This window comes from Calypte anna, chromosome 2 (genome assembly GCF_003957555.1).
Source record: "Calypte anna isolate BGI_N300 chromosome 2, bCalAnn1_v1.p, whole genome shotgun sequence".
NCBI lineage: Eukaryota > Metazoa > Chordata > Aves > Apodiformes > Trochilidae > Calypte > Calypte anna.
The window spans coordinates 124568355-124690250 of NC_044245.1; the positions used below are offsets into that span (position 1 = coordinate 124568355).

A 121896-nucleotide genomic window follows, 5' to 3' on the forward strand; every position below is an offset into this window, starting at 1 on the left:
AACTCCAGGAATGACAGATGAAAGTTTTCAAGGTTGCTTACTGTTTTGTAGCACTCCATGCTTTTATGCCATGCATTTTTTATTTATTAAAAAGCATACCTGACATTGCCACAAGAAATGATGACTGAGAACTATATTTGTGCTCTCGGGTTTAATGGATATTCATAGTAAGACATCCCTGTGACTTCAAATGCAGATTTGCTCTCCCACCACTTTGTATCACTGATATTTTAATGGGGATTTTTGTGAAGGTCCTCAGTCTCAGAGATAGCATCACATTCCTGGACAATTCATTTCCTATAGTGTTTGACTGCAAGGTCAGGTCCCTTCAGGCTCTAGGGTCACACACCGGTTGTGCAGATCACTGTACCAGCAGCAACAGCCGCTCCTACAGTGTAACCAATGCCTCCCACCAAACAGAAAAAAAAGCCAGTCACTGATGCCTGTGATGAACAACAATTCACCTGCAAATGGGGAGCACATAAAGGACCCAAAGGACATGCTGGAATAAGAACAACAAAGCAGACAAGCATGCATAGGAAGGAGGGAAATTGTCTTTCATATACATGTCAATAATGGTATTTACTGGGTGGAATAAAATGTCCTAGGAAGTGAAGAAACCACAGAGCTTAGTGTTGTTGTTGGAGCAAACACATTACTCTGAGAAATGAAAGTTTCTCTTTCAAAGTTTAAGTTTCTAATTTAAATTGATTTTTCTTTTGAATAATGAACAGACAAGACCTGTTTGCTGAGCTTTTATATAGCTCTATAATATTTTAATTTGAATACTTTATGCTTTCACTGTATCAAAAGTCCCATCCATTTTTGCTTGTGTTTGTTCTTCAGTAATTTATGACTCAACACTTTGAATGAGTAATTTCTTTTCAGACTGCATTACAGAAAATAGTGAGGAACAAAAGTGGAAATTTCCATGAGAGGGGGCCAAAAGAAGCTGTGCTGCACAACAATGGAGCTGCACCTAAAATCTCACGGTAGGCATTCAGCTGCCACTCTAAAGGTTCTAAACCATTCACTAGCAAAACAGTCCAATAGGTGAGTCCAATAGGCCCATGAATTGCTCCTAGGCTGAAAGGGACAGAGATGAGTTACACATAGAAGGCAAGATGTCTCTGGCAATATGTTGCTAGATTGAGATCACTTTTGAAATTGAAATCAGAGGAATCTAAACAGGACCAATATGTTCTTCTGCCATGCACATCAAACCAAGTTCTACAGCAGCTGTTGTTTATGAGGTGTTATTAATTGCACCCCACAATAGTCCCCTCCAAAATCCGTAATAATAAAAAATCACAGAGTTAAATATAGACAGAGATATAAATGCTGCGAGGTACGTACAGCTCAAAAGGCAAAATCTTTAAAGCAAGCCTGGACATCGTGGTCTTGCCAGGCCTTCAAACATAGCATAGAAGCACTGTCTTAGGATGAACACCCTCAGAGAATGCCTAATGCTCTGGTGTTCAGGCAGTTATGCCTGTATGGGAGCTTAAAACCATCCTGGACTGTAGGAGTTTGCATTCCCTAAATACAAGACAAAGTTCAAAGTGATGATAAACTAGGCCTGCAGTCCCAGAAATTCAACAGTATAGCACACACACCATCAACTATCACCACTTCATAATCATGTATAACAAGGTGCAGTATTTAATTTCTAAAAGATTAGCAGCTCCTACTGCTTCTTCTCCAGTTGCTGTCGGAGTATCATCTGATGTAGCTGTCTTTCACAGAAGCAACAACAAGGTTAAGAGTCTGAACTCTGTGCTAATGAAATGGGAAACTTCAGATATAAACAGAATGCATAGATAAACTATTCAAGAGCAAAATTTGTTGGTAATTGCCTTTAGCAATGAAAAAAAAGAAAGAGCAGAAGATTATGTGACATACATGTCAAAGTGTCTGCAAGCAAAATGTTTCTCTCAGGCATTACCAAGCAAGGTTGTGTAGATGCTTCATTAAAAATTTAGAAAACACAATATAAATAGTTTGCATGTGAAACCACAGGTGATCTTAAAGAGTTTAACTGTTATTGCACAGCTCTCTGCTAGGGGTAATCCACTTGCACTTCTCCTCACAGCTGAATGCTCCAAGCAGGGCCACCGGCCCATTCCTCAACACATCCATGATCCAGGGCAGAGCAGGCAGGACAGTCACCCCTTTCCCCGTACCATGCTACCAGTGAAAAGCTTTTTGAGGTCACTGAGCTAAATTGTGAATCCTCTTGTGTACAGGACAAGAAAGGAGCTGATGCCCAATTCAGAAACTTCAGATACCATCAGAGCAGTGGGAGCTCAGGGGCTGGGCTCAGCAAAGAGTTTTGAAGAGTCTCCTTTGAGGTATAAAGGGGTATTTAGACAGACTTATGTGGCTATGGGATGAAAATGCTTTCAGAAGGATCCCATTCAGCTCTCAAGGGGCCTAACCTAACCAGCATTAATCTTTTGTCCTGCATGTTCCTGGCACCATCAGCTCTCCTCACTGACCATGGCAAGGGCAAATAGCACACTTTCTGCTGACATCTGCAATACCCTGATAGGGCCCAGGGTTTAGGGTTTCTCTCTGGTGCTTGTTCTGTGCCATTTGTCTTTGGTAATGTAGATGAAGTGGGAAGCAGTACGCAGGAATAGAGAAGGCAGTGATTTGGGGATTCTCCGTTTTGAGCCCTGAAAGTCAGTAATCAGTGATCACAAGCTGAACATTTGTCACCAAGAACTGCTTGTGAAAACTTGGATCAATCTTTTTTTTTCTCTCCTATTATGACATACTCAGTCCTGCTTTCCTTTATCAGTAGTGGAAAAAAAAAAGAAAAATACACAACAACCACTAAAAAGTCTGATATGATCCTAAAGGAAACCTTTTTAAATCTTCACACTGTTAGTATACATGGTAATAGAGAAATTATAACATGCATTCTCTTGCCAACATGCTCCAAACTAAGTAAAAAAAAAAAAAATTATCCCTGTCTAGACATTGATTTCTTTATTTGCTGACTAAAATCAGTTGTGCTCAGGTTAAGACAAGACAAAGCCATGAGTTTCTCTGATTGTCGCTGCCCAGAACAGTGAAAGTTTGAATGTAAAGCTCTGTTTCTGAGAAGTGGGAAGAAAGTAGCTGTTCTAAAAATATGTATTTATGAGTTCTGCATAAAGAAAACCCCCAAATAAGGTAGCCTTCTCTACAAGCATTAAAAAAATATGTGGGAAAGAACTAATATTTCCCTTGATCCTCATTAGATGCTGTTAGTGGTTGCTGCACTGAGAGAAAAAGGTTTCTTCTCTGTGTCAGGAGAGATTGTGTGTGGAAAGCAGTGATAAAGCCTGGGGTACTTTCTGAGTGCTTTTTTAAGTATCTCAGTGAAGCTCACAAATACTTCTTTAAACTACTGCAGCTTTGAAGAACCATCAGGATAGTCTAAAAATCAGAAAAAAAAGTATTCACAGCTACAGGACTAAATATTTTTAAAGTACATGACCACATGGAATTTTCAATTACAACAAAAATACAGTACTTATGTAACTGTCCTTCCTGTGATTTTTTCCATCCTCCAGTATTGTTTCAGAGAAATAGTCCTGCACAATGCCTAATAATTTGTCCCAGGACTCTGTTCCCATAGATCTGAAATGTTTTAGTTTAATCTTCACCCAAACAAATATTCCCTTAAATAAAATAGAATAATATTCTCAGTGGCATGTGCTGGGTCTTTTCAGTCACTTGGAAGAGTAAACAGAGCCCCCCTGCCTGTTCCTGCTTCCTTTGGCTCCCACTTCCTTTCCCACGTGCTGTATTTCTCTGACTGTTTGACCCATGCTTAGGCCTTGCAGGTTCCATCTTCCTTTCTCAGCCCTAGCAGCACCACAGCACCTCCAATGACCCATGGAAACAAGCTCTGCCACCCTCATTGGGAAACCAGGGCTGAAACTTTTCCACTCTATGGGAAATGGTTCCATGTGGATGCCAGAGAGGCAGGCACTGGGCTGTCTACACATGTCCAAATATTGCCTCTCTTATCTTGATCCTTCTGCCTCTTCTTTACTTCCCTACACTTTTTTTTTTTTTCCTGAACTGGATTCTTGACTAGTTTTACTCTTTGCTACAGAATATGCATGTCTTCAGATTTGGTTTTTCTTAATTGATGCATTCTGAGGAAAGAAATGCTTGTTTTGGTCAAGATATGAGTTAGTTGAAAAGAAAAATGTTCCTCTCAATTCATGTACCTCAAAACAGGCAGCACTCCTGAACACAGTTTTTCAAGAGGAAATCAACTGAAAATATGGCAGGTCAAAAAATTCCTCTCAGCTTGATTACTGCTTAGATGATGTGTAAGAGGTAGGTAACGATGCAACAATGCCACACTCAAAGGAATTGTTCTACTTTGAAGCTATACCCAGCTGGCACCTGTGTTGGTGTCATTGCCATCACAGCACAGGATCAGCTATGTTTTTCTTTTCCCTTCTCCCACTCTCTTACCAGAATGGGATGATGTTCAGTGCTCCCTACACCACTTTGAATAAATTTGCACTGTATACCTCTGTTTAAGGAGAACATGCTGATTTTTCTCTGAGTTTATTTACTGGAGCAGAAAGCCTACTCATTGGACCCTCATAGGAGCCAAATTTTAGTACCTTTTGTTATACTATTTTATAAATTACTTTTATCTGTGAACTCCTACATATTTCTGATAAATTTCTGTGAATCCACACAGCAGTGTCACTACCACAAGTGTTTGCATATCTGCCATGGCATATGGGAATTTTTGTGCCTTTTAAACACCTCCTAAGGAATAATCCACAGAACCCAAACCTTTTCCAGAGAGTAGGATGAAAATACCTATTCTACCATGTACTCTGTTGGGGCATTCCTTCCTGAATTAGAGGTACTTCATGAATACCGGGAATGATTAGTTCAAGTTAATTTCTTTTTAGAAATTACCATTTAGAGCTTGGATGACCCAGAAAGCTGAAATGACAATAAAGCTCATCAGGCTGATCAGAAAGCAGGGAGTTATGGCCCTCCAGAAAGACAATGTATACCTCATCCTGCTGATTTTCAGGATTCAAAGCAAAGATTGGATGTATTTAGCTGAATTAGGTCAAGAAAATGAAGAAAGTGGCTGTGGACAGAGATATCTAGGCATCCCAGAAACCTGGAGACATTTGTATTTGGTCAGAAAGTCTCTATTTGAAAGTGAAACTAAGTTCTTACTCTTTAGGAATCAGGCACTGACTCCCATTTATAGAGTACACAGGGTCAGCATGAGACACCATGTTAACATTAACAATGGGTAGTTAATATGAGACTGGAAAATCTTCTTTTTAGTCACTATCCTTAACTCTGATTGGTATTTATCTAAACAAAATCCATGCCAAAAGACAGTCCTACACAGAAGTTTGTAATTACCTTTGGAATGGACCTTACCAGCAGAAAAGCAAAGAAGGACAATTTCATTTAAAAATTATTGTCAGCCTCAAAGAACATCTACAGATGTGATTACCTGCTCAACTGCTGTTGTCATGTCACCAAGTTATTGGTGCAGCTAAGATTAGGATAAGAAAAGAGGTTTGCAGTTTTGCAATACTAGCAGGCTCCTGAGATAATTTCACAGGCAAATTTTGGATGAAGAAGGACTGGACCTCATGGCGTACTTCTTTTAAGATCTCAGTGAATGAGAAAAAGGCATTTGTCCCTCTCAAAAAAATCACTTCTAGTTTTGGTGATCTGTGAGGAACTAGTGAAAAGCAATTTAAGCCAAATTTTTTTAATACCATGGAGGCATTTGTTTAGAAGCTGAGGATAACAGAAATGCTGAACAAAGCACAAGAAACTTTGTAATTTTTCTGAAATATAAGCAGAAATCCATTTGGGCACATCCCCAGATAACTGTCCATGTCTGCAAAAATGTAATGTTAACCATTGCAGGTTCTCAAAAGGCACAGTTATTGATCTCAGTTCACAACACTGCAAGGAAGCAAATGCACTAAGTCAAATAAATGCTATCAGGGACATCATCTCTGAATATCTTGCCTTGCCTGTCTTATCCAAGTTGTGGAGAAAGCATTATAAACGTATCTTATCTGATTATGCAGTGCCCAAACAGGCAAATAACATCTGAGATGACCATTAAATTATTTTGGCTTTACTGTACACTAATTTAGGAGCCTTAAAGAAAGACTTTAAGGGTCTCCAAAGTCATGGCACAGCTAATTCAGTTAATCAGCCATCACTGAGAACTGTGGTGGTCAGTGGGCACCGACAGTAAAGCAGAGCTGAAGGCCTCTGCATTATGGAGAGGAAGCATAAGACCCCTCAGAGATGATAGCATCAATGAAGTAAAGGAGTAGCTTCCTGAGTGGAAGTTGAAATCAGATATAATTCCAACAATATCTACCAGGAAATCACAGAAATGTGCAGGATTCATTAGCTTCCAAGAAGATGTAGATATTTTGCTAAATCTCAAAAGTTCATGTGCATGGTAGTTGTTTCCAGCAAGTTCAACAAGAAGCATGACAAAGATCCTGTTGTCATTCCCTCCAAATGCATTAGTGTTTCTTTATAAGTTGCTACCTGATGAGCCATTTATATAATTGGCCCAAGTTACTTCCTCTGCTGTCTCTGCACCAACAATGTCTAATCTGACTTTGTTTCCTATGATTCTTATCCAGAGATGCATTTAAATGTCAACATACTGTCAAAAAATCAAAGTAAAACAAACCAGACCTGTGTTGCCTAATTTTACACAAATTTTTATGATGTCAAGATATCTCCCTTTCTGAGACATTTTGGTCTCTATTGTTCACTACATCAGACTTTTGGTCATTAATATAGCTGTAGCTCCTACTGCTTATCCCGCTTTTCCACCCTTTTCCTCCCTCCCACTTAAACTGCCAAGTATTTTTCTTGAGCCTCCCAATTTCCTCTTTATCTACTTACATCATGACCAGGAAATATTGTGGTGCTAAATAAATAATTTTGACCATACCAGTTCAAGCATCTCAGAGTCTCCATTGTACTCTGAATAATCATTTTATTGCAAGATCAGGTAAGAACATCCAAATGCCAGTATCTGGTATTTGTACCATTGCCATAATTTTGCCTAATCCTAACTTGTCTAATATTTAAGTTAATTTCTTCTCCATTTTATACAGTGCTGTTTTATCAGGATTTTTTTGGATACAATTACTGTAGCAAACCCATGAAGGAGATTTGCTCTACCAGTAGTATGAGAATGTGCTTCTGGTGAAGCAATATACATAATTGTAGCTGTGGTCCCCACCAGGATATTATTTCTATTTACTTATTCTTTGATAAGTGACCAGTAAATGTGGGAAGGTAGATGCTTACTTAGGAGGCTTATTCATGGCAATGACTCACTCTATAAATCCATAGAGTTAGGAGTAGCAACTTAGAAACAGGGCTTCCCAAGTATATCTCTGATGGTATTCACTGTAGGGCAAAGGCATACAAAGCTAAGGATCATATTAGCATTTTGCACATCATCTCGAGAGCTGCTCTTAATTTGTGAACTACAGAAGAAGATGCAGGAGTGTCTGCCTCAAGAGAATAATACTGTTTTGGAAAGCATACTGAATTTAGCCAAATAAGCTGCTTTGCTTAAGTATTCACTGTAAGAAGTGAAGAGAGTGCTCCAGAAAGTGATGTGGGGAATGCAAATTAGGTTCCATTTGGAACTTTGATTATCCAGGGATTTTAGGGAGTTTATTTGTCTGGTTTGCCCCCTCAGGGTTGGAGAATATTAGGATGTCTCATTTTTTAGCTGCCTGCTCCTCTCCCTCCACTACATCTTTGTTCAAGCTTTGGGTATCATCTAGTGTAGAGAAATAAGATAAACCAGGTGCCTTGAATTGCCAGTGAGTGGGTGTGAGTCCACCTGTGTCTGATTAGGACAGGCCCCTATTGGGCATGAGCAAGATCAGGGGACCAATAAAGGTGGGACACACACCCACAGAGGGAGCTCATCTCACTCTGGTGTGAGGCATGGAGAGGCCAGCAGCTCGTTGAGCCTCTGGAGCAAGAAAGGCTCTTCCCGCTACACTTCTACCCTGGAAGCGCTGTGTGGTGGCTGGAGTCCTGGAAGAGACCAGCAGCTCGTTGAGCTTCAGGAGCAAGAATGGCTCCTCCTGCTACAATCTAGCATTTCATTAAAGACTCCCTGTGCTTCCCCATAAAGCCTTGTTATCCTTGTAAGGTCCATTTTTGCAGTTAATAGTGGTGTTTTAAAATCATTTAAGAATCAAAAGATACCCTGCTTTTCCAAGACCACAAGTTATAAAAACTCTTCTGAAGTCCTGGGTTGAATTTCTATTTTTTAAAACCAGCCTCCTTATGTAACAATAGGATCAATACTTTTTCACATTGTTACTTCCTAAAGTAATTTTCATTTTCTCTGATCCTAAGAAAAATTGTTTATTTATTGTCATGATGACACCTCAGGGATGGTATATGCACCAGTCACAGGGTTCACTGATCCCTAAGTGACCATAGGTGTGATGACCTCAATCGCCTGCACATCAATGTGCTCAAAGAGGCAGACACAGGATTTGCATCTAAATGGCTTTTTAAAAAAATATTTTATGGGTCATAATGAAGCTACAGTGTTGTGTAACCACGGTAAATGTGCTTTTGTAGTTGTTTTTGAAACTCTTCTGAGCATGCCAGAATCAATTAGGTAGAAGTATTCAAAATTTAGAATGGTGAAGTTTGCATCTGCTGTCTAATTTAAAGTCTGCAAAGAAAGATCTTTGCACATAATGGTGCTTTTTAAGCTTTGTACAGACATAGATATTGCTTTTTTTCACATGAAAGCACAAGTTTTAATATAAATCTGAGGTTATAATTTGCCAAAGGCCATCTCACTTTTGTTTTGGATCTGGAATTGGAAAGGTATTACAAAGTTGATTTTCCTGGGTTTCATAAAGTAATACTTCTGAATGTCAGTTCTGAAACTTCCCTCTGAAAGCTTTTCCCTGTGATGATTATCCTGTTATTAAAACTTTTTCCACGGACTCAGTTCTGGCAGCAGGAAGACCAATTATGTAGGCATTTGCTACTTTTATGCATCTGGATTTCTGTTTTGCTTTCAGTAGAGCTGCTTGTCTAGCTAAAGTTGCACCTGTGCATAATATGGCTGAAGGTAAATGTCAGTGAATGGAATCACTAAATTTGAATGCTAAATTTTGAACTGTAGAGAGCTTCTTATATGTTATCTTCTGTATATCTATGAACCATCTGATAAAGAGAAACGTAAATTTCCTGCAGAAAGGGTCTTCCTTTTGCTTCACAAAAACAATAATTAAAAAAAGTTAAGTCCTGGATTTTTAAAACAAATTCATCTTCACTGCAAGAAAAATTTGCAGTGCAAAGTGACCCAGATCTACCTCCTCATAATTTTTTACTTAAAGTTGCACTATGAATTTCACCAAAATGAATTTAAGCAAACTGATTTTAGATATGTACTACCGTGAAATTTGCTTCCATATAAAATTTTTTGTGTCCTAATGAAAATTTACTGTTATCTGATTTTACTTTTAGAACAAAATTAATCATAAGATTTATCAGATTATCACCATTTTTTAATAGAAATATTAGGAAACTTCATGAGTAGCCTACTTGTGACACTACTGAAGGTCACATAGGGATTAAGGCAAGCAGCAATTGCATTTGACTTCAGTCCAGCAAAGCACTTAATTAAATGAAAACTGCCATTATCATCAACAGAGCTGTAGATACCGTTAAAGTTAAAAAAATTTACATGCTCACATAGATTATAGTCCAAGATCTTATTCATTTATACTGAACATAAAGATTTCATGAGAATTTCTAGCTTTCTTGAGGTTGGAAGTACCATATAAATGACTTAGGATTCAGCAGTCTAAGGAAGAGAAGTAGACTAAGACAGTGATAAGTCTGACTGGATGCTGCAAGGCTAAGGGCAACCTAAGTACACTTTGCCCTCTTTTAAAGGTAATTTATAGCCTCCAGCATGAATAGGGGCTGCTGGTATCCAGATTGTTGCTCAGTGAAGCTGTTGCTTGCTGCTGATGCCTCAGCTAACTGCATAAACTAGATATGTGTGTGTGTGTGTGTGTGTGTGTGTGTGTGTGTGCTTGCTTGGATGCTTTATCACAAACATTGAGCTGTGTTAAATCATTTAGCTTTAAGGAAGAAACCATTATATTCTTTCAAGGGGTCTAAAATGAAATTAATTTTGCTGCTGGAGCAGTACTTGAAGGGTACTTTCCTATGGGCTCACTTAATGAGCAGCTGCTTCCTATTAAGGGAAGGGTAGATCCCTGTTTGAAATTTTACAAAGGAAGCTTAAGATTAATTAGAGCAATTAGCCTACACGGTAAGAGTATCTTTTGGAATTTTCCATAACCTTGCAGGTTTACAATACAGCTTTCAGTCTCCCAAATGAATGCTTTCTCCCCTTGTCATTGGTTTCAAAGGGAAAGCTGTATGTATTCTTATTGTTCACTCTGCAAACAGGAGGATACACAAAAGAATAAGCTGAGCAAATAATATTAACAGAAATGGTCTTGCATTAAAGAAGAATATCTTACTCTCAGAGTGACGTTGTAGTCAGATTGGAGTCAAAGTTATAAAAGAAGTAGCACTATAATACCTGTAGAGAGGAACTGATAGATCCTTTTATTTGAACATGCCAGCCAAGCGCTTGTGAAAAGCAAAGCCTTGCTACCTCTTGAGCTGACTAAACAGTCCCTAAGGCTTGCATCTACCTTCTATTTAATTTTTATCTAGAAATAATCCTGTTTTTATACATTATTTTCCATAATTATTAAATACTAATGCCTTTGAGGGGTTTTGATCATCCCAATACTGCTGATTGGATTAGCTGATAGCAAGATTTTTTTTCTGCGTATTTTTTTCTACGCATTTGTACTATATTTGCTTTCTTGCATTTTGTCACTCTTGACTCCAGCTGATAATTTGGTTAGAAAGATTCCTGAGTCTCCATTTTAAAAGGAGATGGAGAGGATTATTACCTCTAGAAAAGCAGAGAAAGCAACACCATCTTTCTGAAGAGTAAAGACCTTTCTGGCAGGTCTTTAGTCAAGTAGAAGTTGAGCTTGGTATAATGCCTACTGAGTAAAAAGTCTGTGCACAGTGTTATGCCATTATCCAATTATCCTTTCCAGCTTAAAAAAACTACACAACCATGTAATGCTGCTTCACTCAGGACAAGTTTGAATTCTCAGTGTTACTCACATGATCCCTTCATCAAACTCTGAATAAGATCTTGTGTTCAGAGATTCCCAAGCCCTGTGAAAGATCATTCATCAGTATCAGACTCATAATCTCATATAGTTTAAATAGCAAATCTGATAATTTATATTAACACTATTGAGGCTAAAATTAAATACATTGTTTTCAAAGCTGACAGAGGATATTTGGACAGGTTGGAATGGACCAAAGCTGACCCACTAAGGGCTTTGGAGACAGAAAGTCCTCTTGCAGATTCAGGCTATAGAGAGAAAATAGATACTACTATAACTCCTTCACTTTTCTAGTCCTTTTAGAGGTACTAAGATGTGGGTGGAAGAGGGGAACTGCACAGAGAGGGGAACTGCACAGTGCTCACACTGTGTGACTGCATGTTCAAAGGGCTCACCTCTCAGTGTTTAATGAGGGAACTACAGTTTCTCAATATCCCTGTGAAACATCTTTTGCAACCCCTGTAAATTACGTTTGACTCCATCCATCTCTTAGGAAGGTGTCATAGGTTCTTTTGGAACTAGAGACTGTCCTGGGGAAATACTGAGAAGTCAAGTGCTGTGCAGAAAATAGCTGCAAATATACTTTTTTTTTTTACTGGACCTTGCTAGAGGATGGGAATTTTTTAGAGACCATCTCATTTCTCTAGGCTCAGCAGTATCATCCCTTCTCCTTGCCTCCACAAAAAAAAAAAAAAAAAAAAAAAAAAAAAAAAAAAGGTGAAAAGTTATCAAAACATCAGAGTTTGGTTATACTAGTGTTCAGGTTTAATATGCTCTGCATTCTGACTCCAAAGAAATGCTGTCCTTGGGCCACTTTGAGAAGTATACTTAAAGCTGCACTAATACTGTTTTTATTTAAATCAAACAAACAAAAAAACAGATAACAAACCCCACCTTTCTGTATTTGTTTCACAGGAAGAAAGTTAGAGGTACCTCCCCAAGTAAGTGGTGGTCTTTAATTTGCCCACCACTTACACTGTCCTCTATGGAAAGCTAAGCTGGTAGGGAGACAAGGAGAGTGTTCCCCTTTCAAAGGATTTTCTATTTTCTCCTCTTCTTTCCTTTCCATTGTTCTGCTTGATTTTCACTGTTCTTTCTAATGGCATTTCCTTAAGGTCAGTCTATTGTTATTTAGAAGTGTGACAGAGATATCAGGCTGAGTCATGCAATATTTGCCAACTCCACACCTTTCAGCACTCTGCTACTGAGGGCAGAGGTAAAATAGCTGTTTGCAAGTATTACTGTTTCCTAAACAAAAGCTTTTCTTAAAAAAAGAGTATGAAAAGAAATTCTAAGAAGAATATTACATTTTAATGTATTTTCTATGGGTATCTATAAGCCTATAATGAAATTGAAGCTGAACTGTGCCAGCAGTATTCACAAGTAACACTTTAGTAGCCCATGCATGGAAGACTAAGAGACAAACAGGAAGGAATTCAACTAAGAAACATATTTTAAATCCACTGAGGATGCAGCTATAAATAAAATTAAAAAAAAAAAAGAAGAAGACTACCTAGAAATTCTGCTAGATTACTGAAAAAATTATTTTTGTTTCACAAATAGAATTTTACAATGACCGTGTTCAAAAAAACCCAACCCCTTAGATGTAGATAAAAAAGTAAACATAAAGCCTACCCTGTGTGCATCATCATGTGAGCCATCATGCGAGACACTAAAACTTCTCTGTAGCAATCTTGTAGTTTGCATTTGCCTTGAATAATTCCTAACAACTACAGAAAACATCTGTATTGCAACCCCAAAGCTCAAAAGAGGCACCCTGAGATGGCTGCACATGTGATGGTGAGGTACTTGTTCATTCTAAAGTTGTCTTGACCTTAAACTATCAGAAACAAAATATGTTATAGTTTATTATATATTATTCTTCTGACGTGGGACAATCCTGCAGAGCTGCTACTGAATGAGCTAAAGCTCTGGCTAGACACATACATGTGTGTTTACTTTTGCCACCTTAACTCTACAAAGCAAATTTTGATAACTAAATCCAAACAGAATGCTATATTTGCTTTTTTCTTCCTTCCAGAATTGCCCTTGCAGTCATTGCTTAATATTTTTTTCCCCTCCCTGAGATATGTGTCAGCACCCAGAGTGCTGCTTTCTCTACCCTTTGCGGGGGAGAGGAGCAGCAGGAATAACACTGATTAAAAATAAATGTTCCCCAACTGGATTAATTCTGGAATCATGACAGGAAAAATATTGGCCTAATACTACAGTCTGCAACTCCATCATACTGAGAATTTGGTAAATCTGAGGCAAATTCTTTCAAAATATGTAGGTTCAGACTACCTGCATCACTATTTCTATAAAAATAATTACTATAATGACTAATTATTTGTCCAAAAGGTCACTTTTCACACAATGTTGTTGTAGATTTCACATGATAATTCCTGCCTTGAGCCAAGTGACTTGAAGTTAAGCTATGGCTTACAACTGAGATACAACATGCCTTTCAGACAAAATTAAGCAGGTTTCTCTGCCACACAGCAAATTCACCACAAGCCTAAGGAGTCACCTAATCAAATGCAGTGGATTTCCAGTTTTTCCATCTTTTAGCTTTATTGGCCCAGATCAGTGAAGCAGCGATCAAGGGTTTTCTTCTCTAAACATCAAGCAGAGAACTCACCCATCCTCTCCCAATTTTTGATCTCTGAAAATTTGAGCTCTAACTTAAATCACTTGCAGCTCCTTTTCTAATTTGTGACAGAACATACACACATAGTCTTAAACACATAAAGCAGGGCTAGATAAAGAGAGAGACCATTGCAGGAGTCTCTTTCCCTCTGTTAACTGTAGAGTTAAACTGGGGGGGTACCTTTTAGGCCCCTTAAATTACATGAGGTGAACAGCCCAAGTGGTCCTGAGTCAGAGACCTCTTTGGCTTTGAAAATCTGAATTTTCTTACTGTCTCACTGCATGCATGTTCCCTAGCCAGTTCTTTTGGGTTTTTTCTGAATCATGTTTTGCCTTTGAAACCCACTGTGAAAAGTAACTTCTCAAGCAACTGTGGAGTTTTTGTTCTTACAGGGAGAGCTCTGCTCTCCACTACCAACCTCTTTTCTTTTCCTGAAACTTTTAAGGGTGAACTTTTTAAAGACACATCTACTCTTTTGATATATTTTTTTGCTCTTAGTGTGGTACACAAGTATACAGAAACACACACTCCCAAGTACATGCTCTCCCCCATCCTGCCCCTGCATGTACAAGTAATTTAAGCTTGATTTCCCCATCTAGTAACTTAAAATGAAGTTTACAAATAATCATTTTGCAGGTAAAACCACATGCATGTTCTTTCATTCACTGTGCAGCTGAGAAACATGAAATGATTGACTGGTAATGCGAATGCTCTGTACTTCTGAGATTTTTTTCTAAATCACATGGATTTACAGAAGAATGTCTAGTGAGATGCCTTCATCAGTTCCCTCTAACTGTTTTATTTCCTTTTATATTGATGCTTCAATTAAATCTGTCTACCATATCTGTCTCATTGCTGTTATTGACCTCTGTCAATTGCAGAGATTTGTTCCCAACAAAACGTTTATATGAAATTTGTTATGTTAACAAAGTAGAAGCTCTGTCCCAAAACAGAGCAGATTAGGAAGAAGTTGTTCTTTTGGGTTTTTTGGTTTTTGTTTTTTTGTGGGGTTTTGTTTGTTTGTTTTGGTTAGGTTTTTTAAAATAATTTATTTATTTGTGTTGGTTTGTTTGTTTTGTTGTGTTGGTTGTTGATTTTTTTTTTTTTTCAGGTAGAATACACTTTCCTCAACAGGAAATTCAATTCAGTGTTCAAACTTCCAGGTATAACTCAAAAATAGCTTTGTGCAACAACTTAATTTAGATTTCATCAGCTAAGCAATACCTGGCAGGACAAATTCTCAGGATATGGTAGAGGGTAACCACACAGTGTCAATCTTGCTTAAGTAACCACCAATGTATGTGTATTTACTCACTGAATATACTATGATGCTCTCAAAAAAGGATGTTAAAAATCCCATATTTCTTCAGATATGATTTTAAGACTCACTGATGAAATTTTACCTCAGGAAATCAAACTTTTTTTAGTTCTGCCTAGTGGAAGAGTCTTCAATGTCTAATCCTAAACAATTGCATATTGTTGGATGTTAATAAAAAGTTATCTGTTTCTCTCTCTGTAAACAGTTACATTTCAGTAGTATATGCATGAGATAAGCAAAACTTTTGGGACTTCTTCCCTGTTACTTGCTAGGTTTTGATGTTTGGTTTGCAGTAGCTGTGAAGCTTCTGGGGTTTGTTAATAAAAGAACACATAGACATAAGAACACATGGGAAGACTTCGTGAGAGAAGCAAAATAGAATTTGCATCTGTACACTGATAGGAAACTGATTCCTTTTTTAATATACTATTTTTCAGATTTTTTTCCCCTGTTTCCTGTTAAATGATATTGTTCTGTTGTTTCCATTTATCTGTGTGAAAAGATTGGTCATCTCTATAAAATTAGATTTTCACTTGCTCCTTCCCTCAGAATATATACTGGGAATACAGTACATATACCTTACCTTCCCCCCAGGTATGTAATGGTGCTATGACTGTAAAATATGAAATTCTAACCCAGTATTTGCACCCTTTTAAAGATATCATGGTCTTAAAAGAAAGAAAAGCATATGAACAGTCTACAAGAGAGTAAACAATGTAAATGAACTGCTGTGAATTTTTTCCCAATTGGCATTTACAAGAGTTGTGTTCTACTAAGAAAGAAAAAAAATAAAGCTACAAAAGATTAATTTGATGGATTAATGCTGGGAAGGTTCACACTGGAATAGATAAATTAACATTCAACAATGTGCTCTGCAAGAAATTCCAGTGTCTACATTAGGGGTAATGATATGCAATGTAAAACATCATGGATGTCAAAATATGTTCCTTATTTCTCCTGCTCAAATAAATAAGGAGAATATATTACAAAGCCTTAGCTTTCTGCAGGTATGCAAACAAGGAGTCAGATGAAGAGTCTCCTTCAGACCTGTTTTTGTAGATGGTCAGATGCATTGACTTCTACCCACATCAATAAGTCCTTGGCAAGGAAGGTAAATGTTTCACAGATGAGATCAAACACTGGTTAATGAGTTATTTGAGAATCAATCTGTATTTATCCAGGTTTTGCATTTTAGTATGCATTGTGAATTATTCCCCCTTTTGACTCTACATTTCTCTGTGGGTTCACTGAGCATTCTAAAAACAGAGTTGTAAAGTGTTCTAGCTGAAGAACAAAGCAGACTGGTAAAAGAAAAATGCAATAGCTCTGAAAAGCTAATTTTAAATTTATGAAGGATTTGAATATCTGATTTTTCCAGTACACAAATGAAGGATGTAGGAGGCTGTAGTGAAGGAGTTTCCTGTGGTTCTTCCTTTATAACAAGCCACAAAGGAAGGAGCTCTGTACCCAAGTAGGTTTTGTAAAGCTGCTCAGTCTGTGCCCACATCCTGACTGCTCTAAGGATGGTGAGGAAGCTTGGGAAAGCTCTCTGGACATTATCTTTCTTTGCTCTTACATCACTTCACACATCCACAGCATAAGCACCCTGTCCACTGACCTGCAGCTTCAAGAAAAAAGATTTTGGTATGCTGTGTGTTCAAATAAATTGCAAGATCTTCTCTCACAGGATGCAGAGCTTGACAGTCTCTTTCAGTATTTGCTATTTGAGATAACTAAACAGGACATGTCCAAGCCAGTTTTGCATAAAGCAGGGGTTGTCCATTTCCATAATATGGATCACATTGAAACTGAGGGACTAATTTTCAGTCACAACTATTACATTTAGTCTTACATGTAAAGAACATTCTCAGAACAGTATTTTTTTTTACAAGAAGCTTTGATGTATTTTATGAGAATACTGTAAAACCAGGCAACAACACCTAGAACAAGGCAATCCAGATAGTTTCCTACAGAACACAGAAGTGCTGATGACTATATGAATTATTCATGGTCTGTTGATCATGAATCATTGCATCCTACTTAAAAACAGACTTCAGAAATCCATATATCTGAATACAATTGCTATGTGCAAATAAGGACTGTATGTAGTGTAAGAAGGCAAAAGGATACAGAGGAGCTTTCAGAAAGAAAGATTAAGTTCAGGGACATTTTGTTACTGAGGGAATGGGATGCTGTTTACTCAAGACCATGTATGTGCTCTCAGGACAGACCTAGATCAAGGAGAGCACTGTTTTGTGAAAGCCATGGAAACAGCTTTTAGTCATTTGGGTGCAAAGAACTATTTTGAGATATAAAACTGGGAGAATAAACTCACTTATTTGAGCTTGGGAAGCAACTTTAGGGAGGAGCTAAGGAACTGGAAAGGGCAGGTTGGAAGAGGGAGGAGATTAACTCCATGGAATTGTGAAGCTTGAGTTAGGCGCTGAAATAAGTAAGTACAGAAGCAACAGTTTGAGGATAAAACCCCTTTTCTGTCTCTTTAGTTCTAGTCCAGGAAAAGCATGGACACCTGCCAGAGAAGGCAGGGTCTTTGTCACACCTCAGTGGTAAAGTTTCAAAAGCAGACAATGATGGCTCCTAGACAGCCAGCATAAAGAAAGGGATGGAAGGAGCCATGCTGGCACAATGCCTCTTTCTGGCTGTGAAATGGTAGCTGTGAAAAAGAGTTCTTCAGGTTGCTTTGTCTTCTTCTGAGGGACCTAACTTCTTCCAACTGACCTAGCAGAGGGTGAAGGGAAATAGATACAGTTCACTACTGCAGGCATTGTTTGGTTGGTTGGTTTGTGTTGGGTTGAGTTGGGGTTTTTTCAGTTCTTTTAGGAAATGCAGAAGTAAACAGTGTGCTTTTGAATTAGGAACAAATTCAAGTTCAGTGAACTGATACCTGGAAGACTGATGTTGTTCATGCTTTAAGCAGTGTATTAATTCAAAGGAAGCCACTAGCAGCCTGAGGCCAGAATAGGTACTTTTAGCTGAAGTAAATTAATTCATTAAATAGCAAATGATGAGGATACATCTTAACTGCTGAGAGGCAATGAAAGTTCAGCATAGCATTGGCTAAGGTAAAGCACAATAGAGAGAGCTTTTCAGAGATGACAGGTTGAAGGATTGCTGATATGGAAGATATATATAACAAATGAAAAGTGAATTTAACACTAGAGTTATATAGTTTTTCTCTGGTTTGGACCTTTCTCTTCTTAAACAATCAAAATTTGGCAGAGGTTCTTACCAGCATTCATAGGTAACTGTTATGTTTCCTAGTGTTTCTAGATATTAAAAGATTTATGGTTTTTCTCTTTTTGCATAATTACATCTATCCCATCAGAATTATTTTTTTTTAATGAACAGTACCTGCAAATCAAGAAATATCATTGGTATTGGCTTTTTTTAAAAATCTTTTTAAGGAATGCTGAACTCTTCTGTGAGAGGAGCAATGGAGATGAAAACTAAGCAACACAGGAAAATGTGTTGGTAATACTGGAGATATCAAAGTAAGGCATTCAAATTAATTTGCTAAAGGACTTTACATCCCATTGCACCTTCTTTTAATGGAGGATTTCAAAAGAAATTTTCCAGAAGCTGAGCTGTAAGGTCATCCTTGTATCATATGATGTGAGGATAGAAAATCACAAGCTTGAAAAAGAGAAATGTGGAACTGCTGTAGAGTTAATAATTTCCTCTTCTGTACTTTATGTATTACACATCTGCATAACGACTGACTGTAAATTCCACTACTTCCCATGGAAAACTAAAACTAAGTTTTAAGTCTTTTAAGACAATTTTCCTGCACCATATTTTTTCCTGGATTTTATTACTTCTGCTAAATTTTCTTATGTCTATCTGTGCCGTAGGAGGCCCTCTCACCTTTTAAAAATTGTATTTTTGAAAATAAGCCTTAACTCAGGGATAGAAATGGAAAGAAAATCAGAACAGGGTATCTGCTAGAGAGAACACAAAGTCCTCTGGGAGACCATAAACTTCTCTTCATTTTACCAACATGTGGATTCATGTTGATAATCCACATGGCTGCTGGATCATAGAGTTATTTTACAAGTGATCTATAGGTCTTGCAAATAAAAATGCAATGGTGTAAAATCATTGTATGGGCACGCAAGATGTGAATTAATCACACAGGTTTCAAATATTCCTATCCTGTAGGTGAGCAGCACACTATCTGCAGATATCAAAGCAATGACATCCAAGATATCACTTTTGGGTCTGTGTAGACAGTGGTAGGCATGTCAAGTATTTGGGGCTAGAATGATATTTCCACATGTTCAGTGTTAAACAAGTCAATAAATCAAGGAGCTAGGAAGTAATTTTTCCCACTTTTTTTGTGGTTTTGTTTGTTTGATTCTGTTTGTTTGTTTGTGTTGTTTGCAGGGGGGGAGACAGTAGTGTTTGCAGGGAGACAGTAAGTGAAATTTCATCTTTATATTATGTGAATGTTTCATACTTAAGGCATTTTCACCATGCCCAAGATCTTGCTTGCCTCCTCCCAATACAACTGTTACTCTAGAGCTTTGTACTGTAAGTCAAAAATTTATGAAAATTTTATGATTTACAAGCAATAAAGACAATTGTGGAATGGATGTGCTGTGATATCCTCAGAAGGTAACTGATCACCTGTGACCACATCAGATCTTTCCTGGTGATTCCCTCCCAGTCCTCTCACCTATTTTTGTCCTGTGCCCAACACTGCTAGAGGTTATGAAAAACTGGTGCCTGTCATTTTTAAGGGAGTCTGGATTTTGTACTTGATCCACAGACATCTGTACTGCATTGCTGATGACACTGATTTACAAAGACAGCTAATACTGAGGGTTATCAGTGTAGCTACTGACTATATGCATCTGGAGACTAAGAAAAAATTTTCACAAGATGGACAGAAGCAGTTTTCCATTTCCACCAGTATGACTAAGTCCTGGCCACATGGGATTTTTGCTTCACAGTTCAGCATCTGTGCTGCACCTGAAGTCAGTAACAGGAGTCTAAAGTCAGCAAGAGATCTCCTAGCAACTTCAAGAGCAAAGAGTATGCTGAACTATCAGGTATCATACTCTCAATGCAGGGTTAAGCAATATAGTAAAAAAGGAGCAATTGGAGTTTCCAGACACAACTGCTGTCTCCTGATCTCTTAATCTTGTTATCAGTATCTCCTTTTGCTGAAAGAAACCCTAAACCCAGACAAATCTATATCAGACTTAGCAATAAATTAAATGGACATATGAAAAAAAATGGGCTATAGCTGCCTGTTTATCAGCATCCTTGTCATTCTGAGAAACTGAGATGAAAAGTTTAAAAAATCAATGCATTTTAACAGTGTCACTCCTAGGACTATCCTTTCTGTGTGCACTTCTCTGCCTTCCAGGGTAAACACACAAAGCTATGAATAGACAAGAAGCACTCCCAGCAAAAGAGAATTTACAAATCCTCAAATAATGTTGAATGTGAGTAGGCAGACCATGAAAAAAATGTTCACACTTCTTCATCAACTCTAAATAGCTTATCACTACATATTTATGCTATTAACTGTGAACTGGGGTTCTCTGTAGAAGAGTAGCCCAAATGAAAACACAGAAAGCTGCCCTTGCAAGTATTGTATAGGACAGGATTAGCTGGTTACCATTCTATTTATCTATCATAGACTCATAGAATCCCAGGCTGGAAGGGACCTCAAGGATCATCTGGTCCAACCTGTCTATCTAGGAACACAGTTTACATGACATGGCCTAGCACCTTTTCAAGCTGTCTTAATGTTGTCCAGTGCTGGGGAATCCTCCATGTCCAGTATTCAACCATTCTCACAGTGATAAATTTTCTTCTGGTGTCCAATGTCCAGGAGTAACTTGTACCCATTACCCTTTGTCATTTATATGTGACTCCTGGGACTCTCCATCTTCTTGGTAGTCACCCTTTAAGGACCAGAACATAGCAACAAGGTTTAACCTAAGCCATCTTTTCTCCAGGCTGAACAACCCGAGTCCTCTCAACCTTTACTCATACAGCAGGCTTTCCGGTCCTTTGATCATCTTTGTGCCTCTTCTATGGTCCTCCTTTTTGTAGGAAAATCCTTTAAGAATCTGTTTCCATAATCATTATGTAAATGGAATCCTAACATGCCCTGAGAATTAGTTGCATTTATTCTGGAAATGCACAGTGACAACATGTCTTTCATCTTTGTTGAAATGGAATAATAATTCTGCCTGTCTCAGTTACTGCTTGTGAGGTTGAAACTGTACACTGTGTATGAAAGTGTATGTATTCCACACTGAGGAATTCTAGTTCAGGAATTATGTATTTTATGATCTTTAGATAGAGGTATGCTCAGACGATGATTTGGTTTTGGTTTGGTTTTTTTTTCAGTCAAAAGTATCAGAATCATTGCTTCTTGTGCTGATCATAAACTAATTTATGGTCTCAATAGTACAAAACTGTCAAGATTTCCAACTGGAACAGGTTTATGACTTCAAAAATGCAAAGCATAGACTTTTTATTTGTAAATCAATGTCTACTATTTACAAAGAGAGAATTTACCAGAGATCTCTGTAGAATGTACTGTGTGGATCTGCAGCAGTCATGTAGTTATTGATGGTTATGTTACAATACTGCCTGGACTGTCAGTCTGATAACTCTACAATTCTTTTTTTTAAAGATAAATTCAACATTCAAGAGGTGATTTTGAAAAACGATTCATCAACAAAATGCATCAGACATAATTTTTTTCCTTCCTTATATCATAGCATCTTTGGCTGGATTTCAATCTCTTGTTATGAGAACTTGTTATGCCATTCCCAAAGCTCTATGCTGGACCCCCAAGACAGGAAAGACATGGAATGAAAACTTGAGCAGATGATTGGAGGTTCCCCAAGGTCTTAGGGCTGAGCGTCTGCCCTGTGAGGAGAAGTTGTATGATCTGGGGTGGGTGTTTGAACTTGCAGAAGAGATGGCTTGGCTGGCAGCTCAAGAGAATTTACAGATCCTCAAATAATGTTCACATATGGGGAAATGAGTGAGGATTTGGAGCCAGGCTCTTCACAGAAATGTATGATGGGAGGAGATGAGTCTATGGGCATAAGTTGAAACAAGGAATGTTCAGACTGGAGGTGAAGAGATCATTTCCCCTGGGTGACAGCTGGAAAGGAATGCAGGTTGCCTGAGGCTGTGCTGCTTCCATCCTTGGGAGATTTTACACAGTCCTGAGCAGTCTGGTTTTAGCTGAGAGCTGGTCCTGCCTGAGGTGGAGGCTGTGCTGGAGATCTGGCCTCCCTTCCCACCTGGTTTACCCTGTGATCCCAAGTTGGCATCTGTCAGAAGGAGCCATACCCACCCATAGAGTCATACATGGCAATGAGCCAAACCACACAGCCAGATGCTATATTCCACTGTTCCTAGGAGAGCTAGAATGAAATTGTAACATCACCTAGGTCAAGAGTAAAATTCCCAGTCATTTTGCCAGGGTATCACCCATTGTATTTTGTCTTTAAATATGGAGAAGGAATACTGGAGTTTTGCCATCTGCTTCACAGAGCTCATGTCACACCAGATGAATAAGGGTGTCCAGCCCCGTGCTGACCAGGGAGCCTGGGCCAGCTGGAATCTGCACTCAGCTCTCAACTAACTATCTAAAATTAGATGGACTGAATCCAGACATGAGAGTTAAAACAACACTGAATATTTGTGGGATTTTTTTTTTATTACATGTACCTAATTTGGGTGCAGCACACTTTTCCTAGGAAGCAGATATGTGTGGCTGGTACATAAGCACATAAAATGTTTGCATACAGGCATTTGTTTAAAGTGTGTGGTTGCCAGACAGTGTATACAACTGATCTAATTTTACCTGCTGGCACAGAGTGAGATATCATCTTATGTCATAAAGACCTCCAGTCAGTTCTCATGAAGATTAAATTGATAGCTTTGTGTGTTTCAATAGGTCTGTCATAAATGTATGTGACACATGGGTGTGTATATGATATCTTCTCTGTTTCTCACAGGAAATGAAAATATAATGTATTTGATGTCTAACTACTGGCATTAGCTGAACCATTTGCTACTTTAAAACCCTAAGGGAAATAATTGTTTGTCATCCAGCTTATTCCCTGAAGTGTGCTGATATCTACCAGACTCAGTCACCCCTCCAGTCTAGTGGTCAGTCTCTCAAAATGTTACTTTTTTTTCTGGGAAAGCTAATAAAAAATAACAGGATTAGATCACTGAAACACTACGAAAATTGCTGTAAACATGGTGAGAATGGTAAATCTGCATATTGGCATCTTATTCCTTGGGGAACTGCTCTGGGTAAGATTCTTTCTTAAGTTTGTCAGCTGAGCTGGGTCAACTTCCTTATCCTAATTAGAGATCTGTGGCTTTTGCTGCCTTCTTTTCAATTATATAATTTGATTTAAATGTTTTTGCAGAGTGATTTATAAATAAATTTGGCCTTTAATAATAATCTATTGCAGAGAAAAAACATTTATTATACATCATTGTATTATGTTGTGAACCACTTTTGCAAAGAATTAAAAAAGTTTACAATGAGCAAAAATCCATAACCTGATGAGGTCTACAGAAATACTTGGAGTTATGTAGTTAAAGTAACCTCCTTTTTGACATCATGGGGTATAAAAATTCTTAATTTTTAGAACTCCAAGAGAAGCTCTCTTTTGTCTCCTCACAGGCACAAAGCTTTATTTGACCTTAGGTGTAATGAAAGATTTCAGCATCAAAGTCTTTTTTTAAGGAGGTAAATCTTTGTTTTGAATGGCAGTAATAAACATTGATCTAAAACACATCTCATTCTAATTAAAAAACCCCAACCAAACAACCAAACAACAATTAAAAGAACCAATCAAAAAAACAACCCAAAAACCCCAGCAACAAAACCAAAACAACAAAAGAGAAATAAAAATCCAAGAAAAAATATCTACTTTTTGAGATGTCTCCATAATTAAATCTAATTTTACTCTCTGGTCTCTATATTGCTATGACTGGATCTTTAGTCCCACACCCCTGTTTACAGTTCTTGCCTGCCTTTTGTTCTGCCAACAGTTTTCTGGCATAAAATTACAGGACTGGCATTCTGATAGATCCTTATGAATAAAGACCAATTCCTGCCTTAAAAAGATTTATCTGGCTAAACAGCTATCAAGTGGTGAGGGTTTGGCTTGCCTCATCTGCCTTGTTGGCTCAGACCTACTTTCTCTTCTATCCACAGGGCACTCCTATAAACAAGGCAAAAATAGAGGAATATATTTACATTTGTTTCACTGCTTCAATTTAAGTTCACCATGATGTTACCAGAGATTAAAAACAAATTAAAATACATAGCTATCTCCAAAAGCAAACAATGAATATGATTTCAAACATTAAAACATAAGGATTTTTTTTCAATGCAGTAGTGTTTCTCCTGTCTGCAGATATTAGTATCTTCTATGCTTCTTTTCAAGGACTGAAGGAGCTGTAGACATGGGTAAGAGCTGAAGTCCACTTAAAAGATCAAAAAAGATCTAAAAGAATCAAAAAGGATTGAAAAGCACCCACTAGTTTCAATGGGATTTGAACTTGGGCCTTTTTGGTGTCTGGACTTCCAGAAAATTTCCAAAGGCAAATGGAATGGTCACCCTATTACCACCACAGCCAGAAAACTGGTGCCCACCTAGGTAGAGCATTTTGATTTCTTTCTTTACAAATAACAAAGTGATATTCATTCTGAGGGTCTGCAACATCCTGTTCTTTAATAAGAGTCAAATTTTCTATATGTAAAGGCAGCATAGAATTAATGCCACACCAGTGAGCCTCAGCTTGGACACTGAAAGGGATGAGGAGCCTGGGGTGAGATGGAGCAAAGGGGCCAGGGAGAGTTGCCAGGCCCTGATCTGTCTGAGGCACACAGCCCTGCCATGGCATGGTGCCAAGGTTTCTGTGATCACCCGTCCTTGTGCAACTTCTGGATGGGTATAAATCTGAGCCTGAGAAATGTAAACTTTGTCATCAGAATGGCTAAGAGAATAGAAAGCTTTCACTGGTAAATATGTGCCTCAGATAAACAGAAAATGACTTGCACACATTTATTGCCTCAGCTGCTGGAACAGGCTACCAAAAATTTGCACAAAATTTTGTCAAGTATTTTTATGCTGCATCTTTTTAGCAGTAGAGCTTTACGTTGTTTGTGTTTGGATTTTTTTTTATTGTGTTTTCTTTTTTTCCCCTTCAAAACTGCAGTCTACAGAGACTCTTGCTTGCAATTTTATTCCTTAGGCCATGATTTCACCCCCCCCCCCCTTTTTTTTTTTCATTACAGAATCTGCAGTCATTTTCCTTTGCCAGGTCATATTTTCAACCAAAACTCATTTTGTTCCGAGAGATAGGACAAGTCACTCAAGGTAACATCACAGAGCAGCCGTAGTAGGGGGAAAAAAACATCTTCTCTGACATTTAGAGACTTCTGTTCCTCTGTGAGCTGTGATAGAGATACAGCCAGAACGGTGATTTCATCCTTTTTCAGGTCAGGGGGGTTAGATCATTACTCAAATCTAAAGCGATGAAGTAAACATTTACAAATTCTGACTTTGCTGAAGTTTAAATAGAGTGGGAAGATGGTGACTATACCCAGAACATGTGTTGCTTGGCATGCTCTGGCTTCAGTGCTCCCCCAGAAGAATCATGAATCACAGGCAGGTACAGAAACTGTCTCAGGGAACAAGTTAACTTTAAATAAATCTTCTCCTTTTTAAGGGCTTTGCTGATCTGAAGCCAGCAGGATTAGATGTAGGATATTAATAGGAAGCAAAATATACATATAGAGCTATATTAGAATAAATATATCTGTTTCTGTGCTATATAACTCCATGAGGCATTTGTCATCAAAATGAAACAGGTCATGGGAAGCGGACAGCACTGAATCCTGGCTTGTAAATGGCATTTATTACCACACTGGTGAAGGAAAAGACAAAAACCTGCATGTCTTCTCCTAGTGTCTGCTGAAAAAGGCCCTTTTCATGCTTTTATAGTTTTTTTTAATGGTACAGAGATGCTTCTTACTGAGAGCCACACAGGTTTTTATAGGCACTAACCTAGCACTGTGGCACAGAGCCAACTGGTAGCTTCATATCCCTACAACTTCAATTTGCAAATCAGAATAATACAGTAGTTTAAAAACCAATTTGCAGACAGCGAACTTGTAGCTGTGTCAGCAGAAAGGAGCAAAGAGCTGTTCCATGGAAGGACCTGGAGGAATACTGTCAAGCAGTCTGTTTCCTACTTCAGTTCACAAGAAGATGTACAATGCGCCAGGTAACCTGTAATGCTCTGGGTGCAGGCGTGTGTGGTTTTAGTCTCAAAGGGAAGATGTTTCCCTCCTTATGGCATAGATGTCTATAAACAAGAAGCAGTGCCTGGGAACCTCTGCTAAAGAATGGTCTTCGTTATACATGGAAACTCATCTAAGTGTTGATTTTTCTGTTGGCCTGTCTCAGATGAGATCTAAGTCTAGACTGGCATACAAAAAGAAGATTAAGGGTTTTGAGAGAATGCAATATAACTGATTGATATACAGAACTTGAATTTCTGTCTCTCCACTTACAATTTCCAGGATATAAAAGAACAGCCACAACTCTAATCATACCAGATGCTGATTGTTCACACGCCTTCTCTTCTGAGGCCAGTGACTGAATTTGCAGATGAGACTTTTGATTGCCCCATTTGGGAGCCTGTAGGAGTAGACTGTTCTCTTAGGAAGAAGTCAAACAAATTCTTAATTGACTTTCTAACTTTCATTATAATAAATATACAAAATAGTGTCAGCACATCCTACGTTTCCCTCCACCAATTTGGCAGCGGGTAATCAGTGCAACAAATTGTTTCTATAACCCTGAGTTTTTCTCAAAAGAATCTGTCGTCTGCACTCGGATACACACAGAAGTAGACTCACACAAGCTGGAATTTTTAAAGAAACAGAGCAATGTAACTATATCAATATAATAGCATTATTTAGCTCTGGTCTCATTTTATAAGTTAAATACCTGTATAAGTTATACAAATACACGTACATTTTCTCACCTACAGATTAAATCATTCTAACAGATCCAAAGAGATGGTGGCCTTTGTTTTGTCAAAAGGAAGTAATAGGACTGGAGACTATTTTGTACAGCCAAAAGTATCAAGAGTGTCACAGAAATTTAAGATGGGAACATATTGCAAGGACCTTTGCATCAGGGAATGAATGAAGAAGCTGCCTTCTTGTACCACCATTCCTTAGGGCACACTGCACATTTAAAACACTGAATTACCATCCCAGTAATCGTGACTTACAGACCTCTTTGTCTTCATTACCTTCATTTCCTTAGATTCCAGAGAGACCAGAGCCACAGCCAGCAAGATTCAGATGACAGAGGTCAGAGGCACAGCTTTCCTCCACAGATGGAGGACAGTAAAAAAGGTAAAGATTTTGGTGTTAAACTTTCAGTCAGTAAGAAAGGAGTTCTCCTTGGAAATCACTGATGGAAAGGCTAAATAAAGGGTGCACCCTGATGTCCAGAAGAATACAGGGCTTTGTCACCACATGAAAGATGCCCCAGAAGGGAAGTACCATGATTTCCACTAGCAGAGACTGAAGAGGGCAGTTCCAGGATTCGCTATATGTATCAATGCAAGGCACATCCTTGCTTCCCTCCAGGGTTAAAAAGTCAGTGGAATATTCACTGGCACACTGAACAGTCCCAGAAAAGGTGGTCTTAGTAGACAGGTGATCTCCTTGCATCATGTCCAAAAAGACCACGGTTTGCTTTTCACGCTGCCACGCTGTCTATGCTGTCCCTGCTCCTACTTCTCTTTTGTAGTATGAAGAATAATCATTATAACCACCACCATTTTGCTATTTTGGTTCTAGTTTCTTCGATTTTCTGGTGTTTTGTTTTTTGTTTTTTTTTTGGTTGAGTTTGGTTTCATATCAAACTGAAACACTGCAAAGGTGGCTGAACTTTACTGAACACTTTACGAGCAAAGGACAAAGGAGAGACAGGTTTGTCAATGGGCACATCAACTGCCATATAGGCTGGCAGATGAGATACTGTAATAAGGTTGCTCTAATAAAATAATCATGTGTTGAAGAGAACATTTATATGTGCACAGGAGGCCTGAGATAAGGTTTGGCAGTGAATAATGTGGAAGGACGATAAGGAGCAATACACGTTCTGGACTTGCTTTCAGACAGAGTTCTGTGCAGGAGGTCTGTGGCACAATTGCCAAGCACCAAGAGCTGCTATGATATCCTGCATGAAAGCTGTGGCTACCTTTTAATCTAAAAATTAAATTAATCTTCAGTGTGGAACATTGTCTTGTCTTTTTACTGTAATGAGAGTTTAGGTACCTACTGAAGTGTGAACAGCAACATGTAATTGTTTTAGTCTTGAACGGAACCCCTTGTGTTCTCTAATTCTCAGAAAACACAGCAAAAGAAATGCCAATCTTGTCGCAGCACAAAATCCCACAGACATGTGAACAAGATTATTAGTGTTTTACCCCTAAACAGGATTAAGAAATGAATTCAGACCTTCTAGAGAGTGCAAGGAACCAAAGTAACCTTGTTTAAAGTCATCAGCACTCAAAGAGTTCATTAATTCTGGGGTCTAACTGTGGCTGGTTGTTCATTTTACATACACCTCCATGGCTCTAAGACAATTTGCAAACAGTATGACAGAATGGAGTATTGCCTACTCTTGAAGTGCTCAATTATTAATGAACTCCCAGCAGCTCTGTACTGCGTTTCAGGATAGCAAGAGAGGAAAATTGTGTGCAAGTGAACCGTAGGCTTGTTTGAGTAAGCAGCATGTAATTATCCAGGCTGGAAGGTGGCCAGCTCACTAGAGTCAGTGCTCTAACATTAACCTTGCAGCATTCAGTACCCAGCATATTTGCAAACTGTTTGCTGCAGTTCATTTTCCAAGATTCAGCATTGGACAGGAATATATTGTCTATTATATTCTGGTATATTCTCTACTGCATTCTGATGGCAGTGCATGCTTCTACAGATTAGAGCCCCACAGTCATTTTTTTTTTTTTTTTTGCTGACTAGCTCTAATTCTGATACCTTGAATTTTTCTGTAATAGGGAAATGGAACAATGAGGACAATGGTTTATTCCTTCCTCTCCAACAGACTGGATACATTTAAGTGGCAGTGGAAAATTACTCCTCATAGTCTTCTCTCAGGTCCAGACAACACAGATCTTGAAACGCTGAGAGTCAAGCACATCAAGATGAAGGTCATGCATGTCAGAACAAGGGTCATGCACATGAGCACTTCATAAACAAAGACACTCTCTACTGTGTACTAGGGAGAATGAGATATCTTTGAAATCATAACCATTAGTAAGCCTGCCAAACTTTGTTTACTTTTAAATTATCTGGTAAGTTGCAGTCAAAAGCAACATTCTCCCTTTCCTCATTGCTCAGGCAATATCAAATGACTAAAGAAGGAAGCTCAACAAGTCACCACATAGAATAAGTGGGAGGGAGAGGTCATTTGGTGTCTGCTGGAGTGGGAGTAGGAGCCAGTTCAGCTCTGAGGTTTGTTTTGGAATAATCTGAAATGTGGGAGGTGTAGAGATTTGTCAAGACAAAGGCTGATACCTGCAAGGAAGAGGCTACATAGACTTGTTGGCAGAACTCATTTTACAGGAACAAAATCTTTTACAAAATATGGCTTAAGTACTCTGCCACCTGGGATTCAGGCAGGGATGTGTAGTTCAATGAAAATCCCATGCTTCCAGATATTGCATCAGCTTTTGGAACGGGAACCAAACAATGGGCCTTTTAATAATCAGAATATTTCTGTTGTGAATTACTTCCTCTGCTTTGCGTTTTCCCACAATGCCAAGGCTTTAGGCTCTGATACTACATTTTCCAGAGGGAGAGAACAAAATTTTCAGGTTTAAATTTTACGTATGGCAGGGGGGGGATGAGCCTGTTGCTGTCTGGCCCTAAGCCAGAGGAACCAGTAACTAAATATAAAGCAAAATTGCAAAAAACCATCTGGAACAGCAGAGAGGAATACAGACTTCATTGTTCTTCCAAGCAGAGTCTACAGCAGGTTCAACACGGCAATGCTGTGTAATTTAAATCTTTGGCATGGAATGACTGCTCCCTCATGGACAACCAGTAACTTTGTGTCAGGCAAAGTGTGATGCTTCATTTTTTTTTTTTTCCTTGGGTGGGGGGAGGAAGGGAAGATTGGCTCCTCTGAGTAGTAGTTTTTCTCAGTAAGACTTTTCCTTAATTTGTTTCATGAAGCTTTGCTTTAAATACTTTTTTTTCATGCACCATTGCAATTATTGACATCTTTCTCAAGCTCAGCCAAAGAATAGGATAATTTTGTATTTCACCAATGTTACCGAGGATGCTCACTGCAAAATGCCAGTGTTTTTGAATACTGACTTTCCCACAACTGTCTTCAGGTATTTATTTAACGGACTACCCCATCCCTGAGGTTTTGCCTTGTCTTATTTACAGATGTCAGCATTGAATTCAAACCAAAGATATTGTACAACAAAGTTTCTAATTGTCAATATTTCCACTGTAAGACATTCTAAGCACTCATATTCCAATGTTTCTGATGCCAAAGCATTTCTGTACTACCTCCTTCTTCAAAGGCTGAGACCTTTCCGAAAAAGCTTGAATTAAAGCTTCCTCTCACATTCCTGGGGATGACAAGCACTCAGATTATCTGCATCTTCACATCCTCAGAGGATGCTTTGTTCACCTCTACATTGTTCCTCCATTAAACTATTTGGAAAGCTGTAACAGAAGAAGTGTTGGGTGAACTTCTGTAGCAGTAATTTGATCTAGATAACTAGAATTTTCCAGTAAAAGGTATAACTGGAATAGCATAATAATGAGAATATCAGGGACTAGAACTGCGTGACATTAGCTGATGTAGTAGTTTGTTGGTTCATTAATTCCACTTCTATTAAAACAATCATTTATTGGGTGTTTCTTTATCTTTCTAAAAATCAGTCTTCTATGTAGTGTTTCTCCTTCTAACTTTATGAGTTTCTCTGTACCTAGAGAAACATAATACATTCCTGACATTTGAGGTCTCTCTCAGGACCTGGATTTTGAGGATAACAGGTTCAAATTTCTCAAATGTCAAGAAGGTTGAAAGTGTGCTGTTTCAGAAAAACACTTCTCTGTCTTGTCCATCCTCAAAAAGGGCTTGTAGGCCCAGAGTTTCACTGCATATATTATACATTACACTAAATATGATTATACATTTATGTTCTGATCAAAATGGACACTCTACAAATAACATTTGAGACATTATTTCAAATGGCCACTGGAGAACCATAAAATAAAGCAGATGGGATGGGCTAAATGCAATGAAATGTAATCAAAATGGTATCAAGTACTTTGCAAATAGAACAATAGTTCTGATTAACATCAGCAGGAGTTACAGAGATAATGGGAAGGTCTACAGAGCTTTGAAATGGTTTTTGGCGTTACAGCCTGAAATAATCTACTGTGACAGAAACTGATCTCACACCATTTGGTCAGATCAGCTTTTTACATTGACCCTATTTATTGTGTTCTCCTCTGTGGAAGGAGGCCACAGGTCAAGATGAAAAATAGAAGATGAAAATTCAAAGCTTACTGAGAATTATTTTTTGCTATTTTCTTTTTTAGTGTTTATGGCAGTGACAGTTAATAACAATAGGGTAATAAAAGGGACTTGCTTAGTGGCTTGCTTAGCAACAAGCAGCTCTGAAAAGAGAGAAAACTATCTTGTAGGCTACTGTAAAGAAAAGGTTAAAAAGAGATAATTTGGTGATAACATACTGGATGTGATAAACCATAAAACTGCTGGTACAGTTTATAATTTTATTTTGAAAAAATGAGCTTTTCTTCACGTAACCCAGCATGTGTTTATCAAAACTTCAAAAATTCAATTTCTAATGGACATTTAAGATTTCCTGTAAAACAAGGTGACTGCCTTAGGAGGAAGGAACATATGGGCAGCATGACACAGTTCCTCAGACGTCAGAACAGGCTTTGCTTACCAGGATGGATCTCAGCTCTGCCAGGGTATGAAGTGGAACAATTACATACTGGGAACATATTGTAGAAGCAGATTTATTAATTCAGTCATCACAATTATAAGCAAAATATTTACAGTTGAAGTAAGGTCAGAAGTGTCTAACAAATAAACCCCCACCAAAGTAATTTCCAAAAGTACAGAGTAGGGTGGCAGGGTTTGAGTTCTCAAGGTCAAAATATGAACCTTATATCTGCAGTGCTGTGCCTTTGTCTTGTTTACCTCATAATAAAAAGTGAACTATAACCTTTCCCTTTTTATGCTTTTACCTTCTTCCCTTTACACAAGGGTAAGGGAAATTATGACCTTAACAAAACCATGTAGAGAAAATAGCACAGGGCAAACTTCAGCAACTGATGTTGAACTCATTACATCCGTGGGACCAGCAAGATCATGCAGAACAAAGAATTTGTCTCTGGGGATTTAACTGAGCATCTGAGAAGGTCTGAGAGAAATCAATGTGAACTTTTCCAGTGATTTCAGAGAACACTGGATCAGATCCAGCACCCAGAAAATTTTGAGTTAAAGCTGAAATTTAGCCCAGTTAGTCTTGAATGCTATTTCAGCTCCCTCTCCAGTCAAAAACTGTGAAAGTACATGGGAATCTTGGTTTAATATTGCTTGATGTTTTTTCAGCACATCTACTTCTGTATACTTCTATATGTACTTCTGCATATATTTCAAAGGACACAAAAAGGAACAAATACATTATACATACAGATGTTTATTATAAATGCAAGCTAGCTCTTAATAGGAATAATAAAACTAAAGAGAAATGTATTGGGGTTTTAAAATCCAGTTTTAATTTGCAAATAATTTTGTTGAAAGTAATTATTATTTCTAAGTTAAAACTCAAATTGCCAAGAATATAATTGGAATTCAGACTCTGATTTTTACAGATGTTGATTTAACAGTTGGACTTGGTGACCTGAAAGACCTTTTCCAACCTAAATGGTGGCATGATGCTATGATTTTAATGGAACTAGTTGTAAATCAGTGTTTCCTAAAGACAAATACCTGGCAAAGACCTTTACTTCCTTCAGTTACCCAATTTTAATTACTCCAAATAAAGAAATCTGATGGTGTACAAACAAGTAAACTTCCCAAACATTGTATCAGTAGCACTATAGAGTGGGATTTTAATTCCTCTCCCTCAACTCTGTCAGACACTTTCCTTCATATATTCTGTTCTCCCAGTACATACAACCTGTCCTTCAAATATCTTCTAAAAAGAAATATTGGTACTGGCAGCCTGTATGTTGTGGATGGACCTTGGCAGAACAGAAATGTCTTGCTTAAAAAAGTACCTGCCCCAGAGCATTTAACAAGAATGTCAAACACTAAACTAGGTCAGCCTTGCAAATCTGAGCAGTCTTATCCTGATGAGAATAAACAACTTGGCTATGTAAACAACAAGCTGAGTTTTTCTGTGCAGTTATCACCCTCATTTTTGCCATATGTCTCTTAAGCTGTTTTTATAATTTCTTTATTGCTATTGTTTGGTACACTTAGATTTTTTTCATGGAAACTGAAAATTTACAAAGAACTCAGAGCTGGCAGATGTGGCCATGAAAGGCAGAGATGCAGGAGGGCTTGTTCTCTGGGCCACCAATAGCTATGTTCATCCTTGTCCAAAAAGCCAGCTCACTTGCATCCCTAGAACTTCACCCCAAACCTCAGGATTTCTTATAAGTCAGCCTCCTTTACAGTGAGTATTATTGGCTCTAAAACAACCCAGAGGAATATGAAAACTTTAAGAGGCTCAGCACACTCTGGTGGTGGATGTGGCTCTTGGGTGACAGCAGCTGGAAGCCTGGTGAATGGCTGAGCCCAGAGCAAGAAGCAAATGTTGAGACTGGAAGAAGGAATGATAGATGACATGTTTTTCTTCTTGGGATATTTCTACTCTAGAACATGGAATATAGACATATTCTTGGATTAAGATCACTAAGGAACAATTACAAATGTTCCAGTTGTATCAGCATGCACACAGCAATCTTACCAGATGTTTAAACAGGGCTCAAATATGGCATTGGGATGGCAAGGGAAAACAGTTTTGCTGAGGGGAAGTAAAAGCAACAAATATAGAAACAAAGAAGAATACTTTATTTTAAGGGAGATGTTAAGAAAACAATTTCTCTTAAGAACAAGAATTTATCTTTCAAATGCATGTATCTCAAATAAGTAAGTTCATTGTCATATTACACAACATATTATTTAAAATGGTTTTTATGGTCAGGTGTATTACATTTCAACATATATTTGAGGATTATTATTGTATTTTAATCTGTACAACTGACATTTATTCAAAATTGAGACAAGGTAATGTATTGCTCTTACAGGTATTGGATTGTTAGAGATGTGATTTTTCCATAGATCTTCAAAAAGAGGCAACAAATTCCATCATGAAATTAAGACCACTTTTGACAGAAGTGCAATGTCCAGATTATTGGGCTTGTTGCTTATTATGCTGAGACAGTGTCTGCCTTACACCAATGGAGGTACCTACACATACATATAGTGCCATTAAAGTGGAAATTCTCACTGACTTCAGCTATGTGCAATGTCACCAGTTAATATAACGTTATATTGTCAGTTAACAAAGACAAAAAAAAATTGTTCTCATCACAGCTGATGTTAACAAATGTCAACAGAATTAATTAAGTGAAGTAGGGTCTAGATGTGGCCTGACTTTTAGATGTAACCTGACTTTTATTGGCCATTGGAACATTGTGCTCTGTAATCCTGCTGTCCTGAATGTATTTTAATTTGTGTTTTTGTCTATGAAACAGAATACAACATCACAGCATACCTGTTTATGACTGATGAAAAAAAGCAAACAGGCAATAAACTTGAAAGTAAATAGTTATTATTTAATGAGGAATGTCCCATTACTCACATTACTGACCCCATTAGTACTTTGTTTAATTATGTCACTGGAATGCTTGTTCAAAAAATAACCAATTGTGGTTAATGAGCTGATTCTTCCAAAGTCACCTGCTCCTATTAACCAGGACTCTAATCAGGCTAACCCCTACATTTTGGGGATAACCAATAAAGAAGGCTCCAGGTAGCCATGAACTCTGCAGCCCTGCTTCATGACTCATTATTAGACTTGTGCATTAGCAGACCACCTGCCAAATTTAATCTAGACCAAGCATCAATCCATAAACACATTTCTGTCTAAATAACCAGACCGAAAAATATAGTGTTCTGTCACCTTTTTGTTGACTACACAGTGATAAATAGTGCTAATCAAGCATATAGACAAATACAGTGAAATTAAACTTTCACTTTTTTTGTGTGTGCAATTATTTTAAATCACACTTGAACGAGGAGAATGAGTTTATTCCTGTTCAGTTCTTAATACATGTGGCCATGTTATGCACTCCAAAGGCCACCAAAGTAACTGTTGCCCTAAAAGCTATGAGAATAAATTGGTTAGGTTTGGTTAGTAAAGACACAGAAGGAATTGGGACTTTTGTGCCTCACTCAGTTTTATGGTGCTGCACCTGAGAAAAAGAACATACATCAAAAGAATTCCAGTGGAAGTCCAAAACCAGTGCAGTTAATTCTGACCCGCAAGCTTAGTCAGTGCATTTCTCTGACATGTGGGTGGTGATAAGACAACAAAGTGGTGTCTGCAGCAGCTTAGCAGCCTCTGGGTGTGATCACTGTCTGGGGCATTTTCATTGCTGTGATAGTGAATTGTAGTGAATCAAGTACAAAAGGACTCCATCAGAAAATAGAGCTGATGGGTAGGAGAGGACACCCAAAGAATGGTGTGGAAAAGCTGGTTGCCCTCTCATGGAATCGTTTTCACACAGGTATTCTTCCATCCCAACACATGTCATTTGAATGATCTCTGATTTCAATGGGAACTGAGCCATTTTACAGGTAGGAAGGGTGTAGTTTCCTTTTGAGTAACCATAGGGATTGGGAAAACATTAAATTATAAATTGTAGATTTCCGTGTAATATGCAGTCAGAGAATGACCCAAAACCTGCAAGCTGTGCAATGCTAGTTGTTAGGGGGGTTTTAAGTCACTGGAATTGGAAGTAAAATTTACAAGACCAAATAAGCAGTCAAACCTGTTCTTGGCAAGAACTACGTTTCCTCATTTTTCCTTTCTTTGTGCAGTTCCCTAGAAAGCTGTTTTTAATATATGTACAATATGTGGCTCAAACATCCCCTCAAACATCTTCCAGAGGTAGATTGCAGTTAGCTATTGTGTAGTAACTTCTTTGTGTACATATGTTGATATATTAATATTGGCCGCCTCAGGTACTTCATTTAAGATATTGTTCATCTTATAGTTTAGTCCTGGCAGTTTGCACTGGTTTAATGCCTGATGTGACATTCCTGTCACTCAAGGACTGTCTGGGAGAAACAGAATATACTGAAGTAGAAACAGAGACTGGAAATGAAGCCAGGTGCCAGAGAAACAGAGAAGCATAGGTGAGAAAAGTGATTTTCAATGCAATCTCCCACCAAATTGTATATTTTTTTTTTAAATGTGAGAAGAAATAAAAGACTTTCCATTTAAAATGAAAGAAAGCCAGGACTTCTTTATTGTAAGGTTGTTTCTAAACCAAAAGAAAGATATCACTACCATTACAAGGTCTGCCACCACCAATTTTCTCTCTAAGTGGATAAATACAGATTTAGATATCTATTAATAAAACACAAGGCTTGTGACCCTACTCTCCATCTTGGATTTACAGCACTGTTTCTGATATGAATATCATGGATGTGTTTCAGATGAAAACTATCTCAAAAGTATTTCTTTTGTCATATTTTAATGCAAAGCTGGTGTTTTAGGAGATCATGAAGATCTCTTACTCTAGAAGTTACGTAAAGTCAAACAATTGGAATTCACCTCATTAAAAAGAGAATATTACAGTGAAGATAAGAACAGATGTAAAAAATGAGCTTAAAGATAAATCTGATCAATCTCATAATTTGGCCTCATTATATTCTGGAAAAGAACTTACTTCCTCTAAATTTCAGACTTACAGAGTGACAATAATGCCTGTACCTATGCAGCTACAGTAAATTCTATAGATGGCAACAACATGCCCTAATGTGTTATTAATAGTTTAATCACTACAAAAAGTTCATAAAGAGTTTTCATTTTCCATGCTTTACCTACTCTCCTAGGTATAAACCTGTCCCTTCCCTGACCACATAATGTGGTCCACTGACTAAGAGAAATAATGAGAAATTCAGGGCTATACAGAGTCTCAGAAGGCAGTGGTTGTCTTGCTTAGGGGACAGCTGAACATCAAAGTACTGCCTGTCCTGTTAAATTGTTTGTTCTTTCCCAGGTTCCCTTTTCATTCCATCAACTACCTTTCCCCAGGACAGATGTACTGGAGAAGGAACCTGTCCAAAAAAGGGTTGACTTCATCACTGGGTGACTTGGGAACCAGAAATAAGTCCTCCTTCTATTTTGTTCAGCAGTGCAGATGAAGTCTGAGAACTCTTTAAGGTGTTTCCACTCCTGAAATGCCAAGTCAAATACACTTAAATTACCCCCAACAGATATTTATCTCAACTTTTCTTTAAAGTTTCCATTTATGGGAGTCCAATTCCATCATTTCAAAGCTCTCATATTTAATAATTGCTTTTTTTTTTTCCTACTGGAAATTAGATTATTTCATTCATTTCTTCCTCAGCCAACATTTGGAACCACTGATCTCATCTATTCTATAAAAAAACCCTTTAAATACATAAAAACTCCCTCCCACTCCATACTTTTTATTTTTTTAGGATAAGCAAACCTCAGTTTTGCAATTTATCTTTACCTTTTATGCATTTATAACTTTGCTTATGGAGTCGTTTCATTTTATTCCCCCACAGACACTTTCAAACTGTGGTAGGTAAGAGCCAATATGGTTTTCAAGTAAAGAACTGGGCCTCCCCAGTGTCAAATAGAGTGCAGTAATTTTCACTCAGATATAAGACACAACACTCAATGATTAAATAAGAGCTAAAATTGGTCTTTGTTGTTAGTTTGTCTTGAAAATCATAATACTCTTGGCCCAAGTTCAATTCCAGGAGCACAAAGGATTAGTTTGATATGTTTTGGTTTTGATAGCCAAAGTGCTTGCTGTTTAGTATTACACTTTCTGCTGAAAGATTTGCAAGTTTATAATTTAGTACTTTCTTATAGATTCTTTTCTGAAGCATTTTTTTAAATAGGCTATATGCTTGTCCATCATGTTCTGTGATGTTGTCCTTCATCATTAGAGGTACAGGCACTGTGGTGGGTAATTCCTGGAGCATTTTAACATGAAGTTCATGTTTGTTTGCTAATTAATTTATGTGTATTTTGATATTAAGTAAATTTTTTTAGTAAGTCAAGTTGGGACAAAAAAAAAAACCAAAAAACTGATAACCATTATTTAAAACTTATTTTTATTCCAAAGTGATATAAACAGTTTTAATAATTTTATGAACAACATCAGGCAATATCTTCAGTATTTTCAAAAGTATTTACACAGGGAATGTAAATACTGTGTAACAAAAGAGGGAGAGAGAGCACACTCCTTATAAAAATAGCAGGTAGGGAATTAAGCAATTCAGAATTTCAATCATCTTTGTGTGTAGAAGGAAATTAGGCACCAGAGGGAACAAATCTGGGGATTTGATTTTGTGTACTGTATTTTGCTGTTTTAGCCAGTCCAGTTTATACTTCTGGTGGTGATCAGGGATTAGCATAAGCCAAAGGCATTCTTTATTGGCAACTGGATCTAAATTTTTTTAGGCAAGAGTGTAGCTGTAGCTTTCCTGTGCCAGTGCTAAGGAAGAAGCGAATGCATCCTTAGCTTATTATAATAATGTACCTATATTATACCACAAAGTTCAGATGTGGATTCAAGCTTCCCCCACCTGGAGTACTGCTTCCAGTTCTGGCACCCCAGAGTGTCCAGAGAAGGGCCATGAGGATGATCAGAGGGCTGGAGCACCTCTCCTGTGAAGACAGACTGAGAGAGGAGAAGGCTCCAAGGACACCTTATTGTAGCCTTCCAGTATCTGAAGGGGCCTACAAGAAAGCTGATGAGGGACTTTTTAGGATGTCAGGGAGTGATAGGACTAGGAGGAATGGATTCGAACTAGAGGAGGGTAGATTTAGATTAGATATTAGAAAGAAGATCTTCACCACGAGGGTGGTGAGACACTGGAACAGGTTGCCCAGAGAGGTGGTGGAAGCCCCATCCCTGGAAGTTTTAAGGCCAGGCTGGATGGGGCTCTGAGCAACCTGATCTAGTGGAAGGTGTCCCTGCCCATGGCATTAGGGTTAGAACTAGATGATCTTAAAGGTCCGTTCCAACCCTGACAATTCTATGACTCTATGATTCTCCAAACTTCTGTTTAGATTTGGGAAGTTTTAATTTATTAACATACTCAAGGACACACTGTCCAACCAGTTTGCTAAATCCAAATCAAAGAACCACTGAGCCTTCAAAGTTTGTGTAAATTGTAAGGTGCAAATACTCAGGAGAGACATATATACACAGAGAAAGTACAAATAAAACTTGTTTAAGGCAAAACATTCAAGGTGTGTTTTTTGGAGAGCTTGCTATGTCTACCTGGCAATATTTTTCATCAAGGATACTTTTGCTGAAACTGAATGCCTTTAAACTTGGCTAGGAAGGGAAATGTAATGAACCTTTAATGGCAACTGGAGCAATACAGCAACAGAGAAAATCTTTCATGGTTTTGGTGACAGTAGGAGAAAACAAGGAACCAGAAACTAGTAAGGGTGGAAGATTTGTATTCTGCAGTTGGGTTTTCTGGTACAAAACCGTAACAATTGTTGAGGGAAAGTCCAAGCAAAAATGATGCTGTGATGAAGCTGTGTTCAAAAATAAATAGAAATACAGAATTATTTGTAAATTATATATTTAATATCTGAAGATTACATCCTTTGCTTGACAAAAATGTCAGATTGAGAATTTTCCCTCACAAAAGTATGCAGCAAAGAGGTTATGTCCCTGCTGTTCCATTATTATTATTGAAAATGCTTCTATTAGAAGAGTTATATGAACACACACAGGACTCCAGAAGATTGCTCTGAAGGGAAATGCACCTGAGTTATCCTGGGCCAGTAATAAATCTTGTGTAGACTATGGAGACCTCACTCACTAACCTCTCTTGAGGTCTCTCTCTAGAAGTTACATATGCAAGGATATGACAAGAAAGGAGACATCTGAAACAGTAAAATACCAACTATTTCATGGCTTTCCTAGGCAAAAACTCTTTGAATCCATCCAGGAAATCTCAGGTTCTCATTGCAAAACATGAAGGACTGTGAACAAGGAGAAGATAAGGTGATGAGTTGGGGATTTCTTTCACAGAGAGGTTACAATTTGACAGTCAGAGGGTTTTCAATTGACAGGTGAATGGAAGGTCAAAATACAGGAAGCTGTTGCTGGGCTGTCAATCTAAAAGCAGACTCAAAACAATGTAAATAAACAGTGAAACAGCTAAACGTGTAAAGAATGTGGCTGGTTGTCCATCTGTGACATTTTAAAATGATTTTAAAAGATATGCTCTAGCTCATACAAGAAATAGCTCAAGGAATTCCTATGCCTACAAGGTCAGATACAGATGATCACAGAAGTCTCTTCTGTTCTTAAAGTACCTGAATCCATGTTTCTCCATAAAAGAGTATTACTTTATTCATGTCATCTCACTTAAAAAAAAGTAGCGTCTTGTCTTAACTGGTTATCAGGAATCCCTCTCTAATCTCTGAGGAGAGACAGGAATCCTTAGAGGGCAATATGGCCTGTCTCTCTCCATCCATGGAGAAGATAAAAGTTACCCTTCATGCTGGCGGGTTTTTTTGAAGTGTAGGTCAGGAAAAAAATTGCAGGAAGGCTCAAAAAGGCTCTTCAGGAAAACAGGAAACACTGTTTATAGCAAAAAAAAATCCCCAAACCAAACCAACCAACCAATCTAAACAAACCATCTGGAAAAAACTATGTCCTTGCTCTGCTGACCCCACATCCCAAAGAGGGCAGCAGCTGCCTTAATGCTGGGTGGATGAACTTATCAAAGTTGCCTTCTGCCCATTTTATATTTTCCTTACAAGCAAAGGAGGAAGAGATTGGCAAAGCAGCCCAGGTTGACCTTATGCCTGGCCTTAATGGTTTCTAGAGGCCATTTGGTCTTTTCCACTTGTGCCCAGTTAGATATACTGCAATGTTAAATAACATTGGTGAACGTATATAGGTTTGAACACTGTGGGAACACCTATACTAGCAAAAGTCTTGCAAATATAACAGTGATCAGGAGGACTGATTATCACTTCTCTTACAGTACACAGCAGGTTTTATATCTGGGAGGTTCTCAAAGAACAGATGCTTCCCAGTATGGCCTCTGGGCAAGTTAACTCAGGAGGTAAATGAGAATATGGAGTTTCAGTATGTTTGCTCTTTCATGTGAATGCACTTAGCTCAGTTAAACCAATTCAGACTGCACAGCACCTGTTCTCCAAGGTACTCAGGGAGCAGCCTTGGAGATTTACTGTGGCAGCAAAGGTCAGACCAGAGGAAGCAGCACTCATGGGCCTGCAGGGTTGTTCCCTTGGGTCTGTGTGTGATGAAATACTTAAAAAGTGGATATGAGAGACTCTGGGATTTACTACATCCAAAGAGATATATTGTAAACTGGGGACTTTCTCCTCACCTTAAGGCAGATAAAATTTAGTTCACTACTTCCAAGATAGATTTTGGAGTCATTATCTTCAGATTTCAACCTCTATTCAGAGTTCCCAACAGATGATAGTTTACAGCTAGGATTGAGCTATCTTCTTCAAGTTCATGGGAATTTCTTTGCATGTGTACCACCTTCCTATGACAAAAATACACAATATCAATGGACACAGTTCAGCTGCCCAAAGATTGTTCTTTAGCATTAAAGTTATTTAAGATTTCTCACCTGGTGTTGTTCCAGAAGGTCATGGATCTTCTGATGACCCTGTGTGACCCAGCTACCACAGCTGATGCTTCAAATGCCCTAAAGCATATCAGATGGCACAGGAACAGTGCCAACAGTCTACAGTAATTGATATAAAATCCATTATTGATCATCTGTCAAAATATGAGATACCACTGATCAATCTGTAGGTAAACAGCCTTTCATAAGTCATCTAAGGGCAAAGGATTTTGCCAACAGCTGGTCCTCCTGTGAGGATTATGTCAAGACCTCATTTATAATCTTACACTTGTGAGTCTTTTTTTTCATTTTTCTTTATTCATCTTAAGTAATCCTAGCCAGCTGCTGCTTACTGCCAAAGAGAGTTAACTGCAGTGCAAAAGTTCTGCATAGCTGCATTTCACTCTCAAACAAGTGACATGTGTGTTACACCATGATCAAGACACTGAGGTTTAGTTTGACAAAGCTGGAAAATATCTGCCTGTGGATACAATTTTTCACTTTTTTGGGGGGAAAGTAACAACTAAAGGCAGCTAGGAATCTATAGTTTCCATGTCAATGAAACAAATTTTCCAGAAGAAAACAAAGAAGCATAGCACTTAAAATAAGTACTGCAGTAAAGGTGCAGCGAGATGGCAATGTAATAAAAAAATCAATTCCCCAAAACAAACAAAAACTCACAAAGCATTCAGAGTGGATTTTAATTATGTCCCATTTTCATAACCATGTTGAATTGATCTATTTCTAATATAGACTCCTGCCTTACTATTAAGCCCCAGATTCTTGTTTTAAGAGAAATTTTAAATAAAGTCGTAAGTATTTCAGCACTTAAAGTAGGCACTTGTGTGTGAATGCTGGAATCTAGATTTTACTACCATTTATATTCGTTTGCAATGCCTCTCATTTTCATTTTTAAATGATCACATAGAAAAAGCCAGTTTTCAAGTAAGAACACATGCAATACATGATTTTGTTGGGCTGTTGACAGGAACTTCATGCAGATCATTCCATTAACACCTGGAGTAGTACCTTTCTAATGGAAATGTGTGCTGTCCTACCACCCACCCCTGCACTGTTAACTCCCTCTGCACCAGCTTGCTCTCCCATTGAGCCCCATGGAGGACCCAGTGCCCTGGGACAGTGAATTTGGTTATGGTACAGGCAACATCCTTAGCACCAGTCCCAAGGCGCAGCATTGGTCTTGACATAATCCTCACAGGAGGACCAACTGTTGGCAAAATCCTTTGCCCTTAGATGACTTATGAAAGGCTGTTTACCTACAGATTGATCAGTGGTACCGCATCTTTTGACAGATGATCAATGGCTCTGCACCAGCTCATCAGTCCGGGAGTTGTGGAGTATTCATCACTCCCTTGTGCTATTTCCAGTTCAAACCAATGAGCCAGCACTGAATTTCTCCCTATGTTTTCACAGCCCACTTGGTGCACTCTCTCCTACCCAGTCCCTCTCTATGAGCATCTCTGAGGTTTTGCTCTCTGACACAGGTGATGAAGCTGGCAGCAGCACTGGTGCTCAGTTTTTTTTGCTCTCAGGTGTTTCAACTCCACAGCACATTTCTAAACCAGCCTCTGAGCATTCAGAAGACATGTCTGGCCTCACTTTCTACCTTTGGCTTTCTGTAGATCTCAATTATTTCTTCTGGATGTTCAAATACTTTTCATGGGAGAGTACTCCTTGGCAACTGCTAGCTCTATTCTTCTCACAACCTGTTCTTGCATGATTTAGGACTATAATCCCATTCCAATAAGCTAAAATTGACATTATTTACAGTTACCAGTGCTGTAACAGCTGCAGTGCTGTAACAGCTCCATTCCTGACAAGAATCACCAAGAACCTCCCAGCTAATCATGACTATTTCCTTGTCTGCAGTTTACTTGCTTTCTTGTCAGTAGTCCAAGCTTTCAAATATGGGAGAACAAGGAAAGGTTTCAGACAAGAAACCACAGCAATCCTCTGAGCAGCAAACTGACAACTTATCTGCATGTCTTTCCTCTGTAATTTGGTTCTTTGCAGGGAAAATTATTTGTAACAAAGGATTTCCTATATGAGCTTGTAAGACTCATTCACACCCACAATGTTGTACAAGTCATTCAAGGTACAAAATATTCTGAATAATAAGGAAAACAGATTCAAACTGAGAATCATTGCCCTTCAGATTATAAGGAACTTGGTCACAATCACACATTCCTGCTGATGGTATAGGACTTGGGTGGGCAGAAGAAGGGTTTCCAAGTGAGAAAGAGGCTGAGAACCTTTGTTCCAAACAAAAATCTATCCATAGCCAGCACATCACTGCTTCCCTCAGAGCAAGTCAGATGTGCTTTCAAAGAACTAAATCTTATAATTTTCTTTTTCATTACCTATGCACTTTTTTCTCTGCCTTTCACATCTATTTGAAGATCAGTGTGCAATGTTTATATACATATACATAAAATTCTTTTTCTCAACCGACCCAACTCTGCCCTTTCAAACAAAGCACTTGCTGTTAGCTTTGGAGGTCAGTCTTTGCTCTGGGAAGGGTGACCTCGTGGACCTGCTGAGGAAGTGAAAGGATTTCAAATGTATATAGATGAACTGTGTTTGGAAGAGGATCACAAGTCTTACCTTCCTTTGCTCCTAGAACTTTGCTTCAAGTTTTTCAGATCCTTGGCCATAAAAGGTTGCTGACTTCTGGCTCTGTGGTGACTCACAAAAAAGAAAGTGGGCTGTTTATTCTACTTATCATGGGCTGATAAGTGTATTGCAAAGCCTTAATTAGCAATAATGATTAAAGTCTCAGCAGCGATACTTAAGGCAGGTATTGCTGGTGACTCAACTCTGTGCATATTTTCCTGTTTTATCAAGTTTGGACCACGCTGTTGTCCCTGTTCCATGGGCAGAACTCACCAGGACTGCTAATTCACACCTCTCATAGGCCTTGTCTGCCCACACAGTCTTTCTGCAATCCCTTATTCCAGGACTGACAGACTTAATAGCCATTTTTAAAAATGAAGGGAACATGTAGAAAGACCTATTTTCTAGCAGCATTATATATAAAAATATTAGTGTCAGCTGGCAGGCCAGCTTTCCTTTCAAAAATACAGCTTTGCAAGCCAAAACCCAGCTGAAATGAAAGGCAACTTTAAATAAAGGCAGAGAAGAGAGAAAGAAAGAGGCTGCTCACAAGAGTTTACTGATTCCAAAGAAAGTTGCTCAAGACAAACCACAAAGTTTATTATTATTGTGTGTTTTAGTGATGCACCCTGTTGAGGCCTCTGGAAGCACAGGCCTGCAAGAGGTTATGTACATGGGCAGGCTGCTCACTCTTCCAAATGGGAACACTCCTCATGGTCCATTATTCAATGATTTGCAGAAGAGTCTTTCTTTGTTTCTTTGATTTTATCATTCTTTTTCAGCAGCCCAGCTGCTAAAATTAATTTATGTTATAGTTATTTTATATGAAGTGTTAAACAATTCAAGGAATTCATTTAAGTCACTCTACATCATTTAAATATAATTCAAAAGCCCTTGCTGCCAATTTAGTCCAGAAGTTCTATCTGCTTCCTTCCAAATGTATCTTCACTATTTTCTCTTTTGAAGATCTCTATTTAGACTGTTCAGTCCTTCTCTTTTCAAGTAAAGTCTTGAATTTTCACCATGGAGAATTTGTCCTAGTTGATTTAAGATTAGGAAATGTATTACGAAGGCATCCATTATCAGAAGGTATTTGATTAATTAAAAAATTTATATTTAAGTCAATACTAAGGTTTCAACCAAGTTCCAGTCAGTGGGAGAACAATGTTCCATCAGTAAATGTTGTACAGAGGTGTTTGCTCTGTGCTTTTTGTTTGTTGCATTTTTCCTAAATATTTTCAGCTCTGATGCAAAATTTTACATAAAGCTTGTAAAGAAAAAAACTCTGAAGGATCTAAATTTCTATTCTGCTAAGCACAGAAAGCTCTGATGAGTCACTGCAAAGCTTTTTCAAACTTACCTGAACACGTCTGATGTGGGATTTGGGTTGGGACTGCACAGGCACAAGTGCACTCAAAGCATACCCTGGAGTTTCAGGCTCTAATCTAGTTGGAACTACAGCAACTTTCCTTGGGGCTTCCTAGGGTTCCAGCAGGCAGAAACAAGCATGTAGATTTGCAAACATTAAAGGAACCAAAACTAAAAGCCAAGCCACTTCAAATGCTCAGTGTTTTGGGGTTTGGCTCATTTGTATTTCTAGTGGAGGATCATGAAAATATCACATCATATACCTTCCAGCTCAATTGCAAAGCTTGCCATGATGCAGTGGAAAAGAGGCTGGAGGGTTTTGGCCCCATTTGTCTGCACCATAGCTGCTCATCCCCTAGGAAAGGGATGCTTCAGTGCCACCTCGTGGCTTCCTCGTGGTGAGGTGGTAGATTCTCCGTCCCTGGAGACATTTAAAAAAAGACTGGATGTGGCACTCAGTGCCATGGTCTAGCAACTGCTCCGGTGGGTCAAGGGTTGGACTAGATGATCTCTGAGGTCCCTTCCAACCCGGCTAATTCTGTGATTCTGTGATTCTGTGATTCTGTGATTCCTCCTCCCAAGAGGGGCCATCCCAGCCAGGCAAGGTGCCACCACTACCCTATGTTTGCTCTGTGGTATTGAATAGCTACTATATTATTTTTCTCTTGTTAATATCATAAACACAGAGCTCTGGAAATAAGTTTATGATTAGAGATAGCACTGAGATCTGATGAACAGCTCTGGCACAGTTGATGCTGCAGCTTACCCCTTAAGGGGGTTAGGCAGCTGCCCCAGAGAGACCTGCTTTGAGATAGTAGAGTAAGTGCAAGAAAATGTCCTCAGCCTTGTCACCAGCTACAGCCCCTTGCCCAGGGCAGCCAGCAGGAGCCTCCATTCCCTCAGGACTGATCCTTCTGCCAAGATCAGGCACCTGCAAAGGCCACAGGAGGCGGGAGAGGCCCAGCCATTCACCTCTTGCACTAAATGTAGGGTTATCATCTTGCACAATCAGACCAAAGTGTTGTAACAAAGCTGTAGTTCCAGTGGTGAATGGGGACAGGCAGTCAGAACAAACACTGTCTACTCTCTTCATTGACACGGTTAAAAAAGCCCTGTATTCTGAAATTCATCCACAGATGCATGGCCAGCAGGGTCAAGGAGATGATTCTTCCACTCTGCTCCAGTCTCTTAAGACCCCACATGGGGTACTGTGTCCTGCTCTGAAGTCTCCAACACAGGGATGTGAAGCTTTTGTAAGGATTCCAGAAAGCCACAAAGATGCTCAGAGGGCTGGAACACCTCTCCTAAGAAGACAGGCTGAGAGAGTTGAGGTTGTTCAGCCTGGAAGAGATTGCTCAGGGAAGACCTTATAGCAGCCTTCCAGTATCTGAAGGGGGACTACAGGAAAACTGGAGAGGGACTTCTTACAAGGGCATATAGTGAAAGAACAAAAGTTTTAAGCTGAATGAGGGTAGATAGACTTAGATTAGATATTAGTAGAAATAGTTCCATCCTGGAACACTCAGCTGGGAATGGGGAGGGAGAGGGACACACCTCTGAGGAGTAATATGTTGAATTAGTTTTAAATTTGTAATGAAGACCCACAAAGCTGAGGTAGGCAAGTTGTTTGCTGGGTACCTCATCCCAAATTATTCCAGGGACCTTGCACATACATCGGCTTTTATGTGGGATAAAAATAAATTATTCAATTAAAAGCCTAACATTGATGAGTCAATGCAATACATAGAGTTCCCTTTTCCATCTGTTACTTAACAGAGTCTGCTGAGTAAGTTATCTACACATCCAGTGCAGATACAGCTTGATTTTAGATCCCAGGATGTTAAAAACTGCCCATTCCTAATCACCAACATTCCAAATGTGCCCATCTGCCCCAAACTCCACTCATCCACTCTATTTTGAAGCTGTATTTCTGTACAGCTCATTTTCATGCATGCTCAGTCAGATCCTAAGACATGAAACTTGCTTGAAACTGAAGTCAACAGGATTTATGTCAGTATGTTTACACATCAAACAAAACTGAAATGCTACCTTACTTGGGATAATATATTCCAAGTCAGTTTGCCAGGGGAATGTCATAGGTAAATATCACAGCACAGCCTCTGCACAAATATACTTTTCTTTTCCCAATGACAAGTTTGAGATTGAGCATTCTTTTCAGAAATGGTATTTCTGGACATTCTCAGTATCAAGAAATTATTCTTATTGTCAAATAGTAGTATTTTTTCCTGCTATTCAGCCATGCATTTATTTTGCATTATGAGGCACAATAGAATGATCTTCTCTGTTGTACCCTCATAAAGAAAACAGTTTGCAGTTACTATGGCTATTAAAAAAAGTAAATTTTTAAGTATGACATAGAACCATCTGATAATGTTAACAACAAAAATGTAATTGAAAAGATTGAAAACATAGATTTTTTTTTTATGCTTTCTTTGTGGTTGTGGTGGTTTTTTATTGTTTGGTTACTTTGCTGCAGTTTGAAAATGTCACTTCTATGGGAGACTTTTCTCCTGACAACATTAAGGAATCCATTCTGCCCCCCTCTAATCACAAAAACTTCTAGTCATATAAGTATCCTGAAACAATGTATTGGGATTATTCATAGAGTTCAAGGGTGGAAAAAAAGGAACAGATATCAAAAAATCTTTTCACTTCTCTCCTAATGTTCCTAAACAATGTATGAGGAATCTTGGTTTATGTCATATCTTGGCAGTATGAAAGAGAAGAGGCTGTGAAGAACACTGTCTTGGGACTTAGTTGCTTCTGTCAGTTTGTCACAACATTACATTTATTTTAATGAGGGGGTGTTACATTTCATGTCTGCCTATGATAACTATATTAATACAAATGGAAAAAGACATGAAAGCCAGCAAATTCTAAGGCATTAAACATTTTTACTGCTAATGAGACCTGTCTATTAAACTTAAGAAACTAATAAAGTAGAAAATATAAACACAGTTGCTTTTTAAAAAATGAAATAAAATTTTAAATTTTCATTAGTTATAAACTAAGATATGTTGGTTAAAAGTATACAGAAGTGTTTCTTGCTCCTCAGAATTCACCTGAAAAATTGCCTTCAAAGTTTCTAGCAGAGAAGACACAGACTCCAAAATAACCTGCTCTAGGATAGCAATGTCCATGTTTCCTTGTAAGAATGGCATGAAGAAACTTCAGAACTCTAGCTATATTATTAAGGGAAAAGACAGAGCTGAACAGTCCTGGAGTTTCCCCTCTCTGCAAGCAGTGAAAACAGCCCTTGTTTGAGCAGGACACGGTGTCACACCATGCAGTGCATGTTATGTTCTACTACATCCCTACAGTGTTGGCAATTCTTGACTGACAATGTCTCCTTCTATCCTGTAGCAGGAACTGAATGGAAAGACAGCAGCCTGCTACTCTCTTTTAACTCAAACAAACAAAAAGGGGGTTACACAGATGCCCTTACTGACAGAAGGGAGACACCTGTTTCCTTGGGACTAGATTCATCCTCAGATAAGAAATGTCAAAGAAAGGCATTTTTTCATTTGTTTAAGTTTGTTGTTAGACAATGTAACAGAGTGAAAAACATAAAAAATGCATGAGGAGTAGGACATTGCTCCAGGTTAGCCTTTGTGCTTTATTTAAAGAATTAAAAAAAAAAACCCTCCCAATTTGCTGTGGGAAAAATTAATGCTACACCACAATTTTAAACTAAATACCACCCAGAACATCACCCTTCTGGCTTAATATGATATATTACAAACTAGAGCTGGTTGTACCACTGAAAAAAAATTACAACTTTGAATTCAGATAAGGTATACAGAAAAATAAATTCCACTCAGCCCTCTATCAGCATTTGCATCATTCTGTATTTTGGGACATATTTTCCCCTCAGCATTATTTTCTCCACAAGCAAGGCAACTCACTCTCCACCTGGGCAAATAAATTTGCATACATATGTATTCACTCATGAGGTCTTTATGTATCTGACTGAGTTATTCAGCACTTTTTGAAAAAGATTGATTAAAATACTTCCTTTGTTAAAGATAATTTTTTTTATTTTATAAATCTTCCACCTGTATACCATTTTTAATGGAAAAACTGAGGAATTTTTTTATAAACAAGACATGTGACCCTAATCTTTTATTCTTCGTTTTCATCTCTCTCCTTAATAATTTTGTACCAAAGTGCTAGTAACAACTTTCTGTTCTTTGTCATGAACTTAAATGCCACATAATTCTCTTTCCACCTAATCACATTTTTCATTCTTTTAAAAAAAATATTCACATGAGATGGTGCCTTTTAATCTGTTAAATCAGTTTTCTCTTCTACTGATAACTTCTGTGAGCTGTCAGCTGTATGTTTTCAAGAAGAATATGAACTATCATGCGATACATGTCTCTTACAACACCTCCTGCAGAGAACTAGATGCACTGGTATATTAAAGGTAGAACTATACATGATATCCATCTCCATTGGCCTAGCACTGTCAATGCAGTTAGCACTATTGCCTCAAGTTGTCCTCTAGTTAATCTCAAATCTCAAAGTCTCAAGTCAGATCCAAAGGTTAAGCTAAGGAAAAAAAACCAACCTTTTTTTCCACACATAGCATTTCTACCCAACACTGCTCACATAAAGTCTAAGTGTCTAGAGTAAGTACAATTCAGTCACAGAAAAAACATTTTTACATATTAAAAAAGGCGTGAATATAGTTTGAAAATATCTATTCTTGGAAATCTAAAAGGATGCCAAGGGCCTCAAGTCCATTCCATTCAGTTCAAATTTATTTGCACAGCAGGACCTGTCAAAGCTTTTCTTGGGCTTTGTCATGATTTCAAAAATTCTTCCATGCTTCCTCTTTCTTAAAAAAAGGCAACAAGAATCTTGGCATAACTAATAGCCACAGCATAGCTGAATAAGACAAAGAGAGGCTAAGACTTCCTGGGTTTAGACACTTGTACAACAGTAAAACTGATCAGTGTGAGGATACTGTGGTTTACAGGGCCATAGTGCACTCTCTGCACCAAGAGCCTTGATTTCTCTAGCAGTGAAACTGGGGATGGAGCCTTCATTTTTTTCCAATTAATAACCAATTACCAGATATTTAAACTCAGGTCCTGCAGTAAGTGCACACTTTACCACCACGTTGTTCTGCAGTACAGCGGGGTCAACAACTCATCTGCCTTCAATATATTTCATTGCTTTTGTCTGCACACGCTCCTTTATGGTAGGTCCATCACAGGTTGGAAAACAGATTTCTACAGCACTGCATGCTGCAAGACATGAGAGAAAAGGAGGTTGGTGCTGTCAAGAAAAGCCTGTGCTTTCTTTCAGAATAGGTTGTGCGCTCCCTCGGGGAAACTTTCAGCTGCTCCACACTAAAATGTTATTTTTACCCTTAGGAAGTATTCAGATGCAACTTGAATACAATTTTTGAAATTACACAGACCCAAGACACAGGTTCAATTCATTGATAAAATAAGTTTCTAGTAGGAGCATTTTCTTTGATTTTCTCCTGATTCTCTGAAGCAGACTCTGTCAAGATATAAATTTTGGTTAAAAAAAAAAATTAAACTAATAACCGTGTCATGTTTCATGCTTGTTAAAGGCCTCTGTGCCTCTCAGAGGCAGATTAGTTTTTCTACATTTTATTTGAAGGACATGACTACAGCTCTAATTTCTTATAAAACTTCCTAGGCATGAGTCTGTCCAGAGCCTCCCCCAAAGTCTATCCAGGATGACATAGAGGATCCATGGTGTATGTCACATCAGTCTGCAGAGCTCAAATAACAGCTTTAGTAGAAAGCCAAAACAGCCACTCATGAAGCAAGCCCATTAATTTTATTGTTCCATTCTTCTCTCACTTCTTTTATTCAACCCCCATCTTTTCCCATGTCTCATGATTCCTAAACCTATTAACTGCTTAGACTGGATTTCACTACTTTTTTACCACATTTGTACAATGGGCTCTTCTGTAAAAGAAGGTGTTTGGAATATTTTGGTCTTTTCTAAGAAGGAGGCACAGGAACAAGATGAACAATAGCTGCCTCTGACACCTGAAAGTACAAATGCTGGCTCCAGAAAGCATTACCATCCACAAAGCACCTATGACTAGGAATACCACACAATTTAAGGAAAATATTCTTAGCGAACCTCCAAGTCACTTACTTGGAATAATTTCAAATGAGAAATATCTTGCTTGTATAGTAGTTTCCATCCTAGCAGACCACCATTAGGAGATGTCTCTCTGTCTTGTTCTGAAGGTTTAGCTTAAGCCTTCCCTGTCCCTTGTAAGTGAACTGACACGAGCATATACACAGCTCTCAAGGGATGCAAGCCACACCAGCAATCCTCCAAAACATATTTCTAAGGCTTGCTCTTGGGAGTAGAGACTGAAGCATACCATGGCACTCCGTCTGGCAGACCTGCCCAGGTTCCTGTTATCTCCAGTTTCCAACTGATCCCTGTATCGGCATCATGGGCAGGGTGTTGCCTGTTCCCTGCCTGGGAATAACACACAGCTCTGGGCCACTTCGTCTGGCAGCCATGCCCTCCCCAGCAGGACACTCACAAGGCAAAGCAGCAAAAACTTGAGATGGCTGGGGGAAAAAGCCAAGTTGCTTCCTAATGACAAGTAAAGAAGACTTTAGGCATGGCACTGAATAGTGCAGGTTTGCTTTCCTTTTGTTGTTCCTTTTTTTTTTTTTTTTTTTTTTAATCTAACAAAGGGCAGTTAACATCTGGAAATTGGCTGTTTGGCTCAGGCATGCATGGAGCAATTGGAGAGTTCAGGCACTGAAAAATTCTGTGTAGGAATGAGTCATTTACTAGGATCATTTTTAAGATGGCAAAAATACCTAATTACAATATTTAGAACTCAATCTGTGGTTTAATCAGTTGCAGACTTTCCACATTTTTCATGGGAGTTGAGATTTGTTCTTTCCCTGCTTTAATTTTGTTTCTTTCAGTTCCTTGTGAAACTTTTGCCACATGCTGAATTTTTTTGTCCATGTCTTTGTTTCCCTTAACATTTATCTGCTCACAACTTGAAAACTTCAGACCACTGCTTTCTGTTCTCTGAGTTTTCTTATCTATTTATTTAAAAGCCTGTTGGCTTTTTAAAGACCTATCAGCTACTGTAGTGTCACACAATTGCTCCTAGAGGTGATGAGTATTTTACAGTCATCTCAGGGGTTTTAAGACATGATCTATTTATTTTTTTGACTGAGTTTTTAATTAATTGTCCTTTACCTAGCACAGGACTTTTGTTAGTTTGCTGGCTGTTGTGGAACTGACTTTGATAATGATGTGTTAAATGTGATTGTTCTGCTTTGGAAGGCATAATTAATACGGCTCCAAACGTGTAGGAGATGTCTCACCATGCTGAATATATTATGACATTATATTTTCAAGTTCAAAATGTCATTATCAGTTTTCTGCCTATCATTGTTATTTCCATTAAATATTTTCCACCAGATCACAAACCAAACAAGTAATTACCTTTCCTTGTTACTCCAGTATCCTTTTAAATTTTCCTCCTTTACGATCCCTTCTCTTCATCACAATTCACAATTTTGTCACTGGTTTTTTTTTCCATCATGTTGCACTCTTTCAACAAAGCTCTGAAGTTAAGCTACCTCAAATAAACAAGTCATTCAATACAGAATCACACCATCTATATAGTATGAATCTGCATCAGTCTCTGTTTACAGGGTTTTCCTCTGCTTTGTATCTTCATTTTCATGTATTTGCCTTTCTTGTTTTAGAGTCCCACTCTTGATCTGGAAGAACACACATGGCTGAAGTCAAATCAGTGAGGTGGCATCTTCATAATTAAACATGTGTACAGGTATTTATGCATATTGTGCCACTGAAGAGCAGTTTTTGGGTTTGATTTTGCATCTGTTTTCCAAAGGGTTCCCAAACCCTGGCTCATTACAGCTGACATCTGATAACTGCCTCTTCCCTGTCAGTCAAAGCAACCCTAGTTCTTGTCCTAATGCTAAAGATAACAGGTTTGCTGAACTGCTGTCTGCTACCAGCCCATATCTACCCTGCCATCTGCTTTATACTATCTGCTTTATTCTAATCCTCAAAAAACCCCCTCTCTTGCAAATTCCTGTTCTATTGCTCATGTGATTACTAATCCAAAATCCAAGAATGTTTCTGCTGTCAATCAAGCCTTACAACTGTTTGGAGGGGCTTCTGTTCTGAACTGTCAGCAAGGTTAGTCCTGTCTAGGCATAACTAAAAATATGTGTTAAAAAGGAAAGAGTGGCAAATGGTAGTGATATGCATGGGACTTGAGTAAAGTCATGGCAAGAAGTGGGGGCTTTGCCTGTGGAAAACATCCAAAAGAGTGTGAATTAGCTTCTGCTACTTGCTTCCATAGAAATCTAAGCACTGCTTTTCAGACATGTATGAAATGAAAGCATAAATACATTGCATTGTTAGAATTTACTGAAGAGGTTTGGTGTGCTTAGTGATTACTTCATTCATCACTGTGTTTTGAGGACTTCCTGAGCTCCTTTGCAAAAGCAGAAGGGTGTCCCTTGTAAGTTCACCTCTAAACAAAATTTTCTGCAACAAGGCCAGAACTCAATTCAATCCATAGCAATGAGACAGCTACAGTGCTACAGTGAAAAATGTTTTATGGCATCTAATCTTCCCCTTCAGGACTCTTACCTTCCTTTTATTCCCCAAATCTTCTACCACCTCTGCCCCTCTTTGAAGAAGCTCCCGTCTTCATCACCTTTTCATCTCCACCTTGGCTCTGTTCATCTCATACAAACAACTCTATTGGAGTATTATGTCCGTGATGCTCACATTGAGATTGATTTATTTCCTCCAGATTTGTCCCCTCATATGCCAAGTAAAAATGCTGTATTATCTTTTTTAACATCTTCTCGTTCTTTTGAAAGGAATTCAGGAGGCGGTGAGAATAGGATAGGATATTATAGGATAAAGAAAGGGAAAGAGGATAGGGAAGGGGAAGGGGGAGGGAAAGAGGAAGGAGAAGGGAGAGGGAAAGGGGAAAGGGAAGAGGAAGACGAAGGGGAAAGAAAAGGAAAATGGAAAGGGGAAGGGAAATGGAAAGGGGAAAGGGAAGAGAAAGGGGAAGGGAAGAATAATGTCTGTTGGAAAGGACCACAACAATCAATTAGTCCAACTGCCTGATCAATTCAGGGCTGATGAAAAGTTAAAGAATGTTACTATCTGGACACATTCCAGGATCTTCATATCCTTCTTAAACTGTAGGGCCCAAAATTGCACACAGTGCTCAAGCTGAGGCTGCAAGAGGGATAATCACCTCTTTTGACCATCTGGTATAACCCTGGTTATACTGTGTTTGATGAGCTCAGGAAAGAAATGGTGTAAGTTCATTGCATTTGGTTACTGTTTACAAAATGTTTTCTCCTTATGTAGTCAGGTATTATGCATTTGGTGCATCTTGTCAGCCCACAGTGGCCCTGACTTCAGCCTTGGCACAGTTCCAGAATTGTTCCAGTACTTTTAAGCACTGGAGGAAGCTGAGGACAGGCAGACAGCAGGCAAGGGTGTTGCTTAGATGAAATCTGTGCACTGTACCCACACTGGAGGTCTTCTTTAAATGTGTCACACAATACAGCAGCTATTGCTTTTTAAATAAAAGCTCAGTTTTAGCCTGGACAGATTTGCATGAAATACAAACTATCCTTTCCTTTTGCTGAAGAATAATGCTACTTAATATATATTTAAGATTAAATAATTTAAAATGTTCTTAATTTTCTTGTTCATTATGTTTTACAGTTTAAAACAATTGATGAAACACACAGGGGTTGTTGATGTTCTCTGAGATAAATCCAAGTTATAGAATTTCTCTGGTTTGATGGTTTCTATTTTAAATTTTTGGTTTTCTCTTTATTATGCTTACCTCTACTAATAGTAAATTAAAAACCTCAGTTAATATCAATATAAATTGACATTCAAATATTTTTCTCCATTGTTACTATGGTCTTCCCTTTGCTGAAAAAGTAACTTGTTCAATTATTTCAAGAAGCACTGAGCCTTTCAGCAGCTAGTAAACGTACAGGGCTAGCTATCCTTTGTATATTTTAAAAAAAATAAAGCTGAAACAAAACTGGCTGAGGGAGAGGGACAGGAAAGATTCTTTTAATAAAGTTTTATACTGTTGAAGAGAATGAGTATAATTCCTCTTTTTTTCAGCTAGATGCTTGCAATTACTCACCACACATTTCAAAGCAGGTTCAAACCTCCCAGTTAAGCAGCCTCCCTTATCACTCAAGCACCAACTCCTTCCTGCTGCACCCCTGTGCTGAACCTTGACCTGTGGAGATTAGCTCTGTCTGGAGAAAGGACCAGTTTGGTTTCCCACCCCTTTTGATCTAATCTTTTCTTCTCAGACTTTCAGAGAAAATACCAGAAAGTGCAGTACTGGTAGTACTTTGGTGATTTTTCTGCACTTTCCTGCAACAAAATAGTATTTAAATGGGAAGAGAAATTGTATTATGAAATTGTAAGTGATGATATGGTACCAGAAGATAATCAGCTGTTGTTGAAGTTAAACATTTGTTAAACCACAAGGGCATTACTGTGCCTTCTGGACATACATAGTCAGAAGATGATAACATAACTGAGGATTTTATGTTGAATGCAAAATCAAGTCATAACACAGCAAAACTTCTTGAAAAGAATTGTGTAGATCAATAAAAGAGCTTTTATTTCTTTCCCTTATATCTAATATTGCTGTCCATTTAGATACCAGTTACTGCCTTCTAGCTAGAATAGCACAAATATTGATGTTTACATGTAGTGGAAGAAAGAATCATATTTATCACAGCAGTGGCAAATACTTCAGTGTAATACTTTTGCCCACAACTACACAAACCTATAACAGAATAAAACAAAAGTCAGTTAATTCTAGAACAATGGAATCTGACCCTCTTTGAATTCCAACTCCATGTAAGAAGGACAAATTAGACTTTCAGTTCTGAATACCTTTTAAATAAATACAGCAGATCCTACTTTTATGTACTCTTATCATTGTGGATATACTTCCTTGATTTCATGAGAAATAAAACTGAACTCTGACTTATGAAGCATGAGCAAAACTATGTGCAGTTATCTCACTTCCATGGCTCATCAGACTCAAATTTTTCAAGGTTTTATTCACCAAAAAGGTGAATTTGACACTGGGCTTGAAAATATGCAAAAAAGTAGGCTTTATTCCTTCAGAGGAACACAGATGCCAATAGGTTATATGGTTGTACAGGAAATCAGCAGCAGAGGCCAAGACAATGCCTACCAGATTTAACCCCATGTACAGTGCCCTGATCCACAACTCCTTTGCTTTAACCATTATCTCATTTCTCTTCAGTTTCCTAAGTAATCTAAGAACAAGATACTCCCAAACTTATAACTATTGCAATTCCTATTTATCTTTTCCAGAGATTATCAAACTGAAGTATCCTCCTCCAAAATCTGACAGAATATTATTCATCACTCCCCTCCCCTGATATCTGCATGCATATTTCACCTTTGCACCCTCTCCAGTTCAAACATTCTCATCTAATTAGTCACCCAGTTCTGTAGCTTGGCACTCACAACAGGCTTGAAAATTGCAAAGCATCGAACACATGCTTTTGGCCACTTGCCCTTTTAAAATCCAGGTTGTGAATTGATTATCTCAGTCTGACCTTGACCAAATCCATGCAGCTGTGAGCCAGGGCACCAGCTAATGGACATGAATAACTCCCAGTTGCTCAGGTGATTTCATAAACAGACAACACTCTTTCTTACATATATGAACCTGCATTGCATTTTATCTAACAGCTTAATTGTGAATCAACAACACACAGATTTCTAGGAGGTGTTTTGACCTTTAAGTATTTGCCAACTAATTACAATCTTCATGCACCATATTGTGCTCTGAATTTGAACATCTGCTCCATGTTCTAGATGTTCTGGAAACTGTATATTTTTGGTTTGTAGTTTCACCCACCTGAACAAAAGCAATGCCATGCCAGGACTCACATGCTTCCCAGAACTGGACATACAGTTTGCTGTGAGAACAAACATAAGTACATCCTCAATATTCGTGTGGGGGAGCCAAACCTTCCATCAGCCACAAACTCTCCTCTCTGCAAATAAAATGTCTGGCTTTACCTTACTACAGTAGTGTTCAGAGGCTAGATGTGAGCAGTCCTTCTAATGAGCCATCACTTCTGCAGAGACTATTTGAATTTTATGGGTGTAAATTGGAGCATAGGAGGTTCAAGTTGAATATTCGAAAAAATTTTTTTACTGTAAGGGTGACAGAGCCCTGGAACAGGCTGCCCAGGGGGGTCGTGGAGTCTCCTTCACTGGAGACATTCAAAACCCACTTGGACACGTTCCTGCACGATGTACTCTAGGTGGCCCTGCTCTGGCAGGGGGGGTTGGACTAGATGATCTATCGAGGTCCCTTCTAACCCCTAAGATTCTATGATTCTATGATTCTATGATTTATCTTGTGCAGAAAATCAGAATAGAGGGCTGCATGTGCTTTGTTTTACTGAAGCTTTCAAGTTGCTCAGTGAACTGTGATATTTAAAGAAGCTTGACTCTGATAGCTTTGTGTCCCATCAGATGTTCATCAAAACCAGTGCTTAAAGCAAGGATCCCATTGCTGTCTAAATAGCTGTGTTAATGAACTATAAGCAATACAAGATGACATGGCCATGCTGCACCATTTTGTCCTCTCCTTCAAAACTTCATTCCTTCTCCTGAAACCCATTTGCAGCTCCAAAGCCTTTGGTTAGGGAAGAAAACTCCAAAAAGAAAATCCCAATGTTTTGGGATCCAGCTCAGCCTTCAGGTTCACTCCCATCATTAAACAAAACTAGCCAACAATAATACCCGTTTGAACTTGTATTAGCAAAATTTACTATTGTAATTTTTTTGCAAGCTGTGAATTTCTTAAATGCAACTGGCCTTTCAATGTGCTAAATTTGCTAGAAGGCAGCAGAGTGAGAGTGATTCTGGACATGCCTTAGTGTCTGGATGGGCCTGTAATGACCTTTCATTTGGATATAAAGGTCTGTCAGTGTTGGGAATTAATGTAGTGAAATACCAGGGGGGAGGTGTGTGTGTGAAGGGGAAGGAAAAGGATGTTAATCTCAATAAAACATGGGGTTAAGAACAAGAACCAGGAACAGTTAAAAATGGAAGGATGTGTCGGCATATGAAAGAGAGTTTAAAAAAATACTACAAAAAATTAGGTTGGTTTTGATCTTATTTGGGTCATTTAGGGCATAGAAGGTAACTTAGAAACATGATAGAACTCACCACAGTGAGTTCTCTGACAAGTATCTTGGCTTTGTGAAACAGCATTTTTCACTGGTGAAAATCTGCTCTGATTCACCATAATGTAAATGGCTCCATCTTGTTTAAATACATTTATTATCAAAAGTACAGTCCCAAGATGGAGTTCTGAAGTGCCTAGAAGCAGTACTGCAGACCTCAGGTTGTGCCTCTCTATTTGGAAGAGGGAGCAGGAAACCAGATACTGAAATATGGATTCATTCCACAAAAGGAAAATTAGCACATCCAGACACAAATTATGCATTTTCTCTGTCGTTTGAGAAGGTAGCTTTGCATTTTTAGCTTTGAGTTTGGTGATCTTTGCTATTAGAGAGGACTCCCATAGATTCCCCCCAAGAAACCTGTTCTCAAAAAGCTTCAATGAGCAAAATAATACTGAAAGAATATTTTCAAAATACTGACCCCCGAGAAATCTTCCTAGAATAATCTGAGTCTTTCCAACAGTCATATCCTTGTTGTCCAGTTCAGCTGCAAATTTCAATATACTATAGAGCTGCAGCAGACTAAGTTACCACTTAACCTACCCATTCCTTGCTCTATCCATCTTTTCACTAAATTGAATTTACTTTGGATGCACTTACTTAATAAAATCATCTCAGGTGCAAACATTTCAGCCTCAGAGAGAAATAAACAGCCCAGTGTTAGCCAGGGAGAGGGAACAGATTTGAAAGGACATGATAGAGAGTGAAAAGTTAGTCAGCACTAGGGTTCAGATTAAAACACAAGCCCAAAGACAAGTGACAAATTCAGCAGAACAAAAATAACTAGTTTGACTACACTATTGCAAGTGTGGGTCACCTTCTGATCTTTCTGTCACTTGGCTAAGCCATGTGGTTCTCTCTCTAATGGAATATTAATCAGGTTTAGATGTAATTAGTAAAACCAGTCATCACTTAAATAACAAACATGTAAGACAACTCTCAAAAAGGCTCTCATTTGGCCTTCTAATTACTGTGCAATGAACCTGCACAGCTGTCCCTAATAGTGGCTGTAACTATTATTCAGCAAGGTTTTAAAGAAAACATTAACAGGCAACACGTGCACGCCATCAACCATGCGTACTCACACAGGTACAGCCTGAAGGTCACTCAGAACACCAAGTTTGTTTTTTTAATCCATATCTCAAAGGGCTTGGAACTCATTGGCTGCCCTGGCAGCAGAGCTTGCTGGGGCCATGCGTTGTTCCCATGTTCCCCACTGTGACTCATGGGGAAAGCAGCAGCATTTGCTCAGCCAAATTTGATGAGTGCTGGGCACCAAATATATTCTCAGATCATTTTCCAAATTGCAAGAATCCAGCAAGGCTCTCTGTGCTTTTTTTTTATTTTATTTTATTTTTTCTTCACTTTTTCTTTTTTTTCCCCTAGTGGAAGCATATAAACACTCTCAGCAATGATGAGATTCTCATGGCTTAAAATAATTATGCATTAGTCTCTGGAGCTTAATATATTCATTTAATAGTACCTTCCTCCTTGCCTTCTGGCCACAATATGTCTACAGTGACCATTCATTAAGTGGCAGCATGCTATAGACATTAGTTTTATAGCAAAACTCCTGCACATTACTTAGAGCACTTTCATCAGTGTCCCATTAAATTAACTGCCTGGATAATTGCAATATTGCATGGAGACATTAAAGTTCAGTTTAAATCACCTAAATCAACACACACAGTTTCACTGGGAGAAGTGGAATCTCAGTCCAAGACCTGAAGTTTCTGAAAAAATTGTCAGCTGGTTCCATATCTTGTGTCCAATAAAAAATAAATGTTTCATGTTGAACACTAATGTTCACCAACAGACTTGGAAAGCTGAGATACAGATTGCCTGCCTTGCTTCAAATACATCCCTTCTGACACACTCTTTATTACTGCAGTCCAGAAGGTACTGAACAGCATCTTAGCCGACTTTATGTACCTAGATACGAGATAGGTATAAAAAATGGTGAAAACCTGCTGTATGTCCAGATCTCCAATCTCAGTAATGTTTTTAGTTACATGTATTAAAAACTTAGAAGGAGCTACAGCTCATTGCCAGGTTTCTGCTGCTTAAAAATAACGATCAGTGGCAAGAATCATAGGGAGGAAGAGAGGGAGGAAGGAAGGACTGCACAGAGGATCAGAAAGAATATTTTTTGTGTTTAGTCATTACACATGACTAGCAATATTTCCAGAAATGAAAATTTCATTTAAAATGTACTCACATCAAGAAAGAATGATTTTCCATAACTATATTCACTAGGCTGTAGGTGATGGATTTTAATAATGGGAAAAAAAGATAAAATTTTTTGGCACATGCAACTCTTAATCTTACAAGTAAGTAAATATTTGAATCAACCATGTCAAAGCATGGCTCATGGCCACAAGTGTATGGAGTGAGTGAGGCTCAGCTCTTGTTCCAAAGTCCATGGCTTTGGCCCATGTATGCTGAAGATGTAGGAGTGTGGTAAAAGCAGAACAAACAAAATTCTCATAAAAGTTTATTGCACACCCTGATCCAGCTCTCATGATCTTTGGCAAAGGGTGATTGTAATAACCTATTCCTTGGCCCACATTGTACTGAAACATTCACTCATCTCCCTTCTTTTCTCCTTCCTCTCTAGAAATTCTCTGGTAAATGTAATGAACGATGCTCAGCAATTGTAAGAGCTACCTGATGTGTAGACACAAAGAATTACCCAAGACACTTTCTCAGCTATGAAGAGAGAAAAACTGAAACATAGAAGATGGTAGTAAACACAAAACATTCATATGATGCTTTTCTCAAAGAGATTTGGTACAGCAGCTCTGCAGGGGGCTCAGGAAGGGCCAGGTGAGCAGCAGCATGGTGCAGCTGGGTCCCAGCACTGACAGGGAGATTCAGGCTGGCAAACATTTGTACCTCTCACATCAACATGCCAAAGGCTTCAGGAGTACAGGGATCTCCAGTGTGCTGCCCCAGATCTATTTTCGAAGTGTGTCCTCAAAGAAGGAAGAATTATAGCTAGATCTGCAAAATTAATACAGACCTAAAATATTTAGTATTCAGTACTCCTAAGAACAGGTAAAAATCCTGCCAAACCTGAGGTCCACAGCATTTTGCTTTGAGAAAACTGAACTTAACCTAGATTTTGTCTAGGCTTAAAGGGGTGATGCTGGAGACATCTGATTCTGGGTAAGTGAAGTGACAAAGAGTCATTAACTGAGACCCAGTTTATTGGGGCAGATAGTGACTACTTTCATGATATATTAGATTTGGCCACATCTACAGAACCAGAAGATCTGTCATTTAACCAACATGAAGTTACATATTCTCACAGTTTAAATAGGAATTATTCATAGAAACAACTTTTCTCAAAGACACTTTGCTATTAACACTCTTTAAATGTCTTGTGTTAACACAAAGTAAGCCTTCAAGATTCAAAGGTATAGCATTAATACAGATTGATATAATGGAATAATGCTATAATTTTCTGTTATGCTGTTGGAAGACAGCAGATTATCGTGATTACATAAGTTTAGCAAGGTTTGAGGGAAGTTATTTTTCTTCGGTTGCTGAAACTGGGAGAAAAATTTAACCAAACAGGTACAGTTTGGGCAAAACTGTAACCATCAGTTTAGCACAGGTTGAAAAAAAATATGTACAAAATCCCTGCACTGAGTTTAACTAGGTTATATTAATGAGCTAGACAATCTGAAAGAGAAGATGCTGATGTCTTTAGAGGACAGGGGAGTTTATGAAGAGATCAGAGAGAGAAGGAAAAAGGAAGATCTTCAGTGAAACCTTAAAGTGTGCAGACTGACATGGACTGGAGAGACTAAGATGTACCATAAAAGCATCCCTATTCTGTGACTTTGAATCCTATCAGAATACTGATTTTTTTTCCTTCCTAGATTAATCTCCATAAGGTGCTTCATGCCTCCCTTCTGGACCAGAAGCAGTTCAGAGATGCTCTATTTTATCTGTGAAAAATGCAGGATTTTGTGTCATAGTATTTATAAAGCACTTATTTCAACCTTTCCTGATGGATAAAGGCCTGATCAAATTAAATCTAATCCACTGATAAATGCTCTGTTTGTTGAAAAATCTTGAACTGAGTCAAATATCAAAAGCAACTTGAATCTGGGTGATCCTGATGATTCATTTACCAATGCAAATGATTTACTGCGTTACAGCTGGAAGGTTATTCCACTTTGTCTCAGTAATATATCTCAGTCTAGTTGATACTCTCTATCAGGCAAATACTGGCACAGAATTCACAATGAGTACCCAGTAGAGCTGGTTAAAACCCAGCCTGGGATGGCAGAGTCAGGCTGAAATCACCACAGTTATCATCCCTTACTCACATATGAGCCAACTTTGGGAAGCATTGCCTAGCCTAATGCACATTTCAGGAGGGTTTTTTTTCCCCCTCTCTTGAAGCCATGTTCATACAGAATATAATTTTCAAAAGCAGCTTGTGGGAGACAGTCCTAGGTGACCCCAGGACAAAAGGGCAGAGGCTGTATTTAGCTGCAGGTTCTTGGGTCATGGGGAAGTCACAGTGGAAGCGCTACAGCAGGAACAATTTGCTTGTGCAGGGAAGGATGGAGTGGGACTTTTCTCAGTAGTTTGGCAAGTTCCATTCAGGAAATCCCTACTCTCTGAGATGAAACATCATCATTTACTGAGCTACAAAGTTAGTTTTCCAATACAGTGCCGGATATCCTATCTGAAGATATCCTGTGGAAGCAGAATGAGCCTGGGAGAACTGGAGTGCAAATTAAGTCTCTTTGACTTCACCTTGGAGTCACCCTTTGCAAAACTTTACAGTTCAGAGAATGTTTCTAGTGGGCTATATGGGAACAGTCAGTACTTAACTCCATAGTATTTAGGGAATGAACTAATTAGCAAGCATGAAATAAAGAATATTCTGCCACTATAATAGTAAGAATTTAGAAACCAATGCTACTTACCTTTAAAAGGATTGTATTTTTACAAGCATTTAAAACCCACCCCCTCACATAAAATAGGTTATATTTAAATACAAGTTACTCACTTTCAACAACTGAAATAATCTGAAAACATGGTATTCCTAACTCCCCCAAAATAGAAAATGACATTTAACTTCCCCCTGCCTCATTTTTCTTTCCCAGGAGATCTTTACAGACTCAGGATCTCCACACACTGCTAATTAGAACTAGGAACAAAATGTACCTTTCTGTCCTTTTCCTCAGAAAATACATCACAGCAAACTGTTTTCAAATCGATATTAACACATCACTCTTGTTCTTTACATAACATAAATAATTTCTCTGCTATCCCATCTTTTAAAGTGATTTTCTAGGTGAGAGCATTGGTAAGAGACCAACACCAGCATGGAACTGCTGTCATACCTCAAATAGAAGAAAATTGGCAAGATTTAAATAATAATACAGCTTTTTCAAAGCAGATAATTTGGATATGTTGTGTTTCAAAGGGCTTTTTTTTGCTTCCATTTGTTGAAGAAAATTTTCTTGTGATGGACAAAAAATAAATAAAGCTTTTGTCTGCTCTCCAGAGCTCAGTCTCCAGTCATGGTGACAACTGGAAAGTAACATACAGAGGAATTTTCTTCTAAAATCCCTGTTTGTCAAGTATTTTCATAGATAGATTAGTACTTGCTTTCTATAATCAATATATTTTTTCCCTACATTTCTGCACTGAGAAGTAGCCAAATAAAGTGGCTGAAAAGTGCCATCTACTGCCTGCATGAGAAAGAGCCGGAGCTGAGCACCGTGACTGAAAGAGCAAAAGCAGTTCTGGCACAGTTTTTCACTATAGGAAAGATTGGGAACTTGGCAGGAGGCAACAGCACTTTCTCCATTATTTTTGTGCTATCAGACCCACAGGTTTTTATTAGTAGCAGCCATAAGATGTTTTCCACTTGGAGAAGTGCACTTCAGCTCTTCAGAAGACCTCTTTCAGAGAGCTATGTGGTGCCTCATGGTTATGGCTTTAAAAGCTACTAATGCATACAGTTAGCTCTATTTTGTGTGTACATACATAGCTATGGATTTTTATATATACACGTATTGTCCACTATGTTGCTTTTTTCTGGCCTTGGCATACTGGAAATAATTTCAGATGCACTTCTTTGACAGCACAGGTGAATTTGTCAGTTGTCAGACTTTAAAATTATGGACATAGAGCTAGTTACTACATCTATTCTCATAGTACTCCTCATTCCTTTTGTTCTAAAACTTCTGATCTCTGTTGGTGTTCAGACACCATTTCTACACAGCAGACAAAAAACCATTGAAGCTCATATCCCCGTGAGCTTCACAGGAGTTATCTTGGTATGGCCATCCCAGTTCACTCAGAGTACCCATACCGGTGGCTGGTTTTGGTGTTCTGTTCCTACTGACATCCTAAATCTTCAAAAATAACCCCATTTTTTCCTTCTCATTTCAGAAAGAGATGGTGTCTCCTAAAATAGAAGATGTACTGTACACATATGTTGTGAAGACTGGGTGGCAGCTCACTAAACCACTGCAGATAGTCTTTCCCACTTCCTTAAAAGCTGGAGGATTTTCCAAATCCTAGGGATAATAATGAGAAGAGGAGGAAGCAAAAGAGAAAACAGAGGAAAGGCTGCTGGGTGCTGCATTACTGCATGACCTAATGAAGGCACCTGAATATTCCAAATTAGACATGAAAGTGTTGAAAAACACCAAATAAATCCACCAAATTTAGGTGCCTGTGTTTTGTTTTGATAGTTTATTTTTGGTCACTTTTAACTTATATTAAGCATCAGAGAGATATGGTTAACAATTAATTGCTAATAGGAGCATATTTATCACAGGACAAAGAGTCTGAAGTGAACTGACCATATGGAACAACTTAATGATAAAATTTGGCTCTTGTATGCAGAGAACTATCAACTACTGCATAGATCTTGCTCCAAAATTTGGTAACATTCTAAACTACCAGATTACTTTACTTAAAAGGCCCTTATATATTCAGTTGAAAGAAGTATGGGGTGGCCCACATAATAAAACTTGAAAGTCTTGAATAGGCTGGGCCTGTAGTTAAAAAAAACTACATCATTTTTTCACTTCACCCCACCATATGCTATTTTATATACTTCACACACTGCATACTTTCTTGGAAATGTGCCAATTACAGAAACTCAAATAGTGATGTTTTCCAAATTGTCTGTTGAATTTGTGCATCCCAGCTGAATTCAATCAAGAGTTCACTTCCTGTGAGAAATAAAGCTATTTATAACTCTATACCATGTGACAAACACTTCTCATCATGGTAGAAGGACTTGAGACATCTCTGTCAGTCAGTTCAGCTTATTTTTCCCATGGTGGTTGAAGTCAATTTGATGCACCCCAGATTGGAAAAAGGTGCACAGGCATTTGCTGCTTTGTCATTGAGTTTTGGCATTTGTTCTCTGACTGAGCAGTAGTTTCCATGTGAGGATGCAATAATAGTCATTTTGGCTAGTTTAGCTTATAATCAAACTTACAACTGAACGGAACTGCACACACAACAGAGAGATAAGTCCTGTGAGAAAGAAGTTTTGAAGTTTAGGTGATTCTGTAATTCAAATTACAGAACTGAAACATGATTTGTCTAATATTCATTTCTGACAGAGATCTTACGATATGTAAAAAGAGATTTTTGAAGCTGAACTATGTTTATTTTCCCACTCTCTGTTTTCTTATGTGTTTTAATGTACTCAAGAGCTAAGCCTGAAAAGTACATTTAGTGTGACTGAAATTTATAAGAGGGAAGAAAAGGAAAACAACAACCATTAACATTTCTACATATACAGTTTAATCGGGAAACAGGTTGAAGACAGTTCTGTCTTGGCTTAGCATACTAAACCAGGAATTATCTAAACTGACATGATTTTTGCTTCCTTTGTGAAAAAAAACTTTTTTGATCTATAAAAAACTTAGACATGAACTACAAACATCAATAAGTGTAAAAACATCAATGAAGTGTAAAGCCATTATTTTCTCTTATTTATCTGCAGGATGCTTGTAACAGCCATAAAATACTTTGCCACTCCGGGTACATGAAGCACTTGTGCTCCTGTAAGCCTAATTAGCTCCATAATTTTTTGAATAAAAGCTGCCGATATGCTGACAGGTAGGTATAGATAATGCTTCATTATGCTATTGGAGAACACAAAAAAGTGGATTTTTTTTTTGACAAAATTTATAAATAGAGTGCTACTAATAATGCAAATCAGAGACAGTAATATTGATATGTTATGGATTTAAGAATAAACTGGAGATGCTGACTGGTAAATTTGCAAGGAAGTCCCTCGAAATATGAAGGAAAAAGAGACTTTAAAAAAAAAAAAAAGTGCTTTAACCTATTTTTTTTTTCAAATTTCATTCCTCAGCAGTGAGGGAAAGAATATTCAGGATGCTTTCCACAATGCTGCAATGGGTTGTTCTGGAGTCAAACAACTCCAGGGATATGAATAACTGTGTCTAACTTCTTCAGTAAAAATGAGACAAATAAACTGAAAAAAAAAAAAAAAAGAAACATCCCAAAAAACTACTGTGGTCTCCACATCTGGGATGCAGGATCTCACTGCTTTAAAACAGTTAAGAAAGCAAGAAGTAAAAATCAGATTAAATTTTCTGGCGTCATCTAGAAGAAGAATAATTCTCTGGTATCTAAGCTAGAAGGCTAGGAAGAAATTACTATAACTAAAAAGTAGATCACAGAATCATAGAATGGTTTGGGATGGAAAGTACCTTAAATATCATCTAGTCCCAACACCCCTGCCTGATTCCAAAGTCAGAAATTTATCTATCAAGGAATGCGTACACCTAGCATTGAAGCAATTCTTCAGAAATGTTTCAGTCAAGCCCAGACATTTTACATATTGTACATATTCTTGCTTTCTGCCTCATATGCTATTGGGCTACACAACTACATTGGTCTTTTTGCATTGGTCTTCCCTCTGCACCTCCCAAGAATCAGGTAAAAAAAGTATGTTGTAAGTGAAAGAGACCATCAGAGAGTGGGAAAAATTAGATTGGAATTACTGCAGAAATAACAGAAAATGAGATGTTCTTCCAACAACTCTGATAAAAAAGAGGAGGCAAAACTATCTTCCCCATGTTTCTAAAAAGCTGCTGAATAATTATGCTCCACATGTTCCTCTTCACTAGGGAAAAAAGTGTCTTCCGTCTTGCAAGCTCTTTGAACACATAATGTTCTACCCCAGAGAAATCTGCTTCTACTTTCCAAAAAACATAAGTACTAAAATTGAAATGTCATATTGGAAAGTTACTGAGAACTATTTTAAACATCCTATCCTGTAAAGCAGTGCAGCATTTTTTCAGTCCAGGTTCAATATGAAATGCAATCTGTAGAAAGTATATTTCAGCTGTCACACAAAAAGCTCCAGCTCTTCCTCCTGAGAAAGGAAAAACACAAGTGGAAAATTTTCAAGAAAGTATGGTAGGCACATTTTTTTAACAAGAATTCTAGCATTGGGTCTCACTGTTCCAAGACTGGAAGAGCAATAAAACCACTTTGGGATCTACTCTGGAACACTAGCAACCAAAAGGCTTGTGCAACAACATATTAATATCAAGAAGTGGCTGCAAATCAGGACCTTGACTCTTGCTTCAGTCACCAAAAAAGGCATCAGAAACACAATGTACTGAGAGCTTCAACAACAGCACTCTGAAAGCAGCAAAGCCTCAGGTAGCCTGCTGAGTCTGTAAGAAGGGACCAAGAAGAGAAAATGACAAGAATGTCAGGGAACAAATCTCAGTAAAAAAAACTTCTATAAAAAATCAAAACTAGCAATGTGGTTAATCCTACCATCTCCTACCCATGTCTGAATCTAAAACATCACATTTCTTCCCTTTTATAGCCACACAAATCAAGTTGTTAATTGTATCCTATGGTAAGTGATGCACCTCAAATCTGTCCAGTTTTAAACCAAATTCAGATCTGACTCTCTGTTTCTCCCCTGGCTTTGGTGATGCGTCACAGTTACCTTGGTGACAGGACAGCTATTGATTCGAGTTACAAATACAGTGTGAGAGAATTTCACTGTACAACAGGGTTATTGTGGCTGATCTGAACAGCCCCAGTTTCAGCAGCAACTGCAGAAGCCATGTATCTGATCACTTTGTCACATGCTTTGCACTGCAGTCTGATTTCTTCTTGTATTTGTCCATGAACTTACAGCTAACGTATAAAAACCAGAATGTACATGCAACAAACTCTTCTATTAGTGTGTCACAAACATAATACTATAAAATGTGCCACTAAGATTCTGTCTTTTTCCATTGACAAAAATAAATTATATAAAAATCACAAGACCAAAAAAACAAATTTTTACATGAATGCCACTGCTATCCATCACAGACAGAACTTCTTAGCACCAACCATATTCTATAGCTTAGCTCACCCCACTTGTTACCATCATTACTGGTGCTCAGGTATTTTTCTCCTATATTTTTATTATGGCATTGTAATAGCTCTCCCTGCTAGTGGGACTACGTGTTACTGATTACAGACAGAGATCCTTGTTAAAAAATTGGGCCCCTCAGTTCAAGAAGGACAGGGAAGTGCTTGAAAGAGTCCAGCGCAGAGCTACTAAGATGATTAAGGGAGTGGAACATCTCCCTTATGAGGAAAGGCTGAGGGAGCTGGGTCTCTTTAGTTTGGAGAAAAGGAGACTGAGGGGTGACCTCATCAATGTTTTCAAATATGTAAGGGGTGAGTGTCAGGGAGATGGAGTTAGGCTTTTCTCAGTGGTGACCAGTGATAGGACAAGGGGTAATGGGTGTAAATTGGAGCATAGGAGGTTCAAGTTGAATATTCGAAAAAATTTTTTTACTGTAAGGGTGACAGAGCCCTGGAACAGGCTGCCCAGGGGGGTCGTGGAGTCTCCTTCACTGGAGACATTCAAAACCCGCCTGGACACGTTCCTATGCGAAGTGCTCTAGGTGGCCCTGCTCTGGCAGGGGGGGTTGGACTAGATGATCTTTCGAGGTCCCTTCCAACCCCAAGGATTCTATGATTCTATGAATTAGTTCTTTTGAACAAAAAATTGCCTGGACACATAGCTATTATGTAGCATCTCTACAATTAAAAAAATATGATTTAATACTTCTATTTAACTATATTCAATATTCTTTTCTCTAGCATGGCTTGTAGAATTAATCTATTTGTTGCAAACATCATGTAGAAATAACCTTTTTACGGCTGAGTGATATTATTTTGTCATTTGTACTACAATGAATTGGAGGGAGGATGTAAAATCATATTCAATCAAAGCAAAAGCATTCTTCCTCAGTTTGAATAATGAGCACAGATGCAGAGCACCAGTGAGTCATGGTCATGAGTCCCTTACCCTCAGTCCCTTCCAGGCATGAACAGCTTTCCTCTGTGTGCTCCTCACAGTCCTCTCTGTCTGCCTCCTTAGGAACACAGGAGCTGAAGCAGCACCCAGGAGGATTTGTGAATCTCTACCCCTATGTGGTAACTTCCTCCTTAAGAACTTGGATCAATGCGACTTACTACTGGGGGGAATTGAATTCTCAGTAATTTTGTGTTCATGATGCAGCACTCGTGGTTTGGGCACAATTTTTCAATAAATTGTACAGAAGAAAGAATAGTCACTGGTATATCAAAGCAAGGACAATATTATATATAAAAAAAAAAGTCATCTGCTCCCTCACACTACATTTCCCATGTTCGTATCTCCAAAAGAAGCTTAAAAGCTGATATGAACCCTTTGTCTGTGAATTCTTCCAAATTTTGTCATTTCCCACTTGAAGATCACTTCTGAATTGAACCATGCCCTTACAGATGACTTCAAAAACATACTTCAAAACCCTTTTTTACAGAGCTGAGAAAGGTAAAAGTAACTATTTATCAAAGAATACACCCAGTTTTAGCTTACTTCTCAGGCAAGTGACTGCTCCATCCATCAGGATATAGAGATAGCCTTTGTCTCCAATAAAAAACACTTTTTATCAAAGCCTGTTGATTAAAACAGTCATCTAACAAATGCTGTTAGGCCAGTTACCTGAAAGAGGAGATCTTGAGAAGGCTGCACTAGTCTGGAAGTTTATCTTCCCAGCCCTGTGCTCCCCTATGGGACATAAAGTCTAACTTATCCCAACAGCTCTTCAATCATCAGGTCCTCCCAACCAGGAGCAATTAATACTGTAGAGATAGTGAATAGAAAAAAATTTATGAACATTCAGGATAACCCTTACTGTAAAAAAAATCACTACAGCAAAATAATGTTTCCTATCAATGAAAGATCACTGAGAGGGCCTTGTGTAGCAGGACAAGCCTTTCTGAGGCTCAACAAGCTGCTGGCCTCTGCATTACCTCACACCAGAGTGAGCTGAGCTTCTCTCTGGGGGTGTGTGTCCCACCTTTATTGGCCCCCTGGTCTTACTCATGCCCAATAGGGGGCCTGTCCTGATCAGGCACAGGTGGACTCACACCCACTCTTTGGCAACTCAAGGCACCTGGTTTATCTTGTTTCTCTACAGCCTTATACTTTTATCCAAATTACTTTGCCCTTACTTTTATCCAAACTACTTTATTCTTACTTAAACATGAAGTATTTTCTGAGGATAGTTTGAAACTGCACTATGTTTCCATAATGGGAAAATGCAGTCTAGTGTGTTCAGAGCAGTTTGGGAAATGCCAGCAACAAGAAATAGATCTGGGATTATGCCAAATGATTTGGCTTCAGGAGCATAAATATGCCCTAAAGGCTACTTTGTGAAGGGCAGTATCACACTTATGCAAATATAATGTAGGAGGAAATGGAATTTGATAAAATTATTTTTTATCCAAAAAATTTGGACACGGATCTTGACTTCCATGCAGATTTGGGAACTGACAATATCCAGGTGCAGACTTCAGTGGTTCTGAACATCTGTGCCCTCTGCTTTGAATCATAAACTGAAACTTGGAGCCTTCAGGTACAATTACTAAACCTACTGCCTACTTTGAGGGCCTTATCTTAATAAACATTCTCTGTTCATACTTTGAACTGCATGATCAGGCAAGCTATGACTATCTGTATAGCTATCTAAATGGAAAACCACTTCTGGAGATATGAATTAACATGAGGATTAAATGATAAATTAATAAAGACTGACAGAAAACAGGAAATACTTGAAATATAGTCAAAATTCAGTAAAAAAAATTATCATCAGTCATTGTAGCTGCAAAGGTGATTACTTGGCTACATTAACACTGAAAACAAACAAACTAAATATATACTCTGTCTCTCTTCAGGCATCACTTTGCAAAATGAGATATTCACAGGTAAGCATGAGCTGCAACATCATTCTGTAGACCAGAAAATTGTGCCCAACATCTTGTAATGCATCTCATTTAGAAACTTCAGTTCTGATTCAAGTAACTGGGTTCATTCCAAAAATGGTATATATATAGTTGAGTGTAAGAACTCTATTGGAAGACTTTGCAATTCACAAACTTAAATACCTTTTTATTACTCAAGGCAAATAAATCTATGCTTTAAGTTTTTCTCCACCTCAGTGATTCTCTACCTTGCCTATCCCATGCTTGTCCCAGGTGTAGTTTTTAAACACCAGTAAACAGGATTTTTTCAAATATTTAAAGTATCTGAAGTACTTCATTTTTTACAGAGCTGGGATCACTGGTATGCTGAATAGCAACAATTTCAGTAGCTTTTATATCACTGTGATGGAAGAGAAAATAACACCTTTATGCAAGTTAGTTTGTACACCAACATTTTAAAGTACTAGACATAATGAGTTAGTTATTAATATTAACTATTTATATTCTTAAACTATGGTATTAAATATGTGTACATGTTCATGTCCCTAAAACCATGTATTATGCTTAGAAAAAAAAAGGATCTCAATGAACTGGGATAACAAATCTTATGAATTCATGTGCAAGGAAATGATTTTGAGAAGTTAACTAAAAAGTTCTACCATCACCATGTCCGTCATAATAAAATAAACATAATGAAAATAGTGTATTCTATAAACTCATGCAGCCACAGGAGTTAGATTATGTAAAATGGCTTATAATAAAGAAAACTAATAATTAATAATATTTAGCAAAAGTGATTGTGAATCTTTGATAATTAAATTTTGCCAGCTGCTATGTCCACTAATGAGCCTACATGCTGATTTAGTAGAATTAGTCTTTGTATTCAGTAGAGTAATATATCCCTCTTTGTATTGCAGGGACAAAAGAGAAATGTCATCAGGGTGCTGCCTGCCTGCACACATGAACATACTCTCTAGAAATTGCCATGTTATTGGAAGCATGGAGGAATGCCACTAGGAAAACACAGGAAACCCAAGACAAGGCTTGACATAGCTAAATTCAATTATCTGACATTTTCATTCAGGTTTGAGAGTGGTGTTTCCAAAGCCACTGTTTTGTTAGCGCCTGTTCCAAGCCCCTATGGCATTCTTTATGATTATTAGTGAAACAGAAATTAAATGTCAACTGACCCGTACAGTGTTCACTGGAGTCACGTGTTTTGGAGACCCAGATACTGCATCTGCATCACTGTGTGATGAACAGCACGTACATTCCCAATTAGGATCTGCTGTGAGTGCCAGGATAGAGAAAGGAAATCTGATGAAACTTCTTCAACTGTCGACACGCTGAGTGAATTGCTTTCTGTTTCAAACCACGTGTGATTGGCTTTGCAAGCTTCTGTTCAGTGAAAAACGAGTTAGGATGTCTCATTGCAGCTTAAGAGAAAGAAATTAATAAATACAGAAGCCTGAATGATTGAAAATGCCTTTTAAAAAAAGACCTAGGAAATACAATGTTACTATTAATGGGCTGCCCAGGGAAGTAGTTGATTCTCCGTTGCTGGAGATATTTAAAAAGAGACTGGATGTGGCACTCAGTGCCATGGTCTAGCAACCGCAACGGTGGTTCAAGGGTTGGACTCGATGATCTCTGAGGTCCCTTCCAACCCAGCCAATTCTATGATTTTATGATTCTATTAGGTAGGTGCATGTTGAAAAAACACAGTCATGCACTTTTTAACAGGCAAACCAAAGAGCAGCATCCTAATGCCAGACAACATACATCTGCTAAGAGCATTGTGCAGGAAGAACATTGTTTCTCAGGTGGAATATTCTGAATTACTGTTGGTCAATATATACTTCAGTGCCACCCCTAGCTTTTAATACAACCCCTAGCTGGAAAACTATCAGTGATATCAACCACTCCCACTGTTTTCAGTGCAACATATCACTGGTACTGCTAATTTCCAACTGTTCTGGTCCAGGCAGCAATCTGCCCTTTTGCAGCAAGCTAAAAGACTAGAAAAAAAAGTCTGCCCTTTAAAGCAGAATTGTTAGTCATCCAATCTAATATGTTTAACTGGTTGAGTGTGTTAAAGACAAATATTATTGTTATTCTACATGTATCATTTCTGCCTAAATATATGCTGCCATGAATGTATGTCACAAGCATTAACTTCATCCAAGATTTCCAAATTATCTTTTTTCTATGACATGAAAAGAAGGTTATAATTTCCTCATTTCTTAACATCCTCTGATGAATCACCCTTGAAAACATTCTGTCACAAGCATTGGAGGAGCACTTCGTATCTTTTCTTTTTCTCCTTTAGCAGACAAATGGTATCCCATCACACACAGAACAAGCACACGCAGCAGATCTGGAAAGAATTACTCTCCAGCTATTAGTTTCTCTCTGTAACAGTAGCTCAAAACGTTGGGTGGTTGTTTTAAATAATAAAATTTATTTTAAAAAGCCACAATTCCTCATTATCTCTTGTGTAGCTTCCAGTCCTGGTGGCTACACAGCTCCAGCCCCAAGCTGTATCTCCACAATGCCATCCCTTTGCAGGGCCATGTTTTTACCACCAGAGAAACATTAGTTCCACGCATAATCTAGAAACCCTTTTTGAAAGCACTTTTTGCTTCCAGAGATTCTGCTTTCTGCAAAGCTGAGTTATATGCTCACCTCTGCAGACCTAACCAGAGGCCAAGCCTTTCCCAGAGTTTTCCTTGCCACAATAGAAAAGGAACACACAGGAACCCAAATCAGATGTGTGTTAGTGAAGGGACTGGCAGCAGCTTCCAGAGCAGTTGAACACAGGTCAGGCATGAAGCACTTCCATTAAAACACTGTGAAGACCCTATTCAAAGTCTTTCTGCAAGGAAGCCCAAAATCGTCATTGTTCAGCAAGATGTAGCATTTTTCTCTGCTAGGCTAGATGAGGGAGATGGAAACTGGACCTCTGTACACTAGACAAGTCCCAGGAAAGCCTGTCTTCCTTTGTTACCATCAAACTTCCTAAAATGAAGTGAACCTAAAATATAATAGCAACTTTAGACAGACAAATGAGAGTGTGGCCATTGAATTTTCGCTCACATGGACTTTTTCAAATAATAGCCCACTGTCTGCAATCACTTGCTTATGAATAACATAATTTAAGATGATTTCAGAGGCAGAAAATGAAATCATTAACAGTGGATAGAACTTCTAATAACACTTTTTATCTCACAGGCAGCAGTGTTATCCATACTTGGGCATAATTAGGACGAGAAATTGGTAATTTTGCTGTATAGCAGCTGACTGAACAAAAGAGACTATTTAAAATAGACTTAGTAAAATCTTTAATATTGACTCAGATTGTTTACTTGAAAACTTCTACAGAGCTAAGTGACATTTTGCCTTGTTAAGTATTAACATGCACAAACCTTAAGGTATGTTTTTCTTTTCTAACCAGTCACTATCCCTTTGGAGTCAGGATCCATAATGACTCATATTCCCGTATCTGGCTGGAGGTGGAAACAAATTTATCTTCTGAGATTTTGGAAAATGTAATCACCTACTGGAATTTTTAATACAAAAACTTATTCTATGAACCAAAGTTGTTGTGGGGGAAGTGTAAGAAGCTAGCTTTTTCAGTAAAATACCTGAGTGCCATAAGAACTCATAGGAATATGAAAGAAACATAAGAAGCAAAATATATTGTTAGGGAAAAAATATATTAAAAATAGGAGTAAAATAGGAAAAATAGCTTAAGATAAGAAAGTCGAAGTTAAGATTAACATTCTAAAGTAAGAAATGACAAAGGTTCCCTCTAAAATGTTTCTCGTATCCTCTTCCTTTTAAAGATGACCAATATACATGCAATCTACTCTACAACCATATACTGTATTTGCTGTGAAATTTTCACATTTCTGTTACCAGTCATTCCACAAGTCTTTCACTTCATTTAATAAAGTATCAGTCTCAGCAAGATGTCAGGGATTCTGAAACTTCATTTAAATCCCATCCCTCATCATGGTCCTATTAAAGGAACTGTACAGTGTCCCACAAGCTTATCTGTGACTCACATGCTATTCTTACATCAGACACTGACAGGTTTTTTGTTGCTGTTGTTGTGCACCACAATGTCACTGCAGGAGGTGCAATATGGCAAACAATGTCCCAGGTTACTGAGCCAGGCCTCTTGGAACCAAAGAAATTATGATACTAAGAGAACACAGGGTTACTGTTGGTTTAAAACCTGATCTGCACAGAGAATTTTTCACATCCTTTTTAATTGTCATATGTGGAAGTTTCTGGCCATTTCTGCCTGAAGAGTTTCCTGATCATCTTCAAACACAGAGAGACTGGCCTGACGATAAAATTGTATCATCCATGTTGCTCCAATTTCCTCTTTTTTTATGTCTTGCTTTATCTTCTGATCAGCTATAACCAAAAAAATAAAACAAGCAACACACAACCATAATCAAGTATTTTTTCTTTCCTATTTGTTTTTCCTTGCCAAATATTTTCTCTCTTTTAACTCACTATTAAATTCACTATAAATAAAACAAGTAGGGCTACTTGTTGTATTATAAAGCAAAGTGTAGACCATGGTAGCAAGTTTAGGTGAAATAAAAACACCACAGAGAACAACTGTATGACCGTTGCATTTCATCATATGTAAATTACATTATTTTTCTTGTTTCTTTATTTTCCTCAATGAGTTACAGTTTAGCACTTACATAAATGAACAATTCTTTTGTATTTTTAACCATATACCACATAGGATGTGATGATCATAGAATGTGACTGTACATGTTCATCAGGCACCCTTAAATCTTAGGATTTTGACATCTTTAAATTGTACTTCCTATCACTGCAGTAACAAATACAGCCAAATATTGTCAGAAGTTCTGAAACACCAACTTACTGAAGTTTTATCTGTAAGTTCTAGTCATGACATTGCAGCATCCATTAGGTTGGAGTAGATAGACTTCTGGAGACTGTTCTAAAACTCTGTTGACATTTGATACAGTTGCTCCAGCTGAATTTTTAAAACCTCCAAAGGTGGTGTTATAGGTGAATTGGGTGAGGTAACCACAAAAATAGAGCCATACATCTCATAGACTCCATAAGTTATTAACATTCCTATGAACAGAATGGATGTAGCAGCTGAGCAATGATTTCTGCTCCAAGTTTTCTATTCTGTTGATACCCTCACAAACCAGAGCCCAGCTCCTCCAGTCCAGTCAGTGTAGACCTGAATGAAGAACCAAGGGAATCAAACATCCTGGCTGCTCAGTGTGATGGGGTCCTTGGCCAGCACACCTCTGTTCCACCTCAGGCTCTGGTTTTTGTATGCCCAATGTGTCTTTCATGGTGGTTCTCTCCCTTCCCAGCCACTAGAGACTATTGTCTTAATTATTTATTGCTTTCTGAATTAGGCTGCAAACATAATCTGTCAATGGCCTTGCTAATCACACAGCCCCAGGCCAATCTCTTTGACATTCTCCTTATCTGAGACCAATTACTGATTGTTCCAAGGGATTTTGTTACCCTCTGGTTTCCTGCCCTCAAAATGTTACAAAATACATGAAGCCAGCAGCAGTTGCATAACAGGGTTCCTCTGTACTTCTTTGTTTTCCACTTTATTCTGGATTAACCTAGTCAGAACTGGGCAGACACAGTCAAGGTCTCACTTGCAGTATTTTGTAGTATTGATGTAAACTGCTGTTTTGGTTTGGTTTTCTCCTCAATCCCAGTCAGAATTTCTCTTATTCTGAGAAAAGGACAGTTTTGTTTTCTCTATAAATTCCTATTATACACTTGAGAACAGTAAATAGATTCCCCTTACCATGGTGGCCTTCTCTGCTGACTCATGTTACATTTGCACAAAAAAGAAAAAAAGAAAAAAAAAGTAATATAATCTACAGTGATACAAAATGTATTCTGCATTCCCCAGAGATCAAACGAGAATTTGTGTACATAGTCAAACTGGATCTTAGAAAAGTATATGGAAAATAAAATTTGAACTTAGGGTTTAGGTTTTTTTGTTCTTCTTTGTTGTTCATCTTATATGTAATTGCTTTGTACATTCATGAGAATGTCAAATTCTCAGAAGTCTATGGGAGGCTTTTGAGAAACCTTTCAAGAATAAGAATATGTATATTTTTAAACATATGAATTCCATTGAATATATATAAAAAATCATGCAATAGAGGAAAAGAGGGCATATAATGCCTCAACAGAAATAGACTGTATAGACTATATATTTCCAGTATAGACTGATTAAGAGGCAAATTCATTTTGGCAGCTGTGGTGCAAAGAGCTGAAATTTCAGTGGAAACCATTATTAACTTAGAAGCATCTGCCTGGATCAGTGAATTAAAGCAAAAACAGAGCAGAGCAACCTTCATGTTTTTTTCTTCAGATGTTTTCAAAGTACTTAGGTTGCTAATGCTTATTTCAGTGATGGTGGTAAAATAGGCAATTGGTTACAGGTGAGAAGCCTTATCTGTCACCTAATATGCTAATTGTTCCCATATAACCCCATCAAACTCTGAAGTTTTCTACAAATAATTTTCTATCATTGTAAAAAAAAGTTGCTAATAATTACTTCACTGTAGCACCATAATAAATAAGTAACTAAAATTTGTTTACTCATTTTGAAAACACAAGTCACCATGTAATGCTAAGTATATTATCATTACTTTCAACCCCTTATTTCTGAAGTAAAGTCCATCTCTGTATAAATTCATAGGAAAAATACCCTGATATTCCCCATCTCTGTCATTAAACCATAACGGTGACAGCAAGAAATAAACCAATTTTATTCTGCTTGAATTAATGCAGCCAAGTTTATGTGACACATTAAGCTTGAAAGACAGTTCCAAAAGCAAGTCACAAGTCACAAGATTTCCTTAAGAAGATTATAGGAAAAGATGCTTCACTAGAGAAGTTTTGCATTGGATCCAAAGTGTTATAATTTAGTGGTTATGTCTTGAATTAACATGTGTGGTATCTACAATAAATCATAGCGATAAAATGAGATATTTTTCACAGAATCACAGAATCATCTGGGTTGGAAAGAACCTCTGAGATCCATCATGTCCACTGCCACTGTGGTTACCAGACCATGGCACTGAGTGCCACATTCAGTCTCTTCTTAAAAACCTCCAGGGAAGAAGAATCCACCACCACCCTGGGCAGCCCATTCCAATGCCTGATCACCCTCTCTGTATCTGTAAAGAATTTTTTCCTAATATCTAACCTAAACCTCCCTTGGCAGAGCTTAAGACCATGCTCTCTTGTCTTACTGAGAGATGCCTGGGAGAAGAGACCAACCCCCACCTGGCTACCCCCTGCTTCCAGGGAGTTCCAGAGAGTGATGAGGTCACCCCTGAGCCTCCTCTTCACCAGACTGAACAGCCCCAGCTCCCTCAGCCCTTCCTCACAGGACTTGTGCTGGATCCCTTCACAGCCTCCTTGCTCTTTTCTGGACCTGCTCGAGGACCTCAATCTCCTTCCTGAACTGAGGGGCCCAGAACTGGACACAGTACTCAAGGTGTGGCCTTACCAGTGCTGAGTACAGGGGCAGAATCCCTTCCCTGGACCTGCTGGCCACACTGTTCCTGATCCAGGCCAGGATGCCATTGGCCTTCTTGGCTACCTGGGCACACTGCTGGCTCATGTTCAGCTTCCTGTCAATCCAAATTCCCAGGTCCCTTTCTGCCTGGCTGCTCTCAGCCACTCTGTGCCCAGGCTGGAGCTCCCCATGGGGCTGTTGTGGCCAAAGTGCAGGACCCAGCACTTGGCCATGTTGAACCTCATCCCGTTGGAATCAGCCCAACGCTCCAGTCTGTCCAGGTCCCTCTGCAGAGCCCTCCTGCCTTCCAGCTGATCCACATTTCCCCCCAACTTGGTGTCATCTGCGACTTTGCTGATGATGGACTCAATCCCCTCATCTAAGTCATTGGTGAAGATATTAAACAGAACTGGGCCCAGCACTGTTCCCTGGGGACACCACTGGTGAGTGGCCGCCAGTTGGATCAGCACCATTCAGCACCACTCTCTGGGTGCCTCCAGCAGTTCCTAACCCAGCACAGAGTGTTCCTGTCTGAGCCCTGGGCTGACAGCTTTTTCAGGAGGATGCTGTGGGGGACCGTGTCAAAGGCTTTGCTGAAGCCCAGGTAGACTCCATCCACAGCCTTCCCCTCATCCACCAGGCAGGTCACCCGATCATAAAAGGAGATCAGGCTGGTCAGACAGGACCTGCCCTTCCTAAACCCGTGTTGGCTCGGTCTGATCCCCTGTCCATCCTGTTGTGATGCCCCCAGGATGATCTGGTCCATAACCTTTCCAGGCACTGAGGTCAGGCTGACAGGCCTGTAGTGTCCTGGGTCTTCCTTTTGTCCCTTTTTGTGGATTGGTGTGACATTCCCCAGCTTCCAGTCATCTGGGACCTCCCCAGTGAGCCAGGACTGTTGGTAAATGATGGAGAGCGGCTTGGAGAGCTCTTCCCCAGATCCCTCATCACCCTGGGGTGGATCCCGTCTGGTCCCATAGACTTGTGAGAATCCAAGTGGCTCAGCAGGTCACTAACCCTTCCCTCCAGGATTACAGGGGAGCTACTCGGCTTCCTATTTCTCTCTACAAGCCCCAGAAGCAGCTGTCCTCAGAACTCCCTCTCTGACTGTTGAAAACTGAGGTAAAAAATGTGTTTCATTGACTTATGCTGTAATATATGGTTGTGTGGACAATGATTAAGACTGCAGTTATCTGGAGACAGTTAAGGCAACCAATTAATCTGAAATACATTAAAATTAATATGACATACTGTCTAATCAACTTTTAGAAACAGAAAGATGACATTTCAGACAATTATTTTTATCTCTCCAGGAACGTGGCAACAGAATGAGCTCTACAGCCTGTATAGTCCTCCAGCAGAGACAGAATCTGACTACACAAAACATTCTAAATGTCCCATGTCCACAGGGGATAATGTCAGACTGTTTGCCTGTAACTTGTAATCTGAAGCAAGGCATATGGGTTTAGATTTAATTTAGATTTTATTGATGAAATAATTATAAATTTTAATAACATTTATTCTCTTCTTTTATTTCAGGGTGTAAGTAGCCTAAAATGGGACTTATTTCACTGGTGCAGAAAACTGAAACTTCAGGGGATACACAGCTAGTCTGTGTATGACAAAGAATAGGTACCCAAAGAACAATCTACATTTAGAAGGCTGAGAAGATTTTCATTGAAATTCTCTTTAAATAGACATAATTTTGTGTAAATAGTGAAGAAATAATTGTTTACTACAGAAGATAATCATACCACATGTGTGAGGTCACAAAAATGCTGTATAAATTTACATGTTTCTCACTTGTGATTTGAATTGAATTTAAAAAAAATCCCTAAACTTCAAAGGATGTAAAGATTTATCAGCATCATGTGGGGAGTCCTGTCCAGCTGAGCTGATATCTTCTCAGTTTACTATGTCTTGGAACCTGACATTAAGAGATATTCACAACATAATGTAAAGAGGACAAGCAACTATTTAGATCAAGTTCTAAAAGCAAAGTAGCATTGATGAGATGGAGCTTTGTTAGAGCTGAAGCCCAAGCTTCTTGTGCTCTGTTGCAGGTTATTTGGTAGCCGAGCTAACTCATTTATGGCCACATGAACTATAGTACAGCTCTGGAAAGGAGAAGCAGAGATGGGACAAGAAATTTCTTTTGTGAATATTGTATTTGGTCCGAGGTCAGCTTTTGGAGTCTGAGTGTTCTCCAAGGACTTGAGACAACGGGACAATGTGGTATTAAGAAATTTTATCTCTACTAGTATTTGTGCATTTATTCTGGTGTTCAAGTCCTCATGATGGTGTGTTCTGGCAGCTCAGTCATCCACAGTGCTGCAGAGTGCTGAGATATGGTTTAATTTAACCAGGAATGGACAAAGGGTCTCAAAGGACTCTACATCCAGATTTCAAAAATACACAGTAAGTGTTTAAAATCAGCTCTGCCATTTCACTGGGCACTGAGATTAATTTATGAATGAGATTTCTGTGTGTCAGAGGGAAATCAATCAGCCAGAGTTTACATAGATAGCAAAGCACTTAATAAAATATAACAGTATATAATTCCTATGTGCTCTCTTTCTAAAGTTAGGATTTATTTTATCACCCTTTCCAGCAACAGTCTTAAGTTGTCCTCATTGTATCTGATAGTTATTTTTTTAATCTTTTCACATAATTATACAAACACCATTTTAGTACTGCTACATGTGGAAGAAAAGAAGTAAACAAATTATCAGACTAATCCTTGGTGCAAATCAGCATCTGATATGTTGACTTAATTTTATTAATTAATTCTGCTCATTGCTGTAACCAATTGCTCTTTCAAAAAACATCAGACAAGAACAAATGCAAGACTGAAAAATAACAGAAATGTCATAAACCATCGGAATAACACATGTTCAGGTATGCTTTTCTGTAGTGAAATGAGGCAACCAGGTGCCACTAATTGCCAGGGAGTGAGCATGAGCTTGTGTCAAGCCTACCTGTGCCTAATTAGGGTGGTCCGGGGGACCGGGGGGCCAATAAAAGGAGCTCATGCTCACTCTCTGGCAATTAGTGGCACCTGGTTGCCTCACTTCACTACACTTTTCTAGGCCTGAAGTGGAAGACCAAAGATACCTCTTTGAAAAAAATGCCATGTTTTGAAAAATTTTAAGCCTCACCACTTTCTTGAATTTAAAATATTGACTGAAGACTTTTAAATTTATTTCTTCATTTAAATATCACTACTTTTTAAAATAATCTACCTTAAAAATAGATTAAACAGAAAATGTAAATAAATGATTGCAAAAAATTGCATTTATGTAAAAATGCATTTTGAAAAATTGTAACCAGACAAGTATTTACGTAGCAAATGAGCCATGATTTGGTTTTCTTTCTTATTACATGCATTAAACAAAAAGAAATGTAAAGAACAAAATTTTTATCTGGACTGTTTTCTATGTTAATTTTTCAATCAGTTATATAAGATTTATTAAGATGAGAATAAAAAAAAGAACTAAAATTAATAATTCAGCTTTTTATAAAATCTATATTTTCTTAATTCTTAAGATGTATTGAAGCTAGAAAAATGCCTATCAGAAATAAAAAAATATTCAAAGTGAATAAACATGTATTTCCAAATTTGAATGCCCCATTTATAAAATATACTTATTTAGCTCAGAATATCCTTGCATATTTTGTATTTCTGGCACAGAAGGTTAGTGAAACGCTAGTGTTAAGAAGAATAGCTCCATCTAGTTAAAAATTTGTAACACAGCAGGCTTCAAGTAAAGCTGAACAACGTACTTTTTGAATCTTGAGTTCCAGTCTTCCAATACATCACATCTTTAAGGATTTATTAACAATTTTTTTGTGAGAAAAAACAATGGAAAACTCAACTGTTATGAAGTCCACAAGAAATAGGAAGTAGGAGATATTCTCCATTGAATATCATGGAAACAATTCCAGTGTCCATCCCATCCCTGGTTGTTTCCTCTTGCAATAAAATCCTCTCTAGTCTCTATTGTTCTTCTAGTTTCATATCTTATTTTTTTTCTGAGAATTTTTAACGATATTTCCACCCTTTGATACTCTATCTCCCTTTTCAAACCCTATTCTAGTTATCCTCAAAATTTTCAGAAACATCAATACCTTTCAATGGCCTGTTCCCATTATTCAGTTTCTCAAATTGTGCCTTTTTGTTTTGTGGGGTTTTTCTGGTTTTGTTTTCGTTTGGTTTTGAGTTTTGTTTTTGTTTTTTTGCAACACACATCTGTATCTTCTTCACTGGAATATAACGCCCTCCAAAAAAATGTTTTTCCTCTTCCTCCATTTGCAGTCAGGTCAGGAAAGGCTGGGTGATTTTTCTTAGTACTTTATCTAAAATGAGATTTGATGGATATAATTAAACTATATATGTATTAAACTATATCCAACAGTTAATATTTTGCAACTCTACCCTTCAAGGATCTACCAGTTAAAGTACTGTGAAATCTGTTTTCTCAAGTCAATTTTTTCTTCCTATGAGGTCTGCAAATATCTGCCATAAAAAGACAGCTTGCAGACACCTGGTGTGATGCACAGGGTAACACCAGTACACTCACTGTCATGTTTGTTGCTTCAGAGTGCTAAACTGCAACATTTACAGAGCAAGAAGTAAAGGATCCTTCTGTAATCTATAATCAATGTCATGATAACAGAATGCTACATTTTGCAGTCATGTGCATCTTCTGGTTTTTTTTTGTTTTTTTTTTTGAAGTAGATAAAGTTGACAGCCAAAAAGAGATATTAACAGCCAAAGGGGCTGTCAGCAAAAAACCCTGTGAGAATTTGCATCTTTATTAGAAATAAAGATGCTGATGAGGAATCCATTCAAGTTATGGTTCTCAGAGTAAAGGGCTTGGTACAACAGAAAACAGGAAAAAAAGGAAAATTGATGGGCCACTTGTGTCGTCTGCACTTTTTATCAAGTTTTATCACCCTTATTTTATTTTCGTGATGTTTCAAGGATAAAACCTCCATGATACCTGAAGGAATCTAGAGATACTGCCTGTTGACTGTGAATTTTATGACAGTAAATAACTGATCCATGAAGAAAAGGGTGCATAAAAACTTACCTGCATAAAAACTTCTGACAGATAGGACAAGAAGTTAAGATAGCAGAAAAACCAAAAACAAACTGGTACTGTTCAGAGAATGGCTTAAGGACCTTAAAGAAAATCACAAGATCTGAATTCTTGCCATCCTCATTAGAATTAGCCAGAACTTGTGCCCTGAGCAGAAAGCTTCTGAATCCATGTGAATGTTAGTGCCCAAAAGTGCAAATTATTCACACCAAAGTAGCCCAATTTTGTGAGTGTCTAAATTTTGTAAAATTCCAGCTCCACTTCTGAAAGCATCCAGAGCTTTGTTAATTCTCTCAAATCTGCTTTTCTCTAGGTTTACATCTACTGATAATGATTTTCTCCTGGCTTCTCTCCACAGATTTACCACTTCAAGTCTCTGATAAAATCCTTATTACATTGGCATGTAGTTCCTTGAACAAAACCCAAAAAACCAAAAGGCTTGCTGACCCACAAAGCTGCTAGATTATCGTTTGAAGGCAAGGGAGGGGGAAAAAGGAAGCTCTTTGATATAACATCAGCAAGGGGTGTCTGTGAATCCAATATCAAATCAGACTTCTAAAAAGGAACAGGAGCCAAAGATGTATTTTATGTAATTCAATCAAAAACTAATCAAGTGATAGGAAAGTTTGGGGTGCATAATTGCTGTGAAGACTCTGAAGACAGTGTAAATTGGCTGGGGTGTGGGTTAGCACAGGGTGTGCCAGCCAGTTTCAACAGTTTGGTTGGCACAGAGGGCTAAGGTATCAATAAGATCTGGTCATGCTTTAAAAACAGCTAGAAGCATGGCAGCTGGATTGTGTCTTCATGTGTATAGCCTATCACCATTATCAATTTTCATGTTTTATGAAAATATAATATATACATTATTTTATTTCATATATTTTATATTAAACCTTCGCAGTAGCATGGCAGCTGGATTGTGTCTTCACATGTACAGCCTATCACCATTCCTACTTTTCATGTTTTATGAAAATATTATATATATTATTTTATTTCATAGATTTTATTTTAAGCCTTCACAGATATAAATGTATTTTGGCTGTTTCTTATGGCTGAGAGCAGTTCAGAAAAGCTGAGAAACTGGGACAAATCTAATTGTGTTAGATGTAGTTGAGCTCCACTTATGCTACCCATGTTAGCATCCTTCTAGCTACTTGGAGTGCTAGGGTTCACGTGGTATCTAATTGTATTTGATACTCATCTAACAAGAGGCAGAAGTACTCAGCCCCTCAGAAAGGTTGAATCTCAGTTTATATATCACAATCAGAATTGTTCTGCTATTATTTCAAAAACTGAGGGATTTCAACAGATCGTGTTTTAAAAGAACTTTTAGGAATGATTCACCTTGCTCAGAAACATAGCACAGAATATTCCAGAATTTACGAAGTTTTAAGAGTTTTGATATAGTTGTCTTTCAATGCCAATGCAAAGATATGTAACAAATACTGGAAATATTGCATTCCAAAAGTCTGGAGCTCAGTTTAGGTTCTACTAATTTGTGTTAAAGAATTAAAATAGTTTTAATTTGCATAGTGCACAGCTTAATTATTTTTACCTCGGTGATCTAAAAAAAATCCATTTTGGGGGGCAGGGAAACAGCTGAAAGAACACACTATGGTTTTAAAAGCGTTTTTGATTTATAAGTAAGAGAGGTGAATTTTCCTCTGACAGGAAAGGAAGCATAAAGTCAGAGGTCAAAAATCTCCCACATTCAAACAAAAAGAATCAATCTGTTTCACCCACATGCAGTTATAGTGATAACACTAAATCTGGCACATATGGTGCTAATTATCTGTGCAAGCAACTGCACAGTCAAGACTTGAGTGAATTTTGTTTCTGGATAAGAAAAATCGCAATTTAAGAAGACACCTGCCTGGCTAAAATTATAAATAGAATTCTAAATGAGATTCCAGGATGAAAAATACAGCATCTTCAAGTACTTCTAATGAAAAAAAGAGTGTTGAATTCATGTGATTTAGTCAACATTCCACTGATATAACAGCACTTACTCACTCTTCTGCTGATTCTTCGTCACTTGCATTTGTTCTTCAGTATTAACCTCGTGGCTAGGAGCTGTCAACACTGTTAAAAAAAGAAAATAGGGAAAAAAAAAAAAAGAAAAAAGAGGAAGCTCAGAGAAAATCTGTGCATATAGCAAAAATACAGGTAAAATGGATATAGCTTGTTTGTCATTTTTTATTTTTTAACTTTAGATTAGCTGAAAAAAATTTAAAAGCCAGAACTTTTTTCATAGTTCTTTCCGAGTTTATTTCTTTCAGTGGAGGTTAAAAAAATCGAAGAAAGGAGGCTTATTGCAGTGCTATGATGACCTCTTGTGGTTAAATAACAAATGCATTTTGCTTCACAGTTTCTCAAATAATGTCAGTATCAAAGGTTAAATTCTGCTCTTAGATCTGAACAGTTTTGTGTTGCTAATTCCACTTTGTCTGAATTAATGTCTCCTCCCAAACATGTCACCAGTATTTATTTAGATCACTACTAAAGAAAATATTTTTTAAAATACCTCAACCTTCTCATTCCACAAACTTAACAGGAAAGTTAAGAGTACATATTTTTCACATAGTAATTTTGTTAAAGCCTATTCATATCTCTACATAAGTAAATTCACTGATATAAAAAACTTTATTTTTTAATTAAGTCATACCTACTACAAAATGTTAATGAAATTATATGGTACTAGCCACTCGTAATAAATTAGATAAAGAGATATTGAACATTATATTGACAGATTACGGCAATAAATATTAAACCTATATATTTTAATGTAAAAATTTAGTGTATTAGCTAATTACATGGATTGTCTGAAAATTGCTGCTAAAGCTGTCTCCAATTTTTTTCTGGTAACAAAAATCAGAGAACAGGGCGTTTTCTATTGTTGCTGAATGCAGCCGATTAACCTGGATCATGTCAGCTGAAACCTTATCCCTTATTAGATAAAAATCACTCAAGACTTTAGCCAGGCTTTGCAATTTCCTGCAGTCATTCAAAAAAGTACACAGATTTCACGAGACAACTTTGCTGAGTGATAATACCTCAAAGGATGGTCCTGACAGTATTTACAGAACTCATGGTAGCACTTTCTCACTGGAGGATCACCCACGGTGGTATTTGCACCTGCCAGGCAGTGTTCACATGACCCTGCACCTTACTAAATTTAGGACCTATTGCAAAGCCATTTCTGCACTGGCTCTGCTGTCTGGAGCTTGTGGACAGCATAACCTTGGACTGCCACCAGCTGGAGATGTGCCACATTCTGATACACTGTGGTGGCAGCTGGGGGAGGCCTGAATTCAGCTGCAGAGAGACAGTACTTGTTTATGTTACACATAAACACTTCAGAGGTGTGTGGGTTAGAAACAAGGATTGCTGTTAGTGTACACAGTAATAAGTCACTCATATTGTTACCTCTCCTTGTTCCTTTCCCATGAAAAATTGAATATTAGAGGCTGTCAAGCAAAACACACTAGAACAATGGAACAATGATGACCAGGAAAAAAAAAAAAAAAAAAAAAAAAAAGGTTTAAGTTAAAATGTGGTTAACTTCATGTGTCAGGGAGGAATCGCTGACAGTGGTCACGCATCCTGAAAAACTTTTGTGGCTTTTGAAACATCATCAACAAGCTGCTTCTGACAGCTTCTTGGACAAGGAAGTTCTGAGCACTGCTGGCAAGCTGATTTGGTAGGCAAAAACAAATTGTTTGTATATGGGAGGGAGCTGTTTTATTTCTCTTGTCTAATAGGCCTGGTCTGTGTCATTCTTGTTTTAGACTGTAAGCCTATTTCGTAAGGAACAAACTTCGGTACTCTAGGCACTATTTGAACTCTTGACTAATTACAGTTTGCATATCTGAGCATGAGATTTATTTTTTTTTTTTAATGTCTAAGTGCTGCCATTATCTCCCCTGCAGCTAGTTACAGGTGTGGTGATAATTGTGGAGACAATTTTAATAATGTGACCCTCAAGGTAGCATTACTGCCCTGGTTCAGTCTGGCCTGCCAGGTGGCTTGTGGCCACTCCATGCCCAGTGGAGGCTCCTGGTCAGCCAGCCAAGAAGCCAGCTAGCTAGTGACCTTCCTAGAGAAAGCAGTGGGTGGCTGTTTGGGCAGCAAACATCCAGGCACCTTGTGCCTCATTTTATGGCCTGCAAAGCCTTCCTTGCTGTGCCAGCAGCAAGGCGGCATAGACAGCAATCACCTGGTGAGTACCAAGCTGTCACCAGTCTCTCAGCTCCTAGGGTAAGGGAGAAAGTCTCACAGTCACAGCAATGTCCCCACGGCTGCTGACTCACAGCTCTTCCTGCAGCCACATTTCAGCACAAGGGATCAATATAAAAGTCAAGCTGCAGGTCTTCAGCTGACACAACTCACCACACGTGTTCAGAGAACTGAAAATGGAGTCTGAGTGTTGAGGTGTGGGTGGCAGACGGCTGTTGCAGTTTCTGTTGTTGGTGTTAACTCTCCAGCCATGCAGCACTCTTCAGACACCTCCCTGCAATGTCACCGAGCTCCAGTTAACTACATATCTAAATATCACCTAGTGTGCAATAAGACTTAGCCTTCCAGCAAAGCTTGAAGAGATATGTTGCATTATGCTAGTGAATTGAGGGAGAAAAAGGTCTTTTAGAATTGATCACGGAAGCGTAGCTCTTTGAACTCTCAGCTTTAGGGCACCTAAATCTGAAAGGTGACACAAGAGTGTCACTGATAGTTAGCAGTTTCAAGTTTAAATCGAATAAAAATCAGCAGGTCTAAAAAGCATCTAAATTTGCATTACTAAAAGCAAGATTCCTACTTTTATAATTTTTTTCTTTTTTTGTAAGAGGAAAGTAAGAGTTATTTCCACATCTTACTGAACATAAACAGAGTATTTTCATTGGATCTTGAACAAACTATAGGTTTGAGGTAAGTTCTGGATGTTCATTTTAAAGGCTAATGAAAAGCAAATCTGTCAAAGACCTTTCACCTATGGGCACAATAGTGTTCACTGTAATTATTAGAAGGATCTTAAAAGTTGTATACATATTTATTGATGGAGATGAGCAGCAGAAAATTTCCAGAAATCAAAAATGTTAAAACCCCAAAGGGATACAGAAACACTAAGAAAACATCTCTACAAATGTTGAATTGGCTATATCCTACCACAGCTCACAATTGTAATACAGAATTATTTTTTCATCAGGTATTCACAGAGAACTTCCTGCACAGAATACATTTCAGAAATGGGAATACGACACTGAGTTTGTAATAAGCATTCACATTTTCCAACCAGGACAGAGCATTCTTTAAGCAATAGTTAAATCTTATACTTCCTTTTTTGATTCTCTTTCAACAGTAATAGGTTCATTTTCTGGCTCTGACAGGAGGGAGTTGGATTTTCTGAGTGGTCATTGTGTAAGCATCAACTATGCTGGAATTACACTGGTAGTAAGGAACAGGAAGAAACTAGTTGGTAAAAAACAATCATAGGCTGGCAGGAAAGCAGTGACTACTTGTCACTCCTTCCAAAGACAAGGAGAGCACTTGGTGTCAGACTTTCAGTACCATCAAGTATCCATTAGAGAGATTAAATCTCCTTTTCTCCATGCCGGGATATTCAGAGTTCTACTTCAATGTGGACCATGGCTACTTGGAAGGTCTGGTCCGAGGGTTCAAAGCAGGAATCTTGACAAGTGCAGACTACACCAATTTAGCACAGTGTGAGACCCTAGAAGGTAAGTCTGATGGTTTATTTTATTTAGGAAGAAATGCTGTTGCTTAGACCTTTGAAGTGGGGAAGGTAGAAGAGTGAAGTACTGAGAGCTTATCTTAAGAACCAGAGATAACTCTGATGTCCTTTGAAGAACTGCTCTCATGTTTAAGTTAATAGCTTTCCACAGAAATTACCCTAGGACTGTACAGCTGTGATTTGCTAAGCAATCCAGAGGATGGGATTTTCTAGTTTTCTGATAAGGTCTGGAAATCTCATCCATAGAGTTCCTATGGAGATTGGTAAACACCTCACAGATTTTAGCCACACCATAGAACTGTTAAAGTATAGAAGTTGCATATAATTTCAGCTAGATAAAATAGTTTCCAAAATCTTATTAAAAGCTTACCTTTGGCTCTGAGTTTCTCTATAAAATACATAATTTTAGTTCTTTATTACTTCATGAGTTCTGTGGTACTGGGGGGCATTCTGTTTACCAGGAAAAGAAAATTAGACTTCACAAAGATAAAACTGAACTATTCTCAAGCTAAAAAAAAAAAAAAAAAAAAAAAAAAAAAAAAACTTTATTCAAGGTGACTTTGCCACAGTAATAAAGAGAACACACATTAGTTTCCAAAACAGCTTTCTGTGGCCAAGACTGGTCACAGCCTGATGAAGACAGAGTTGCACAAAGAATCATATGACATATCTTTAGACACTTGGCAGGAAAAAAAATACAATAGAAAAAAAAAATCACCTTCTAAAGGAACATAAAGTTTCTTTTGCTGACTCCAAAACAAAAGCTATGATTGTACATTGAAGTAATTTCTATAACATGCACTATCTTAGATTAATTTGAAAAATGAACAAGGAAAAATAATAAATTCACTCTGTTTTTAGCATCAGTTTCTTTGTGTATGCAGTAATGGATCTGGGGAAATCAGAAGTGCAGAACCTGATTATTTCCATATACAATGTTTTTTTGAAGCTGTCATAAACTATTAATATAGTAATATAATTCTGGGAATGTTACTTGCCAATCATCTTGCAGATAAAAACATTTAAATAGATACATGTAGCTATCTATCTGTCATCAGGATAAACTTCCTCTCATAATAATCAATATATATAATCAATAATATATATATAGCCACTAATAACAAGAGATTGTCAGTCTAGTCAATGGGATCTAGAGATTATTCAGATGACCAAGTGAATGTACCTACCTCAGCTGGTAAGCTGGAGAGCTGTATCACATCTCCTTTTCAAACAATGGCAGCTTAGACACCCAGAACACATGTATGCACTTACTCTGAAAATTCAAATCTATTCCTTATGACAGCTGGATAAAATCAAGTTTCTGCTGCTTATTTGTACCAGCAGCTGTGATCTATGCAACTTAAAGGTTCTACAGACACTCCTGGTATCATGGTTAATTATTAAATTCAAAAGGTTTTGTTCCGTCAATCTACAGACTTTCATACTTGTTAAACCTTGCTCTTACTCCACTCCATCCTGCAGAAAAACTCAAGAAATAATGTTACCAAAGGCTCCATGAAGAGAAAAAAACCAGCACAGAAATTCCTGGCTATTTCCAAACAAGAAAAAAACATACAGGTTTAATTAGTTTTGGAAGCATACGAGAAAAAATTATTATCCTCATCCTTCCCAGAAGAATACTTGCTCATATTAAGAGCAGTTAAGAAAACTAAATCTAAAGAAAAAATATATCTAAATTTCAAGTAATGCAACAAGGATCCCAGTTATTTAGAACCAGGAAGTAGTTTTCAAACTTTCTGAGATATATAAACCTTCAACATTAAAGCATTCAACAGATGTATGGATCACAACAGAGAAATAAAATTCTTTTCAAAGAAAGATTTATTATAGGAAGAACAATGACCCTTTTTTTGAACCTTCTTTCTAAAGTTCATTCAATTTTAGATTGCAAATTATTTCAGCAACAAAAGTAGCATCCTTCAACCTGCACATCTCTACTACCCACGATCTCTTTTCTTTTTCTATGTTCAGCAACAGCTCTCTCCATTGCAACCTTTTCTACTTCTTTTAGACAGACCAATTTTCTAAATAAAGCAAATGTATTTTTATAAGGAAAATATGAGAAGTATTGGATTCATACATGAGGCTGAATACACTTATCTCACTGTACATACAGGAACTTCCACCACAACTCTACAGTGCACCAAAACCACAGACCCTTACTTCTAAAGTAAAAAATAGAGTTTTATGAATACGTTGTATTTTGTTTAAAATTACAAGAACCAGCATATGGATTTGTACCGAAGTACAATTGTACTTGTCCAACAATGCCCTTAGTTCATGTCTTCACATTAAAAGATAAATAAATTTACCCCATTCTGTATTCTGTGGTGTAGCATCACACCACAAAAGCTGGCCTCAGTTAAAAATATTATAAATATGCTAAAACAAACAAGCAGAAACAAAATCAAAACAACCTCAAGTAGCCCATAAATAGAATTAAAAAGACCTTTTAATTTCAAAGTGGTTTTGATATCTCTAGAGGGGAAACCATAATGTCAGTACAGGAGAACCACAAGAAAAACTATTGGTTAGTGTTTTCCATCTGCTTGATAACCACAGAAAAAGTGTAACAGCGAGAGGGAAAGAAAAAAAGGAGGATGATAATTGACATATGATACTACTGTGTCCTCTAAATTCAGGGCCACACAGAGAGGAGAAGAGGATTTCAGTTTAACTTAGGCATCCTTTTGGGCTTGTTTGAATTATTATAATTTCCTCAGAGCTACCTTTTGGGCAGCAGCACTGTCTGAGACTTCTGCAATATGGCATGCTAAGAGTTTGACTCTGTGTGAACATCTGTTTCAGGGGAATGTGATCCTCAGTGGAGCCCTGCTAATGCTCTTTGAAGTAGAATATGAAGGGGTTAAATTCAGATCTTCATTCTCTCTTTGCTTCCCTGCATGATGGAAAGACTACTCTGCTCTCTAGAACACCAAAGAAGGACAAGAAGTCCAGCTCTGCTTCCAATGTCATTGAAATAAATTCTCTTAATTTGCCAGAGCTGGGACACCTCAGCACCCAGTGGATGAAATGAAACTGAAAAGTGGGAGTAGTTTGCTATGATAATGAGGAGTCAGCCAAGACTCATGTGCTTGATGAAGAAAAGGAAGGTTAATGCTGTGTTTAAGTTCTTATAATATTCTTTCTGATTAGCATCATTCCTCTCTCAACTGCATTCATCTTAAACAAGTCTCCTTCTGTGCAATTAATGTGATGTTAATTGTGTTTGGTTGCTGGTCAATTGTGAGTAAAATAATGTGATTTAGAATCACATTATTTAAAGTCATACATTGCCTACATATGATATTCCTGCATAAAGTTGTATGAGGAAATAGATGATGCAGACGGATGGCAGTAAGGCTGACAGCTAAAATGCAGATACTTTCCTTCCTAGGAAACTCATGAACAGGCTGAAGAGCTCAGGGTCTTGCGTAGGTCTCCAAGAGCTCCTGAGAAAAGGAGAAGTTGTTGTCACAAAAATGTTTGGTCAAACAGGAATGTCTGGAGCCTCTGTGATGCTCAGCCATCTAACTCTTCCAGGTCATCAGGTTGTGTTGCTAGCACAAGTGTGTGACTGTACTGGTACCCAGGTCTCACTTAGGGCAACAGCCAAGAAAATATCATTCAAGATCAGTAGAGCAGTCACTGAGCTGCACTGCATGAACTCCCACATGGTGTGAACTCTGATTAAGACACTCCGGATTGCTATTGCATGGCATTGAAGCTTGTGAAAGATTATTTCCTCAGTTGTGTTATCTAAGACTATGCAATAGGTTTGAATATTGTTTCTTACATACAAGTAGTCATGCTGGCATTTATTAAAACATTTAGAAGAAATACTTCTCTAAAGCAGACTCTGGAAATGGCAGGGTCATAAATACACTATTTCTGGGCATATAATTTCCTTCATAGATTTTGAGAGTCATATGGGGCTATTTAATGTGTTATAGCTAATATTTTTCATGCTGCACATTATGACATGGATTTTGAAGCCACTCCGTCAATTAAAGAACTGAGGAAGGCAACACAGTCTTGTCAAATTGCTCCCAGTCAGGAAGGAATTGAGAAAAGCTGGAATTCAGCTCTATGCATGTACTGAGGTACTATTATTTAATCACACCATATGCCATATATTTTTACCTTCTTTCCAATAAAAAAGAGAAAGTAAAAATAATCCGTGCTCACAGGAAATGTGGATGTGATATGAAAATAGTGATTTTTTAAAAAGTTGTTCTTACATATTTAGACTAATTTCTGGCCATAATTCTGCATTTTTGTGTATCTCTTAACCTTGTTTGCCTTTCTCTCTTTCTTGAAGTAAGTGGGTTTCTTTTGTTATATTTGGATTCTCTTTCTTCTTCCTACATGGTAACCTGTACTGAAACCATGACTATTTCTTAGTATCTGCCTCTGACCACTGGAAAACCAATTACCTCAGCCCTCTTTTAACAGCTTTGTGATCACCTATATAGTTTTAGGAAGCAATTAGTTTACACTGGGAGCATAAGTTCAGTCTGTTGCAGGAAGATCTAAAGAAATGCTAATATTTCCAAAGTACTAGCTGAGTAAAGATGTCCTATCCAAGGATGAGTTGATGTGATTTGATGTGGATTTGATGGATGGATCATTCAGTGGGTAAGGAATTGTCTGAATGGTTGCATCCAGAGAGTAGAAGTCAATGGCTCAATGTCCAGATGGAGATCAATGATGAGTGGTATCACTCAGGAGTCTGTGCTGGGACCAGTACTGTTTAGTATCTTCAATATCCCACAAAGACAGTGGGGTTGAGTGCACCCTCAGCAAGTTTGCAGATGACACCAAGTTGAATGGTGTGGTTGATATGCCTGAATGATGAGATGCCATCCAGAGTTACCTGGACAAGCCCAAGTGGGCTTGTGAATCTCATCAGGTTCAACCCACCAGGAAACCTCTGGTATCAATGCAGAAAGGGAGATGAAGGGATTGAGAGCAGCATAGAGAATGACTTGATGGTACTAGTGGATAAAAAAGCTGGACATGACCCAGAAATGTGCACTTGAAGCCCAGAAGGCCAAGTATATCCTGGGCTGCATCAAAAGAAGTGTAGCCAGTCAGTCAAGGAAGGTGATTCTGCCCCTTTGCTCTTGTGAGACCTCACATGGAATTCTGTATCCAGCTTTGGAGTCCTCAGCACAGGGAAGGCATGGACCTTTTGGAGTGGGTCCAGAAGAAGGACAAAAAATAATCTTGGTGTGGACAACCTTACTGAATACAGTATAGAGGATACAGTATATTGAATACAAGGAGTGCTGATGTCCTTTTCCATAAATACTAGTTCAGATTTTATCTGGAAATCTAATCATTAGATTAGAACCATTAGCATTGTCTCAGCCTATAATTTACAGTAGTTTTAATACAGCCTTTGAACATAATAATGCAAGATTACAGGGGCTTTTCTAAAAGGAAATGTTAAACTGCTTTGACTACCAAGAACTGATTCAAATCCTTTTTATCTCATGGTGGAAAATGGCTAGCAGAAGGAATTTATCAAATGAATTCCTTGATATTAAAAATGCTTCTTTCAACTTTGTTGTCTAACCAACACATTTTCCTCAGTTACCAAGGTTGGTAGCTCAGACAGAAATTGTCACGATAACCCAAGTTTCTGGAACAGCTTCTTAGGATTTGGTAGTCACAGCCATAAATCATACAAAGCCAAACTAGAAATGCTAAGAGAGCATAAAGTTGCCCTTTTAAGTGCTCCACTGCAGAAACCATTTGGAGCCCAGAATCAGAGGCAGGCAAGATGTGTTTTCCTCTTCAGGCAGCCTGATAACATAAGATTATAGTCTTACTTGAGATTTATCTGTTTCACATGAAAGTTTAAGATTTTAAAAGAGTTAAAAGATAATTCCTATTGATGCATAACAGTCCATAGAAATACAGGAGACAAAGTATGTGTTATATTATGATGGTGCAAGAATGGGGCCCTGAATTAACCAGAGAAATCAAAACATTGAACAAACCTTACTGAGAAGGGGCTCAGGACAGCAGTATTTAACATTGTGTCTGGTGTGGCTGGAAACTAAAGTTAAATGAAACTTATGAAAAATGTGTAAACTTTTTATGCTTTCCTGTGGCATGCCTCACTGGTAGAAGGCAGTAGGAATTTGCAGGAATTATGCATTTATGTCAAATCTGTGGCCAAATCTCTTCAACAGAGTATGAGCAGACCCTTAATGTGAAAATATAAAGTTAGAAACTGACATTCTAAAAGCTTTTTATTTGGTTTGTGGACAGTGTAATGTCAGTTTATTCTCATGATCTTCCTTGAATTTAATTTCAGATCTAAAGTTACATCTACAGACTACAGACTATGGCAACTTCTTGGCTAATGAAACTGATCCTCTCACTATTTCCACCATCGATGATAAACTGAAAACAAAACTACTCACGGAATTTCATTACTTCAGAAACCATGCTTTTGAACCACTTGCCACTTTTCTGAATTTTATCACGTAAGTAATGTTACCACAGAAGTTACCATATTGACTGAAAGCAAAAAGTTACATGTTAAAACAGTGTAAGTTTTTTATTAATGTCAAATTTCTTTACTACTGCAACATTTACATACCTAATTTGCTAGTATAAATTCTGAAAATATTAAAAAGTTGATGTCTTTGCAATTACTTATTTTAAAGAACTTGAGCAGGGGTTTTTTTCTGCATACAATGACAGGAGGAGTGGTAGAGATTGCGAAAAATGGTTATAATTTTCAAACATAATTTTTGTCGAAGAACTTGCAAAACAGGTTTGTGGTGGTAGCCTATGCAAAATTAGCAATTTCATCATGCGCAGGGCATTGATTTAATTCCTAGGGATGTGGCAAATCCTAAACTTTTTTTAAAGAGGGAAAGACATTTTTATACACTTTGAACCCTTAAACCAGAAAAACTTGATGTTGTGTACAATAAGATCCTTAGATTTTTAAAACTGATGCTTAGGTTTTTTTAAAAAGTGCTGTTTGGTGCCAGATGAAGAGAAAGTTGTGATCTCAATACATTTATAAACAGATAAAACTTGTTGATGAGTGGCTCAAACACCATTAAGAACAATAATCTGCTTTATAACAGTGTAATGACATGGTTTACTGAAATGTCACAAGGATATTTAACCTAACTGTTTGCCCCCCTTGATCTTAACATTTTTTTACATTATAACAAGAACACTAGAAAGCTGGAGGAGAACTTTTTACAAGGGCATGTCGTGATACCATGAGGGGAAATGTTTTTAAGCTGAAAGAAGGTAGATATAGGTTAGATACTAGGGTTAAATTCTTTAGTATGAGGGTGGTGAAACAGTGGCACAGGTTGCTCAGGAAGGTTGTGGATACCCCCTTCCTGGAAGTGTTCATGGCCAGGCTGGATGGGGCTTTAAGCAACCTGGTCTAGTGGAAGGTGTCCCTTCCCATGCAGGGGCACTAGTACTAGATGATCTTTAAGGTCCCTTCCAACCCAAAACATTCCTATGATTCTAACAATGCAAGCTGAAAATGGGCATCCTCGTTTTAAATAGCCCAAGGCAAGAGCTTTCATGTTTCCATATCACAAAAAAAATCCTAGCCTCTCTGACAGTAACAGTAGTTAGAGGTTGATAGAAAGTGTCTACTGAAAAATTTTAGTAATAAAGAAGAAATCTGAAAATCTATTCTTAGCTTTCTCATGAGAGGATGTTTAAAGTTGAGTAAGAAGAAAGCCCTAAAGCTGGTCCACCTGCATGAACTCTGCAGCTTAGTGCAGAGGTTCACATGCACTTCTTCTCTGTTAAGATGCTCTGTATGAAATAACAAAATCCTGAACTACAGAAGATGATACCTCAGGTGATTTCATACCAGTCATTCTCACTTCTTACAGCAAATCTACATTTTGCATCATTATGCTTATTATATTCATGTTTTAGTTTACCTTTCTTTAAAAGCATCTCTTTTCCTAAGCAGTCATGTGGTTTAAAACTAGCACTGTGTTACTTGCTATTGAAAAACCTCTGATAGTTATTTACGTTACAGACTTTCAAGTACTTGGTTATTTATGACTTCAGTATTATTACTCATTTCCAGAAAATCTTGAGTTTGTACTGTAATTCATTGTGAAGGTAAACATCTTTATTTTTCTTTCAAATACAGATACAGCTATATGATTGACAACGTAATTCTTTTAATAACTGGCACGTTACATCAGCGGCCTCTTGCTGAACTTGTTCCCAAGTGCCATCCACTGGGATGTTTTGAGCAAATGGAAGCAGTCAGCATTGCCTCAAACCCCACTGAGCTGTTCAATGCAATTTTGGTTGACACACCATTAGGTAGGAACACTGAGTTATTTCTTATTTCCATCCTGAAACTATTAGTTCCGTATTCTTTAGAATACCAGAGATGGAGCAATATGTTTTCCACTGGATATGCTGCATTTTGGTAACATCAAAGATGAAGTGTGGATCAAGCACTTCTGAAGTAGCACTCAGGATGTTTTCTAGTAACATTTACTAACAGTTTCTATAGCAACCTTGGGTAGCAGCACAAAGAAAATATGCTATTCAAGAAACGTAATTGATATCTTTTATACCAAAAGTAGCCACTGAACTAAAGTTTTAGTTCAACACCTGCATCTATAATTTAAAAATGTAAGATGAAATCTTGCCTACCCCTCACTAAAGATAAAGAAGCGGTCAGTTAGTAATAAATATTAAATGCTGCTTTAGAACACCCTTGGGATTTGCCCATGATTCAAACACAAAGAAAATCATTATTTTGAAGAACTAAGCCTAAAAGCAAAACAGAGTGAGGATTGGGAATGTTGCATTCTGAAACTGAGATGAGGCTCGGCTCAGTGTCCTGCAGCAGCCAACAAGGTCAAAAAATAACAAGCTGTGGGGCAGTGCTGGGAAGGCTGCTGAGAATAAGCTAGATGGATTTGAACAGATATGAAAGTACTGTGTGCCCTCATTTTTAGTACTATGACTGGATTTCGTTTCTGCTTCTGAAGATGGCATGGTGGGTTGGCACGAGAAGGCAAAATTGCTCACCCCCCCCCTTCCCCCTTTGCACAGAAAGGAGCAAATGGGAAATGGGGAAAGGAAATTGTAGGATGAGATCACCTACTAAGTACTATTGTAGGCAAAACAGATACACTCTGAAGAAAAACAGCTTGATTTATTCTTGATTAATACTAATATATTTAATTACTGATTCAGGCATTAGGAAACAAACAAACTTCAAGGAACAAAGGGAACACACTTAGGGAAAGCACCTTTCCTCCCCTCCTTTGCTCCGGACTCCTCTCCTTTGCCCCCAACTCCTCTCCTTTGCCCCTGTGATCATGGCAGGTTACATGCAGTCACTTTGGAGGCACCATGAGCGACGCAAGGAACGGGCAGAGTTTACAGACAGTACATGGTGGTTTCTCTCTGCTGCTCCTTCCCCCTCACACTTATCCTCTGCTCCAGTGTGGGTTCTCCATGGGCAGCAGTCACTCGCCTCAGAAGCATCTGCCCCAGCACTGGCGCCTCCATGGGCAGCAGGCAGTACCTGCTCCAGAGCCATGGAGTGGCTTCTCCTCCTTATCTGAACTTGATGTTCCTTCTGATGTTTCTCAGTTTATTCCCCTCCTCCTCCCTACATCCTGCATTTTTTGCCCTTAAAAATATATTTTCCCAGAGGTGTCACAGATGAGGCGGAGGGGCTCAGCCATGCTGTGCAGAGGGGGGTTGGTTGGAACAATCTGGAAGCATCTGGAAGCATCCAGCATGGGGCAGCCTCAGCCTCTCCTCACAGAGCCTGCTCTGCAGCCCCCGCTGCCAATGATGGGGCACTGACACCATACAGTGAAACCAGAGAAGGTACAGAGCAGGGCAGCTAAAATGAACATGGGGAGAGACCTGTGGTGTGTGGACAAACTAAAGAGGATTGACTCCACTTTGGAGAGGACAGGGCTGGATGGCAGTGGTTTGTCCACAGTGGGTGGCAAACTGTTGCTTACTGTTGATGTTTGCTTTGGTTACCAAACCAAATCCCATCAGAAAAATAGTTTTAAAACAGGTAAAATAAAACATCTTGTAGTAAATTCATGGATTTTTTTTCTTTGTTAAAAAAGTTTGTAAAAGCAGGGAGTAGTCTCAGATCTTTAAATGGATCTACAAAGACATCCTAGAAGGGACTATTAGGGCTATATCCTCTACTCCATTCAAAATCTGGATGCTGAAGAGAAAGAAGGGAAAAGCTCACAAAACAGGGCCAGGCTCCCTTGTTTTGTCCAAATACCATCTTTCACTGCCACTGTTTGAGACAACACTGTCATTCAGCACTGGTCTGCCCACTGGCTAAGCTGAGGAACAGTGAGGGATGGGCATACTTTTGTTGGTTATGAATACAGCATTTTTAAGTGGCCCAGCTGCATGAATGAAATTCATCCTCTGCCTCCCTGTTCAAAAGCTTGCTCTTTAGCCAGTTCAGCAGAGGAACTGGAACTACCGATGTCCCAGCTCAAAGCTTGTGCCCCTGTTGCAACTTGTGCCCGAGTTGCAACCTGTTGCCTTTCCCCCACTACAGACATGCTCAAAGAGGAAGAGGGAAAATAGGAAAGAGGATTCTTAGAAATGTAGAATATCTGCATGATTTAAGAGCAAAATTATCTTTCATGTTCCTCACTAGAAAATCTCCCTAATGCCCAAACCATATACTTTTGAGAAGATTAGGGCTTTCACTAGCATCTCCCATCTGATTCTCCTGGAGATGGGGACTTTGGCTGCAGCACTGATTGATTCCCTTCACATCAGATTCTCATTAAAAAGCAGAGAGTAGGAGGATAAGGGGAAAATCAAGAGGATTTCTCTTCTTCTCTATCAGTCTTCCTTGTACAACGGAAACCTCAGGTTCTTGCTTGCACACTGATGAAAGGCAATAGACAAGAGATGCATATTATCATCAAGTAGATTTATACTGCAAAATAACAAACTCTGTTTTCAGCTGCTTTCTTTCAAGACTGCTTGTCTGAAAATGACCTGGATGAAATGAACATTGAAATAATGCGCAACAAACTGCACAAGGCAAGTTCTTGCAATGTAAAGATAATCTTGTTTTTTTTTTTTTTTAAAGTGTCTCAGAAAAGTTCAGTATCTTAACTCTGCTTTATGGATGGGGAAACAGAAGCATGGTGAGATAAAGCAAGCTGTCTAAGTTCACCTGGTTGATGACAAGTCCAGGAATCAAATCCAGCTCCTTACACTTTTACTGCACTGTTTGGGGATTTTTTTCATTTTTAGGTCTGCATCTAAACTCTAACATCTCATTAATGAAAATGCTTTAGATGCCAGGCTAATATCCAGATCCATTTGTTTATGAATAACCCAGTTATCTACCAAATGTCATGGTATGAGCCTAGACAGGTTTTGGCTAGCATTTATTTTTATTTATAAGAGGGAGTTGTGATTTGAAAAGGTCTAACTGCTTTGAATCTAGGTAATGCTTTTTTACTGAAAGGCTTTGTTTAATTTTCATTCCTTTAAAAATTATCTTAAGCATTGCTACAGCACACTACTGTAAGGACAGAGATCTAACATGTGCCTTGCATTTTCAAAGTATTTTACAAATATTAGCACACAGGTCAAGACTCTTAGGATGGTCTCTTTAAAGGCTGTACATATTTCATTCTATTAATGGTTCTGCCTGGCACGTTCTCTCCAAATTCTTTGTTACTTTTATTTCACAGTGAATTCCCTCTACTTATAGTGATCTGATTGCTTTAGATGGGTAGAAAAAAATACTTCTGTTTGTCTTACAAATGATAGTTACAAATTTCCAAGCCAATATTTGATTCTCAAATATTCTACAATTTCCTCTCATTTAAAACAACATCAGTTATGCCCAAGTATTTTAATTCTTTCACAGTATTAATAAGCTAGACTCTAGACTCTCTGATTTGATAACATACATATTTGATTCTTACATCCTGTGTGCATAACCATACACTTATTAATTCTAAATTTTTTCTTCCCTCTCTTTTAAGTCTCAAAGGGGTCATTCTGCAAAAACTTCTGAATTATTAATATATCCTCACTCCTTTGCTTCAGCTGTCAATGTGATCAATTATGTTTCAGCTTTACTATCAGATAGCAATGTACAGAACCTAATGCAGAATCCATGCAGCAGATCCTCCTTGAGAAATCTCGACTTAAAATTCACTTACTTGCTTAGCTAGTGACAGTTTAACAAGATTGTGTAAAGTTGCACCAAATGCACTCTGATAACATGAATGTTCCATGAAGAAGAAGGGTGAACAGCATCTTCGAGATATTCAGGGTCCTTCCTGCACAAGGCCAGAATTCTTAATAAACCAGAGAGCTCTGCAGACCAGTATTACAGAAGCTTTGTCTGCTGTTCTGTTCTAATCCAGGGTTTAGGGTAGAGCAGTAGGGATTACTTTGCATATCCTCATAGTGCTGGTCCAACAGCTGTGGCATATTCCCAAATCCCCTCCTCCACTTATAAATGCAGAGCTTCCTTCAGCCATCTGCTTATTATGCAGTGGAAACTCAATGGAGCTCAAGGAATTCCTTCTTCAGAAATCAAATGTAGTATTTGTCCTATAAAAATTTTTTAAACATTTGAACCCAGATCACAGTAACAGGGCATTTGCATATTAATATTTCATCTTTCAGTCCAGCAAAATAATTAAGAACATACTTGAATTTAAATTCATAGGTAGAATTATCATAGTTGATGGAAGTATTTTAAAATGAAGTTCATGACTATGTGCTGTGCTGGTTCAGGTCTAAGGAACATTTAAAATATTTCTCTTCTTTCATATAGTCTTATCTTGAGGCATTTTATAAGTTTTGTGAAAAACAAGGTGGTACTACAGCAGAAATAATGAGACCGATTCTTGAGGTAAGAAAAATACAGTCTTTGGAAATGAAAATCCTCCACAATGTTTTGTAATTATGTCACTTTGTTTTTTTCCCCACTCTTTCTCTCTCCATTTGCAAAATTATCTACCAAATGTTTGCTTCTCTTCTGAATAATAACTGTTTTTTTTTAAATGTAATGAAGACTTTATTCTAGGATGACTTTTACCTCCTGACTTGAGAAGCAGCTAGTTCACATCAGTTATTATTTTTCTGTAACAGAGAGCAGAACAGAATAAATAGTTCACTAACCTTAAACTTATGCCCCTTAACATTTTTCTGTATTATGTAGAAAAAATAAAAAAGAGGATTGTTCTTACATCTCCTACCTCAAAATTAAATTTGGGATAGCTAACATCAGCCATTACTGCATATTTACTAATCAATCTTTCAGCTTCATGGAACTATTATGCTCATTTTGTCTCCTACTAAAACTAATAGTTGAAGTTACAGTTGAGTAATCTTTGCAACTAGTGTCATGTGTCCAACTTTCTATGTTTTATTTTTATCCCAAGTCAGAAAAGTTTAATATTTATTTTTTCAATGTACAAAATTCCAGGCATCCTCCTCCCCAACGCATCCCTGCAGCAGGTAGTGAATGGTATTTTTTCATCAGTTATTGTAATAAAAGATGCATAAATTTCTAAAATTGAGTTCTAAGCATTCTGCTCTATTTTTTTTAAATGGTTTATCACAGTTCTTTGCCGAGTTTGAGAGCCAAATCACCCATTTTCTTCCAGAAGTCTTTTTTTCTGGTTAAGCAAAACATACACCCTGGAAACTGAACAAAACTCACTGAGCTCTGGTGACATCAGGCTCACAGTTTGCTTTATAAGTATGAGATAATAACCCTGGGAACTCACCACTGAATAAAGAGTGAGCCTAGATTACATCTTACAAAAACAAGTGTCCTGAAAGGGAATTTAATTTCATATCAACCGAGTCATAATATTTCGATGTATGTTCTAAAGAAAATTTAAATTGACCAGAAATAAATTATTTTAACTCTTCCTTTCTGAAAAATAAGAATGAAGAGATTGGCTGGCAAAGGTAAAGACATTTCAGACTTGAATCAGATTTTTCAGAAAGTTCATTTTTAGCTAGAAATTCATGCTGAGAGCAGATTACTTGTAACATTAGTTTAAGCATGTTTTAAAATTCTCCTTAAAGTGGTGGCAACAGTTTGGCCTATGATAAGCTGCTTTAAAATCCCTATCTAATATTAATCATGTAGGAGGATAAATTTTCCTGTAGAAGATTTCTATAACAGTTTAATAATCTGAAGAAATGCACAGAACAGATTGCTGATGGCTGAATTCACAAAGGGCCAAAGCTTAATTCTTCAAATGAATACTTGCTATTTATTCTGTAATCTTACAGATAATACTATCAACTTGACCATATCAGCATGAGGCTGACATAGTGAGGTCCCCACCTCCTTGACTGCCAGTCAGGGTGCCAAAATTTCACATTACAAGTACTGACAATCTCCCTTTCACCATGGACAACAAACATTGCATGTTTAACCCTGAAGCTGACCAGAAACTGCAGTTTCTTGGTACTGCTGGTGCTGTATCTGTTATTAGAGCCCCATGCTAATTGTCAGGTAGCAGTTCATAGAATCATAGAATCATAGAATCATAGAATCATAGAATCATAGAATCATAGAATCATAGAATAGACTGGGTTGGAAGGGACCTCAGAGATCATCGAGTCCAACCCTTGATCAACTACCGCCACAGTCACTAGACTATGGCACTGAGTGCCATATCGAGTTGCTTTTTAAATATCTCCAGGGACGAAGAGTCCACCACCTCCCCAGGCAGCCCGTTCCAATGTCTGATCACCCTTTCCATGAAAAAATTCTTTCTAATATCCAATCTGAACTTCCTCCGGCACAATTTAAGACCATGCCCTCTTGTCTTACTGAGAGTTGCCTGGGAAAAGAGACCAACCCCCGCCTGGCTCCATCCTCCTTTCAGGTAGTTGTAGAGAGCAATGAGGTCTCCCCTGAGCCTCCTCTTCTTCAGGCTGAACAGCCCCAGCTCCCTCAGCCTCTCCTCATAGGATCTGTGTTCGAGTCCCTTCACCAGCTTGGTTGCCCTCCTTTGGACCTGTTCGAGGACCTCAATATCCTTCTTGAACTGAGGGGCCCAGAACTGAACACAGTACTCAAGGTGTGGCCTTACCAGGGCTGAGTACAGGGGAAGAATCACCTCCCTGGACCTGCTGGTGACGCTGTTTCTGATACATGCCAGGATGCCATTGGCCTTCTTGGCCACCTGGGCACACTGCTGGCTCATGTTCAGCTTCCTGTCAATCCAGACTCCCAGGTCCCTTTCTGCCTGGCTGCTCTCCAACCACTCTGTCCCCAGCCTGTAACGCTGCATGGGGTTGTTGTGGCCAAACTGCAGGACCCGGCACTTGGCCTTGTTGAAGCTCATCCCATTGGAGTCAGCCCATCTCTCCAGTCTGTCCAGGTCCCTCTGCAGAATCCTCCTGCCTTCCAGCTGATCAACACTTCTCCCCAGCTTGGTGTCATCAGCAAACTTGCTGATGATGGACTCAATCTCCTCATCCAAGTCATCAATGAAGATATTGAAGTTCACCAAAAGCACTTAAGAAATGGTCATCCAGTGATTCCACCTCAAACTGCAGCAATCAGATGGCCCAGGTTCACCAAATAAATGCTTCATGGCCTTTCTCACTGTGTAGAACCTCATGTGCCAATAATTTGATGCACTGAGAGGTCAGCATGGATGGGACCGAACCCACAGATTTCCTCAAGCTGGAAGCTACCAGAAGTAGGTTCCAAACCTGCTAGCATTAGTTGCATTTCCATCTAAGCATGCTTTTTTCCACAAAAAACCCAACAAATCTGACAGCTAGATTCTACGTGGCTTTAACAAATTAAAAAACTGAAGCAATTGTCCTTCCAAAAGAGTTCCACTAGGGCTGATATGCCTATTTATTAGTAAGGCAAGTGAAATTTGTCCCTGTTATTCATTAGCTAGAAATCTTTTAAAGCACACTTTTTTTCTTCTCATTATTTCTCTGTTGTTTATTCATTTTCCTTGCTCTGAAGTCAGTGCCAGAGGGCAGCTGGGTCCCTGTGTTACAGTGTGTCCCAGCACACAGGAGTAGGATCTATGAAAATGTGCTTAATTGCTAAAGTTATAGAACTATGTTGCAATTGCAGCCTTATTATTAAACTGAAAAGAGTACCTTTCTCTTAAATACAGTTCAAATATTCAAAGCATAAGAAATTTTGCAAGCTTCCTAAAATGCAGGTGTCTTCATTTGGAAGATTTTCCTGTATGATCCCTGCAGTTAAAAAGGGCTCTGCTGTTCTTGCATGAAATTCAGTAATAAAGAAAACCGTAGTCAATTAGATGTCAAGACAGAAGAACATATCTAAATCAGACAGAATTCAGTAAGATTATTTTTATTTGCTGTTACCTTTTAAATTCATACTGTAAGAATGGCAAGTGAAAATTTGTCTTCTACAACCTGTGATCTAGGCATTACAATGACTTTCAGTCTACTGCTGCAGGGAAAATACAGACAGTACAGGCATCTAAACCTGGCAGAAGAAATATAACTCTATGTGTTAAAAATTAACATTTTTTTAAACACTTGAAAAATATAACTTTGCATGTAAATATCCCACACAAACCTTATTAAATTAGTGTTTTAAATACTTGTGTTCCAGAATTACTTTTTTGCCCCACGATTTTCACTCAGTCTTGACTCTTAACAGCACTGAGTTACTCCAGGAAGTGCTATTGATTTTTGCCCCCTTCCTGTATTATTATTATTTATAGGAGTGTAATTTCATAACTCTAGTAGGATTTGTGAGGAGATTTTTTTTTTTTTTTTTGCCAGCATCTGGATAACTCAATAGGGAAATAAGGAAGTAGCAGAGATAATATTTTAGGTATAAAAATCACAGAATAAAAGCCCTCCTTGCAAAACATTGTTTGATTTTCTAGTTAAAATTTAACAAGCACTTGCAGATATTGATTTACAATTTTTAAAATAAGGTATGCTTCTAATGCTTTGAAGTCTACCTTTCATTTTTTTTTATTTTTCATACTTTATGTTACAGAAAAAAAACCCCCACTTTAGTTCAGGATGAGATCTCTAATAACACCTCTTTATTCTTTGTTTTGCATTTGAGTTTGAGGCTGACAGACGTGCCTTTATCATCACCATTAATTCATTTGGCACTGAGCTGAGTAAAGATGACCGAGAGAAGCTGTATCCAACCTGTGGAAAACTGTATCCAGAAGGTTTACACCTCTTGGCTAATGCAGAAGACTACGAGCAAGTGAAGAGTGTTGCAGATTACTATGCAGTATGTAATCTAATTCCCTAAAAAAAAAAAAAACAAACACCAAAACAGAAGAAAAATATTTAACATCTTTAAAAGTCAGCACACTTTTAGAATATTTGCATAAGTTAGAAGCATTTTTGAGAGAGTTTTTTCTATCAGCAAAGGTAGAAAAGTTTCCACATGGATGTGGAATCAAAGGCCTTTGGTGTAAAGACATATTACCACCTTAGTGCAATACAAAGTGCTTCTTACAGTGATATTTCAATAAGACCAAATCACATCCTAGTAAACACAACTTTTCCTACTTCATTAATCGTACCCAAATTGAGTTTCATAGTTTCACAACTGTTGTCTGCAAGATTTGAGAGCAAAGTTGTAAGTAATTTTAAAATGAGTTGACTAAACAGTTGATGTCACAGATGAACCCAAACCTGACTTATTACTGGTGTACTGTAAAAATGCCCTTCTGAAAAGTTTCCTCTAAGTGACTGATGGAATTAAAGAAGTAGATTAAGTTGTTCATTCTGACGTGACTATTGAAGATCAATCAGTATACAATAGTTGCTCTATGAATTAACTGTGGTACTCTGATCACGTATAATATTTAAGCTACTTCCAAGTAGGCACTCAAAACAAAATTATGTCTGTTCTACTGCTTTTTCCACAGAAAAAACAAAGCTGCAAATGCACATCAATTCCTGTGCATAAGCAGAATGTCAGGAGCAAGTGTTACCATGTCAGTGTGGCATAGAGCAAGTCTATTCATGAGTTGATGGGATATTTAGATAAATTTGGGAACTGTTGTACTACACCTATACTGCACTGCTACAGTGTACCAGTACACAGAGAACCAAATTACACAGAAATGTAACATGTAAGAAAGTAAGTTAAATATACCTGCACAGAATATTCCAGGATAACATATAAGATTAATAGATTTAGATACAATATTAACATAGGTAAAGTAAACCCAGCTGACTACTGGAAATAAAATAAACAGCCATGTGAGGATCAGAGTTCAGAGTTTTGGCTCTGTTCACAGCTCTGGCTCTGATGGATAGTATTTGTACAAGAAGTTCAGTGCTCTCTGTCCAAAGGAGTAAAAGGTCATATGTCATTCTACAATAAGTCTCTTTTAGTGCCTTCAGTAAATTACTTTAAATTACTGTAAGTTGTAGGGAATGACAGTGAGAAATACAAGAACAAACGTGACCTTTCTTTTGCTGACTACATGCTTTTAACTTTTGATTTATGTAGAACTGTAATTGCTGTATGAGTTATTCTATAGAGAAAGATTACTTAATGTAGATTAATTAATAATGTAAGGTATCTGTGCTGCACAGAATGCAAAAATACCTTATTTCCATTGGTTGGGTGTCTGTGCTTTTAGGAATACAAGGCTGTGTTTGGAGGTGTCGGGAGTGGCACTGGAGAAAAGACACTGGAAGATGCATTTTTTGAACATGAGGTAAGCACTTCTAACCTTAAAATATCAAAATGAAAGTTACCCACCTGGAGTAACATCTAAAACAAGAATGAGGTACTACACTTTTGATTCTACTGAACTGCATCACTCAGTCCTTGCATGCAAGAACACTATTTTTATGGCTCTAAACATTTGGCTGAATTAAAATAAATTGGTTTACCTTTTTAAATAAAATAAACCCATTCTTTTGAGGACTAGTTATAGAACTGTCAGCTCTGACAGCCTGTCCAAAAACCATCTTGTATAACCTGCTGAGTGAAATATCTTTGAATAGTCTATTGAAGGTGTTTCACCACTTCCTTTACTCATCAGTAATACAGCTGTGGTCTATTACTAAAATTAATCCAGATATGACATTTCATTTACAGCTATACTTAAGACTCCTCAATATAGTCATGGTTCCAAAGTTACAGAAAAATATTGATCATAAATACTATCATATAAAAATCACATTTGCCTTCTTTAATGTTCTATTGTAACATTTGATTTATCTTTTCCACAGGTAAAGCTGAATGTACTTGCATTCAACAACCAGTTTCATTATGGTATATTTTATGCCTATGTAAAGCTAAAGGAACAAGAATGCAGGAATATTGTATGGATTGCTGAATGCATTTCTCAGAGACACAGAACCAAAATTAACAACTACATTCCGATTTTCTAAATCTGAGAATTTATAATCCTTTAATGCCTGAAAAGATACATTATTTCAGAGAAAAGAAAAAACCCTCTTATTTCAAAAGTTAACTCTTACCAAATTATATTTACCAAATATAATTACCAAATTATATTAATGATCTTGCTTATATAAAGCAGTGTAAGAGAAAGTAATGTAATTAGAGATTTGAGTACTTTCTAAGGAAATATAAATTAGTTCATTTATAGATTTTGTTGGTAGATTTGTTCCCCACTGTGCCCATTTTAATCTAACTGATCAATAAAAACTCCATGCAAGATCTTACATCCATGTTCTTTCTCGTTTTGTTTTTCTTTTTGAAGTAACCTATCAATGACATTTGAAAAGCTCTTTAATGGCTTAATTTTGAATTAAAAGTTTTCTCAAATGGCCAACAAAATCACTACTTCAGTCTTAAATTTATGGTTTTCTTCATGGCATACAAAAGTGTTTGAAGGACTTAATACACAAATAAGAGGGAATCTTTAGGGTTACTCTGAGATTCCCCTTAAGGAATAGCAAGAAAGAGCTTCCTGAACCCTTTTACAGTGAAACCTCTCTGCAGCTAAATTCAAATGAGTAGTTTCATGTCCATGAAAATGTTTTCACTTAGGCCTTTATGGTCATGTGAGGAGAACAATCATAGAATCATAGAAGCATAGAATTGGCTGGGTTGGAAGGGACCTCAGAGATCATCAAGTCCAACCCTTGATCCACTACTGCTGCAGTTACCAGACCATGGCACTGAGTGCCACATCCAGTCTCTTTTTAAATATCTCCAGGGACTGAGAATCCACTACTTCCCAGGGCAGCCCATTCCAATGCTTGATCACCCTCTTCTAATATCCAACCTAAACTTCCCCTGGCACAACTTAAGACCATGCCCTCTTGTCTTGCTGAGAGTTGCCTGGGAAAAGAGACCAACCCCCACCTGGCTACACCCTCCTTTCAGGGAGTTGTAGAGAGTGATGAGGTCTCCCCTGAGCCTCCTCTTCTCCAGCCTCAACACCCCCAGCTCCCTCATCCTCTTCTCATAGGGTCTGTGCTCGAGTCCCTTCGCCAGCCTGGTTGCTCTCCTTTGGACCCACTCCAGGACCTTGATATCCTTCCTAAACTGAGGGGCCAAAATTTTTTTAAAAAGGTCAATGGGTCTCTGACCTACTCCACAGCAAGACAAATACCTCTTCCCAGCACACAAAAGACACTGTCTTCATGTATGCACTAGGGAATATTATGAAACATGAATGAAAATACCAGCCAAGTCTGTATCAGTTTTACATCAGACACAAACAACACCAGCTCTGAGCTATTTGAGGACCTGGCTAAGACCAGTAACTAAAAATAGAGCAAACAGTTGAAGTCAGATTCTAGCAGGACAAGATTAATTCTGCTGAAGGAAAAGGAAGGATTTTGAAGGCCTTATCAACATTCTGCCTTCCTATTCCATTTAATACATTTTCCTTCTTATCTCTGAAACAGGACATACTTTGACTTTTTGCACGACTTCAATTTTAGGCTGCACAACAGCAAATCTCAGTCTTCAGCTGACTGTGCCTCCAGTAATATGATACAGAAATAAAATCCATATCCTGCTGAATAGACAGAAGAATAAAATCTGACGTCATCACTTCAGAGTTATGGAAAATATTCAGGAATCATGGTTTTAAAAACTGAGACGTAACATAGCTCTCTCTCTAATATATACAAATGCATATGCTATGTACATAAATTATAGAAAATATTACAACTTTTTATAGCTAAAACCACAGTTCCTAAATTGTAAATGTAAGCAAGGAGTTACATCCCAGAGCATTTCATATTGATTTAATAGAGAATTGAGAAAAATCTGAATATTTTTCTTTACTGTGAATCACAGGGAACCTTAAATAATTACTTTTAAAATACTTTCAGAGAGTCTCATTTAAAAATAGTTCAGTTGGAATTTGGAAAAATTGACTAAAATTAAATTGGTATACAAGAAAATAATACAAATTTTATCTCTCTATTGAGGCTTTTTTGTTTAGTGTATCCAGTGATTCAGAAGACAAACAAACAAACAAAAAAACCTGAACTGTAAGATTTGTGGATTGCAGTTTCACTGTGGCATGTCTGTTTGCTTCCTTGCACTGCTTTTACTATCTAGCATTTCTCAATTTTTGTTTTCCAGTCTAATACATGATCAACACTTTCCAGTTCACTCCTGTTTCACAAATTGTATCACAAACTGCAATGAAGAAAGGAGTAGGGCTACACTATAATAAATTTGCATTTTTCTATATTTAGAAATTTTTTTTGCATTAAAAAACTTCATTGTGAGCAAGTGAGGAACAAAGTCAACTTGTCTGGGACACAGAAACTGAATGCAATTCAGCACACTGCATGAATACTTTCTGTACTGATAAATCAAACTTCCCTACTTGAACAAAACATATCAGCTGGCTTTCTGCCAAGAATTTTCTGAAGTGATGTGAAGGGGAAAGAATCTTTTCTCCACCCTAAATCATTCTGTGCCAGGGAAGATATGCAGCTGCTATTGCTACAGTCTGTGGATACTGTTGGCACAGAAAGAACAGAACAGGAATTGCAGCTTACATGATTGTGTTGTCAGCAGAACTGGTCTTTAGGCTATGGAAAGGAGAGCACCAGTGTTGACTAATGTTTTTTTCAAAATAACTTTCTAGATATTTTTGAAGGACAGGATGTACCAAGCATTGATTTTATTCAATTTAAGAATAAGCAGAGAAGTGATGGAATAAAAAAGAAACCAGGGCTTCAAAGTTCTAAGTTCTCAAACACCTCTTTTTTTCTTTAAATAATGTAATTTACAACACTCTCTTGTTAGCAAATTAATATTCATGTATACACAAATATATAAAAAAAGATACTATCTTCTATCATCTTGACCAAAATCATAAAGCAGCAGCCCAGATCACAGAATCACTCCTATGGCACTGTTAAGTTCTTAGTGATAATACCAGTTTGTAGGACAGGGGAACATGAGGCAATGAGCTACTTCTCTTCTACTTCCTCTCAAGCAACAGGAACTTGTGCTCACACTCAAATGGCTCAGACTATTCGGACACATTTGTTCAATGTGGTTATACTGCCTGTGGCTCCTCTGCCTGTGTCTTCATTGAGAAATGAAGAGCAGGATCAGGAACGAGCTCCTGGTGAGCTTTGAGAGCTGTAGATCTTTGTTTCCCATCACTTGCTTGGGCTTGAAGTGCTTGTCATCTGCTCACAGAGAGGGGAACAGCAATGAACTGTGGATGGACAGGACTGCAACTGCAGTGTTTGAAGCCCTTCCAATGCCCAGACCTTCCTTTCTCCACAAATGATGATTGGCACCCCTGTTAGGAACTGAAATATTATAGGGCTGACTCACATCAGAGTGTGGTTCTAAGTCAAGCTCTGGACTCACAATCACTTAACAATAGCCAACTCTTATTCTGGTCCTGTCAATTCCAGCATGACTTTCAGGTAACAAAAAAACCCAATCCAATACTATACTTTGCTTATTCTGCAAATTTATAGATATTAAAGCTAATATTATGTAAATATCTTTCATACATAGTAATACAATGCTTTCTGGTTTTACCAAGCATGCTTTTCATAAATATATATAAATATGCAGAGTTTATTTAGCACTTCAGCAACTCTACTGAAGATCAAACAGCAAATCCAAAGTATGTGAATGGAGTGATAGCTGGACATAATCTGGATTTGCAACAGAAATATAAAGCTGATGCATGTAGATGACTGTGATAGTTTAAAGAAGAGATAAGACAAAGTCTAATGATGTGCTGGACAACTGGATTGCTTTTCCAGAAAGTGTGAAGAAATTATGTAATCTAAAACACAGGCAGGGGGAAAAAAAAAAAAAAAAAAGGTCATAAATGTCAATATCTAAAAAGTAGTTGAAACAGTTTACATGACACAAAAACTCATCTCAAACACACAGAAAATAATTCAATAAATTGGGATTTCTCCCAGCTGAAAAGCCATAATATGGGATTCAAGCAAGACAAACCCCTCAAAGAACCCAGGTGAAAGTTCTCATATTGATGACATAGTGAGAAACATTTGACTATTTTAAATCCATATTTATTAGGACTTTCAATATAAAAATATATATAAATTCCTGCTCACACACATAACTCAACTGGCAGTATTATTGCAAATATTATGGATGTGGAACACAGTCACAGATAAACCCATCTTAGTGTGCAAGCCAGAAAAATGTCTATTAGTTTGGAGCAAATCCAAGAGTAAAAAGAAAAACAAATTGCTCTCAAATACGGAATACAAGGAACTCGACAATTCTTTTACGCATTACTTAACAAAAATATACTCTATGAAAGTTCATTATGTGTTCTAACTTGCTGCTTATGACACGTAACAGCAACTCAGACTGAGTTCAAAAGGAGCAGGTAGAAGCTGCAAGGTCCTTGATAAGATAATGGCCATATTTACTTGTTTTCCAGTCTAGAAACACTAAGTGCTCTTATGTCATGAAAAGAGGTACACTGTTTCTGGTGTGGTATTGTTCTTTTAAACTTCTGTTTTATTATATACACAACTCACATACACGCACACACAAGCATCAACTGAAATATATTCTGAGTCACACAACAGCTTGAAATTAGGAGAACCAAGACTGGGTAAATCAAACGAGAACAAATTAATAAATGTTGCTTCACTCACAATGCTTTTTTTTTTTTCCTGTGAAAATATAAAGAACAAATAAAAGATTTGTAACAAAATCCATCAGAGTCAAAGAAAGCAAAGGAACCTTTGCATTTTCAACTAAAATGATCTGGATCATTCTCTTCATATCAAACAGCACAAGAGGCAAATGAATCACAGAATCACAGATAGTTAGGGGTTGATCAAAAGATCATTGAGTACAACAGCACTGCCAGGGCATGGTCACCTACAGTAAATCCCGTAGGAACACATCCAGGTGGGTTTTGAATGTATCCAGAGAAGAAGACTCCACAAGATCCCTGAGCAGCCTGTTCCAGTGCTCTGCCACCATCACAGTGAAAAAATTTCTCCTCATGTTTATATGGAACCTCCTGAGCTCAAGCTTACATCTGTTGCCTCTTGTCCTATCATTGGGAATAACTGAGAAGAGCCTGGCACCATCTTCCTGACTCTCTCCCTTTATGTATTTATAAACATTGATCAGGTTGCCCCTCATTCTCCTCCAAGTTAAAGAGCCCCAGCTCCCTCAGCCTTTCCTCATAAGGGAGATGTTCCACTCCCTTTATCACCTTTCTAGCTCTCCGCTGGACTCTTTCAAACAGTTCCTGGGCCTTCTTGAACTGAGGGGCCCAGAACTGGACACAATATTCCAGATGTGGCCTCACCAGGGCACAGTAGAGGAGGAGAAGAACCTCTCTTGACTCACTAACCACACCCTTTTAACGCACCCCAGGATGCCATTGGCCTTCTTGGCCTCAAGGGCACATTGGTGGCTCATGGTCATCCTTCCATCCACCAGCACCCCCAGGTCCCTTTCCCTTTCACTACTCTCCAACAGCTCAGTCCCCAGCCTGTACTGGTACTTGGGGTTGTTCCTACCCAGATGCAAGGCTCTACATTTGCCCTTGTTGTGATTCATTAATTTTTTCCCTCTCCAGCCTGTGTAGGCCCCTGTGAATGGCAGCACAGCCTTCAGGTGTGTCAGCCACTCCTCCCAGCTTCATGTCAGCAGCAAACAAAATGAGAGCACTCAAATAGTTACAGTTCTGATCTGAGCTCATAAATACTCTTTATACCTGTAGTAATACTTCAGTCAAGTTCAGCTGAGCCCTATCCCAGTGTTGTTTACAGCCTCTGACTGTATTATCCAAAAAGCCCAAATAAGCTTGAGTATGGCCAAGTTTGGGGATGAAAGTTGTCCCTTACCTGGACACACCAAGAACAAAGAAATAGTGACAAGGAGGCCACATATTTTCTGCCCTTAGTAAAATTTAAAAAAAAAAAAACAACAAAAGCTGGAATCCTTCTTTTAAACGTTCTTCTTTTAAAAACTATCATCCTTCAACCAGAGCTTTGACAGAAATGTCTTAATGAAAAATATATATATATTTTAGCAAAAGATAGGATTATAATTGTTATAAAACTGAAGTAGTTCATCTATCATCTGTCAAATGAAGAGGGAGTACTAACACTGTTACAAATGTGCAGAAGCCAAAGGAGTCAAAATAAACCATATTAAGTATACTAATAGCAAATATTATGACTTTCATAGAGGTATGAAAAGCCCAAACAAAATACTCTAAAGGGTATGTTACAAAATTGTTTCGTGGCTCTAAAAATTAACAACTTATTTAACAAAAGCATATAAATATACATTCAGCAAAAGCTACTGTAGGTAACAGTCCACTAAAATGCCCTCACGGAAAAAAATTACAATGCTTCAACACTCCTGCTGCATTCAGGGGGAGCCCAGTTAAAACCTCTGGGGTGAGGAAGTTGCTGTGTTCATGTGAGCTGTATACACAAGGTTTAGGAGAAAAACCTGAACCTGTAGACTTGCCCAGCTTAGTAGACTGTTGCACAGTGTCTCACAGCAGCTGGGATATTGAGAAGAACCATTGTGGTAGGTAGTTAACCAGCATGGTCACTGTGCCCAGCACAGGTCATGAAGCACAGGGCAGCTGACTGAAAAAGATAAGATTTTCTTAGAACCCTTAGGTTCATTGGTTTTGATGACTGATGCTATCAACTGCTTTGAGCATGTGTCTACCACTCCTCATTAGCAGGACACAATAACTGAGTTCTGCCAACACTGTTATCAGTACTTTCCTCTCTGGTCTTCATGATCTAAAACTACAGCACTTCTGAGTAGGTGTGCTTCAGCTTGGGTTCAGAGGTGTGACCATCTGACAAATTAAACACAACTACTCACTTGAATATATTGGGACCTACCTGCATGAACCCTCCCAAGTTTTCTCAACAGAAGCAGAAAGCAAACAGTGAAAGCTATTGAAACTGTGAAAGCCACTTCTAATAAAGCATGCTAGTAAAAGTGACTGCATAAAACCTTGTCAAGACTTCCATATCAGACCCTTATTTCAATAACTCTAATGCAAGGAGCGTCATTAAAAAGGTGTGAGAGTTAATGTTTTTCTCTTAAAAATAGCAGTAACAGTTTACAATCTCCACCATGAAACAAAGTTTATCAGTCTAAATGCAGTGGTATCAATGTAGCTTTTATCTCCGAGGGCTTTTAGATCAGGCCTTGCTATTGAATCCTGCCAAAGAAGTAATTTGGTAGTTTATCTTAATCTCTCAGGTCTTTATCCTTACCAAAGCACAAGCCAAGTTTTGCATTAAAACAAACCCTTGCCAAAAGTATTAACTCACTGATCAAAATGCCAGCCTTTTCAACCAGACATACTTGTTCTAATCCCTAAGTGTTCTTTTATCTAAGTGTCTCTCAACAAATCAAATGTTTCATTGCACAAGGCTTTAAGAGGTGTGGGCCGGACCTTGAACAAACATTCTATCTAGCTGTCCAGTCTTGTCCTTGAAGTGGGCAGCATTTCTTGAAACTAACTAAATAAAAAAATTAAATTACTAAACCAGATTGCAACCATTCATTCAAGAACTCAGAGTACTGTGAACTCTGCAGCCCTGAAGTGGATTTGAGACCTAGCAGGAAAATAGGATAGCAAATAGGAATTCAAGAAACTGGAGACCTCTTTCTTATAAGTATTAACTTAGGATGCAAACTGCTGTATTCCATATCCACTGGAACAACTTTATGGACAGTATACCCATTTTTAGGAGTTGTATATTTAAACTCTAGGGTCATAAAACCAGTGCAAATACTAGAATCAAACACAAAGCCAGCTGAAGGTAGGAAGAGTAGCTTACTAATGGGCATTATTGACAAAAATTACACTAACAAGTCCAAATAATGCTCTAGTGATATAAAAAAGTATATAAAAAAAAGTCTGCTATCATAGAATCATCGTGGTTGGAAAGGATCTTCAAGATCACTGAGTCCAACTGTCAGTTCTACCTTAACCACTAAATCATCTCCCAGAGTGCCACATCTACCTGCTTTTTTAATACCTCTAGGGGTGTCAATTCCATTTCCTCCTTGAGCAACCTGTTCCAACGCTTCACCATTCTTTCAGTGATCACCTCCCTAAACCTGCTAGTCACACTGTTCCTGATGTAGGCCAGGATGCTGTTTGCCTTCCTGGCAACCTGGGCACACTGTTAGCTCTTGTTCAGCTGGCTGTCAATCTTCAGGAAACGCATATAGGATTAATCTTACAAGCCTATCTATTGACAGCCAGGACTGTAAACTTCAGAAGAAAATCACTGTTATGGGAAGATACATATTGTTCTTAAATATGACCCAAAGAATGTTATCAGACATAATTTGTCCCTACAATGGAACTCAACAGTACAGATAACTAGGAAAACTATGTTTCTATGGTTCTTCAGAAGCAGAACTGGCAATGAATTGTCATTTTGTGTAAAATAATGGACAACTAAATTTTGTAAATTGCTCAGAATAATACAGACACCCTATTTGTGTGTGTGTGTGAAATGCATAGATATGGTTTAATAACCCCAGAGTGTTTGTAAGCAAAACCTCTAATGCTGAAGAGTTTACTGCAGTTAGTCATAACTATGGCTTGCACTGGGAAGGGTGGGGAGAGGAGTTTAAAGAACTCCAAGGAGTTAAAGGATACACACATGTACAGCCATAACCAGCATTACCATAATCACATTTAGATTCAACTTTAGTCAGCTGCTCCTTATATTTAAATGTTGAGATCATGTGGGGAATGTACCCTTGAAGGAGGACAGGGACAAAGTTGATCCATCTCTCTGCCTTCTAAACAGTTTTAAACTACTGCAACATTTTTCTTCTACTTAGCCTTTGTGTTCTTAGGGAATAACAGTGGTAACAGAGTTCCATCTGAGTAATGAGCTTCTGAAATGCTGCAGACAAAGGTATTTACCAAACAATACTTACTTGTATTCCAATGAAGAGATAGCAATTAAAATGTAGAAGCTTTCAAATATGTTCTACTCTTTGATTTTAATTACAAAACAGGTGAGGTAGGTAGGTATGTAGCTATAGGTCTTAATCAAGATCAAGGAGTCCCTTCACCCACTGTCATTGTACACAATCTAAGAGCTAAATACTGAAAGACTGCCAGGTACATGGCCACTTCACAGAGTGCTCTAACATTACCATATACTGTCTGGACAGCAAAATGTATCCTGTACACTGAGCAAAATGACAGAATCTGCTGATGAACAGCAAATTCCAAATGCAGAGCACAGGTAGCTATACTTCTCAGGAATGTAAGTGGCTACCCAGTGTTGGGACAGGAGGCTGCTCCTGGATGTAGATGCCAACAACTACATTAAATTATCAATTAAATCCCTCAGCAGCAACCTTGGGGTTGGTCTGTGCTGCCAGAGCCAATTCTTTATCTGTAGCCAACAGTGAAACAGCTGAAAGAGTTTGGGCTGGCTGCTGAACAACTTAGGCTCAATGAAATGTCCTAACCAGCATAATTTTAAGGCATGAACTTGCATGGCTGAGACACTGGAAACAAAAGGAAAGTAGGATCTGAAACCAATGGATTTTAGGTCTCCAGACTTAGTGCAGATGTACAGTGACTCTGCATAACAAGAAATAGCTTGGAGTTGCACCAGTTCCTGCTCTTAAGTAAGTTTAAGCAAGATTTAGTTCACTAACTCGTTCAGATGGAGACAATGCTGGAGAAGAGACAGGCAGAAATCCAGCAAACCAATTGGAAATTTTTGACACTAAATGACAGGTGAATTTAGACATTTTGAAGAATCAGAGGATGAACAAGGTTTGCTTGGAGCAATTTTAGAATCAAAAACTCCAAGCATGCCAGGGTTCTGTTTTCAGTGCCAAAGTCCTAATTGATTTAAGCCCTCTAAACAACTCAGAGTGGAAAAATATTAACACGTTATTGCTGGTGGATCAAAGAACGGAGTGACTTCCCAAGGCCACTTTGGCATCAGAGACAAGAACTGAGCACATATTTATCAAGTCCTGGCCCAGCATTTCCATCAGAAGATTGTTTTTGAGATTTATTCCCCAACTAATCTTACCAATAATGCGTATTTCACCCCCTAAGAGTAGGTCAAATTATCATCAAAGGATAACTACCCTAAAAAGACACTCTGTTTTCTCTTTCATTGTGCTTAACAATCTAAACAAACTGTTTAAATTCCTTGTAGATCACATTTTCTAGATAAAATCTGATAAAATCTGTTGGTTTGGTCTGGACTCTTTCCAAGGAGTACACATCTTCTGAAGTGCATCAATTAAGATTAGTTTTGGACTCAGCACCAGGCACATTAATGAGAATGATGGTTATTAAAAATTCTCTCAAAACATATCAGTTTATGCACTTAAGAAGTACACAATATAAGCAGAAAGAAAAAAAAAGACCTTTAGAAACTTAAGCCTCTCAAAAGAGTTCTATCATTTACTGAAGGCTGCTAATAAAGTCCAATTATTATTCAGATAGTGTCTGAAGTCACAGAAAGAGCAAATAACTGACACATTCTGGCAAAGTCACATCCAGAATGGGGACAGTGATCTAATTCCACTGAAAGAAAACAGTGAGACAGTCTATGAGATGAGAAATTCAGAAATATACAGACCAAACCCAAAACCTTTCATAAACCTGAAAAGTAAAATAACAAAACCTAATGCTAGTTTGATATAAATTCTGAACTGTCCAACTTTATAAAAAATTTTCTTGCTAGCTGCAAGAGCACGGTTTTTATAGGATAAAAAGAAGTGCAGACCAAGTCGTATTTTCTCCAAATGTGTTTGTATGTAGTTTCTCCTTGGCTGAGAAAACATGTCCTCACCCAGCTCAATGGCTTCTCTACCTGCAACACATGAAATTGTGAATCCTCATATAACTAATATAAATATAGGGTTCCTTGTTAGAAGTAACAGGAATTTTGGTATTTTGAAATGGTCACATATATTTGTATATATTCATGGTGCGTGATATAGCTGCACTCCTACCTTCCACAGACAGGCATGGTTTT

General features: G+C 38.1%; 1 protein-coding gene and 1 long non-coding RNA gene across 2 annotated transcripts; one reads left to right on the forward strand and one right to left on the reverse strand.

Annotated features, from left to right (window-relative positions):
- Nucleotides 1-30983: 30983 nt before the first annotated feature.
- On the reverse strand, nt 30984-88723 carry LOC115597944. The gene is made up of 3 exons (XR_003987284.1): nt 88658-88723; nt 87618-87686; nt 30984-31049 (listed from the first exon to the last, which is right to left on the reverse strand). It is a non-coding gene; the product is annotated as an uncharacterized LOC115597944 (long non-coding RNA).
- Nucleotides 88724-91141: 2418 nt separating this feature from the next.
- On the forward strand, nt 91142-110832 carry ATP6V0D2 (ATPase H+ transporting V0 subunit d2). Its single transcript, XM_008506409.2, has 8 exons — nt 91142-91336; nt 97700-97871; nt 99536-99714; nt 102374-102453; nt 104216-104293; nt 108491-108667; nt 110037-110114; nt 110635-110832. Exons 1-8 carry the CDS (start codon nt 91207-91209, stop codon nt 110794-110796), a joined length of 1056 nt encoding a protein of 351 aa, XP_008504631.1. The 5' UTR covers nt 91142-91206; the 3' UTR covers nt 110797-110832.
- The last annotated feature ends 11064 nt before the right edge of the window (nt 110833-121896 follow it).

Bases quoted from the DNA above. Each gene is read 5' to 3' on its own strand.
- ATP6V0D2 (XM_008506409.2), top strand. From the start codon at position 91,207: ATGCCGGGATATTCAGAGTTCTACTTCAATGTGGACCATGGCTACTTG. The intron at 97,872-99,535 runs GTAAGTAATGTT...TTTCAAATACAG, and splicing joins ACTTTTCTGAATTTTATCAC to ATACAGCTATATGATTGACA. The intron at 108,668-110,036 runs GTATGTAATCTA...CTGTGCTTTTAG, and splicing joins GTGTTGCAGATTACTATGCA to GAATACAAGGCTGTGTTTGG.